At 39.3% G+C, this 144,179-nt stretch overlaps 4 protein-coding genes and 1 non-coding gene across 5 annotated transcripts in view; 4 read left to right on the forward strand and 1 right to left on the reverse strand.

Annotated features, from left to right (window-relative positions):
* The first annotated feature begins 20,525 nt into the window (after positions 1-20,525).
* LOC134861705 (A disintegrin and metalloproteinase with thrombospondin motifs 16) lies at positions 20,526-68,075 on the forward strand. The gene is made up of 25 exons (XM_063879121.1): positions 20,526-20,615; positions 20,772-20,862; positions 24,219-24,577; positions 32,815-32,967; positions 33,043-33,181; positions 35,624-35,826; positions 37,096-37,179; positions 38,055-38,214; positions 39,989-40,094; positions 40,547-40,684; positions 43,318-43,471; positions 45,710-45,805; positions 49,508-49,656; positions 50,686-50,858; positions 50,969-51,099; positions 51,640-51,763; positions 51,932-52,176; positions 52,780-52,915; positions 54,557-54,683; positions 64,408-64,612; positions 65,305-65,499; positions 65,730-65,786; positions 66,011-66,226; positions 66,421-66,568; positions 66,684-68,075. Exons 1-25 carry the CDS (start codon positions 20,526-20,528, stop codon positions 66,797-66,799), a joined length of 3,795 nt encoding a protein of 1,264 aa, XP_063735191.1. The 3' UTR covers positions 66,800-68,075.
* Positions 68,076-70,957: 2,882 nt separating this feature from the next.
* On the reverse strand, positions 70,958-71,029 carry trnae-cuc (transfer RNA glutamic acid (anticodon CUC)). Its single transcript has one exon. It is a non-coding gene; the product is annotated as a tRNA-Glu (tRNA).
* Positions 71,030-71,546: 517 nt separating this feature from the next.
* ice1 (KIAA0947-like (H. sapiens)) lies at positions 71,547-80,271 on the forward strand. The gene is made up of 20 exons (XM_063879840.1): positions 71,547-71,760; positions 71,943-72,001; positions 72,348-72,459; positions 72,586-72,662; positions 72,764-72,801; positions 72,914-72,996; positions 73,126-73,202; positions 73,314-73,351; positions 73,445-73,527; positions 73,628-73,664; positions 73,897-73,953; positions 74,052-74,144; positions 74,289-74,659; positions 75,207-77,672; positions 77,891-78,059; positions 78,223-78,383; positions 78,665-78,855; positions 78,997-79,097; positions 79,220-79,318; positions 79,457-80,271. The coding sequence occupies exons 1-20, from the start codon at positions 71,671-71,673 to the stop codon at positions 79,636-79,638; spliced, it is 4,584 nt and encodes a 1,527-aa protein (XP_063735910.1). The 5' UTR covers positions 71,547-71,670; the 3' UTR covers positions 79,639-80,271.
* Positions 80,272-81,029: 758 nt separating this feature from the next.
* LOC134862226 (terminal nucleotidyltransferase 4A-like) lies at positions 81,030-90,082 on the forward strand. Its single transcript, XM_063879994.1, has 12 exons — positions 81,030-81,930; positions 82,425-82,548; positions 83,539-83,585; positions 84,177-84,297; positions 84,442-84,549; positions 84,636-84,764; positions 85,036-85,249; positions 85,668-85,794; positions 86,479-86,582; positions 86,761-86,945; positions 87,190-87,327; positions 87,617-90,082. Exons 1-12 carry the CDS (start codon positions 81,236-81,238, stop codon positions 88,049-88,051), a joined length of 2,427 nt encoding a protein of 808 aa, XP_063736064.1. The 5' UTR covers positions 81,030-81,235; the 3' UTR covers positions 88,052-90,082.
* Positions 90,083-106,788: 16,706 nt separating this feature from the next.
* The window catches only part of adcy2a (adenylate cyclase 2a), a 56,076-nt gene continuing 18,685 nt past the window's right edge, over positions 106,789-144,179 (forward strand). Inside the window, exons 1-6 of the mRNA XM_063879553.1 lie at positions 106,789-107,380; positions 110,756-110,953; positions 131,072-131,233; positions 141,294-141,443; positions 143,273-143,421; positions 143,598-143,709. Coding sequence (XP_063735623.1) covers positions 106,838-107,380; positions 110,756-110,953; positions 131,072-131,233; positions 141,294-141,443; positions 143,273-143,421; positions 143,598-143,709 — 1,314 coding nt within the window. The 5' untranslated portion in view covers positions 106,789-106,837. The remainder of the gene's footprint in view (positions 107,381-110,755; positions 110,954-131,071; positions 131,234-141,293; positions 141,444-143,272; positions 143,422-143,597; positions 143,710-144,179) is intronic.

Here is a 144,179-nt window from a genome sequence, read left to right on the forward strand (position 1 = left end):
AAAAGGCTGTCAGTCTTTAAACATTTGGCGCAGGCCCTAGATATGTAGCCATCCTAATTAGGTTGATTGAAATGCACCCTTGGATTATCACGTAAAGGTTTCCATTCATTAGAAAAGCATGGAATGTGGTTCTGCCATCTTTTTTTTCCATTGCATATTTCTACTTTACAAGCGGAAGAGGACCCGAGTTCTTCTTTTACTTTTAAGTTAATTTGCTTGTTGCAGGTTAACTAAAAGAGAGGTAATCCAACTTCTGGGAAATCATTAATACATACAATATAAAGTTGTGCTACATTGATTCAACTTTAATAAATAATTGCAACCAAACAATAAATACTTATCTGCCTAAAGTCTAGTTTTGACTTACACCAATTGAATATAGTTATATGGAAGTTTTTTGAAATGTTGAGCTTTACAGTTGTATTATCGTTTCTGCAACATGCAATTACAAAATATGACTAGGCATTTAAATTCCCTCTTAAAATGTTTTACAAGTGTCTGGAAAAAACTGGCACCATTAACAACATTTGGTTAAATGACAAAACAAATCGCAAATGCTTAAACCTGCTCATCAATAAGATAATAGAGGGTTACAACCTATTACAGTAGGCTACTTTGTTTTTGAAGTTTACTGGTGGAAGCATTTTTGCTCCAAACCTGCAGAATCACAATTCCATGTGAAAACAGAAATGTTATGCGTCTGTTGGCCACCATCCAACATCAAAGCCTGTAGTGTCCATGCAACTTGTGCTGCTGGCAACAACAACAAGAAAAACATCAAAGTTCACATAGTGTTTATTCCCGTTATCCCATTCAACACAAACTGTAAGTAGTGTTTTAAATAGAGCTCAGGAACTACTCTTCTTCGATTGTGACATCCCCACTAATAACAAACTATTGATTTTGTATGCGTTTATGATGAACAGAACAATATGGATAGTCCCTTTGCCACAACACTGAGGCACTGACAGATGCTATCCGAAGGAAAGACATATTACAACAAAACCGGTTTCAAATAGTTAGGTAAAAAAGCTTTGACTGGATTAATAAACTAAACCAGCTCAGAAGCCCTTTCTTGATTTGTAGTCAGCTAATAGTTAATTGTTTTTATTCAATAATGACTAACAAACTGTAACAGCCTTACAAGTCATTGATTGATGTGTCTGAGTAGGTTTAAAGTGAGTGAGTGAGTGGGTACCTAAACAATGTACAAGTGATTGACGAGACGTTTGTAATACATTTTCAGCCAATTGGTTCTCAGCATCTCTTTATTTCTCAATTTCATACACTTCTTTCTTTCCATCTGTGGGTCATTAAATAACCTTTCCATGGGGACTACACCAATGCTCCAATTGGAATGATATACCACCACAATTTGACCTTTTTTCTTACTGAAACCATTTTGCACTTTGAAAAAATATTCCACAGCATGACAAAAGAATCATACTGTATGCAAACTAATATGCACCATGTAAAAGACTTGCAAAGTCTGTCCATGTTATCTGATGAGTGAATAATAGGGGACTGGAGCTTTATCCCCCTGAGATCTTTGATAAAGTTAAATGGGTGGAAGTACAAGGGTCTGGCAGGGGTACAAAAATCACCCACTGTTCCATAGCTACCAATCATATCTTAAAACATCTGAAATGATCATCCATGTTTCAGAGCAAACTCGACATCAAAGAGAAATCTTCATGCCTGATAATTCAACACCCTGAGCATCAAGCACCTGTTAGGACAAGGGGTGCTTCAAGTGGCTTTAGTCTTTGCAACAGTTGTCTTCTTTCCAAACCTTTACACATTGCTTTGTTCTTCTCCCAAATAGCGAATAAATGTAAAGGAGGGATTCAGACACTTCTGTTTATTCACACAGGATATGTTTAATATCACATCACAACAATCAGCCAAAGTATGTCACATGGCTTCCTGCAATGGGACCATTCATTGGAACTCAATATGAACTAATTCCTACATTTTGTAAACAGTAATTATTTAGAGAAAGGATTGCAACTTACAATTCCTCTAAATACTTGAATAGTGAGAGGTTTGGCTGGGCATGAATCAGCCAATTAAAGACAAGCCTCAGCCATTATGGAAACTTATTCGTTAGAGTCATAACATAGCAACTGTATTATATTCCAATTAGTATGATCACAACAGTTTGTATCATCTTCAGTAAGACAGAGAGCCTTTCCAGACACAACTACATCATCTCTTGGTTGACCTTTATTTATTTGGCTTTAGCTTGGGCTACATTCTGCATACTTATGCTCATAAACTAATATCCAAATCCAAATTGGACTGGACAAGCGCTAACGTGCCTCTGCTGAAACGTAGTCAGGGCAGCTGCTACCAAGAGATGCTGTTTCCAATGAGAGGGATTAGCGAAAACCAGTTGTCAGTGGGTAAATGAGAGCCATGGGAGTGAAATAGTCTCCATGAAATAAAACTAAAAAAACACATACACACAAATTACTTCAGCCCTTCTGGTACCATGAAACAAAGGCACGTTTTCGTACAAGTACCACATACAAGCAGATCCACGCAAAGGCTGTTTTCTTTTTTTTAGTCATTACTTTAACACCCAATATTTATTTGACATTATTTTTTTTAACAAACTTCGCATTTAATTATACTTTCAGCTTGAATGCTGGGACAAATAATACATCTTCTTTAGAGGTGAAAGGACATACAAAGACAACAAAGAATGTTTAATGGTTCTGTTTTTGATGTAAGATGACTATTAAAATGTCTGACATCCGATCAATTTCTGTTAGCCAGTTAGCATTTTGTGACCCTGGACTCAGACATACAGTTGTGTGACAACAGATCAGAAACAGAAACCTGACAAGGACTAGTACACGCTCTATTGAAACGCAACATCTGTGATCACAGACTGTTGGAAGGAACAAAACAGTTGGCCCATTATCATTGCTCACAATGGTGAGAACTGATCTATTGGAAAATGTGAGGGCAGTGTCTGTGACTGTAACCATTGAGATGGCATAGAGTCACGAAAAACTGAAAAAGAAAATGGATCTTTGATCATGATCATGATGAAAAACATCACCATTCCTGAGCTTTGGTCAAGGAGTTTTTTTTATTAAATACTTTACTATGCCTCAGGATTCCACAGTGCAGTGGAGCATTTTAGCATCATTTGTCACAGACCTACACACAGGAAGGATTTATCCCCCACCCCCTTCCCATTTGTTTCCACCCATGTTAAAGGTCTCATTTGTCTCCACTTCTCACATTGCTGAATATGCAGGCTTTCTTTATGTGGGTTTTGCAGTGAAAGGCTCTTCATGCCAAGACACTAATGTGTGCCATTTGGAGATAATAGGCTTTTAGTTGTCTCCGCTTTATAGACAGAGTGACAACTACTTGGGGAAAGCCCACACAAAAATGTGCCGCCATTCACACGAGGACAGGCCTTGTGGGAGAGCAATTTGTTTGGGGAAACTCTGTTGATGTGTGTATTTTCTGACTTCAAGTAAAATAAATTGATTTTAATGCAAACATTACTTAAGCCCAACAACTTTGGCCTGACATATTGATACACAGTTTTAACAAAATATAAATAAACAAATGTTTACAAAGTTGCTTGAAAAACTGTATAAAATAGAAACAACATCTCTATCACACTAAATATTTATAAAAAGAAGACAGAAAGATAGAGAAATATCCAAAGCGCAGCAAACATGATAGATAATCAAACATAGATAGGTAGGCACAGCGGCCAGGTGTTAGCTCACCTCCTATCAACCAGCACACAGTGGACCACCCACTATGCAGTAGTCCTATCCATCTGATAGCTCTACACAACTAACGCATGTCTATAGGTCCCATGTGTGCATCAGTGTATTAAAGCAAATCAGTGAATTAAAAAAAATGTTGTTCCACTAATATTGATAGAATATGATGAGATAGAGTAGATAGATTGATGATAGTCATGACATAGCCCCATGGTAGTTTAAAAGAGAGATAAAAACAAAGAGATAGACTGTCATCATGGCACAGCAGCCATGATGAACAAAGAGATGAGTAGGCACGGCAGCCAGCCAAACACACTATTAAAAAGGCTGTAATTGTCACTTACCATTTGTAGATCTTCTTGGGGTAGCTGTAAACATGAGATTACTTTTATGGTAATCATGAGCAAGGCACAAGCTTGAGCAGCACCATGACTCTGCCCCCCTTTCACCAACTTATGCATGTATGTGCAGTAGGTACTGTATGGGCATGTGTGTATTTTAGACACATAATTACCATGACAAGGCAGCCATAACTGACTGATAAAAAGATGAATAGAAAGATGAGATAGATAGGTTGGCACTACGTGCAAACAGAAACCCACAGACAGGATGACATTGAAATGAAAATTAGCTTTTATTGTATTCTGTATAGACAGAAGGATAGATAGAGTTAGTCATGGCATGGCGGGCATGATAGATAATCAAAGAGATACAGGCGGGCATGGCGGGCACACAAATACATATAACAGGTTTACAAAAAGTTGTAAATTTCACTTACCATTTGTAGATCGTCTTGGAATCGCAGGACTCCGTCTGTAAGGACTTCGGATGGGTACTGGAGGGTGATCGATTCCTATCCAGACTTCCAGCGCGGACCACCGTCGAGAGAGAGGACAGGTCACTGAAGAGGTGCCAGTTCACCCCTGTTGAGGTTCAGGCATTGCTTGAAATGCCCATTATCACTCTGACCTTTTACCAGAACTAATTCATGACTTACGGTCCTGTATGGAGATATGGATAGTTCTGGCCTATGTGCATTTATCATATACTATGCAAAAAAGTCTAAAATGTAATATCCCCATTGAGGGAATAGACAGAAAAAAAAAATATAGAAACGACAAATATCTCTTACACTGAACAGAGAGAGGGATATAATGGGAGATGACAGACTGATAGAGAGATACAGAGATTGTCATAGCACAGCGGCCATGATAATCAGAGAGATGGATAGGTAGGCACGGCGGCCAGACAACAAGGACCAAAGAAAAAAAAAGAACATTACTTACTCTTTGTAGATCTTCTCCGAATTGCGAGAACTCAGTTCGGAGGTAAACATTTCTGGCCAATATGCACGTGTGTGTGAGTGTAATGTAATGAATGGTAACAAAGTTTAGAATTAAATTAAGAGGGAAAAAGGGATAGATATAAGTCAAAGAGACAATACATTGAATGCACGGTGGCAAAATAGAAACACAAGACAGTTTTAAAATTAAAAAAATGTAAATAGATGGAAAATAAAGATAGATATATACTGTAGATAGAAAAATTGGATATAGAAATAGAGATGAAGAAAAGATACAGAGGTCAATACGGTAGTCATGGCGCTGCGGCCCTGATAGATAATCAGATAGACAGATAAGCACGGCGGCCAGCCAACAACACATAAATAAAAATAAAATGTGACTTACCGTATTTGCCGGACTATAAGGCGCACTTAAAAGACTTACATTTTCTCAAAAAACAACAGTGCGTCTTATAATCCAGTGCGCCTTATATATGGATTACGGTAATTCTGGTTGTGCTTACTGACCTCGAAGTGATTTTGTGTGGTACACAGCGCTCACGGCGCTCTGTCAAAATGTTTTAGTACGACTTTGGTAAACTACAAATCTGCACCGCTTGCAGCATTACGGCTACCGTAGCCAGGAGCGTCGCGGAGTTGCACCAAATGGCACCGGTCAAGAGACACGCTTACGACGCGGACTTCAAACTCGAGGCTATCAGTCACGCAGTAGAACATGGGAATAGAGCAGCTGGGAGAGAATTCAGCATTGATGAATCAATGATACGTATTTTACGTGTTATAACTGAACTTATTACTGACTTATCTGACGGTTTTGTTTCGGTTATATAATTAATAATTATATAATATGTAGGCTATCCGTTTTACGGCATGTAGAAAAGGAGTGTGTAGGAGAGCGACATGCGGGGTGGGCGTGTGTGTGCGGAAGAAGTAGTTTTGGGAAAGTGAAGTTGTTGCCAGGTTGGCTGCGTTGTCGGCGAAGACAATAAAAAAGGATTACTCCAGCTCCGCTGTTTCCCCCTCCTCTTTCCTCAGAGTGTCACATACCCAGCTGCTCTTCACTACGGTATAGAGCATAACAACATTTCGCTTAATGCGCCTTATAGTCCGGTGCGCCTTATATATGAAAACATTTCAAAAATAGGCCATTCATTGACAGTGCGCCTTATAATCCAGTGCGCCCTATAGTCCGGAAAATACGGTACTCTTTGTAGATCTTCTTGGAATGCCGAGACCTATATGTAGGAATTTTGTGTGGAAACCTGGGATGATCGGTTCACGTTCAGCATGGTCCATTGTACAGAGTGAAGACCTGGTAAAGAGAGACAGTCTTTGCATGGCTACAGTACAAAAATACAACATTGACTTTAAAAACATAGTAATGACACCTACTCTTTTTATAGATCTTCTTGGATCGGCAAGAGCTGTCGGGACGTTGTGTTGGAATCTGGGATGATCAGTTCAGGTCCAGCATGGTCTATTGTAAGGAGTGAGGACCTGAGATAGAGAGAGACAGTCTTTGCATGGCTGCCATACAGAACTACAACACCAATCTTAAAATAAAATATATTAATGACACTTACTCTTTGTATATTTTCTTGATTGAGCAGCAACATCTGGGACCTTGTTAAGAAACCAGAGGGGTTGGAGGCTTCAGTCCTGAAGTCCAGGATGGACTGGTAGCAGGAAAGTCCCCATGAGTAATGCACCTAAAACCAACTGTTTGAACCACAGAATATGTGGCCGCATTATCACTCCGTCAACTTTCCTCAATTAACGCATTTCTCCTGTAAGTCTGTATGTTCATGTATGCATTTCTTCAACTTACGCATCTTAATTGGTCATTTTTGTGTGCAATGTACAATACCACAAGATTTTAAACATGTAAGATATAGAAACAGTCAGGGCACAGCGGTCATGAAAGAAAATCAAAGAAAGAAAAGGTAGGCACAGTGGCCAGACAAAAAAGAAAAGATAGCGCATGGCGGCCATGAAAAATAATCAAAGAAAAAAGGTAGGCACGGCGGCCAGCCAAAAATAGAGAAAAATAAATAAATTTAAATAACACTTACTCCTTGTAGTAGATCTTCTTAGAGCAGAGGGATTGCAGTCCGTGGGGACATTGGACACTGAACAAGACTGGTTCAAGGCAAGCCTGAACCACTGGATGAATTGTAAACTGGTAGCAGGAGAAGATGAGGTTGTGCCTGTTCAACTCCATACTGTCATGCTGCTCTTATGGGGAAGATACTAAAAACCTTAATATTTGGAGTGCCATCTATATAGTCCTATAAAACTAATGGATGAGGATCCTGTGTGCAATTCAGTCCAATGTGTATGTATGTTAAATATTACCAACATAAGTTTAAATATTAAATTTATCCAATAAGGTATAAATAAATCTTCAAAAAAAATTTTTCTCAAATATTGACACAAGCCGATTAGAGGTAAGCAGATAGATGATAGTCATGAAACGGCGGTCATTTAAATTATAAATGGGTGGAAAGACGAATAAAAAGAAGGACGATGGATATAGAGAAGAGAGAAATAGAGGGATGAGGGATAGATAGTGAGAAAGACATTGCACCGCAGCCTTTAACTAAAACAAGTATAAAACAAAATAAAGATGACACATATCTCTCACAATAAAACAGATTTGGATGGATAGAAACATGATTGATAACTTTAGAAATGAGGGATAGATAAAGCAGTAAATAGATAGTTATGGTGCAGCAGCCGTGATGGATTATCAAGTAGGTAGGTAGGCACGGTGGCCAACTAAAAAGTGTCAAGTTTATAATGAACAAATTTGAATTCTCTTCTGAGGGATTAAGAAGTAAAAACATGTATTGTTTGGTGGAGGGTGTAAATACAGCTCGGCAAGCTTTGAGACGAATTCCCTCTCTCCGGCAGAAACAGGAACTCCCGTAACTCTTTTTATAACAACGGTCTCAAATCTACGGAACTCTTCCGTACAAATCAGCTCTTGGACGACAAAAATATAATAATTACAAAATAAAACACGAAAAAGCATCGTTTTTTTTTTATCAAGTAGGTAGGTAGGCACGGTGGCCAACTAAAAAGTGTCAAGTTTATAATGAACAAATTTGAATTCTCTTCTGAGGGATTAAGAAGTAAAAACATGTATTGCACAAATGTTCCAGTCTGATAGTTATGACACAGTGGTCATTACTAAATGATAAAGAGATGGATAGAGAAATAGAAAGAGGGATGAGAAACAGATACAGCTAGAGAGAAGAGTGATACTGTACATGCAAGGATAGACAGATAGTCATGGTGCAGCAGCCATGATAGGTTGAAATAACATACGTATGTAGGCACGGCGGCCAACCAAACACTCGAGAAAAGAAAAATGTCACTTGTAGATTTGTAGATCTTCTTGGCGGGACTTTGGTGGAAACTGAAGGGGGACTAGTTCAAATCCAGAAGTCCAGCACAGACCAGCATTCAGAATGAAGTCTGGTTACTAAATAGGAGCTAGTTCAATCAACGTTTATTTATTCAGCCTAATATCCCAAATGTTACATTGGTCTCAGTGGACTTTGCAGTTTGTACAAATATGAATATGACACCCTCTGTCCTTGGACCCTCACATTGGACAAGGTCAAAATAGTAGTTATTTAGTCTGTGGCAGCCATGATAGATAATCGGACAGATAGAAAGGTAGGCACGGTGGCCAATAGAAAACAGAAAAAATCACAGGCTCAAGAAAAAACTAATTTAACTTATTTTTTGTAGATCTTTTTAAGACAGTAGCAGCTCTTTTTTGTAGAGACCTTTAGCGATAAATCCAGTAGTCCAGCACAGACCACTGTTCTGAGAGTGAGCTGGTTGCTGCAAAGGTGCCAGCTCACCTGAGGGTCATTGCATAGATGCCATTGAGCAAGGCATTTAAACCCTACCTGACTTCTTTCTACAACTAAAAAAGGTAATGTGTGGTGATTTGAGGCCGGCCTGTGTGTGTGTCTATTTACAAACTATTACAAGTATTTTATAGGTCATGGCACGGCGGCCACAACAGAGGAATTATTGTTATGGCATGGCGGCCATAGCAGATGAATGATAGTTATGACACAGCTGCCATTGTAGATGAATAAAGCAATGGAAATATTGAGGGATATGGAATAGAAATAGATAGACAGTCATGGCACAACGGCTGTGGCGGATCGAAAGTAAGGCATGGCGGCCAAACAAAATGCAGAAAATAAAAAAGACAGTAAATAGAGTGTTGGAAAGTTTATGGATAGATGGTGATGAAGGATAGATGAGGTATTGGCACGGCGACCATGTTAAAAAATATCATGACACTTACTATGTGTAGATCTTCTTGAGGCATCTGTTGCTCAGTCGGTAGGGGAATTCCTGTGGGTAGATCTACCTGAAAAATGAACAATACAATTTAAGAGATAAATGTATAAAATAATCAAAGAGCCTAAGTAACAGCTAAACCATGAAGCTCTAAATAAAGTTAGTTAAGTCCAAGCAAAAACATATGGTTCAGGATGAAAGTACTTAATTTATGCATGTCATACATATTGTGGCACATCTTCCCTAAAATAAGTATTAAAAGTCAGAACACACATAGCAGCAGCCAACTCTCAAGTATTAATTATAAGACTCACAATGACAGTAAAATGCCTACATTCCTTTTCTCACACAAAAGTTAACCCAGAAGGCCTACTCATAAAAACAGCAGTGACAAAATCTCACTCAAAGCTAAATCAAAACGTATTTAACTTTAAGGTATCCCCCCTAAACAACTTTGAAGCTACAACAGTTAAGGCCCTAGGCATATGCTAAGACCTGAGCTACAATGGGCTTTTGATAACTTAACCAAGTTATAGCATCACAGCAAGTACAGGCAGCAAAGAACAAAAAAATACAGCAAATAATTGAACTGTAAACTTAAAAAGGTCCATGTACCTATCTTATGGAAGATGTCTGCTATATTATATGTCCTCTCTTTGCCTCCAGATTTGTCAGATGCTTGTTTAACCATGCTTGAATTTCTATCCATTTGAAAATGTTGTCACCCTCAAAGTTCAGTTTCACAAAACTTTTTATTTCTCTTTGGCATTGGCTCAGAAACAATTTGCTAGCTAGGTAACTAGGAATCAAACTGCCTAGTGCTCGGCCTGAGTGGGCTTTTGTGATAGATTCAGCATTGTTGAACTACATTTTGAACAAATTGTTTGCCATGTGGATGATTTACTTCCTGTTAAAAGTTACTTCCTCGAAAAATGCTAATTGGTGAAAAGCTTCACAGGTAGGCGGGACTAAAAACTCAAACCAATAAAACCATGGGACCAAAAATTCTAGCCAATTAGAGCATCAGAAACATTTTGGACCGGTATCCCACTGCTATCCCATTGGTTGATTTACCTACAAATCAAGTTACCACAAAAACTTTACATAAGTAAATTAGAATAAAGGCCAAAACCACACCCATACCCACCACACTCCATGACGGAGTATACTCCGTCGGCAGTCGCACTTGCAGTTGAACGAGGCACCCTTCTTCTAGGTGGAGTGTGTAAATACAGCTCGGCAAGCTTTGAGACGAATTCCCTCTCCGGCAGAAACAGGAACTCCCGTAACCCTTTTTATAACAACGGTCTCAAATCTACGGAACTCTTCCGTTCAAATCAGCTCTTGGACGACAAAAATATAATAATTACAAAAATAAAACACGAAAAAGCATCGTTTTTTCAACAGTCCCTATGAATATACAGAACGTTATAATAAAATGCAAAACAATCAGAGGTAACTATGAAGTTGTTGTATGTCGATATTAAATGTCTGTCTTGTTTTTGCAGTTTATCGATGCACGGAAGTGTTTGTAAAAAGCCTGCTTCATGACGGACACGCACAGCATTAAGTCCGGTCAGGTAGTGCAAGCAGGTGAAGTCAGGTGTGATGCTGACTCGCTGTTGGAGGGCTTGATAACCCACTACCCCTCGCTCCCCCTCCACACTTGTTGGATTAGAACAGCAAGTAATGTGCAGACATCTTGCAGAAATGCATGCAGAACAATAATGTCACAGTAGATCAAAGATTTTAAAAACAGTATATTGTCCTACATTTAGATTTAGGTCTAGCTGGGGTAAAAGAACCCGGTGAGGCGTTTGTGTTTGCTGCAGGCAAATTAAACCCATGTAATGTATCAATAAACGAATCATCGTAAAAGAATATATTTGTTTTGCAACAAGTGTTATATCATTTGTTATATTACTGACAACTAAAATGTAGCAATATGTGGTAAGTAAAAAGCTATATGTTACTTTGTGAGATATAATATAATAACTGACAAAAGGCCGGATAGGCAGCAGAGGAGCTTTTATCAATGTCAGACTTCGAATTCCACAGATGTGCTATTTTCCAGAAGTGCAGATACCGTAAAGGCAGATCAATGTGTCATTTAAAAATGTCCATAAACTTGGCAGCATCAAAACGTAAGATATTTGCTCTGAACATCTCATTAAAAACAATCATTAGTTTAATTAGAGCACAGACAATTCAATCATGTGGCTCAAATGTATGTATTAAATATGTCTCTACAAGTGTAAGCCATTTTTATATCCCACACCATTTATTTCATATTTCCAAGGCCTGCCTATTTTTCCATAGGTGGTGGTAGAAAATCACCCTTCTGTTTCATGTCTCCAGCTGTCTGTCGAGTTGTGTCTCACTGCTAGAAATGTTCACCAACTGAAGAAGGTCAATGTGGGATTATGTTTGACTTTCACAGGCTGTTTCCATAAATAAATACTGTTCTGAATATTATCCTATACATTAGGTCAGGTTTAAACACTTAAGCGGAGCTATGTGTTGTATGCAGTGTGAGCCAGTTTTCTTCACTTGATTTCAGCGTTTTTGTTCCACCTGAATTTCAGAAATTCCAGTAGATGGTGTAACTAAAAATGAGTGTTGAGAGTTGTTTTCCTCTTCTCCATTGGACAACTACCAATAGGATTTAATACTGCTTCTATATCTAAACATCAAATGGTTTACAGCAGCAGCAGAATCCCTTTAATTCTCAATATAGTCTCAGTGTTAGCTTTTAGAAAGAATATAAGACTCCATCTATACAAATTGATTGACAGAGGCTTACAAAAACAATGGCTTGTCTAATGGGGACAGCACTTCAGAACTCTGTTACACAATGTCATTAGCTAAGTGAGTCACAACAGTCAACTTTTTGGCTGTCTAGCAAAAGCAGAAAGATACCTCCAGTACTACTTATTGAGACTTTCCTGAATCAAGACAATGAAGTGCACCTCTGTTTGCATGCCTACAATGTATGCACAGCAATGTTTTTCAATGTTAACAACGAAATGACAGTCAAGGTGAACATAGACAATGATTGGAAATAAACAAAAGGCTACATTTTCAAACTGACTGAGCAAAGGGAACACAGATCAGAAGTTTGTGCAATAAATTACTTTACATCTGTATGTCATAATGTTTGGTTATATTTTATTGTATAGTTTCCCTTTTTTTCTGCAGTCCAAAAGAAACGCCGTCTCTCTGAATGTCATATCTGTCTCGCTTGTCAGCATCAGATCTCTGTCATCTTTTATCTTTGACCCAGATCCAAGGTAGGAATGTGGTTTTTACTAGTGGAGACATGGATATGTAAACTCCCTTCACTATGGGGTCAGAGGGCATGACACATTCCAAAGGAAGCCCTTTTTCAAAGGCATAATAGTGACATAAGAAATAAATTCAAAAGGAATTCATGGGTGATGGTTTAATTTCTTTTTTTTATGCCGAATAAATGGACTACTCATGAAACATTTGAAAAGAGCGATTTTATAGTTTGTGGAAACAAATTATTTATGAGGTTTGGTCAATTCTTTTCCCAAAAATATGGTGCATTTCAAGTAAATAAAATCAAAAATGCCAATTAGTATGATAAAAAATAATAAAGTGAATAGGAGAAATACTGCTTGCTCACTCTTTATTATAACAACCAAAGTTGACGTTTTTTTAGTTGCTTTCATTCTATATCCACAGTTTCACCCACAGGTTTTCTTCCAGTGTTTGATTTTCAAACAAATATTTTCAGGTTCACTGACACAGCCACTCAGGCAGCCATGGCGGCTTCTGTCAACTTGCATCTCAGGACCTTTGAACCTCACAACCAAAATAAAGCTTTGCTCCTGCTATGGATGGTCACCTATTCTGTCACTGACAGGGACACGTGCTGACGGGGTTGGTGACCTGTGGTGATTGTCCTGTTGCATGTAGAGAGTAGTTGTTTTTGTTGTTGTTGTTCTACTTGTAAGTGTGATGTATGAACCTTTTTAAGACCTGGTATACTCACTTTTACACACAATCCCACCTGGAAGCTGCTCAGTACAGCAGACAGGGATTTTGTACATCGGTCAAGGGCACCTCAGCGCTGCTCTGTCACTTCTCTTGCCCAGATTTATCCTGCCAATTTAAGGATTAAGCCTGTGACCTTCTAACTAAGCATTTGAAATCTATCTGAGGACAGTGTTCATTCATTTTTGTAATAGATGGGGCTTAGAAAGCTCAACTAACTTAGTATTTTATGTACAAAATGCCCTGTCGATATCTCAACCAAAAGTGAGATTGAATTGCTTGGTAGATGTTCATCACTTATTGATAATGCTAATACTTTTAAATATGAAAGCGTGGGACCTGATGTTTCATTTGTTTTGACTTCTCTTGATTGTGCTTCATGGCCTTACATCACCTGCTGACATCTCTTACAGGTTCATTCATGGACATTAATTAAATGCTTTAGATTAAATGCCTGTTACCTTTCAGCTTGTCTGCACTTTGAAGCAGTTAGGAATTACTAAAAGAACAAAGCAGGCCTTCATTGGGGAAGGTGATGGTTCCTATAGCTCCAAAAAGCCATAGCTCAAAATTTGCTGTAGATGGGAGCCATGGCTAAAGAGGGAAAAATAGTCAGTTTTGGTCATTGTGGCAAATCAAAATGTGTGCGCTTGTGCAGTATGCATGTGTGAACATCTGATGAAAAGGCCAAACTTTCCACCATTGCTCTGCTAATTTCGTGGGACTTTGTGGAAAAATACAACATTCAGTAGGGCAAGCTGCACCATGCTGTGTGTATGAGTGTATCCGTGGGTGGTCTGTGAGATTTGTTATACTTTGATTATGCTAGGGGGTGAGGCTGGTGGTTGGTTTGGTGGGGCTGAATAAAGTTTGTCAGCATTATATACCAAGGTAAGTACTCGTGATCCTTAGCAGCAAGTTTAATCTTTGGAAAGTACTGTGCTCATTTGTTAGAATGTGTGGTGCACATATACAGTTACTGAGATCAGGTGAATAGCATATGTAATGTAGTTAGCTCATCAATTTCAACACCCTTTGTAATGATATCACATTTGCAAGTAGTTGTGCTAAATGAATCCTATATTCACTGTAATGCTCTATCTCATATTTTAAAAGGCATTTTTCACCATGCTTTCTTGGCCAAACTTTTTCATTTAACTCTGGGAAAACTTGGGGTTTTTAATGCTTTGCCTGACTTACATTGGAAGAGGGAAACTTCAGGGTCGCAGTTGAAGTTACTGTGGTAGCCACTGTCAAAGCCCACACACTGTGAATGCGCGTAGTCTGTGTTACAGTTGCAAATATTCCTGCATAACTTCTCTGGGAGATCAATCATATCGGATGATGACTTAATACTTTTTGAAGATTTGTATTTAATTGTTTTAAAAAACTTAGAGGTCAAATGTCAGATTTTGTTTAATTTACCATATAAATATTCGGATTTAATACCCATGGCAGTGCATTTCATTGCCTTATAGCAACATTGACAGGTTTTATGAATTCACCCTGACCCAGCAAGAATGTTAGAGTATGAACACTCACTGGGGCCTGCAGCTAAATGGGAACTGTAGTTATTTTCCTCATCTACTTGCCAGCCGGTCCAGTCCTGCACCACAGTATGGACACTGGTGGGTTGTGTGGGTCAGAGATTCTTGGCCAGACGTCAGTGGAACCTCGCCACCAGTATACAGACATGCAAATGTTGGAGTGCAGAGAGAGACTTACTTTCCTATGGCTGTGTAAAAAGGAGCTTCTGTGCAGAACAGAAAGTGAGAATGACAGTGCTACTGAAACTGGCATCACATTGTATCCTAAATTCTAGCAACAGAGAATGATTGGGCCCAATCCACTGCACATCCTACACATCTATTTTTTTATTTTTTTTTGTGTGTGTTTCAAAACGCCCTTCAAACTGGATTTACAGTCTTTTTCCCTGCCAACATGAAGGCAGTTATTATAACCAGCCTGCTTACACAATACAGAGGTGGTGAACTTTAGCAGGCTCTCACCCCTGCAGAGTGTCATAAGACTAGCCACTTTGTTTTTAGGTTACACCCCTCCAGAGACGCTCTTTCCGCCCCAGTGATCACATACAGCTGACTACCAATAATTAGCGCAATTCTTAAGCCCTTCATTTTCAAACCCAGAGAGAGGGCTGCTGTGTGAGCAAGTTGCTAATATTGCCTCTGTACCTATAATGTAAGTGTTTATTGAAATATATTGTATTGTATTTTTTTTAAAGAAATTAGAGTAAAATCCAGAATAAAATCAGCAACTAATTTGGAGAAATGTGTGACCTATACCATAAATGATGCTTTTGATGTAATCAAAGAACTTCAGGCGCTGTATGTTTACCCGGTGTTTTGATAGGACACTTGTTGCAGAAAAATTATGTGCAACGAATGTGATTAATAGCCCAAAATAAGACTTGGACAGCAATAGGTCAAACTGTGATTACCACTATAAATCAGATTAATCAGGAATAGCTTCATCCTGTATTGTGTCCCAAAGTGAACTATCACTGCTCCTATAGGGTCAGGACAGGACCTCCCACACTTCAACACTTCTCCTGGCCAGCTGATGTAGAGCAATGCCATGACAATAACTTCACTAATCAGTGGTTATTAGGAGGAATAATGCATGAGTTCGCTCAGCCATGTCCAATATATTATGTAGTTTGGTGAGAGCTATTTGAAAAGGGAGGGCTGAGGCAGAGCAGTAACGTGTTCCAAGTGCAACTTTCCACTGGAGTGCTGGTGGACCTACTGAACCAACAATCTGCTGTTTTGTGCTAGATCACTGAAATTGGTACACTACTTAGTGCTTAAAAGAAGCGGAACGTGTGGTAGTCTGTTTTCCCCCAGTCCTGTACCGTATAATTGGTGGCTGAGAGTATTTAACATGACCTATTTTGGTCATTCATCTGATGGAAAACTGTTAAGTTTTAAAGATTCACAAAATAACACTCAAATAATAATTGAAGAGAGGAACTGTCCTATCCTATGTTATTTATGTCTTTCTTTCTGGTAGAATATGTTCAAGTAGTCCAGTATCCAGTCTGGCTGCAGTCACACTGCTGAAGACATACCATATGAATTGCCTTCCCGATACCGATGACAGTACATGTTGTGTATCCTTGCTTGTTGTTGCTACAGATGTGGAGATAAAATCTTCATTATGTCAAGATTATTATTATTCTAAAAAAAATGTTTTAATAGCACTTAATTGTTGTTTTGAATTAAGACGTAATTCTTTATATGATTTTGGCAAGTAATTTTTTTTTCCTAGTCATTTAGTGCCAGAAGTATTCAGTCAATGTGAGAGTAGAGTTCATATGTGCTACTTTTGAAATCAAATCTAAAAAAAGAAACAAAAATAATCCCGATGTTACCCCCCTAAATAGTCTATTTGTGAACTGTTCTGAATACAGTGTTCTTGAATGTTAGTTTACATTATTTGCTTTTTAATCTAGAATTAAACAAATATTAGTCTTCCAAAATATAAAGTAAGATTTATAAATGGGTAACTTGGAATAGGTCCAGCCGTGGCCAAAAGCCAGACTTCAGCACCATCTGCAAATATTTAGAGGAAACAGTTGTTTCATTCTGAGCTGATACATCCAAGGTGTATGGGTTACAGTGGATAAGGTTGAGACAATAGCAGTAAGTTCTTTGACAGCAGTACAGAATTTGTGCAAAGCATGACTAAACCTTCAATCATCAAACTGGCTGGCAACCTCCATTCCCCCTTGCTCCACACTCACCTTCATCTTCCTCTCCCACCTCCCTTCACTCTTGCTCCCTGTCAGCTCCCATCAGCCTCCCCTCTGTGATGCTCACTGAGGAATTTTACAGCTGCTGTCAGATTACTATTCACATGCACATATGTAAGGCCCCAAATACACACGCACAGCACACGCATACATGCATGTCCAGCTTCACACTAACGTGCACCAAGACTCATGTGCACATAAATCACATAAGAGCATGCACACAAACCCACATATGCTCACCACAAGCATACACTCTTGTGCACTCCCGCACACGTGTTGCCCTGATGACAGTTTTAGACAGCTAATTAAATTACACCATGGAGTGAAAACTACTTGGAGAGACTAAAGAAGAAGGACACTTTAAGACCCAAATTGTGGGACTAAAGGGAAAAGATAGAAATTTGGAAAAAAAACGATTTTTTTAAACTTTATTTTTAAAAAATCCTCCTTTTAAGCCTACAACATAACACGTTGTATCATGTTTCTTCAAACAATGGCATATTAAATTGAGAATTTGCCTTTTTCAAGTATTTTTTGGCTGGAGAGAGAGACTTTAGGAATGTTTTTACACTGCACTTTTTATACATATTTAGATGCTGATAGGTTACATTTGGTCAGACTTTGCGCTACGGTAAGTTACCCAGCTACCACATTGGCTTCAATTGTAATGTTTAGATGTGACTGGGATAGATATCAATCTAATTCTTGGCTAAAAGCGAAAGAGCGTATACCCCAAAATGTTTAAACATTTTTTAAACCTTTGTTTTACTACAGCAGACTAAAAAATGCAGAAGGATTTACATTGTTTCAGATATATATGAACAAAACAATTTTCTTTAGTACCATATTCCGTTTTGTAGACCAGTATACTGAACAAAACCCCTGAAGCAAACATTGAACTTGTGAATATTTGCAGGTTCCCTGCGGTAAACTGTCTTTGTCTAGAAAAATTAAAAGAGCTTCCTTTATGTGCCAGCTCTTTGCATTTTTACATACTCAGATCATATTGAAGACAGGTAGTCAGGCAAATAGACATGCTAAAAAAGAGACAGGCAGGCAGACTGAGAGGCATACAGGAGCTCATTGGTTCAGAGGTCAAACCACTCACAGCAGCGGGATCAGTTCTTACTTCTGAAAAACAATACATCATCTTATTGTTTTTATTTCTCAATCCCCCCCATGAACTACTGTCAGACTGTCTGACAACACAACCCTGTATTACTGTTTTAAAATGCGACGCTTTGAAAACTTTCCAATCAGTTGTGTACATGTGCATTTGTTGAACTCACACTGACATATGTGAGCAGTATGCTTTCAGGTGCAGAATGGGTTTTGTATTGCAGTGTGTAGTGTGCAAATGTGTGCATGTAGGACAGTGTGTGTGTGTATCAATGTAAGAGAAGGAGGAGCGATAAGCCTCTAGCAGCAGCTGACACTGTAAAGATTTCCTGAGCCTCTAAACATATGGTAGGAATTGTCTTCATGATGGCATTAAATCACTAAATAAATCCAGAATTGGCAAACTTAAGGAAAAGTCTGGAAGTCAGTTTTGTATGTATCAGTTTGGAGCATAATATTCTCAGGATGTCTATGTTCTTTTAATATTTTCTTTTGCCTACCTCTTATTTTGGGAGTAGCATATCAGGGGAAGTTGGTCATTTTGGTTTTGACATGTGCGTTTATTCCCTTCTTGTCTTTCAAAGCAAAGAAATCCTTCACGTGTGACACTATTACTAATCTAACATGACAGAGCATTTTGAAAACGCATCAAACAACTCAAACAAATACTTAGGACAGAGTGTCGTAGAGAAAGTCCTGTCCTGCTTTTTCACTAGCTAATTTATCATAAGGGTTTTCTGTCATCACTTTCTCTAAGATGCTGAAACATAACATAGGGCTTTTCTATCCTTATCAAAAAGCTAAATGCCATGCATGAATCTGAATCTGTCACCCATTAAATGCTCAAATGTAATTAAAAAGTTTCTATTTATCTTAAGATAAAGACATTCACCCCATCCTCTGCATGTTTCAGCTTTGTAGACAGAAAACAAATCCATTGCAGACTGACACTTGCAGAACAGAGTCTGGGTGGAACCTCATAGACTACCTTGCACCTTCGCTCTGATCCACATATTCTGACTTTGTGCCAAAAAGATCCCACCGTAAACCGTCACACATTTATTTCTCCCTCAGCACAGCAGAACACTCATCTGGTTTTCTTTTGGGGAGGATGAAACGCTCCAGAATATGAACAAGGGCTCCCGATCTTTTGGCTCCCACACTCCTAAGCACTTCCATGAATGATTGTTTGGAGTTTAGAAATGTTGGCACGCTGCCTATCAGTGCAGCTGCGGAATACAGGAGAGATGGGAGAGTGACGAGCAGATTAAACAGGGTCAAAGGTTACATTTCAGACATAATCCATCACAAATTACTGATTACCTGCTTTTCGGGGTGTAATGTCCAGATCACATTTGGGTTACAATACCCAAACTGCTAAATTCAGTGGAAAACTGAATTATTCTTCCTCCTCCTCTTCTTCTTCTTCTTCTTCTTCTTCTTCATTTCTTTGAAATGCATCATCAATTAAAAGACATAACAACTTGTTATTGCAGTCTCCCACATAAGAGGGGAATTAATTATTTGCTCTGCAAGCAAAAAGAACACTGTGCCAGTTCTCTTCTTTTTATCACACACTGATTGTTCCTCTTGCACACATCCTCCTGCAACCTGAGAGATGGACACAAACCACATCTCTCAGCACAGGTGTCAAATGTGATTGGCTACAGGCTGTACTTAACACCCCCTCCCCCACACACACCCACACACCCTTCCTCAAACACACACCATGTACTCAGCGTGCTTACTTGGCAAGCTCTCCCGGGGGGAAACACATTGGGACTCGGTGCGACTTTCATAGAAGTCTGCTATTGCCAAGACGAACTTTAATCACATGATTTCACTGGGAGTCAATATGGTCCTCGGGGATCGCTGGGTAGGGTAAGAAAAAGAGAGAGGGAGGGAGAGTGAGCGTGTGTGTTAAAGGGAGAGGGGGAGATAGACTCTGGATACTGTTCGGACTGTCTGAGTGGAATAAAAAAAAAGAAAATGACTTGCCGGGAGAGAGGACTTGAGTTTAAGCTATGTGCTGCATCGGAATACTGCGCTTGGAAATGAATGGAAACCAATGTGGCAAAAGTGAAGAAGTCCGCATCTGAATCTCGTTGATGCCTCATTCACCAGAAGTTCCCCAGAGCTGCTGTGGCTGCTGTTGGACAAGGTCCTTTTGAACTGCTGGAAAGTGGTCGTTTGATTTAGCATTTTTGCGTAAAGGTGCGCAAAGATGACTTTCCTGCGGGTGTGTGCGGTGTGGAGAACTTGTTTGCACCCGTCGCTCGTTTTCTACCTCTTCTGCTTTTTCACTTTGAACAAAGTAAGTCCGTTTTATTATCTCCGATGCGCCTGTAGGCACATGCATGAGCAGGTCATAAAGTTGTCAACACTTCAAATGACAGAGAGCCGTGTAGATTTTCCATGATATTTTGCTGTGTACTCAGACCAAATCTTATTTACATTTCCATCCTTACAGAGCGTGCTTTTGACAAATGGTGCTGACAGTGTTGAATCTCCTCAAGAAGTGTCTGCCCTGCTCCTCTCTCTCAATTTACCTCAACATACAGGTATGTTGGACCAAACGTCTTGAGGATTTCATTTGGGATACTGAGACTGCGATGTTCTTTTGTTAGTGTTGTTTGATCTTCTGGTTCATGTTTAGCTTTTTGGTGCTATAAAATCACTAGCAAGGTCATCCACCGCATCTCTCAAACTGCCAGCAGCATCAAACAGAACTCACCTGCGCTGTGCATTACCTCTCTTCACCGCTGGGGGGCGACCTGCACCCTGAATCAGAGACACCAGTGTGTGCCGCAGCATTGGAGCTCAAACGGATCCAAAAAAAAGTAGCAGTGTATTTTTGCTTTTGCTAATTTCCCAAGTTACTCTAATGGAACTTTTATAAGCAGTTAATAGAAAAAAATCAAAATGTGCCTTGAATGTAATTTGATGATTAACTGGATTGCTCCTTTAATGAAACCCTGACCTAGCTGCTTAGTTTGTATCTGTATGTATTCAACAATATATTTTAAAAAGAGACTTACATGGATTGGAACTCTGATGATTTATAATGAAACCGTTAAAGCAAGGAAACACAAGAAAGTCACAGGCCTGGTTGTTTGCATGCAGGTACCTGCACCTGGACAAATAACAGTACATCCACAGCAGCATATAAAAGCAGAAAAAAGGATTATACACAAAATCAAAAATGTCACACTTTCTATCATACCATAACTAGTCTGTTAAATGCTGCATACATCCTGCAGCCCATGTTTCAGTTTGAGTCTGTTTAATGCTATTAGGTTGACATATGCCCTCTTTAGGCACATTACCAGTGTCTGATGTGCTATACTGGACCTGGAGTTGTGCCTGTGAGCTTCTTTTAAATGCGGGAAGAAGTTTATTAAGTAATTTAGGGCTACCCCATTACAACAGAGTTTTAGTTATGTCACTCGAATATTCAATTCAGTAATGAGTGCAAGCAGTGAGTGCAAGTCTTCCATCTGTTCTTTGTTTTGTGGATCTAACCCCATGTGGTGTGCTGAGTCAGCAACTGCTTTGGCTGTGCATTCTCCTTCAGATCCTTTGTTTTTTGTTGTTGTTTCTTCAGTTACCATGAAAAGCAGACACACAAACATACAAACAAAGCATCAAAATGCCTTTCACAGGGCACATGTGCTGATGATCTGAAACAGAAGGGAGGGGAAGCCCTTACTTCTGTTTCAGATCATCTCACAGCTAGCACAACTATTGCTCAGTGTTGATGTGTTTAACATTCATTCAGCTATGTTGGAGCGGGTGGGGAAGTAGTTCCCATGTTCAATCTTTTGTTACGTTTATGTCAATGCACCCATTGGTATCAGTACTAATGGCACTCAGGAGCCACTAAACCAACAGACTAATCACCACAAGATCTTGTCTCAGTCCATCAGACAAGGTGTGTGTTTGTGTGTGTGTGTGTGTGTGTGTGTGTGTGTGTGTGTAAGGTCTGTTCCCGCAGAATCTGTGTTTGTATACTGCCAGACATGGGTCACTGCAGCTGGTTTTTGAGTTAGGGCGGAACAAACACAGTGGACTAGGTGCAAATGTATGAGTGTGTGTGAGAGATTGTGTTGGGGGTCGATGGACAAAATGCCAAAGATGGAAGAAGATAGAAGACCATTTTCTGTTTTTTTTTGGTGTCTGCACAGAAAATGCTTGGGACTTAAGTATGTGTTTTCTCTTTTCAGTCCTGTAACTCTTAGGCTAGAACTCGGTTGTGTTGGAGTGTTGGAGGTTTGCGTCCCACTGTGACCACCCAGGCAAAAATGTATGCAGTCTTGATAATGCAATTTGCTCCAAATAAAAGCACCCACCAATAAATAAATGTCATGCTGTAGAGGGCTTTAAGGTATATATTTCCCACAACATGATCATTTGGATATCAATTACAAACCCAGTGTTACCTTGAAATCTTAAAGAAAACTGATTTTTTTTTCACTTAGGCCTCTAGGCGCCAAGAATCACAAAATAAATGATAATTAAGAACAGCAAAACTATAACAAAACACAACTTCTCACCCAACACATGCAGTGTAATTCCTAGCCACATTTATCCAGTTTATCCAGCATACTGCTAACTGCGTCTCAAACATGAATGCTACAAAGGGTGAGTAATTGATAAACAAATGGTCATTATGTGGTAGGAGTCTTCCTTTAAGAATCACCAAATAGCCAAGTTCAAACCTCAGGCGTTCACACTGCCAGTGATGACACACTGTCTGTCACCCTGCATGTTTACCACGGCCAAAACATGTCTGTCTCTGTGCTATATTTACTCATTATTCAGGCTGTACAGTAACTGAGACTGGCTCTTGTTGACTGTAAGTCCAAGGTTGCTGTTATTTCTTTTCATTTTAAGCTGATAAAGTGTGCACATATCAGTTTCCCATGGGAAGACTCAACACGTTTGCAAGAGCCATTACAATGTTGTCACTAAATCAACAATGACACTATTGTATTTGTTTACCTGGTGGTTACTTATAGACCCAAAGGGTATCAAGCACATTAGGTTTCAAAGGGTGTGTGATGGCTCACAGGCACCCTCTATCATCACCAATATCTCACTACAGTAACAAAACTTACTATGGAACACCCTTTAAAGCTAAAGTATATTAAAAATTGCATTTCATTTTTTTGTCCATGCAACATGCATGAAATCTGAAAACCTGCAATATATCCAAAGTCATGCTTCTTTCCACATAGGGGATTGCTTGATTTAGTAGATGACAAATTTGGACAAGAGCAGTGTCTGTCATGATTTACACTTGAAAACCAAGTTCAGTGAGGCTAAAGGAGCTGGCTACTCTTTTGATTTGACCTTTGGAGGACTTCCCGTTACTTTCTGTGGCCAAAGCGCCTTTAGACATTTAACTCGTTTAAGAAACCAGGCCTGTGACCTACCACCATCTCCATTTATGACCAGCAGTTATTCAGCCTGAGCTGTAGTAAAAGCTCTAGTAAAACACTACAGGTCAAACAGGATTCAGTCACCACTCAAGTGCCTGTGATGGAATTGTCTAAAACCCTTCCTTTTCTTGTAACTCTTTCTTGACCCTGTCGGCAAAAGTATATGAGGCAGGTCAAGGAAACTTTAAGAAGGAAAAAGGTTGTTATTTGTATTCAGTCCATCATGCAACCAAGGTAGCAACTGACACAGCATACACTGTGTCACTTTAAATTATGCTGACATGTCAAATCAGTATTTCATGTTTGCCAACTTGTCATTTACAACATGTATACCCAACATCATAGCTTTCACTCAACAATAGCTCCCAATTTCAGTCCCCATCACATCTCTACTAGTTTAATGTATTATCTTAGAGCAAATGTTGCCTTTGAAACAATAATCTCCTAATCCATTTTTTTCTATATCTTTTTTCCAGAATATGAAATTGTTTCTCCCTATGAGGTCAACCACCAAGGCGTTCATATCTCTCATGAAGTTGCCCACTATCAGCGCTGGAGGAGGCGGCGATCCCTGAGCCCAGATGCAGACTCACCAAACACCGATGGCAGCAGTGAAACGGTCCATTTCCGGATGAGTGGCTTGGGGCAGGACTTCCATATGGAGCTGACGGAAGCCTCAGAGAGCCTGATTGCACCTGGCTTCACCATCCAGGTCCTGGGAAAGAACGGCACCAAGAGCCTGAGGGCCTACCACCAGCACGACCTCTGCTTTTACCAGGGGTCACTGAGGTCAAGTGTCAATTCCTCAGTAGCACTGTCCACATGCATGGGAATGGTGAGTCTGAACATGCACAGTCTGGTTGAGGTGGGGTCTGCATGAGAAGGGTGGCGTAAATGTGTATGATTGGGGTTGGGTGTGTTTGCAAAGGAATTCTGGGTCAAATCATTTGAAAGTTTTTTTGTTTTTTTGTTTTTGACACCATTCTGTAATTGCACTTACTGACCTAGGAGGAATAGTGTGCCTTGGAGTCAAATTGAAGAAATATAGCTCATCCTGGGACCATTGATAATATAAACACAGCTTAAGTGTTCTTGTCATGCTGAATTAGCGTGGAGAGTAGTTAAAAGTAAGTGACTGAAAGTAAAATATAACATGTACTGGGTTTTTGATGAGAAGAAATTTGACACAAGATGAGGTGAGAAGGAAACCAAGTATTAAAGGAGGAGAAAATCTGATTACTGCCAGCCAGTGAATCTGGATAAAAAATGTTTTCATTTGTAAAACACTGTCCTTTTCTCTGACACTTACACATTTATAAAGCAGTCTCCTAAGTTAACTTCTGTGTGGCTGCTTTTCAACAGCATTTGAGTCGTTGCATTATCTGTCTGATCTGGTCATAAAATCGAATTGTACTTGACTTAAAATGACTTAAAAACCCACTGGCAATGTTGACAAGTCATACACAGATGTTCCTTCCTCCAAACTGCTGTGAATCATTAGTCTTAGCTCATTCAGTGTACATTGCACTTGTGCCTAAATCAGCAAATGAATAACTAATGAATGGAAAAGTCAAGTCTTTGAATTGCGCATGTTCATGCGTCAATTAGCCAGGAAAATTCCCAAAAGACGTTCATGCCAAGCATGCCAAAACAATGTTATGGTTGTCGTTCATCTTCTTATATCGCAGACAGTATACTGTTATTTCACTGAATATAAAGTACTTTTTGCTGAATTTAATTTATTACTTTAGTGGTCCTCCTCTTTCACAAAAATATAAAGAAAAAAATGCTACTGTTAGAGTGACATTAAGTAAACCTAAGTGAAGCGGTTCCACCCCAGTAGGACCCCAAGTGGTACTGCACTAGAGAACAAAGGGCTTGATAAATACACACTTATCCTCTCAGTCTTGCATTCACATACTAGATATTAACAGCTGGAGTGAAAGCAAGATGATAAGTTCCTATAATGTTTAGTATGATGTTGGAGTTCATTAGTTGATAAAAAAAAAAGATATGACTATTGAGAGGAATCAAGCGGGTGGCCATACAAGCTTTGCAACTGGAGGCCCTCATTACAGGAGATATGTAGTAATTCAACTATCAATAGCTTTACAATCAAAATTAGTATTTTGACTACATTTAAATAAAATAAATTCCTGGCCTTTCTTGCTGTTTATAGTTCCATTGTAGAGGACTGCTGCTGTGTCTGAGAATCTAAGTCTCTAAAAGTAGACAGAGAACGACATATCTCCAGGGATGCTTCTTCCTCTTCTTCTTCTGTGTCTGTGTGTGTGTGAGTCTTTGTGCGCATGCATGTATTTCAGACCAGATCCCAATAAAAGATTCAGCCAAAAGGTCCAGGGTTGCACAGACTGTAAATGTGGTTCTCACGACTGAGGCTGGCTAGGTTGGACTGGGTCAGTGCATTAGTGATTTGACCTTTTTCATATTTGCAACAGGGAACTGCAGAGATCAGCAGACAACGTTATTTAGGCTCAAAGGGAATGCTATTTTTAGTGTCAAAATGTCTGTAATCATGTGCTGAGTTGCATTTCTTTTTGAACAATACATATTAACATAACAAGACCTGAATATAGAATGCAGTATTAGTTTTCACTTCAGGCAGACAATTGGTCAAAACGTGGTACCCGATTGCAAACCTTGCACTTTGGTCAAGTACCTAGTGCAGAAGGCAGGTAAATATTGACAATTTGGGTTTGGATCAATAGCTGTATCAGCAGCACAACACCGCTAACATTGAGTTCATTCAATCAGCCTTATTTAAACTATTATTGTTTTAGATATTTTCCTTGATAGGGAAATTCTGTTTTCAGTATTTAACCTGTTCCTGTTTTTGGTAGTACGTGTTGTCATTGTGTTTTGTATTGTTGGAAATGTTCGTTTATTTGAAGCCCAGGAGTCGGTTTAAAAGAAAGAAGGCAAAACTCCCGTAAAAATTATAAAAGGAGTGTTTAATAAAAAGATGCAGTAGTAGGTTTTACAATAGTTTCACAGCTGTGGCCCTAAAGCTCAATACGCACTTGAACAGGCCCAAAACATGAATAGAATTCACGAGGTGTTCACTGTCCGTGGGTCCGAGCAAAAAGAGACCGCACCCAGTGTTGGATTGCTCTTTGTCCAGCGGTTGCCTCTTCCTATTGGTTGCTTCAAGTCGTATCAGTACTTCCGGTCAGTTCAGTGTATACGTGGCATAGAGTCATCTCCCTCTTTATGGTATTACAGCGGCAATAAGGAGAATTAATCATTGTGTGTTTTATGTATAACACCACAAGAGATTCCCCTATTCACCCTGTATTTACATTCCGCTCGTTGAGGAAAACAACGCTCAATTGCTTTTGTTGTATTTGACTCATACACTATGTCTATATGTTGGTGTTTTTCTCTGGCTTGTCAATAGAGTCGGCAAAAGTTAAACGAAAAAGACAGAGGTAAGACAAAAACAGAGGGATGTTCTATAGAGTTGAACACTATGAGGGTCATTGTCCCCTCCGTGGCATTTTGAAGTGCTGAAAACCCCCTTGTGAGTGTTACGTTGTAAAGCGCATGTATAAGTTGCCATTTGAACTCTCCTCCTCTGGCAGCCCATATAGTTGTTAGCCCCGCTTTGATGACAGTAGGGAGTTCAACCATAAAAATCTCATACCTACGAGCAAGGAATTGGTGGAATAAAAGAAGCAGGCCAATTCCGTGGACTGTTCACCTGCCAAATAGTTTGCAACTCAGCACAGTGACCCATATGTGGAAGGGGAGATCATAAAGCAAGTCCCTCTCTCTGTCGATGCATAGCGTAATCCTCTTTAGTATGGATTTTATAGGGGGTGTGGGAGTTTAGGGGTGAGAAGAGAGCCATGAAGGCATTGTTTGACTCTCACACCACAAACTTTTTTTTTTTACTGTATACATGACATTGTGTGCTTGTTTTCAGCCATGATAGCATCAGCAGTATGGCTCTATGCTCAGTCATATTGGTCTGTTGTTCACAAATTTGGTTAAGACTGAAGTATCTCAACATCTAGCTTATTGGATGGATTGGCATAAACTTTTGTACACAATTTTCAGTTCCAAAAATGTAATGTCTACTTACTTTCTATATTTCAATGTATCCAACACTCCGACTTTCATATGACTTTATCAAAGAGAGATTCACATCTGCCTCAGTTGTTGTGTTTAGTGCTAATTAACAAGCTAAACTAACATGGTTATAATAGTAAACATTATACCCCCTGCATGTTAGTATTGTCATTGTGAGGATGTTGATGTTTGCATTTAGCACAAAAAAACACCACCAATTATGTGTCTTCTTCTTCTTAACTTAAAGAAGTTAACAAACTGGAACTAGTTACATGTTTGCTTAAGCAACCTCAAGCCCCATATCTGCCAGTTTTATCCTATAAAAGTACTAATTATCTCCAAGCTTAACATAGCCTACCTGTTTGTCAAGTGTAATTTTACTCAGACTTCTAATGTGCACCTTTCTTTTGTACCAAAGGGTAAAACTAAATGTCCTCCCACTACAAATCACCTGGAGGTCATGTGTTTTCCTCTTGTAAAAGGACGGGTGTGTTTTTTGCCTCAGGCTTAGTAGTAGTCGTTGTAATAGAATGTTTCACACACGTTCCACCTTCGGGATTTCCAAGAATATATAAGCATGGTCTATTGATGTGATGATGCTTTGAAAAGCAGGCAGTGTGATCTTCCGAGGTTACTATAATCCTTTTTTAAAACATACGGTAAGCTCAATCAGACAATCAAACAATCTTAAAGGACTTCTTACATGTTTTATCATTTGCAAACATCACTCTTGGTTTTTTCATTCAGACAAAGTACATTAGGGAATGATTTATGTGCACATGTCTCAGAGACAGGTTTTATGTCAGTTTCGAACATCTGTTGTTTTTAAGGTGATAGAAATCCAGTTGGTATATTGTGCTAGCCAATAGATGACGAAGGTATAGCTTAGGGTAAAATTGCTAAATGATTAGAAATATTATCCTGTACTTAAGTTCAATGTAAGAGTATATTTCCCAGTTTTACAATAAGCCTTTGCTACATTGAGCTAAATTTTGAATCCCTGCCTTCAACGACTCCAAATGTTTGCCTGTGTCATACATGTGAAAGAATTACTGCTGCACTTTGGTCCGCCTAAAGAAACGTTATTGGGAAATTTACTTTTAAACAATATATTTGTAATGGCCACTTCTTTTTTTTATTCAACATCCAATCTCCTGTTAGTATTTTTTGTCTTTGGTTGTAAAACAAAACTAAATTTGGTTTATAAGTTGACCTGGTATCATGTTGTAAAGCTCAAAGACATACTGTACTTCTCATGCTTGGACTGAAATAAAAGGCAAGCATGGACCAAAAACCTGACAAATAATATGAACTTTAAGTAGCAGTAGGTTTATGGTCTCATTTGGTCATCATTGCAAAGAGCGGCTTGGATAGAACTAAGTGAGAACCGTATACTATACACGGTCAGGTGCACCTTGTAATGCATTGAGTGCTTCCCTCCTCAGTTCCGTTTTCCTACCTACCCCCTTTCCTGTCGCTGCTTGTCTGGATGCGTCTGACTCTAAAGAGTCCAGCTGTTTGCGCCCTCCCAAGTAATGTTTCAGCATTTTATGACTGCTATTTGCACCTCGTAGAGCGCAGTATGTAATCTGATGACTTTGGCTATTTAGGTAAGGCAGTAGTTGACCTAATCTCCCAACATAGTGACTTGCATACTCAGATAGTATGAGGAAGAAGCGGATGCATGTTGTTTTGTGTGACGCCAAGCTTAAAGTCTGTGAAAGATTTTACAGGCTAAATACATCCGAAAGATTATGTGCTTGGTACGTTGTACATACAATGCAGTACACTGCCCAGGGACCGTAGATGGAAATGAGCTTTTAGCCATAATCAAGCAACTTTTTTCTCTTTGAGATTGACGTATTTGTACGTATGGTCCTTGTTCAATTAAGACATAATGATAACAAAGCAGGTATTATTTCTGTAAAGGTTTGCTGGTTTGTGCCAACAAATAAAGCAAAGTTAAATATTTAAACAAACACATCTGGATTGACTTTATTTGGCACAGGACAAAGATCATAAAGAAACAATTCAATTAACAATAAAGCGCATTGCTCTTTCTGTCTGACAGTAGAAGTAGATAAGAGGAAGCAAGAGGAAGTGTGACAAGTACTGCATCTTGTTATAATGGAGACTCAAAAATAAACCCTAACAACAAAAGTTTACTGCATGCTTACATATCTGCATACTGCTCTATATATTCAGTGTTTCCTGCAGATATAAACAACACTGAAGCACAGCTATGTTTGGAATTGTTTTAACCACATAAGTAAGAATGGAGTTGGCAGCATGATGATTGGAAGTAGTCCTACTGTATGTAACACAGCTCTTCATATATTCAGAATAATACATAGTTCTTCTTAAGACTGAATGTTAGCCAACAGCCGACAGCTCCAGACTACTCTTTGATATACATCAGAACATGGCAGTTTCTATACCAAATCCTTACTAAACACTACAATCAACATGCTGCAGGTGTAGGTTCTATGATTGTCTCTTTCCATCATGGATTTCCTCTTCTTTATGTTTCCAATCTCTTTTTGGAATGAGCTGAACAAAAATAAACCTTCACGACAAAAGCATTGTATTCACCTCTTCCAAAAGCTTTAATTATTTTCTGATAGGATGACCAACTAACTCACCAGAAATTGTGTTTTTCAAATATCACGTTGCACCCATTTCCACACTAATGCCTTAACACCCCCATGGCACCGACACATCAAGGTTGACAGCAGCTCAGTTCAGGTCAGAGGCCTCATTCTGACAATTGCCTGTGATTACACAACGCCGGGACCAGTACTATTCGGATGAAAGGATCATGCACAGGTTGTCACTTGCCAATGATCCAGGCTGGAGTTCCCAGTTAAAAAAAGCTGAGAAGGTGGAAACGCATTAACAAGCCCCTTTTTTCTACTTTTCTTTAACTAATGGATCCCATGACTGTAAATCATTGTCAAGTGTTTCATAGAATTGGTTTCAACATGGTCATGGAGAAACCAAAGTTGTATATTTTGAGAGTTTTAACAAAGAATAGAACTAGTGCTGGTGGGTTGCTGATGTATCAAAACATGCACACTGAGACTGGACTTCACTTGTTGTTGTAAGGGTCCCAAAAGATTGTAATCATCTCAATAAGTACGGGGCTGAAGAGTGTATTTGCTACTGTAAATATGTCTCCAAATATATTTCTACACCACTGTTTCGGCTTATTATTTGACTGTCAAATACCAGTTTCTGCACTGTGGGAAATTATCTGATTCAGAAACACCTGTAAACAACAACTGCTCTCCTCTAGGTCGTGGTAAAGGCATATAAGTGAACAGCAGCCTTCTTCACATGGTAGCCTTCATTTGACATGCTATAAAATCCTTGCACTTCTAGAGTCGTGCGTACTTAGATTATGCAAAGTTGACCATGAATATAAAAAAACCCCATAAAAATGCATCAGTATTTTCCTAACCACACTCTGTGATGAAAGCTGTAAACTCAACAGCCACTGTGGTCACAGCTTACACATCTGTCTTGGCTTGTATTCCTGGAGTTCATCATTTTCAACTTCAGTGCCTAATTTTCCAAGGTTTCCTGATCTGTGGTTGAAAGGCTGGTGGAGAGAGGCCAGAGGTTGTAAGAGACGATGAAATGGGGTAACTCAATTGTGGTGATGAATATAGCAACATGAACACTTCAACAATAGAGTTCTGCTTCTGCAAGATTGACTAATCCCAATAAAGACGCTCCTACTGTACTTGAAATACACGCATCTGTACACAGGCATACATTCAGTTGCATAGCTGTAATCCCTGTCCTCCCATTTTCAATGTTGACCCTTTTTAGTCCCACAAACAAACATCCCCATTGCACACACACACACATATATGTATGCACTCTCAACCTGGGCAAGCCACAGCCTCTGTGTCAGCCTGTTTCTCTCAGCCAAGGACCTCACACTCTACTCACAATAATAAAAAAACCGGTTAGTCAATTAAACTAATATTTCTGCCAAGAGCAGTTACAGCTCAAACACACTGTGCCAGTTGACTGTCAACACAGATGTGGTCTGTGTTTGGTCAGACTGAGAGAGACAAAGAGAGAGGCAGAGAGCAAGAGAAAGTGTCTGAATCATCGGTTGTTGATGGAAGTTTATCCAAAATGGAATATGAAAACTGAAAATGTCTCTGTCTCTTTCAGACAGAGAAAGAGAGTGAAGGTCATCTGAAAAAAAAAAAACTTTTGCTAAACCTTTTCATAATTGGCTTTCACATAACTTTCCCCCTAAAATCAAAAGGTTAACGCTCTGGTACTTAAAGTGGGACCATACATAACAGCAGTTTCATACTTTAAAATGTATTCATAATATTAAATAACCTAAGGAATTTTTTTTTAACATATTATAGATCACATTCAGATACTGATACTATATGGGCTACTTTTTATGTATACATATCTATCATGTTATAGATTTCTAACACATGGAGATTAAAGTAAGGAATACCTGGACCTTTATTTGCAAGACAGATACCACCTCCTTTCATCCTCACACAAACTCTTTAGTTCGAAACTCTTAGTCTTATTTAGATTTTGCTGAGATAACGTTTGACCCCTGAACAGCAAAACAGATGTCAAGCATGAAGAAACACTTCCATTAATTGAACCTCGCCGAGGTTTAGGGGGGTCAGGTTTGCACTGACCCCGGAGTCAATTCTTGACTAATTGCTGACAGAGACATATTGGGAAGCTAAACGAATAGCTGTAGCATGATATTTCATTGTTTGTTATAAATAAATGACTGCAGCTCTGTACGCTATTTTAAGTGAACTCTTGATGTGTTGAATTATGACACAAGTATAGCTATCCAAATAAGGGCTGAGGGAAATGGTATTAAAAAGAAAGTCAATCATTTCATATTTTTGCAAAATAGAGCATGTTTTATTTTACCCCAGGCTTCTGTAAAGCTAATAGCATTTTCTGTTTTCCCTTTAGTCAGGTTTGATCAGAACAAAGGACGCAGACTACTTCCTGAGACCCGTTTCCCACAGCCTCGCCGAGAGAGAGAACTTTACTGCACCCTCAAGTCACCAGCCACACATCCTCTACAAGAGTGATCGAACAGAGCACAGAGATCATGACCCTCGGGTGCTACAGAAGAGATCCCCAGACTCAACTTATCACAAATCACACTTTGTCACCAAGAGATCCATAAACTCACAGAGAGACCCCACCTACAACCCGGAGCATGATGATCATCAAAGTGACATCAGTGACGGAGACCAAATGGTTCATCATCATCACAGTGACTACACGTATGGGGAGAAGCACAGGCAACACTTCTGCGGGAGACGGAAGAAATGTATGTAAGGGCAATTTTCTCATTCTAATCCACATGTTGCCTCCCATGCATATATAAAGTAAACATGCTGACAGAGTTTAAGTAATTCACATTTCTTAAGCTTTTAATTTACATTATACAATTAAAGTGTGCAATTATTGGGAGAAGTAACACACAAACCTTACTTTATTACTCAAGTTAATCTCCTTAAATTATCCCACTTATAGGATATTTGCCTCTGGATCTTTTTATGATCTAAATTAGATTATGCGACATGTTTGGTTTTGAAAAATGTCATTTTGTCATATTTTGCCCTTTCCAATCCCTCCAATGAAAATGGTTAACATTTGACAGTTCCCAAATGGACATATATCTCACATTGCACATTTTGGGCATTGTCAAGATATAACCAAATTAGTGGTTTGTAATGTAAGAAGTTAAGCCACATTTTGAAGAATTATCACATCACACACTGTGGTATGGAGAAAAGAAAAAGCATTGACATTTGATAATAATTGTATTTGTTGACTTTCACGTTTAAATGTATTATTGGCATCCTCCCTAATTTGTGGTTGATTGGTGTATAACACACACACATATGTTGCGATAGGAATTTTATTGCTATTAATAATAATAAATGTGGTAAGAAAATAAATGCGACATTTGTAACACCAATAATCAAATCAACACCCTCAGCATTAACCCGTGTTGTGTTAAAGAGAGAAAACAACATGTTTGTTTGTACTGACTTAACCAGAGAGTGGTTTATAAAAGCAGAAATGGTACTCTACTAGAGCTGACCACATTTGTTACTCATCAGTTAATTGTTTAGTTGAGAACATTGTGTAGCCTTTGGTCACAACAGCAAATCAACATCTTTGATACATTTCTTTTAAAATAGATCCTAAAACTAGGAGGTAGGTTGTATTTTACATGGTGACAAATGCTTCCTTTTAAGAATATTATCTCCATCTGAATTGACTTTTTTGGTGACATTACTGACAAGACCTGGGAAAGGTTAAGGGAAAGGTTTATACTCACTTTTCACCATGACAAATGTTTGCTCTCATGGAATTACCTCAGGATCAGTTAACATTGCCGGTGTCACAGGGGTCATTCGAAAGACAGCATAAGAAGGGAATGGACTGGTACCACCTCCGTTACCCTGCAGTACCCAGCTGTCTGTCCCCTGCAAAAACACTCTGATGTTTACATTCCCATAGGATGACATCACTGAGCACCTGTGCCATGTTTCAGTCAAAAAGGCTCTGTGGTTGCTCACCTGCTATCTGCCTATGTAAGCAAACTTTTTAGCCTTTTTAGTTTATCACAGCCAGGCAGTGAAGGTTTTGATAACCTGAATATTTGAGGCGATAATGTCACAAGCTAAAATAGTTTTAGGCTGCGCTTTGCTTTGATTTGATTCGTGTGACCTCATGTCAAAGTGTAGAAGTGACTATAGATGTGAGACAAGTTTCCCAAATCTTACCCAGCTTCAAAGGTAGAGCCAAACACAGGGTTGAGGGGGTCATTTGATGTTAGGATAACCCTAAGTGTGTTTGTTTAAGTAAAATTGTACTTAAAGCACTGATAAGTTGTACCAATATGCTTTATAATTTTAAATGATTTTTCCTTTAATACAACTTTACTTTACAGTTAAAGTGCTTATCCTATCTTTGACACACTGACATCATTTTGGGCCCCATCCAAATGTACCTTTATTAATACATTTGCAAATTAGATAAAAACGGATATAGGTAAATACATTAATTTACCATCATAATGAATCCAGATTTGGACCTTGTCCATCATTACACAGTATTGTGTTATGTCTAAGTTATATAAAATTGCTCAGAGATCTGTTTGATGACTTCACTGACAGCCAAATGGATTTGCTTTTCATAATGTAATGTCAATTACAGCTTTCAAATTGCACATTAGAAAATGTGACTTGCTCTAGCTGTTGCTAATGCACAGCCATTCTGTGGTTTCACACTTTACTTAGTGGTAGCATAACACTCAGACTGCCAGAGTCAACATCAGAAAAAATTCTCAGTTTACAGTTTAAACATGACATCAGCTCTTTAAAGAAAGTGTATAGTTAATCATCCACAATGTTTGTCAGCTACTTTCAAGAAACACTGGTTAACACTCACACGCAAAGTTGGCCATTTGGCTATTGGCTATAGGTGTATTTCAAATATTGCACAACACATAATTAGCTGTGGGAAGGAAGGGTTGTATATTTTTAATGGACGCAATTATTGCTATTAACTTGCTATTATATGCACTATTGTTTTTTCTTTCATCAATCACTTACAACTCATCAAACTGCACATACGTTTGTTTCCTCAACATTCTGAAGCCACGTTCTTTCAGTTTCTTCTTAAGTTTCCACACCCTTTCTTTTGTTAAAAAGGTTAATAAGTTCACCCCATTTACTTTTCATTCTGTTCTATTCAGACATGCCCAAGCCTCCAGAAGAGGATGTCTTCACCCTTCCAGATGAGTACAAGTTCATTCCGAGGAGCAAAAGAGCAGTGCTAATGAAGAACAAGGGTAATGAGAAGCTCAACGTGGAGACGCTGGTGGTGGTGGACAAGAAGATGATGGACAACCACGGCCACGAGAACATTACCACATATGTTCTCACAGTGCTTAATATGGTGAGGGAAACATAATAATAATAATGTTACACATCTCCCTTATGAGAGAGAGCACATCTAAAAACATGAAAGTGATATCTCAGTGAGATCATAGCCATGACGCTCAGAGTGCCCTCCCATCGTGCTCAGCTGATCTGAAAGCAAATTCCGTCACGATCGTTTTGCTACTTAATGAGTGACTGACAAATCCAAAGATAATCCGTCTATTTTGAAAACATAGTTCCCTCTAGTAGAAACCAAGTTGGAGCAGTAATGGCCCGCCTCAGAGGAGTCACCTAACTGTAGTATGGAGTTTCACAGAAAACACCCATCCCCCTACCCCACCTGCCAGCTCTCATGGGTCTTCAAAGGTTATTTAATATTTGTGAAAAATTCAACATGATATGCCTTTCCAGCCTTTGCGTGGACTTATGTTTTCTTCGCAGCAGAGTGGAAAGACTTCAAAAGCTTTAATTACAAATGTAACACACCACATGATGTAGCACACAACACTGAAGCTCTATGGAAACTGGTGATTGTTTCTATAAGTGATTTACTGTATGTGTTGAATTTTACAAATGTGGAGCTCTGTCAAACAGTGTTGTAGCATGAGAGTTTAGTTTAAGTAAGTGGTTTTGATTGCCTCTTTGACCTCTGAATTCTGCCTGAATTTGGTAACAAACCACAGCCATGTGTCTTCCTTTGCGTCAGCGCAGTGGAAGACCAAACATCAGGAACATAAGGAACGAATGAGAGTGTTCCTGAAGGGGGGAAAAGGGCTTAGTGAGTGGCACCTGAGGTATTCACAAGGAGAAAGATAGAGAGCGAACAAGCGCAAAGGATCAGGAGTCTACCTTCAAAGCCCGAGGTGTTATGATTAATGGTCAGATATCCGTTTGAGTACAAGAAGCTCAATTGAAAACAGCAGTTATGGCTGTCATACCTCCGTGATACCATCAAAAGGGATTTGTGTTTTTTTTTCTACAGGAATGTGTATTGTCTTATGCACTTGACACAGACTTCTCTATTGCGTATGTCTAAGTGGTGCAATAACGTATTGGTCATCAGAACAAAAGGATACATTTCAGGACCTACTATGGCAGAGTAACCTTAATGAAATAGGAAATGTCTTTAGTTATTTTAACTGTTGTCACTTTCATGAGTCATATTTTTATAAAAAGCTGCAAACATGATCAATTCTGACTTTCATGATGAAATAGATGGATGAAAAAGTGTAATCAAACTATTGTATTAATAATATGTAACAATGTATTTTTGCCTGCCTCCTAGGTTTCCAGTCTCTTCAAAGATGGTACGATAGGGGGGAACATCAACATAGTGATCGTTGGCCTTGTGCTTTTGGATGAAGACCAGGTAAGCATCACAATGCATGCTATTCAGCTGACTACCTTAATATGTCAATGACGGATCACTGAATTTCATGGCTGTATTTTTAAACAATTTTGCAAATTGGAAGGGTTTTGAACATTATCACATGAAAGGATTTGTATGTATCCAGTTAAAGGGACTTCAAGCACCCTAATAACAGTGTGTTTCCCTCTCTGTTAGCTGTGCTCATGTTGGAGCTTCAGAAACGAAAGGAATGCAAAGCACAAAAAACTGCAAAAAAAAAGGTTTATTTGTTTTCATCCCTGAAGGTCCAGATCACTTTGTCTCTCAGATATGTTCCTGGGTTCGTCCCAACTACTAAGGACTTTTACAGTGGTTAATTATAGGATGTGCATTTCCTTGGATCTTTGCCAGACATAGAAGGGAAATTCTTTCAGAGCGGGAGATGGAAAGAAAGACAACATGAGTGCAAGCGAAAAGAAAGGAGAGGGAAAGAAGCAGAGAGGAACAGGTGGGGCAGGGTCAAAGACAAAGAGTCAAGCAGGGCGAGTAGAATGGATTCTGGTTTCCATCCACCTGTAATGTTAATAGATTTTCATCTAACTGAAGAGGGTATTATCAGCGGGAGGAATGTGAAAAATGTCCCAGATGTTTGTCTTTGTAGCAGCAACTCTAATCTGTTGTCTTCTCGTCTTTCTCAAATCTATATATAAAAGAGTTTGGTAATTAAATGTATAAACCAGGCAAGAAACTAACATAAAATGAAAAATAAATGTAATCACATTGCCTTCTCTTTGACACTTTTCTCCTTTTAATGAAGAAGACTAGCTTGCTCTCAGATACAAACATAAAGCAACATTGTCTCTCTTTTTGCTTCCTCTTATCTCCTTATCTCACAGGATGGCTTGGTGATCAACCACCATGCAGACCACACACTGAACAGCTTCTGCCACTGGCAGTCCACCCTGGGAGGCAGGGAGGGCCGACACCATGACCACGCCATCCTCCTCACAGGACTAGACATCTGCTCTTGGAAGAATGAACCCTGTGACACTCTTGGTATGCTAAGTAGATTCTGCAGTTACAAAATGCCTAAAGACTAATACTGATCCAAATGCTAAAATGACAAGGGTTGATCGAAATAATCTTACAAAGTCCCAAATATGCCATCTGTCCCTATTCTGCTTTGTTCCTTGGTCTTTTTAGAACTATGCAATTCATTCTTCCTGTCTGTCCTTCTCTGGGAAGTTGTCCCTGTCCTTTGTCACACAGTGTCACACCTAGTGTATTCCTAGTGTCACACCTAGTTTCACGTCAGCTAAACCAGATGTTCAAAAAATCCACTGCTTTCAGATGTTTTCAACTTTGCAGTATCAACCACTGTATAAACTGAGTTGAAAACGTTTATGTTTTACCATACATGACAAGAAAATATGAATATCATGACCATAAAAAGCTAAATCAAATGGGCAAATCTGATTCACAAACACATTTATATCTGATTAATTGCAGATGCAACATTAGAGGAATATTGGCCATAAAGTCAGTAAATAAGACTGCTCATCATGTTTTCACTCAAATCATTCAAAAAAGTGCCCTTTTAGCTGTGAACTGTACAGACCAAACACAGCTTCCTTGAACACACACACACTCTCAGTCATTGAGTGTAAACCATCTAACAAACTAACAACAGCTTGTTTGTAATAATGACCATGCGAACACATTGTTGACTTCCTCACTGTGAGAAAAAACTTCCATTGTGTGTCCCAGAGAAACAGTCACACTCAAACACACACAAGCACAAACACATATATGTGAAGCGCACACTGGCTTCAAACCCCAGGCTTATGCTTTGACTTCAAAGTGTCAAAGTGAGGCTAGCATTAGCTCTAATCATTGCTATGAAAGCCCAGTTCAAAGGTCTGTGTGTGTTTCTGTGTGTGTACATTCAAAAAAGAGTTAGTTCTCCCAAAGGTGCAAGGCAAATTGACCATTCCAGCTACCATGCAGTATATAACACAGTTTATTTGCATTGCAGTTAGAGCCCCTTCGCTCAATGTTTTCTCCTTAATTCAAAATATTACTGATCGACCTCTTTCCTGACACAAAAAAGTAAATAGCAGTTCTCGCAGTCAATTTGCATGCTTGTGTTTAATGTCATTATTCACGTTAGCAACGTACAGTATGTACATGAGAACATTACTTAAGGGGGTTTACGCTTATGGAGAATGACTTTGAGCCATAAAATAACAAAACACAAGGCTAAACTCTCACTGAGACACCGGGAAAAAAACATTAAGGGAGGCCCCGTTGGGTTTTATCCTTTTTGATACAGAGCCAAGAGTGCCGGGTGTGTGTGTGTGTGTGTGTGTGTGTGTGTGTGTGTGTGTGTGTGTGTGTGTGTGTGTGTGTGTGTGTGTGTGTGTGTGTGTGTGTGTGTGTGTGTGTGTGTGTGTGTGTGTGTGTGTGTGTGTGTGTGTGTGTGGATACAATCGGGAAAAGAGACAGAAGGATATTGCAGAGAGAAGGTATAAAGCGAGTTAAATAGTAAACGTGGGTTTAATAGAGAATGAGTAAGAAGTGAAGACGGATAAAAAATGCTTTAAAGATAATGGAAAGGTAGCTGGGGATCTAGGAATGTTTCCACAGAGTCCAGCACAGGAACATACGGAGGGTTTGAACCCAGTTGTCTCTTGTGAGAGAGTTTTTTGTGCTTCCCATTTGAGAGAATCCTGTTAGAGTAACACAGTTCAGGAGTTAACCCAGGATTGACAGTGTTCAATTCAAATGTATCTTGAAGTAAGTTTGTAAAATTGAATCTCTGGTTTTGCAGGTTTTGCTCCAATTAGTGGGATGTGCAGCAAGTACCGGAGCTGCACCATTAATGAAGACACAGGCCTTGGCCTAGCATTCACTATTGCACACGAATCTGGACACAAGTAAGAGTTTTCCATCCCTCTCACGAGTGCATGATGAAAAAAAAAAGTGCTGTGAACTATGTCTAGCAAATTTAAGGCCTCAACCACAATATCCCTGATTTTAACCTAGGCTGATGATAATCCTGTGCCATACATTGCTTAAAACTTACATTTCAGTAGAGCATGTTGTCCTCTCTGAAGGGAATCTTGTCATCTTCTCGTATGCATCATACTTTTCCGGCTTGGGACCTGTGTTACAATAAAAAAAGCTGTATTCCTCATTCCCAATGCACATTTGACGTAGGAATTCTATCAACAAAAGATGGTTTATATTTTTTCTACTCAAAAACATACAAAAATCCCATAGTAATACAATGTTTTGGTTACTCATTGATGCTACACCTTAACTCGGTATGGTCATACTTCAGGGGGCATTTTCACTTCACAAAACTAACCTTTTTTTCACCCCCCAGTTTTGGAATGGTCCATGATGGTGAAGGGAACGTTTGTAAGAAGTCCGAAGGCAACATCATGTCTCCAACATTAGCCGGGTACAATGGTATCTTTTCATGGTCTGCGTGCAGCCGCCAGTACCTCAGCCGCTTCCTCAAGTAAGCAGCAGCTTTTACTATTACTGCTATGCTTTTATTGTAGTGTTAAAAGAATATATAAATTATTGATTTAAGGAGCATTTATTGTTCAATATTGCATGTATGGGTATCACTCATAAGAGCTCTATCACTTGCATGTGACAGATTATTTAATGAGTTATCATCATGCCAGCCTATCTTAACTGCTCATGCAACAAACACATTAGGCCAAATTATTAAAGGAAAGTGATTAAACTAATAATCCACACTGGCAATAGCCACTTTTAATTTGCATTGTGTTTGTATTATTTAACATGTGTTACTGATAGATGAACATGTGTTGTAGAAAAAACATGTCCGCAGCAGACATATCAGTTACAAACACTTCTCTTATCCAAAGAGTGGCAAGGGAAATACTGCACTTGTGTTAAAACTATTACTGGACTTTGAAAAGGAAGGACAAGAAGGCTGTATGGGAGGCTGGAATATATCGCTGACATCGCAACTCAGTAATATGTGGTACTGCTTTTCTCCTGGAGGTGTTGTTTTATAGAATTCATACTGTATGTTTTATGTGTAAGCTTACTTTGGAGTAAACCTGTTTGAGGGAGAAAGTCTTGTATGTGTGTCTTTGTGCAATAAATGCATTTCCATGCATTCAGCCTGCTCATTCAAGTGAGGCAAACAAGCTACACAGACATAGCGTCCATGTGTCTGGCCGTGTTACTATGTGTCTGTGCATGTGAGTGTGTGCTTGAAACCAGATAGTTTAGAAACAGTGACCGCCACTAAATTTACCAGTGTGTTAACTGAACTGTCAGGTCTCCCCTCTCAGAGTGGTGGAGACAGACAGTGTATTTCCTCGCTGAGTTATTAGAGCTGGGGTGACCTCATCCTTGTTAGACCTGTCAGCCTTATATTAAACTCCCATCATCCCCTGAGGCCACGTGGAGGGGATCTCTGCACCACTGACACAACCAGTGGTCGTCTTCCCATACAGTCACTGAATGATAAAAAAAGAAAATACTGAAATGCTGTATGTTTTCCTAATTGCAATCAACAGAATGTTATGATGTTTAAATGGATTTGGCTAAATGTGTCTTGTTGAGTTAACTAAGACCTAATGTCTCTACCTCAATCTGCAGTGGAGGAGGAATTAACGGAGTTTACATCACACTCACTCTAAATCTGCCTCTCCTCAGTCAGCTATGTCAGAGAGCACTGGGCCAATGCTGTATGTATAGTCAAAGTCTTTATTGCGGCTCTTTGTCATGCCTAAAATGGATTGACAACTTTCATGGCAGGGGAAGCAAAATCCCCTTCAAAGCCACTTGAAGTTGTTTTTGTTTTGTGAGTACCAGTGAAACCCATCACAAAGTCAGCGATCCATAGAAGATTCTCTTGAGGTCCCATTTCTTTTCCCAGGGTCAGACATGCCACAGAGGACACATTTTGGCCCATTGGTCACATCATGGTCAAAGTCTGTGGAGATGTCTCTGTGTTTTTTTTCAGCTTTTGTCTTAGTACGTAAAATAAAGTACGTACCTTAGTACGTAATAAAAGCCTTAAGTATCGAGACAGGAGGAAAACGGCTTGGCCTAAAACGATAGGAGACCTGCAGGGAATAGTTGCTTTTTTTATTAATGTAATTTATATCTATTTTTATTATCACCAGCTGATGATAATCATGGCTTAAAATGCTAAATGTTGTGAAAACATTTTGTCCCGGCCTTTCAAAGCTGCTGCTTCTCTAATAGCAATCTATTTTGAGCTACATGGAGCTTGTAATTTCATTTGTGAGTGTTTGCCTGAATGCATGCTTGCCTATGGACCTTACTTGTGTGACTGCAGATGTGTGGACCGTAAATGTAATGTATTTTTCAGAGACATTATTAAGTGTATAATGTAGTATATTTGAATGCTGCACTTGTAGAACCGCCATTGTTCTGTGTAGACCCAAAGGACCCATAAAGAAATGAAATATCTCGAACACACACACACACATATGTATACTCTGCTAAAGCAATCAAGAAACTCACTAGCACTATGAAAGTTTCCAAGATATTTTGCCTTTCCACTATATTGTTGTATTATATTCCCCTAACTGGAATGCATGAGCTGTAAAACATCTCCGTATAGTAACCAGTGATATCACTTAACATTGAAAACCCCTGCTGGTATTAGGATTTGAGCGATATGGGCAGGGAATTTTTTATGTCTGACATGTCATAATTGAGCCTGTGATGCATTAAAACCATGGCTCTCAGGTTTTAAGTTTGGCAACTTGTTTTGTTACCATGGCAATATTTTTCAACTCTCCATAGTGGGGAACAATGGAGCATCATGGACTGATGCTCCCTGTTGCGAAATGTCTATGTGCACAGCATGGAACATTAACTATTAGCTACCTTACACTTATATATAGCTCTTATCCATTTGGGTGATTAGTTGTTTGTGTCTGCACAGACGTTGTATATCAAATTAACAATTGAATCTGCTCTTTATTTCCCCCTACTTTCTTTGCCGCTCCACACTGACTGCAATTACCTCTACTTTCTTCCCTTTTGATCTTGCTTCCCTGTTTTCTTCTTATCTCTCCTTTTGTTCGCCTACTTTTCCATGACTGCTTATTTTATTTTCCTTTTCTCCTCCAGTTCGGCCCAGGCCTTGTGCTTATCAGATGAACCCAGAGCAATCAAGGAGTATCGATACCCTGAGAAGTTGCCTGGCGAGCTGTATGATGCTGATACACAGTGTAAATGGCAATTTGGGGAGAAGGCTAAACTTTGCACCCTCAACTTTAAGAAGGTAAAGTAGAATTTGACTGAAATATGATTTCCAATAACCATTTCAAAACTACCATGCTGTGATTTAATTCCCTCTGGAGGGGTTTTTGTCAGCCCATCCAATGAAATGTAATGCTTAATTAGTTTAAAACTATGTTATGGCAATTGTTTCTTAGGAAAAAGTAGAGAATGAAATTGAGAGCGGGATTGGGGGAATGATGCAGAGGAATAAAGGGAAGAGGAAGGAAAAGAGAAACTGATTAGGATTGCATTCCCTCGTGTGCATAGACACAGAAATGCGTGTGTTTGGTACTCCCTCTCTCTCACACACAATATAAACAGTGAGGTTTATTATGCTGCCCATGAAATACTCACTGGGATGGATGACTAAATATACACTGGAACATTGCCAATGGGAATCTCTCCTTTTTGCTCTCCCATTGTCTCATTATGGCTGATGTTATTGGTTGATACACCCTGACAGAGTCCAGATAGGGTTCAGATTACTTCAATGTTTATTGGCAATATAGAGTCTGATGTTCTTCAAGTATTGGTGTTCTTGCATCTGAATTTGAGATCTTCATGAGCCCAAACATGGTACCCAGCGGAACCTCACCTTGAGATGAACCTGCCCTTCCAAAAAGAGGACCATGATAGTCAATTGTTCTGCTGTACATCCACAAATCCTGTGATATATATCGTAAACTTTAAATATCCAGTTTATTTATTAATGTTGTCTATGGTTCAGCCAGTAATATTCCTGAAACACCTATAAGAGACACACTACTTATTATTTTCTGGATGGTGCCAGACGGGTGACTCTTAAATATGTGCTAGAGATTGCAAGGGGACAACTGTCTCTTACCACAGTATACTTGTATGCACAATTTGGTTTTCATGTGGGTCACACCAATAGTTTGTTAGCAGGATGCAGATTAAATGCATAATGCAATAACTGAATTATGGGTGGTTTATATCTTCCTCTGAAAGTTAGTGAATCAGACAGGACTGTATAAAGACAGACAAGTATTTTAGTCTTCTTCTTACTCATAAACAATACTTTTGAAGATTTATTGATAGTGGAAACATTTTGGGAAAGAAACTTCAAAATACCACAAAGATTACTGCCTGGATCTAAACCCATGAGGAGCATATGGTATTTCACTTAGCTTTCTCATCTAAACATTGAAACATCCATGTATAATTTCAGCCATAAGATACTTAAGAATTGCTCCCTCTTGGTTTTGTTTTCAGTCTATGCACTATCTTTGGTCTTACACCTGGTAGCAGCAAGGTGCACAAGACCCAAAAAATCCCAAGCAGCACTCATACTCACCGACTTTCCAGACACTTGTTACACAAGAATAAAACACCACAAGAATTGTCCTTTGTGTGTGTGTGTGTGTGTGTGTGTGTGTGTGTGTGTGTGTGTGTGTGTGGTTAAATTGAGGTAGCAAAAAGTATAATAGCATGTATGAGTGTTTTTCCAGTTTCTCTCTTTAACTTTCTGTCTCACTGTGTCCATCATCTCTCTCTGTCTTATCCTTCCATCACTCACTTACTCTTTTCACTGTCCCTCTCTGCCATTTGTACTGCTAAAAAAAAGGTCTGAGCAAGCTAAACAGCTGGACAAATACGCTTTGGGATGAATTCCATGGTGGCTCTTGGCAGCAACAGGTTGAGTTGTCAAAATCTGATACAGTCATTCGGATAGTAATAGGCTGGACATGTTAGAAACTAGCAGGCAATGTGAACAGGGAACATAGCCGGTCCCTTTTGAATGTTTCAATGAACAGCCATGACATCATGTAAGTTTGTTAAGTCATTTGTGCCCTTCTAACGCACATAATTACGTACCATTATCTCTGTTTATATCCTCTGCAGGTTTAACTTTTTCTGACCGTAAGATTAGCTGTATTTTAGGCAAGGAAAATATATAAAAATATGGACAGCAGCTGTTTAAATTTCCGCAGAGGTGTAGATGTTAATGTTTTACTATCAGTGATGCATTGCCTGTGAGACAATAAAGTGTTGTTATCCTAGCTACTGAAGCATAAATATGTTGGGGTTGCTTCAAACTGTTAGCATGCCAGAAGATCATTATTCAGACAATCTAATTGTGAGCAAGTTTTCCATCATGTTATAATAGCAAAATAACTACTTTTATCATCTTTTATTTTCTATCCCATTGCTGGCTTTGTAAAGAGCAGTAAATTAGCAGTCATGTGTAACTCCTTGCATTTCTTCCATGTTGTTCCAGGATATCTGCAAGGCTCTGTGGTGCCACCGTGTTGGGAGGAAGTGTGAGACGAAATTCATGCCAGCAGCTGAAGGCTCTGCCTGCGGCCCTGAGATGGTGACTTAACGTGTGTGTGTGTGTGTGTGTGTGTGTGTGTGTGTGTGTGTGTGTGTGTGTGTGTGTGTGTGTGTGTGTGTGTGTGTGTGTGTGTGTGTGTGTGTGTGTGTGTGTGTGTGTGATGTTTGTACCCATTGGGTTGAGATCATACGAGAAACATTCCCAGCAGCTAGATACCTCTTTCGTTAGGACGTTTTGAATCATGTTAATAATGCGTGATATATCCAGGGGGTAGCTTTGCTCTTTAATCATATCATCACTGAGATAACCTTTGTTCTGTTTTAGCCAAAGGAGCAAAATTAATGTTGCAGTTGATTCGCCTGTTTTGTAAAAAGAAAACAGCATATTTGTTTTGTTTTTTTTACTTGACTCTTGCCAGCACCATGGTAACATATTACAAAATAAATCCACACAAAAGAGCTACTCATAAACATTTCTTTGGGGGTTGTTGACAATACACCCAATAACAACATTTTAAAAAACATTTGAAGTGAGGGCTTGCAGATTCCCAGCACAGCATTAATGAACTGATCTGCAAAAAAACAATGAAATAAGTTAATTTAATGGATTTTTGGCTCTAAGGCATCAGTTGATACAGGTTTTTTTCACCACCCTGCTTAGTACTATCAGCTGTGTGACATTTAGTATAAGAGCGGTAGAGCTTGTTAAAAATGTCTCACACAGACCATCGCATAGATTTCTCTTTAAAGGGATACCACCGACCTTGCAGTGAGTAAATTGTACTCGACAAAGCGTCACAGTATTTTATGAGGTGAACAGGCGAAATTAATGGAGATGCTATTATAAAAGCAGCATTTATTGAGTGCTTTAGCATTATGTAGTGCAGATTATTCCACTTAGTTTGGCTATTTCCAAACAAAAGGCCTTGAACAGTGAGTTACGCTGCATTTATTACACACCAAGTCTTTGTTCCCATGTAGACTAATAAATCCTCTTGTGAGCACAGACTTTTATACTGTTTTAGATGTGGGTTCATTTGAGTGCAGTGTCAGTAGGATCTCTTTTATTGATAGGGTACCACACTCTCCCTCCATTATTTTACCTCAGGGAGCAGCTGCAATTGGTTTGTTGCTGACGTGGCAGAAATAAGCCATTGGGGCTTGGGCCAGAAAGCAATCTGTGCTCTTTATTTATTCTTTGTTTCTTTCCTTACTTCTTTCAAGATGATTCTCCCCCAAAGGCTCACTCTTGCTCTTACCCTCCCTCCCATGACAGCCCATCATCCACATTTGCTTCTCAATATATTGAACTCGATGGTTTAATCCCGCCCTCTCCCTCCACGGGACAATTAACCGAACACAAACAATGACAGGCTCACTTAGGAATCCGTGGCACTCAGCCGCAAGGGGAAACTGAGGGGAAATCAGCTGTTCTAGTTCTTAGTCAAGGGCCACAAGATTAGTTGGAGTGGTGTGTGTGTAAGGGTGTGCGCAAACGTGTGTCTCATGGCAGGCATGAACACACAGTAAAAACAAGAACAGTGGAATATATTAGCCACTCGATCTATACTAATGCATTGCTTTGTGTGTGTGTGTGTGTGTGTGTGTGTGTGTGTGTGTGTGTGTGTGTGTGTGTGTGTGTGTGTGTGTGTGTGTGTGTGTGTGTGACAAACTGCACTGGGTATATTGTGACTGATGTCTGTGATGACTGTGTCATCTTCAAATGTACACATCCAGTTTATTCCAGGGTGAAGCTTGTGATCTAATGTTGCTTTAAGTAAGTCTATATTCTGCAGAGTTTAGTCTCAAATTACATTTAGGGAGTACTGCTCATTTTTAGAAAAACATGGTGCGTTAATAGTTCAGTCTTTTCTGGGGAACATACACAAAATAACTTCAGAAATATAAAGATGAGCCTCCTGTAGCACCTCCAGAAATGTATGATGTAAACTGTCCAGACAAGCTGGAAGACCATGTGAAGAGGGGGGTGCTAACTGAGGAGGTCATTATGACCCCAATGAAGCTCCTCTCTGCAGAGTAATATGAAGCAGCTGGTTATTACTGCTTAGCTTCTTATTGTGTTTACGTAGATCTCTGAACACTCCACAGGTCAGATTGTCAGGAGACTTCCTCACCAAATAAAAACACAAATCTGCCAGTTCTGGTTCAGTTTAGACACAAATAGACTGATATCCTAGCCTTAAAGTAACTCTTATTTCAGTGCTTTTGCAGATGATGAATCGTCTGTTTTAGAACAATCATTTTACAATATGTTTTTAGCGGTGAAGAAACATTACATTGATTTGAGACAACAATTCTTGAACATGTTTCATGTTTTCATTTTGTTACTTCTACTGCTCTTATAAAGTAAAAAGAAGAGTTAAGGGTAAAAACAGTTTAGGTCAACATGAAAAGGAAATAGGACCCTCCCAGTAGGAGAGTATCCTTGGTATGAAACCATTTTTCCACATTTCAGTTGTGTGTTTTGTTTGGCTTAGCTTCGTTAATTCTAGTTGATGACAGCTGAAGGTAGAAGCTGTCCAAACAGCAACACAACTGAAGATTCACTGATTGATTGTGAGTATATGCAAACAGGACTAAACCACAACATTGTATACCTTTAAACCTAAAAGCTACATCTCATAGACCATGCATTGTTAGACAAAGCGTCATTGTCAAGAAGATAAAAGGCATGGTCTCATCTTTAAGTTTTTGACACTTCTATGACACTTTGCTATTTGCGTGCCCCCAGTGGCGGCTGGTGAACATTTTTTTGGGGGGGGCGCAGTTGGGCGGCACGGTTTAAATAGCACTTTTTTAGAGGTTTAGCTTAAGACAGTTGGTTAGGTGGCTGCGGCCACATTCGTGCTTCTTACATTTTTGTGTGAAGTGCTTTAGATCCTTCATCCCGGTTGTAATCCAAAGTGTTTCAGTCCAAGGACTTTGAAATAACAGACAAGGGAAACAAAAAAAGGCATTGCTCACTGTACAACCAGCTAACCAATTCCGCTTAGCATACAAGTTTGAGGAGAAAGTCCGAGTGTAGGTTCTCCCGCGATCAGTGGTCGTCTGTTGAATGTTTAAATCCGGACGCTCGGGTCCCAAGTCTTTCAATTTCTTCTTTTCGACATCTGATAGTCGATGAAACGGTGTTTTAAGTAGAGCTTGCACGGAGTTCTCAGCCATCGATGTCGCCATATTCACTCAATCTAAGTTTCAGCTAGCTACGGTGCTGCTCTTTACGCTTGTGGTTAGGGAATGATAACGATGCTGATTCGCCGAAATAGTCCAATCGCGTATCTAAGAATGTCACATTGAACTAAGAAACAATGCCATTGGCTGTGGGCGCAAAGATTTGCGCCCACAGATCTAAGTTTCATCCCCCAATGAAAAGCTATCCTTGCTAAAATGACTGAGAAAAGTATAAGCTCTCCTATAGACTCCCATGTTATCGGCGCCCACGGACGGTAGCCGACCTGCCTATTCTCAGAAAAGGCGAATGGCAATATATTATGTCCGGACACATTTTAGCGGTTCTTGACAGTGGTCTCCCATACACATTTAACCCATAAACACGGTACATTTCTTATTTCAATTATGTTGTATATATAACGTTTTTTAACTCAAAAAGTCAGGGTGGGCGGCGCCCAAGCGCCCACTATTGACGCACCGCCACTGCACGGTGCCCCCCTCCTGCGCTTAACATCTCATTCACTCATAATTCCTCTCTCTGTATCTCCAGTGGTGCCGTAGGGGCCAGTGTGTTAAGCAGGGTGATGAGGGCCCGAGGCCTCAGCATGGCCAGTGGTCAGAGTGGTCGTCCTGGTCTGCCTGCTCACGAAGCTGTGAGAGCGGAGTCACCTATCGAGAGAGGCAGTGCAACAACCCCAGGTAGAGATACACAGGAACAATGGTCACAAACAAACGTACAGCAGTGCATGTTAGCAGGGATGAGCATGGCCTTAAAAAAGTAAACATCAGCTTGGGAATAGTTTTGCATTTTGGAAATGTGTTTTTGATCAAGAGTTAGATCAGAGGGTTATTAGCACTCTCATGTTAGTATGTTACAGTAAGTAAGTTGTTATGGAGCTTTTGATTAGCTTAGCTTAGCAGGCACATTTTAAGTTCACTAATTTACACATTAGAGTGTGTTTTCTTTTTATTTATACTCTTTTTCTCATTGTATTTTAAGCAGAAATGTAAAATTGACTAATTATATTTTTATATACTTGTTGCCTACATATGCAAAACTATTTGAATCACCATTTTCTACTATCATTTTCAGGACATGTATTTGAAACACAAGAAAAGTGTCCATGTATTCATACAGAAATGGTCTCAAGTTGTGATTGTTTGACTCAAGTCCAACAGTATATTAACACATGGGTATTTGGCTTCATCACTTATCTGTACACTTAGTCCCCCTACTCATCAGTCACTCAGGATTATTTGCTCTGCCAGTCAGAAAGGGGGCCCTATCCCACATGTTGGGGCCTCTTCTTTATCATGTTATGCCAAGATCCTGACAAGTGGCAGGTTAAATTAGACAGAGAGTTATTCAGGAGAAAGAGAGAGATATGGTGGTGGAGGGAAAGGAAGAGACAAAGACAGGCAAGGGGAGAGAGACAAAGGGGGGGGGGGGGGTGTTGGTGTTAGGAGATGATAGAGAAAGGATTAAAAAAGCGAAAGATGAAATAAAGGGAGGAATCTGAGAGAGAGATAAGTGACAATGTGATTAGAGGGCTTATAGAAGGTGTAATTGTCCCATGGAAGGGATTTGAGCAACCTAGCCTGGGGATATACTATACACCTGTGATCGGAGAAGCCCTCACAAAGGCACAGTCATACATATACTGAAGAGCACACTCACCTAGTCATGCTGGTATACATAATGGCAACTAATTCAGACCTTCTCTGCAGGCCTTCATATGGAGGGAAGTTCTGTGAGGGCTCCACCAAGTCGTACAAACTCTGCAACACTGAGGATTGTCCCTCCAACACCACTGAGTACAGAGCGCAGCAGTGCGCAGAATTCAATGGCAAACAGTTTAGAGGATGGTACTACAGCTGGAGGCCGTACACCAGAGTGGATGGTGAGACAAAAACTCAAATAAAGATTTGAAATGGTAAAAAAGAAGGTCTGAATGAGAGTATTACAAACGATCTGCTTCTTGGCCCCCTATGGTATTTTATCTCCTCCCAGATCAAGATGTGTGTAAGCTGTACTGCTTTGCTGAAGGCTATGATTTCTTCTTCGCCCTGGCCAGCAAAGTTAAGGATGGGACACTCTGCTCACAGGACAGCTCTAATGTCTGTATTGACGGACTGTGTGAGGTAATACTTTTGGTAATATTAACTATATGTATACCTTTTAAAAACAGTCTTTGCAGGTGCTTCAAGAAACAAAGCAAAGGTAAATCAGGATATCCCAAGGAAAAATAACAACAGAAAGCCAAACAGTAGGGACACACTGATACAGTCTATGGGCTGAAGTGGGACAAAATGATGTCAAATTTGAACAAAAATACAAAGGACACAAACACATAGTAAACAAAAGATGAATGAAAACATTTTTTTTTTAAACATGCCAATAAAAAAATTCTGGACATAAAACAGAAGTGTATAAAATGGGTTCAAAGATAGACAAACATTTGCAGGTTTGACTGAAGAAGGATTTTAAAGTATTGTGGAGTAAGTTGTTGGATTTTTTTGAAGATGTTATCATTCATAAGGTCTTTGAGGTTGAGCTATAAAATCTAAGTGTAACATTAATGGACATCCTTTGCTGGTTATTTTGACGATGTTGACCACATAAAGGATGGTAGTTTTGACAGATTTTTTTTTGTGAAATTCAACATGTTTTTTCTTCTACAGAGAGTGGGCTGTGACCGTGTTTTGGGCTCCACAGCTGTGCCTGATGCTTGTGGTGTGTGTCAAGGAGACAACTCCACCTGCAAGATATTTAAAGGACAGTACACAAAGCAGCATTATACCAACCGTGAGTCAGTAGTTAAATTGTTTAGTTCATTGGTTTTCAGGGAAAATATTTTAAAAGCTTCTGATTTGTTTACTTATTCTAACTGTATTTGCGCGCCTTTCAACATTTTAAAGCTCATACACAGCTACAAAATGCTATCACTTACTAATATTGTTGCACTCTTTACAGAGTACTATGGGATGGTAACCATACCAGCAGGAGCTCGGAGTATCCGTGTGATCGAGCTGAATACGTCCAGCTCCTACCTGGCTGTAAGGGACACTCAGAGACGCTACTACCTGAACGGGCATTGGACGGTAGACTGGCCAGGCAGACATCCCATTGCTGGAGCCATTTTTGAATACAAGAGACCTTACAACAGACCCGAGAGCCTCATATCAACCGGACCCACTAATGATACATTAGTCATAGAGGTAAGGCATCCCTGGACACAAAGTAACTGTTTATTTAAAAATAATTATTTGTGTTCATTTTTAGGGTCATTTTTGTATCTTGTACTTGTGACATGTGATGCAGCACCTCTTTTCACCCTCTGTCTGAAACCAAAGCCCAGTCTGCTCTGATTTCTTAGCTGTTGGCTCTGTTGTGATTGGTCAACCGCTAAGAGATGTCCCGCCCCTTAGCCTACCACATACAATGTGTTGGAGGGCTTGTCAATAGAAGCATGAGTGCTACATACTGATGTCCCTATGTTACAGAAGTCAATAAATTAGTCCAATCTTACAGTTTCAGATTTGTGGGAGCAGGCCCGGCCCTGACCATTGTTCTGCCCTAGGCAATGAGTTTAGCTGCCCCCATTTTAAGCCACCATTTACATGCATGATAACTATAACACACTAAAGGAAGTGGAAAGTCCAAATAGCATAATAAGGCCTCTTATTATCCATAACCTCCCTTTTTCGTCTTTTATTCCTCTGTGACTGACTTCCTTAAGTTTCCATGGAGACCTGTGTTTTCATATTTTTGCTACTTTTGCTGTGTTTGATCCTTTTGCTTCCCCATTCTTTCTCTGGTAGATTTTGTTGCAGGGCTGGAATCCTGGTGTACGTTGGGAATACACTCTGAAGAAAGCTGATGAAAAAAGGCACCACATCAAACATAATTATACATGGGCCATCATACGCTCCCATTGCTCAGCAACTTGTGCCGGAGGTAATAAGATATAATTTAGCTGCATTATCATATTACACTGAAAATGTGGTTTTCCAAGCTGCAATAATAGGTGTTTTCAAATTGTGAGAAGTCTCTTTCATCTTCCTTTTTGCCTTTTTGTGCAGTCAGCTTCTATTTGTTGAAACATTTTACTATTTATGTTTCTTTTACATAGATACAATTCTAAAATTCTATTGCTGGAATAAACAAGATCAGATCCCATTCAGAGATTCAATCTGGGCCAGCATCTAAAGCTCAGACTGACCTCTCTGATCTGTAATAAGGCTTTTAGCTTCAGGTTAAATGGAGAGAGGCGCGTTCCCATCATTACACAGGGGACATTATAGCTCTTGTTTAAGACTGGTGGGACCTTTTCTTGTGCTACTGGAGACCTGCTATTACATGTGCACACACACACACACACACACACACACACACACACACACACACACACACACACACACACACACACACACACACACACACACACACACACACACACACACACACACACACACACACACACAAACGGATATGCTTAAGCAAGCACACATATGTATGACTTAGACTTGTACGACCAGTGGCCTTTGTCCCACCTGAGGCTACGCTAACTAGCAGACACACACACACTCACACACAAAGACTGTGACCAACACTTTTGGTTATTGTATGGTCTGGTGAATTGGGGCTGGAAGTCAGTGGACAAATGTGTATGTAAACCTGACTGTGTGTGTGTGAGTGCTCATGGGTGTTTAATTTTTGCGATTGCTTGTATGTGCTTGGTATATTTGTGTGTGTGCATTTATGCTTGCCGTCATGTGTCTGAACAAAGACCCCAGTGTAGAGCCCTATTGATTGACACTACAGGTTAAAGTTCCCCACCCTGGTCTGTTGCAGTCCACCCTAACCACCTCCACCCCTTTGTGTCCTGATTGTAGACCATCATGGGTTGGGGGTCGTTTGCTTTATTACAGAGTGTGACTGACTAACTGACCCCATTGCAGATTGACCATGCCTTAGGTCAAATACCAACAAGGGGATCTGTGAAGCTAGGATCCAAGTTTCTCACAAACCAGATCAAGTTGCGAGCCAGAATTCATCAAAACTAAATAAATATATTTATCTATGTCTTTTCTTTAAAAGCCTCTGAAAAGTAACTCAAAGAAGAAAGTTAATTAAAAACAAAAATGTTATTTGTTATTGTCATGTCACAGCACATCACACATGCAGAAGGTGTGGTGAAAAGACACGTTTTTCTTTAAATGTCTATCTGTGAAAACAGGTCACATATTGCAGTTATGTTAAGTACAAACATTTGATAGCATCCTGACAACTAGCTTGACACTATGACTTAAAGAACAATTTTTGTTCCAAATACCTAATTTGTCATACTACAGTTTCCGAGGTCATAAGTAAGCCTTAAAGCTCAATAACACTGCTTTTCTACAGCAGTGCCAACAATCTATCATTCAATTCTATGTACGTACCTATTTAATCCATCGCCAAAAATATGAGCCTGCAGTTTTGTATTACTGTTATTCTATAAAAGCAGAAATAATAGAGTGTGACTTGAAAAGCAAATAATATTATTTCTTATTGATGATTTTCATAATGATTTTATGGATATATCCCTTGTTACAGGCCAGATGAACACCAAGTCAGCATGCTACAAAGACTTAAGAGTGCAAGTGAATACATCCAACTGCAATCAAAGATCAAGACCAGCTACTGGACTGATACCCTGCAACACCGAACCATGTCCTGCCAGGTCAGACCCTTTGCTTTTTTTGTATGTGTTGTATAGTTGCTTGCTAGTCATAGCGACACAGGTGCATCTACTGAGTAACTGTTGTTTTGTCACATGATTAAAACATCTTTTATTGCGATTTGGTTTTGTTTTCGCCATGCTAGTGTCAGGTGTTGGTCTGTGTGTCCATCTGTCCTTTTGTCTGGACTGAAATAAAACTATACAAAGAATGACATCACATTCTGTACATGCATTCATGGTCCCCAGCGGTTGAATGCTAGTGACTTTGATGTTCTCCTGGTTTTCCCTCCAGTTCCACCATGACGTTGATATTTTTTATGGTAATATCTTAACTACTATTGAATATTTTACCATGATGTTTTCCTAAATATATTGATGCTTCCCTCAAGAGAATTATAATCACTTTGATGACTCCAAAATGTTTAACCAGTATCATCATCAGGTCAAAATTAAATAAGTTAGTTAGTTTACAGTGGCTTTGCATAATTACTAAAGACCTAAAAAAGAATTGACATTCCCATCAGCCTCAGCTCTGTATTATGCTAATTATCAAGCAGTAAGCATGCTTACTTGTAAACTTAGAGCATAGCAAACATTTTACCAGCTCAAAACCAGCATGTTAGCACTGTCACTGTGTGCATGTTAACCTGCTCAGAATAGCATTTAGCACAAGGACTGCTCTGCAAAAGTATAAAGCCTCACAGAGCTGCTAGCATGGCTATAGGTTCTTGTTGTTAAGATTTGAGTTCATAATATCACAACTCGTTAAAATCAAACCTTATGTCAATGGCAATTCATGGCCTTTAACGTTTGTGAATGATCTCATGAATGTATCTACGCTCTGGCTCTCAATCTGGACATCATTATAAAATGGTATTTGAACGTTGCAGACATTTCCTCACTTTTTCCTGATACATACTTTTGGATGGAAAGACGAAAAAGTTGGCCAGTATAGACTTGTAGACTTTGGGGTATGTCAATTATTCAATTGTTCAATTGGAAGGGCTATTTCGTGTAGGTTATGTGACAGCCAAAACCATTGTTGGCTGTTTCCCCTCCACATACTCTACGTGCATGTTCATGTTTGGAACTTGAGGAGACAGCTTTCGTAGGCCAATAGCCAAATAGGTTGCCTTAGTTATTCAAGCTCACCACACTGCTGTTCCTTTGAACAGTATTTTAATTATTATCTCTCCTTTGTCTGAATAAACTTTTCTCTGTAATTTTTGAATCTTTTATCCTGATTCAAAATATGGGGTCATTTGTGTTCCACCTTCTGTGCTTTTCACCTTCTTCCTCCCTCACTCCTCATCCCTGCCATGTGTTATTGGTCTACAACACCTACACATCTGCTCTGTAATTTTTTGACATGCGATGTCGGAAGGAGTGTTTATTGGTTGAGTCAACTCTTCCGAACTTCTCACACTATCTCCTCATAATAAAGTGAATGAAAGGTGTCAGGCACCACTGACTTTCTCCACCCTTTCCCAGTCCAGTTAAACACCTGTTCTATGTTGAGGACATGTTCCTCTCTTGCATTGAAAATTGCTTTTAACATTTTGAAAAACATGTGAGATATGGTAAATGTCCTTGTGTCTTCTTCCAATTCAGCATGATACCTCACCAACTGTCAGCAATGGTTAGCTTCTGTGTTTGTTTAATACGGCAGGCCAAGGACTTGTTAACTTTTTCACATGCAGCATCACTGTGAGGCCCAAGCTCATAACAAAACGCCAGTTTTCTGGCTCTATAAACAACCACCAGAGACATCACTTTTCAATGTGTAGTTTCAGAAACACTGCTGTTTGCTAAGTGCACTGCAAGCTGAGTTGATTGGGTATGTTTGGTTCCTCCAAAGCCTTGAGAACCTCAGAAATGTCCTCCCTCAAGGGTAACCCGGGAAAAAAGCTGATGATTGATTTACTGCTGGGAACCAAAGTAGGAAATGTTATCATATGTTGAGGATCACTTCCTGAATGCAGTGGCCAAGATGTTTTTTTTGATGTTGTAAAATGTCACTGCTGTCACTTAGAGTGGCACCAACATACTTTGTACGATGATGATACCAGATATAGAGAGAGTGGGAGCGAGAACCACTAAGGGTTCTGTGCTTTCAGGGTGGGGCGCTGTAGGATCTTGGCTAAGCTAAGCTGGTTTGGTCACTGTCTATACCCCTGACATGCAAAACCAAGGCAGAGGATCAAAGAGCAGTCAATGTGGTCCGATGCTACGGACATCATAGGGAGTGATGTGCCCGTTGACAGGCAGGACATATGTATGAACACACACATAAAGACACACACGGGAGAACTACCCCTCCCTTGTCTGTGCTGCTCTGGTCAGTGTCACGAAGGCCCTGACCAGAAAACAAATCAGTTACAGAAACTGCTGGGATAACTTTGGTTTAAATGCAAGGGGAGATTTTGTTGATTAAAATGGGAATGCTTTCAAGACACATAAAACGACTGTAATTGTATAAGTTATTTTACCAGACATGCTTAAGATTTCACAACTTTAAAAAAAAACCTATATTATCGGGAGGAGGCAAATGTTCAATTTAACTACATGTTGTATTAAATAATTGCATATTTAAGAACAATTGCATATGTCTGCAATTATTTGCCAAAACAGAACACTACCTAAACAGATTACCTACTTAATTTAGATTTTCTATCAAGACAACCAGAGAAGAGCAGGAGAATTACAGTGTACTTGATGCCTGTCTTCCATTGTATAACAAGAGCATTTATCTTAAGGCTTTTGACAGCTGCTGTTGAGGCGTCAATTCCTCTGTGCCTCTATTCTCAGTATACCCATGTACAGTCTTAGCAATGGGCTGATATATCAGCCCGATTCTTGCAAATGAGGTCGACACTGCTGACAAGTTGTGCCTTGATTTACGAGCAGAGAATGGTTTATCTGAGGCACTGACCTCATCTTGGTCACTGTTGCATGTGGATATCCAGAACAATTCTACTGTTTTATTTCCAAATGGGTTTTTGTCCCGTGCATGTTAAGCTGTTTTGTTTTTCTGTGGCAAAGTCAAGCCTTTTAAAATAATTTCAAGACGTCTTATTATTTTCCGATTAGAAGGCCATGCCAGATACAGGCACAATAGAGCATTGTTGCATCTTTGCTCCCAGACATCAGTGCCTCTAATGCTATAAACATATTTTATTACAGCATTTGCTAAATACATCAAATGTAATATAATATAGTTATTTACATTGTTTGAGAAAATAATACAAAACTACTTGAAAGGAAGAGAGACAAACAAAAGAAGCAAACAACATCCAAGATTGAGATTCTTGTTTGCAGGTTTTGTTTACGGATATACAATACATGCAGTAGGTATATAAAATAACATAAACATATATGCACAAGGGCATGTATGAAGCTATAATGGCCAAGAGCAGAATGACTGACCATCAGCTGCTGTCTGCAAACGCACACACACACACACACACACACACACACACACACACACACACACACACACACACACACACACACACACACACACATACATACATACATACATGTATACATACATACATACATACATACATACATACATACATACATACATACATACATACATACATACATACATACATACATACATACATACATACATACATAATACATACACACACACACACACACACACACACACACACACACACACACACACACACACACACACACACACACACACACACACACACACACACACACACACACACACACACAGATACAGGAAGAAGACAGAGCAGGGCATGAGAGAAGAGTAACAGTGGTGGTGTTTGGTTACTATGAAGCTCATTCCCACCCAAACTCTCTCACCCGTTCATCCCAAGGAAAGATTGTTGTAACTATACCCAATGATCAATGCAGTCTAAAACTACAATAAAATATATTACAGTAGCATTGATGAAAATATTTTAAAAAGTTGATTCTTGAATCTTTATACCCCTCTATCATGTCATTTCATATCATGTCATGCTTATGAAGTCATCTCCTCTTTAATATGCATTCCAGTGGTGGTCTTCGAACACCTGCTGAAAAAAAGTCATGGCATTACAGGGGAGGGCACCAAGATCATGTAATCAGCACTGAAATCATGGAATCCCAGTTACCACTTATCTCATATTTTATTTTAAGGGGATTTTTCCTCTGCAATAAAGTGTCAGTGTCTTCTTTTTCCCCTTCTTGCTCATATGGTTTGAGTTTGTTTTGGAACAGGTATCCTAGGAAAATCCATGTGATGACCACAGAGCTGTCTCGCATTCACTGACATAAAGTAGTGAGTGTGTTGACAGACAATATATATATATATATATATATATATATATATATATATAAGTCATAGAAAAGGTGGCTATGTCCCTCCATAGATTTGTTAGGTCAGACATTTTAAGTTATAATGGCATGCTTGCGGTTCATTGGGTCATCGTGTGTACTAATGTGGTGTGTATTATGTGTCTGTGCTGCCTTGTTTTCACTGCTATATTGAAGGGAAACTGGTACTGTGTGCACAGCGCATCACTGCCAGCTTTATAGATTATTCCCACCCAGGCTAAAAACATCTGAACTCATGGGGTTGTCATGCAAAGACATCACTTAATGTTGTGTTAGGATGGCTACACTGTGCTCCACCTACATTGGTTTGTATTTTGGCTAATTTATGTAACCCAGGATCCTTTCACAAAACAACACAACTGTTTGGTAATATTGAATTAGAGTGCAGTGAATTAAAAAGGCTTCTGTTTGTATATTAGCCTAGTGGTAGCCCAGTCTGTTGCATTTGCAGAAACTTCACAAAACATTCTCGATACAAGCAGCAGATGGAAAGGCTCATGATCATGGAGTTTTGTTTTTGATCACACAACAATAATAATTAAGGAATAAAAGGGCATCACAGATATGGTCAAAGCAAAATATCTGTTTTTAATGTTATCGTGATTTGTTAAAACAAAGCATGACATTTTTTTAAACAGATTTTTTTGACGTGTCTAACACAGGTATTGTCATTAATAATTATGCAAGCAATTTAACCGGGGGGGGGGGAGCATGATATTACACTGTCATGCTCCCCCTGGGTAACAGTCAGTTCAGAAAATCTAATATTTCACCATAAAATATGTCATATGTAACTTATTTTGTGCACTCTAAAAATGTCAGCATATTGACTTACTAAATGGTCTCAACTAGGTTTGTCAATTATACCCTTGTACAAATCAGATATCAAATAGGAACATATTACTGTAGGTCACATATGTGAAACACATGGAGAGTATTATGTTTCTATGCCCTCTTACAGTGGAAAATTGAATTACGTTCTTATTGGTAAATGGATTGTAGCAAAGTTGAACATTGCAGGAGAGGGCATACATTAGGGAGGATATTCTAAAACTTTTGCTGACAGTGTAGGTTGGTTTACGCAAAAAGGCCAAACAATTGAAGCTTTATCTGTGGGTTCACAGGATGTGCTCACACTGTTATTATCTGGTAGCCAGAAAGAGTGACTGCTACACTTCCATATGTTTCAGCCAGTACTTAACTGCTTACTCATCCCTCAGGATACTGTAGGTACAGCAGATGCTTAATTTCCCCTCGACCTTTACACAAGAACACATAAATACTCTTCAAGGGGCATTGCCTCCCTCTGTCCCCTTTAATACCCCCCTCCTTAGTTTGTGTTTTACCCACTGTCTGACTTTGTTCCCCTCTTTGTCTCTCTCACACACAGAGGCATAGGTGAAGCCTTTGAGGTCAGTTGTGAAACCTTTCTGTCCCACCTCTAACCCGTCCACATACACAGTAAGAGGGTGGCTTCAGGCTCAGCTGTAAACATAACACTAATGGCCTGGATACTTTGATGTGATGTCTTTTTGTTCCCCGGTGACCTGTCCAACCCTGAATCGCCATAGACACACACACACACACACACACACACACACACACACACACACACACACACACACACACACACACACACACACACACACACACACCAGGGAGAGCTGTCACTCAACTCTGTAGTGCTGGTGTCGTAGCACTTCCAATCTCTCAGCAGGGATTTGTCTGTCTGTCTGTCTGTCTGTCTGTCTGTCTGTCTGTCTGTCTGTCTGTCTGTCTGTCTGTCTGTCTGTCTGTCTGTCTGTCTGTCTGTCTGTCTGTCTGTCTGTCTGTCTGTCTGTCTGTTTGTCTGTCTTGCCATATCTTAAAAAGTCACTTATAAATAATATATGTCACTGCTCTTATTTTTTTAACGCTTCAATTTCTTTCTCTCTCTTTCCTTCTCCTCTTACACTCCACCACTTACAAAGTTACACACACCAACCCTATCAGCATTTTCTCACTAATGGATGTGTGTGTTTACACTGTGTTAGGGGAAGCAGTGATAATGGTGGCTGTAAAGTCATCTCACAACTGTTAACACTCATCTCCTATATCCTTTATTATCCACAGCTGGGGCTGCTTAGGTATGTCTGTGTGCATGGCAGCACTGTGCGAAGACACTTACAGAGCTACTATGATCCAAACATAATTTAGAGTGGTTGAGCACACATATACAGTATAGATATGTGAAGTGAGCTGAGGACTAGGACTACTTTGTTTCACCTCTGATTAAACTGACCTTTTCTATGCTATGCAGGAACATTTATTATTATCTTCTTCCTATTGGTTTGTGTTTCATCCTCCAGTCTTTTCCATGCTTTTACACTCTGATTACAGTTATTTGCAGCACTGTAATATGGTATTATATACAGATAAACTTTCATAAATGCATATAGTATAGTTACAGTGCTGCTGTAAAGTTGGGGTTCCCAATGATCACATTAATTTGTGTATCCCATCTTGTTAGAGTTATTTTTCATGGTTTAATCAAGCAGAACTGATTTCTGTTGTACCTTTGTGATAGCCAGGTATAATATAGAATATTTTAGTTGAAGTAAACTGAAGCATATTGTCTGGGCAAATGTACATGTTTCTTCTTATCACCAAGCATCTGGACAAGTTTTTGCATCACTTTCATACAGTTTGTGGGCCCTCCTTGTCCGTAAACTGTGAGCAGAGACAAAGTATATGCTGGACCGACCAAAGTATGCATGCTAAACTAGACAAGTTATATGCAGTCTTCAGTCCATCTCTACAAGGCACACTAATCTAAGGCCCTGCAGTTACTTAATTTTGCTGTGTGTGCAACCAACAAGTTGGACTAAGCGGCCATTACATCATGGAAAAATGTCTCCGATGCCCGCTCACATTTAAAGCATGATATCATTCTCTCTCACACTGTGAATGTGCACTGATATAAGCAGAGAAACACCCACACACTGACAAACACACACAGTGGCAGGGCCATAAACAGTGGTCAGAAGTTATTTAATGCCTCTGGTGGGCAGCTAGACAGGTCGTTTAGAGCCTCTGTGGTCTAAAATTTAGACCACAGAGGCTATGCGACACTCTGTCCAGAGGACATCTTATCCCCTATGCTTCTGTCCATAGAGTGTGATGCTTGCTCATCTTCCAACATTCCTACCTTACCTATAACAGTCAAGGCAAAGATCACAAGGTGCTCCATAACTTGATATGCCATCCATCAGTAAATTAAACCAAAGGTCATGCCAGTAGAGTCGCTAAAGTGATATATCCATAGTATTAGTGAGGCTATTCGGTATCAATTAAAGCTCTTATGTAGCACCTTAATCATCTACAAACGTTTTACTAGATATCCTAGATGTGATGTAGGACAGCCAAACTAAGATTTCATTTAGAGATCTATTTGCAAAGCTGAGTTTCAATAGTATATAATCAGCTAAAACTATGTTTTTTGCTGTGATGTCGTTAGCTTAGAATGAGCGTTTCATACTGGGAGCATGTCAACATTTTCTTAGTTTCCAAACCATTGAATTACAACTTGTTGGTCTGTACACTATTAGGCTCAAAAGACTATTCTCCATAGACAAACATTCGGAAAGAGACTTGTGTTTTTGGGTATAACCACATCCTGGTATGAACACTACAATAGCGAAAATGCATGTATAACCAAAATAATAGCTATGTGAATAAGTCTGACACCAAGCCTCTGGGAGTCCGGGTTAAAGGTTAGGCTGCTTGCATATCCTGTACAGTTCGAGTATTGAAATATTTACGGAGAAATACAAATTAAGGTGAATTGGATTTCTCTCTGTTGAAGCCAACAGTAATGTATCCAAATGTGTCTCCGCTCTAGAAAGACACGACATGGCTTTAAATATTGCTGTGACTTAAGATGGCTGACTTTTTTCATGTATTTATGTATTCAATAACACCATGAGGATTAAGCTCCTATCTTTGCACCAAGGGTCAATAAAGATCATGACATCAAGTTAAATATGTTTTGTGTATGTGTTGATCACTTGGTGAAATGTTTGAAGAAAACTACATCTTTATCCCTGCTTTCCCCTCATTCTCCCATAAATCCTCCTTTTATGTGTAATTCTACTGACAACCCATTACATATATGAAACCAGATGGAATTTCTCCAAGGGTATTTATTTAGATTCAATAGTGCACGTATAATGCCTTTTAAAGCTAAACTCTTCTCATCCTCCCTATACAACATTCCAGGCAAGTGATGCACCAAATTACCACAAATAAAGTTTAGACCGTTAATATATACAACTCTATGTGCTGACAGCAATGTTTTCCTGGGTTGTTTGGGGTAGATCTTAGAAGGCTGAGTGGGTACATTGGGGTGAAGTTAGCAAGAGGATGACAGAGTATGTGATGAGGGATTGAGCTTCCTGCACCTTCAGTTTGGGGTCACTTGGGACAAAGGCAATGAAACTTTGAGGAAAATAGAAGGAAGAGGAGGTTCAGGGATTAGAGACTTAGACATGTGGTGTCTCTAAAAACAACATAAACTATACTTTCCTCATCAGGGTCAGATGATTGTTTGTCTGAAATAAATCAATATAAAGGATGCTTTATATATATTTATCCTGACACAAGCCAAGTTTTTGTTATTGTCAATGTATTTACATTTTTAGGAGTGTAAAGAGCAAATGGATCTAATTACAAAATAAATATATGGTGATGTTTAGGTTTAGTAGGGCTGAGGGCCGAGTTTATGCAAGAAGGGGGCTTAAAACTGTGAAGTTGGGTTTCAGTTACAGTTGAAAGCCTGGTGTTTCAGTTGTTCTGACTTGCTCCAAAGCCATTCAACCACGTAGTGTCTCATAGCCTATAGGAGTTAGGCCTGCAATGCGATACATGAGTGGTATTTAGTCACAGAGATAGTTAAGCCTATTTTCATCTGTTTATTACCTCATTATTGGTATTGTCTGCCAATGAGTTTCTCTATGAGAAAGTGTTAAGTACTGAAATTGAGTTACAATATTTTAAAGGATTACTTTACCCTAGACTTATTGATTAGTTGGTTTCTTCAAGAATTTAAGGTAACAGGGAGGGAGTAATTCAAATACAAATTACTATATTGCGTGTGAAGTATTCTTTTAAGCTTCCGTCACGCATCACTTATACAATCCCTTATATTTAATCTCTGAAGAACAATAGCCTACAGTGGCCACTGAAGAAGAGAACTACAACACAGGGTGTCTTCTACAATCACTGGCAATGTACAGTTATTTTTTAATTTGGGAATTCCCTGTATGAGTAAGTGATGGAGTCGCTGTTCATGTTGACTCAGCCAGCTTTTGTTGTGTTGTCCCAGCTGGTCTGTAGGACAGTGGGGGGTGTGCAGCCAGGGCTGCGGAGGAGGAAAGCAGACACGGCAGGTCCAGTGTGTCCAGAGAAGCAGCCAGACTAACGTAGACGCCCTGACTGACTCTCACTGCACCCAGCCCACCCCAACCAGGGGACAAGCCTGCAACACACACAGCTGTCCACCAGTTTGGACTGCTGGGCCATGGTCACAGGTGAGCATGTGTAAAAGGGATCTGTAAGAATGAGAATCTTCAAGGATTACTGCTGTAGTAGTTCAACACTTACATCCACAGCAGGAAATACAATCCTACATGCTCTCAATTCATCCTAAATGGCTTTACACACCAGCCTTGATAGTTTCACCACATTTTATTAAAATATGAATGTTCCCACTGCGACTTTAAATGTTTCATTCTCTGTCCAATTTCTATACATTATGTGTGGTAAGTTGTCTTATTTTTCCCCAAATATCCTTAAATACCTTCCACAAGTGGTGTCCAGTTCACTCTCTGGTTCTCTGGTGTAGTGCGTCACCGCCCCCCTGTTTCTTTGATGTATTGAAACTCTTTTTTTAGGCTATGCCATAAGATGTGTGCTTAGGATCACAATGAATATTGGGGGAATTGTTGGATTACATCAAAGGAAGTATTAAGGATTTATAGTACAATAGGTCGCTGCATGCATGGGGAATGTGAATATATGCTTGCCTTGCTGAAATGCTTTCTCTGCAAAGCTGGTTTGTGAACATATTTGGCCTGTGACATTATGTTTCTATGCTAAAGTCATTTAATAGCTACATTATGTCAAATGTTGAATTCATTTAGACAAATCGTCTCATTTATTAGCTCAAAAGCATTTAAGGACGTCAGGGTTGATCATTATTATGTTTTTGTGTATTTGGCAGTGTTCACGTAAGTGTGGCAGCGGTTTGAGGAAGAGGACGGTGCTTTGTACGAGCACCAACCCCAGTGCCCGTACACACACACTGGCAGACAGTTTGTGCGCGGGTCTGCCGCAACCAGCCAATCAAGAATCCTGTTTCATCAAACGCTGCCAGAAACAACGTAAAGTGCAGTGGTTTGTTTCCACATGGCAAGAGGTAATTCAAGTCCAGTTATAAAGCAATGTCTTAATATGTTATAAAGCATTCAGCTATGCAGTATGTAAATAAATAAAATGAGTATTTTTAGCTATTGTAAATATGTTCTCTCTCTCCATTTCTTCTCTTTTCCTTTCTTTCTTTCTTTCTTTCTTTCTTTCTTTCTTTCTTTCTTTCTTTCTTTCTTTCTTTCTTTCTTTCTTTCTTTCTTTCTTTCTTTCTTTCTTCAGTGTTCAGTAACCTGTGGTCGTGGCTATCAGGCTCGCTTCATCAAGTGTGCGGAGAAGGTGTGTATTTATCTGTAATGATGCTGACTCATATACAACCAAATCTTTGTTGGAAAATTAACATCAATTGTGACAAATCACAGCTGAAATTCTCATGTCTCATCTTTTCTATATGAAATTCATAAAGTGCAATAGTTTTTATTGTAAATAATTATTCTTTGAGGGTGTCATGTTACACAATTTATCTTCATGCTCACATCATTATTTGGGTTTCCATAATACAGGACACTGCAGGAAAATATAGAGAGCTTGCTGCCAAGAAGTGCCACCATGTCCCCAAGCCCACGGTAGAGCTACAGAGGCCATGCACCACAGCTGAATGCCCCATCCGCACCACCCCACCAGTTCACCGCTGGAGCACGCATCATCGCACTTATCCACCTCAACCCCTCCCTCAACCTCTGCCTCCAGCAGAATGGCACTCAGCTCCTTGGTCACAGGTAATTTAACTTCGAGAAATATAAGGGTGTGTGTCATATAATGTAAGGTTTACTGCATTACATTTGGTTTATGCAGATACAAGCTTTATAAGCTCATTAACACTGAGCGGAGAGAGACAGGAGGAATTGAATGTGTTAAACGTGGTTTGTGACTTTCAGTGTATCAATGATCAAGGTTTCTTCCTACTTTACAGTGCACAGTGACATGTGGAGGAGGAGTGCAGGCAAGGACAGTCCAGTGTCTGGTGCAAGGGAAGCCCTCCCCTGGCTGTGCCCTCCATCTAAAACCTTCAATGTCCCAGGCCTGCAACACTAACTTCTGCCCACAACCTGAGAAAAAAGGTACCCAAGCTCATGTATTATAATAATAATTGCATGCTTGTGTACAAAGTATTGTTTTCTGTAGTCTGGACAGAGTTTTTTATGAAAAACCCTTATTTTTCTTATTTTCCTCCAGATGTTGCATGTCGGGATTACTTTAACTGGTGCTACCTGGTGCCCCAGCATGGAGTCTGCAACCACAAGTTCTATGGCAAGCAGTGCTGTCAATCCTGTTCAAATTCGAACCTATAATCACACGGAGTGACTCTGTTTGTTAGAAGACAAATAGGTAGTTAAACAGACAAAAGACTATATTTGAAGTCCATGCTTGAAAAGACAGTGTTTTTGCTTTAAGCATGTGGCGAGCACTGAAAAACATAGAACACTTCAATGGAAGTGCAAGAGAGTTGCAGTGCCCTCTTTCCTCTCTGTGATGCAGGACATCTGGATACAAGAACTTGATTCACCACACAGGAATGTGATCAGGACAGTACAAATAAAGGAGAGAATTATAAGGAGGAACTGGCAGAATGGGAATCATGATTAAAATGAATAGGACTGACATATCCAAAGAAAACTGAAGACCTGAAAAACCCCAGCTTTGTTTATGTACTGTGTGTAATTAAAGAGATGTGTATCCAGGACACCCAACATCTCCCTGTCAACCTAAGGCCAGCGATGGTAGGCCAACAGAGAGAAACTGTTGAACAGTTTTCAGGCACTGCCAAGCACCATGTGATACGCCCTGCTCTGCACTGCAAGTCTTGATCAATTAAATATCTGATGTTTGATAATGAAAAGGGATAATTAAAAAAATGCAAATATGAAAGAATATATTTTACCCTACGGCGTGATAGAAAACAGACTGGGGATGATCAAAGTGTGCTTCCTCAATAGCTGGACAATAACAGGAAGCTTTTTGTAGTCATTTAAAAGAAAAAAACAAAGGAACAAAAACAAAGATTTACTTAAATCGGTAAAGCCTGTGCGCAATGGCTTTCGTAATTAGAGTTGCTACTATCGATGTCTTCTGTCACACAATCAATGTGAAATCCTCAAGTTTCAGCAAGGAGCAAATTAATTGTGTGACCCGTGTATAGTATTGTTTGTTTTATTTATTGACTTTACAATACAGCATTGCTGGAATACTGTATTTAAAAGCGATATACATGTGTCCTTTTAAAACTTACCCTAAGGAGAATACCCTAAGCCTATTACCGTTATATTTTTTATTAATTTCATAGGTTTTCATGCTGACAAACTGCACCTCTTTTCTTCAAAATATTTATTTCACCATGAAGAAAAGAGAAACATACTGATTTCATAGCCCAATTCAAGGTCAACATTGTTATTGATCATTAGAACAGCTGTCGAGTGAAAATCTATAATAATGGCAAAAGGTATGAATATGTTTAAAGAGTGTATTACTTTGTCGAACATTATTCATAAGTTATGTTTTGCATGCATTGGTATGTCACAGAAATAATGCATTGCATATTCGTTTTGGTTAAAGGCAGTGATAAACAGATGATGGCTATTTCACTGTGATTTTTTTTACGATGTAAATGAAAAACAATAAACATGTGTGGATGTCAGCATCTCAGCTTCTGATGACTTATTTCCTTCTTTGCTGCTGGCAGTACGAGTGAGTTTGATCTTACCAGGGGGATGTGAAACTTTAAATACATTCTTAAAAAGGTGGATCAGGCTTAGGAAGCAACATCTGATCCATACACACAGGAGAGCCTACACGCTTGGGAAATGCTAAGCTAGGTTAGCCTGCCACAGATCTTGTCAGCTTCTAGTTTAGAAATTGGTAAACCTGCAAAAATACATTTTGACCACCTGGGGGCAGCGCAGCAAAGACATTATCATCACTTTTAAAAGTTAATTTAGCGAGCAGTTTAGCTCACAGATATTGCTGTTTAGCTGCTAAACGTTCCACTATGTTCAGCAGCTAGTTTCTCAGTTTTTGGTAGGCAGGATACTTACAAACAATTATTTTGAACAATTGTGTTGGGGACAACTGGTGTGACTCAAAATTAACAAAGAACAAAACGGTATTCTTGCGACCAATGGAGCCAAAACAAAGTCATTGCATCACATAGGCCAGCACACAAGCTAACGGTAATGTTGGTAATGCCCATGAGGTATTAGCCATTTCAACACATATGACATCTTTTGTCTGGGCTTGACTGTTTCGTCATTTCATAACAAGTCAAATAGACACAGATGCCCAAAACAAAATCAGCATTGTTACACTCCTCTGTGCAATCCCCTTCAGAAAGAGAGAGCGAGAGAGAGAGAGAGAGAGAGAGAGAGAGAGAGAGAGAGAGAGAGAGAGAGAGAGAGAGAGAGAGAGAGAGAGAGAGAGAGAGAGAGAGAGAGAGAGAGAGAGAGAGAGAGAGAGAGAAAGGGATTAGTAGAGTGGAAAGAGAGGAGGGAAGACATACATGTATTTGGTGTTGTCATAGAAAAATGCTGTAAGAAAGGGAGAGTGAGCTAGAGGTGGGTAAAGAGAGAAAAGGGGGTTTTCCTCCATGTCAACCACCTCTCTGTAGTTGATTTATAGATGGTCAGCTGTGGGCACTTGTTACTCAGCATGGTTTTGTGTGTGTAGACAATGCAAGATGTGCAGGGATGCAGAAGGGTTCTATTAATTAATGCCAGTTTGCTGACAAAAGCAACACCAAACAAACACACACACACACACACACACACACACACACACACACACACACACACACACACACACACACACACACACACACACACACACACACACACACACTTACAAACAGACATCAAATTACTCAAACCCCCCAAGCGTCTGGAATGCACTGTCATCAGCCACTCTACACCTCTGTCAAGTTAAAACGTAATCCTGTGTAGCAGAGATGATAGGATGACACCAATATCAAAAATAAGTACTTCTTTCAAAATGTTGAAATCATGTTTCTAAAAATGTAATCATGTGCATGTAATTTATGGACAAAATGAGCTAGCCCAGTGACAAACTGATGACCCAATTTTTGGATAACTCTTCAAACATGAATATCTTATTACAGTAATGTATTGCTTTAGTGACTGACTTGGTTTTCTATGACTTTCATTAGATAGCAATTGTTTCACCTCACTCCGTTTAAATTGCAACAGCGTCCTCAAAAATGAGGAAAGAATCAAACCACACAAGAAGAAAGGGATTAAGAGGATGAAGAATTGTGTTTATACAAAGATAGTGATCAGACGAAGACTTCCTGTAGATAACAAAGGTGATCAAGATAAATCTGGCAACATCCAAATTGTTACCTAACATGTCAGGTAACCGAAGAGGTTATCTGTCAGAGAGAGACAGGAAGAAAGAAAGCATACCCAGCACTCCCCTTTCCACTAAAGAAACTATGCTATCTTCGACTGCATCTGTTTGGAAAGATTTGCCTCTATAGCCTCGGGGCTGCACTCTGAAGGTTCATCTGAAGTAACAGGGTTATTATCTTTCAGTCAGGATGCACCAACAACAATCCAGCACCTTTAGTTGTTTCCTCTCAGCTATTAGAGTCATCGTCAGTCAGATTTTTTTTTTTTACTTTTGCAAAAACAGTTTATTTACATGTTCAGCAAGTATACATACAGTATACTTCAAATAAAGTGCGTCATTGGGCAATAAAATCAATTAACTGAAAATAAAAAAAATAAAAAACTATATATTCAAAACGTGTGCAAAGTGCAAATCCTCGTTGACAACCAAACATACAATATCTTTGTAACACCAACGTTGTTTAAAACATTCTAAGTTCCCAATGTGTTTGTAAAAAAGAGGTTCGAGCCAGAGTCTGTCTCTAATGTTGCACATCTTTGGCTTGTTGTCCTTTTCTATGTTCTACACTGTTTTTCCTACTTAAATAAATGACCATTTTTGCTTCACCAGAGAGGTAATTTAGGAGCTGCCACCTTTCCTTGCTTGACTTTTTGAGTGGAAGAAGAAGAAGAAGAAGAAGAAGAAGAAGAAGAAGAAGAAGAAGAAGAAGAAGAAGAAGAAGAAGAAGAAGAAGAAGAAGAAGAAGAAGAAGAAGAAGAAGAAGAAGAAGAAGAAGAAGAAGAAGAAGAAGAAGAAGAAGAAGAAGAAGAAGAAGAAGAAGAAGAAGAAGAAGAAGAAGAAGAAGAAGGCGCGTGTCTGACAGAGAGAGAGACGCAGTCGCAGATATAAATTAGGAACACTGTAGCCTAATCTGTACAACAGTACCCTCTGCTGACTGAAATGTAACACACATTGCAGCAAAACAAACGTGAAACTATTTTCTGTAAATCCATTAAATATTGTCGTTACGAAACAATATGATTTAGAGTTGTACAGCTCAGGTTAAGCTATTAAATAGTATTTCAAATCTCAACGGAGCTCAAGAAAATGTGTTCCCTGACCGGGAATCGAACCCGGGCCGCGGCGGTGAGAGCGCCGAATCCTAACCACTAGACCACCAGGGATTTGGAGCAAAGAAGTTGACTTTTTAGAATTGTACCGTGAAAGCAAGGGAGGGTTTTTGTGTTGTGGAAGGATCGATTCAGCACAAAGAGGAATGTACTCAACTCACTTAGGTATACTATGATGACTACTAAACAAACTATCGAACATCAACCTATGAGCAGAGAGCATATTTTTGACGAGTAAAGTGAATACTGTTTATAAAGTGTGTTGAGCGCGTAGAGTCGGCTATTCTGCCCCTATTGGCCGGTAAGACGCTGAACGATGTGATGCAGTTGTTCTGCAACGCCCAGAAATGGCATTGTGAACTGCCTGAAAGAAAACACACACTTTGGAGAAACATCATATTTTAACCAACAAAAAATCAAACGTTCAATATGTCACATGTATTAGTACATTTAATTACACACCGACCATAATTGGAAAGGGGTAGCACAGTAGCAAGTTATACTACATTTTAAGTTAACCGGCATTTCTCAAAGCTCCCCATGTCATGTGGGGTCCTGGTTTGGGTCCTTGGTCAACGTGGGAGATAAATGTGTTTATTTTGAACCTGTCTGGAGTTTCTTCTACGGGAATATGTTCCTCAATTTATTTTGTTTCAAATAATGATTGTGAGAGTTTCGGTGAAACCTGTCTTACCATGATGCCAAGGGACAGTCAGTCCAAAACGGCAGCAATCGCCGCGGTCGCGACGGTTGGAAACTGTCAAAACTGCTCTGTTTTGCACCAGGTTAGATTTTCTCTTTTATGACGGAAATTCCATTAAAAAGTTGTGTTTCTTGTTTGTAAAGTATAAATAAACAGTCTGCGACTTTGTGACGCGATCTTTTAATGTTATCAGTTTATGGGAACGTTGTTGGTAATAATGAATGTGTTTGTTTTTGTTTTGTGTCTTCCTTTCTCCTACTACAGAGCCTGACCGAGTACGTTTCGTCATTTCTGGCTCTGAAGCAGAGGGTAGCGGTTTCGGAGTGAGTAATACATGCGTTAGTATTGCCATGGTGATTTGCTTAACACAAATACATTGCAGTTAGATATCGGGGACATTTGGACACCAACAATACTTCTACTTTTTAAATACCATCATTGTTCACGAAAGAAACACTTTCGATATGAGATCTTGACACAACTTGGGGTAGGTCATTTTAAAAGGTGTAATCTAGCAAAATATAGTAGTTAAAATGTGTTCGTACTAGCTTAAAGGGAATGTTTACCAAAGGAACAAAACTCTAATAAAAAGGGTGACTTCAGAGTGCAAAATTACGTAAATAATCTCAATAAATGCATAGTTATGTTCTTGTTTTATGTTTTACTCAGTGACGCAATTGGGCTTCAACAACAGCTGGAAGAGCTGCAGATCAGATTGGTTACTCTGGAGAAAAGGACGGCAGATTATGAAATTTTGCAAGCAGAACTTGAGGAAAAGAAGGTATGCTTTTTCTTTCTACAATCTCATTTACATTTACTTACAATGTGTTTCCTGAACCTTTTCTTACACTGGATGTTTGTTTCTATGCTGTGTGTGATATTCACTGTTTATTATTTTTTTTTAAAGGGTGCCCTTAAGACCTTTGGGCAGATGTCTGAAGAAATGGAACAACTGAAGCAGGAACATAGCAAGATGATAGCAGAGTAAGGGATTGTTTTCTTATAATCATAACAGTGCAAATAAATGCATTTTTATGGCATTATTTTGGGGTAAAATGTTAATTTTATTTTTTAACATTGTTCAGGAATGAGAAGCTTGAACACCATCTTAAGGATGTGAAAGGTACTTCCGCATCCTATAATTTTTTACCACTAAAGAGTTGCAAAACTTAAAAATACTAATCTGATTTAAATACATTCCAGATTTTTTGCTAAATTGTCTTTCCACGTTATAGAACTGACAGAAACACAGACACTTGAGAATGCTCAGTTGAAGAGGGAAAAGGCTGGAGTAGAAAATGATCTGCTGAAAATACAGGTAAGATAAAAAGTCTTTGCACTTGAGTCATCTGAATTTGCTGTATCTTATAAAGCTTTATCCATAGCTTAAGTGTAGCTTGGGAACATTTGTAATCTTTGCACATTTTTTATTTTTTTACCTTTTCAGACATCTTTGAAGATATCTCAGGCACAAGCAGATCAAGTTGAAAGATTGATAGAGGAGAACGCCAAGACAGCAAGCATGTAAGAACTGGCTTGCAGTCGTTTCCTTCGCACTCCATGTTGTTTGTGGGAAAAATGTGTTTTAAAAAAAGATATATGCTAAAAGCTCCCATGTTGTTTTCTGACCCACAGAAAGGGAAGCCTTGAGAATAAAGTTAGGCTGCTTGAAGGTTGGTATCAAACATGTTTCTTACACTACATTAAAAAATGTGTTGAATTGTTTTTGGGCTGTTTAATTATACACATTTCTGTCGGTATTTCAGACTCGCTTTGCAAACAGAATCATCAAATATCCCATCTGACCAAAGAGAAGATCTTGCTAGAGAGGAATATTGATGACCTCCAGGTGCAGTAAATATCTTTTTATAAACTGCACATTTGTGGGGGTATTTTTTTTAAGTTATTAAACAGACATTGCTTTGTGTTCAATTTCATTTCATTTACAGGTGAGAATGATGAAACTGGAAAGAGAACGGTGCAAAGGTAAACAAGAAGCAGCTTGATCTACAAATGCAGTGTTACAATGAGTGTTTTCTTTGCTGCAGTCAGATATTGGTCTTTCATGAAGTTGGGTTTTCCTTTTCAATTCTTCCAAATTACCAAACTTTTAAATTAAGTGTCAAAGGGCCTTTTTAAAGGAAATGCATTTGATCTATATAATGGCAAAAAGGGTTTTCTGACTAAAATTAACGCAATTGAATTTTCCCTTTGACAGATTATAGGAGTACATCAACTCAAGCAACTGCACCAAAGGAGCCTAAAGTAGACAAAGGTGTTCAGTCTGCTTCATTATTATTTATTACATACATTTAGCTTATGCTTTGTCTTTATTAATTGTGCCGCTTGTGATGAATTATGCCTGCTTTTCAGAAAAGTTCCAAATGCTGCTACAGAATTTATGGTCATGTGTGGAACCTCAGCTGCAACACACTGCAAACCTGATACATTACCAAACATCTCCTGGTGAGGCATCATTAAGCTATGTCGTATATATGTGTGAGACAGAACTCAACAAGTCTCTAACTTTCGAATCGCTTTTGCATTTATATTTGTAATTTAAGCATTTAATGCATTCATGGAAATCCTTTTTGTTATTGTAAATTTCAGAGTCCAGATCCAAGGAGGTTCTACCCAGCTCCCCACAAAACAGACTGCACTCTCCTCTGCAGAACACATCCCAGTCACCCGCTCATAAAATCAGTCAATCCCACAGTTCCCCTGTGCAAACAAAAGCCATTTTTACACTTTTGAAAAACTCTCCTCATAGGCAGAAAGCCACTAAGCATCAACCATCGCTGCAGTCACCAAGTGCCAAAAAACAAAAAAACACACCCAAAAGGAGCAAGTCAAAGGAACACAAAGCTGAGGAGTCATCTACTGACTTTGGAAGCTCAGAAGTTTCTTTGGGGCAGATACTGGCATTGTTCAAACCAATGCTTCCCTGCATTTCACCTATACCAGATGAGGTGGAAAATCAGGTAGATGTTTTTATGCATTTTCTTAAAAAATGACTAACTAATTTGCAGTTTAACCTGTTATTATGTGAGTGCAAATTGCTGTGTTAAAATCTATGTATTCATAATGCAAAAGTTGTTATTAAATCAGAATCAATGAAGCATTTTAAAAGAAAGTCACAGAAGATGGAATAGGTAAAGATTAGGAAACCACTTTTCATATAGTACTTTTACGTCAACTACTAGGTAACTCATCCTTAAATATGCCAAAACTTCATTTAATAGTATTTTTGCATTTGTAACTGAAGTACTTTTTGTTTTTAGATATTATGTAATTTTCAGTCAATTGAATTATGATCAATTAAGAAATGCACAAAGCTCAGGTTTGTTTGTGAACATACATATGATTTATATTTAGAAAATCACAATTTTGTCCCTCAAAGCTCCTGTAATGTCATTGCAAAGTGGTCTCAAGCATCGTTATATTTCCTGCCTGTTGATTCTCCCGGTCCAACTCGTGGTGGATGTATCTTATAAAAAAATCTGTGTTTCTGTATGTGGTGTCTTTCAGGATGCAGAAATGGAATCTATGGAGACAACAGATGGGGAAAAGGAAAACCATCCCCAAATCTCTGACGACTCTGTTCCTTTTCAACAAGAAGAGTCCTTAGTCATCACAACATCAGTAACAAGCCCTTGTCCAAAACCTTTTGCACTATCGAGAGAGGAGAAGGAAGAGTTGCCAGCGGTTACAAGACAGGAAGTGGAACACATTCCCAATGAAAATGAATCCAAAGACTCGGGACAAAACATGTTGAGTGGCGTTACTGAAATGAAGGTCCAAAGCAGCACAAACGGAAAAGAATTGCAGAATGAGCATGAGCCCTCAGCTGTACTGTTATCAACAGCTGCTTCTTCTACCTCTTTATCTTCTGCTTCTGCTTCTGCTTCTTCTACTTCTTTATCTTGTGCTTCTTCGTCTTCTTCTACATCACTCTTAGCAGTTTTGGTTGAGGATGCCTTGTTGGCTACTGAAAGTAGTGAGCAATCCTGCAGTGGTGCCAATGGTATCTCTGAAATTGAAAATGCGCCAGAAAATGCAAAGGAAGATCAGTCAGATGAAGATGAAGAGATGGAGGTCGACACAAACCCTGGTGATCTTGCTGATGCTAAAACAGTCACTCCTGAGGTTATACAGTCACCCAGAAGGATGGATACAACTGTAATCTCTGAAGAAACAGGAAATGTTCAGCCAGTTACTTCCTCAGTTACCTCCTCAATAATCATTGACTCTGTGAGAGTTACTGAGGTAACAAATACAGAAAAGAGTTCGGAACTGGGAAAAAGTCCCCAGGACTCCATTGGTCTTGGACAGGGCCGTCAAGATGTCTTTACACCCCAGGATAATAAAGGCTGTGTGGGCCATGACACAGACATTCCAGACGATAAACCCTGTTTGTCTATCAGCGGTGATGGCCTCAGTACTGCCAAAGGTAAAAATGTTAAAGAAATGCTTGAAAACGATGCGCCCATTAAACCTCTTGGGGAGGAAGATGGAAATGAAGCACAAGGAACTGGTGGGGTCAATATTGAAGCTTCTCTCTCCGAGTCAAATGGTGATAATAGATCTCTGTCTCCTCCATTGTTGAAGATGGAAGATAAAAAATCCCATGCTGACCAAGACACTTGTCAGGCAAATGTTGCAACTACTGCAGAAAAGGGTGTTGACATTGACAACCCTGAAAAACTAGCAGATCAAGGCTCTCCCCTTTCTAACTTAAAATATTCTGTTAAAGATAATACACATTCTTTGTGCAGGCGATTGAGTCCTTCATGTCTGTTACCCACTTTAGAATTACAGGCTTTGGACCCAAAACCAGAAACCAAGATAACAACAAACAAAGTAACTGTAGCACTTCCAGACAGCAAAGACGCAAGTAAACTTAAAGTGGAAACAGATATTTGTCCCATTGTTAGATCTACTCTATCATTAAAAAGTGATACTAGCACAAATAAATGTACAAAAGTTCTTGAAAATCAAAACCCAATATTGATCCGAGAGGAAAAATGTAGCCCAGTGGAATGTTCCACTACGGCTCAGTCACCAGAATGCATAGGCCAAGTTCGCTCTGCGATGGGCCCTCCGCTTCCTCGTATCCTAACACCTCTGAGCACACCTCCAAAGGCAGGCAAATCAATCAATCCAAGGCAGGCTATTGGTAAACTCTCATTTCCCTCACCCATGGAAAGATCTGTTTCGCCTTCCACTCCTGTCCAGGCGCATTTGACTCCTAACAGCCTACAGCTGAGATCGTCTGCACTAAACAGTCCACTCCCTCCGAATGGAGTCCCCTCGTCTCCGCTACAGTTTGGTTCTGCGACTCCAAAACATGCCGTGCCGGTCCCAGGCCGCTTACCCTCTTCAGCAATGAATTCATCACCGTCGTCTTCCTCCAGTCCATCTCAAGAGAACTCCATGAGGATCCTTGACACCATGTACCCGGAGCTCTCTGCCCATGCCCGAACTCTGAGCATTCTCCGGGGGAACGTCGGGCTCAGCATGTGTTCATCAGAGAGTGGGACGTTACCCACAACAACCAACAGTCAGACATCTTGTTTTAAGACTATTAATTCAACTCCGACGGCCTTCACCAAGACTGAGATGAGAAGAGAAAAAAGACCGGCCATCAGTTTGCCTCAACCTAAAAGCAGTAAATGTCTCAGGCTAGATAACTGCTCTCCTACCCTTAGCCACAAGCAGATGCCTTCCTCTTTCTCCAACATTGGAGAGGAGGCCACCTCAGCCCAGACTCTGACGAGTCAACAGTGCAAACTAAAGACCGCTTTACCATCCGTGGAAGGTGGAGAACATGCAGAGCAAAATCTTATAGCTCACTTTTTAAAGAAGATTGAAAACCAGTTTTTCGATCTACTGCCTGTAGTCCAGAGCCACTTGTATGTTGGTACCATGCCCAAAAAGCCTGTCTTGAGAGATGAAGAGAAAGAGGTCATCTCTGAGATCTGCCAAAATAACTTGGTGAGTAGACTGGTTTCTTTGGCTTATTTATTTGTTTTCACTCTTGCCATTCATGATTTATTCATTTTGAAATCAATTTTCATTTTCAAAGAAAAGGAAAATAATTCACATAAAGGCTCTTGTAAAGAAAAATGGCTGCTTATTACTCATACAATGTGTTTGTTTAAAAAATATGTCCATGAGAATTTGCCTTTTGTGCATGTTTACTCTCTCTTCAGCTTAAGACGGATGACATGATTTTGGCCATCCTGGAAAAGCTGAAAGAAGGAAAAAAATATCTGAGCAGTAACTACATACAGGCCCTCTGTAGAGTCCACACAGGGATCTGTAGACAGACAAGAGACTGGCAGAAAGCTCACATTCTGGCACACAGCCTTCTCACAGAAGGTTAGCAATTTGCATTTTACTTTATTTAACCTCGTACATACTTTTGAAAATATATTTTTACTTAATTGCTTCTGTCAACTGTAAAGTCTGTCTTTATTGCTCCTACTTCAGCTTCACTTTAAATTAACATTTCATTCTCCATATTGTGTCTTTCTTACTGCAGATTTTACAGACTGTGCTAAAATGATTTTGTTCATGGTGATAACATGGCCCAAAGTACTCTCACACAGTAGTTCTCTGTGCCAGGCTATACATACTGTCACCAAACTGAAAGCAGAAGAAAACCTCCTTGGCTGCCTTTCAGCATTCCTTGGTTGGGAGAAGGTGAAGTATTTGGAGAGATGGGATCTCCAGTCGGATCATTTTTTTACTCGCATCTATGTATATCCTCTGACTTTTAAAGTGGGTGAATGGTGAAAACATTGCTGTTTTTTTAATTTCCTTTTTAAAATGTAGAGCATTCTGAAGGCATTCAGGTTTTTTATAAATTGTTTGGCTCCTAACCTGTGTGACCATAATTCAGTCAGATCACTGTTTTTATTAAATGTAGGTCTTCTTTCCCAATTGTATCCCTTTTTAAATCTAATCTCCCTTTATCACTGCAGAGTCCTCCCTGTGACATTGACACCCTGATCTCCAGAACGCTGTCTGATATTCATTCAGGGTCAGGCATGTCTTTCACTAAACACAGTCGCTACGGGCATGACCTGGGGACTGAGGCCTGGCAGCATGTCTTAACTCTGAAACTGCTCTGTTCACACAAGAAGTGGAAGTGGACCTATGATCATTTATTGGGGTATGTTATTCGTTCTCACATGAAGCTACCGTGCACATTGTCTTCCAAACAAAATCTAAATAATCTCTGTGAAGCTTACTATTTCCTGAAAGCAGACATCTGCTGTAACCCTGTGTTAACCTGTTTATTCTGCTTTGATAGTAAGGAATTGTGGCCACTCATGAACACCTGGGTGACACAGCCCAGAGATAAACAAACTCCCGTCTCTGATGTGACCGTCGCCACTGTAATTCGACTCATTGGTCTGTTGTTTTTTGTTTTGTTTCTTTTATTTGCAAGTTACCATAACCTGAATCAAGTGTAATTGATTGATAGCCTAGAGATTACCCATTTGAAAATATAATTGTTTTTACATTTTATATAGGATGCCTCGGTCAACTTGGAATGAAAGAGAGGAGTTCTTCCTCTGTGGTAATAGTAGCCAAGGTCATGAACGCATTTGGAAGGCACGGTCAGACTGAAGGTATCATCTATTAAGTGCTGTCAATTTTCTAAGACATGCCTTTCATTGGTCATCATTTTTGAAACACTAATTAGTTTTCTATTCAATTTTGAGTATTTGCAAATGTGTGTATTTTAAACCGAGAGTTTTTTTCCTCAGGTGTGCCATGGGAGGTCCAGTTGGCCGCCATCTATTGCATCTACGACCTGTCTCCCTGCAACCCGAAACAAGCCATGGATGCCCTGGCAGGGTGGAGAGGAGAAACGTCTCAGAGCGTCCCTCCTGCGGTCACCAGCTGCATTAACCAGTTAGCTTCTATCTGCAGACATATCAAGAGCTGAGAGAGACATATTCTATACAAATCCACATGAACTTGCTTGTCAGTTTGTACCTTTTTCTTTTAATGAAAAAATTTCAACTATGCACCTACATTTTTATTTTACTAGCTTACTGGCAGCCTATGTTAGAGCTGTTTACCATTTGGGCACATGCATGTTCACAAATTGGTTTGGTGCTACTACTTAAATTCAAATATGCTGTGAAAGACAGTCCAGACAAATGCTTTAGTTTGTGTTTTGTATGTGCACTTCTACCTAAAAATAAATACATTTAAATGTACTTTAATTTCCTAGCAAATGTTTCCTCAATGTTTAGTGTTGGAGACATTTAACATGTTTGTTTCCTCAAATTTTAAACTGTACACACCCTGTAATAAATGTACTGGCATGAATTGCTGCATTTAGTTTTTGCTGTACTCAGGTATTGTTTTAAAAAAATGTAAAATATGTGCATGGGCTCTGGTTAAACTGGGGCACAGTTTCACATGTTTTTCTTCATTATGCATTTGTAAATATGAGGATTTGATGTTTGTTTGAATGAAAGGTACAATTGCGACTGTAAATGTTCTGTACAGTTTGAAGTTTCAGAGGTTATTTAACTTTTTCAAATAAAAAAATCAACATATTGAACATAAATACCTGTTTATTTGGTTGCATTTACTCAGCACTTGCCCAAATGCAACTAATTATAAAGCCATGAAAATGGCCTTATGGGCCTTGGGTTATAAACGTAATATAGCCTACTTACTTAAACTGCATGCTTACTAAAAAAAGAGAATAAGCAAATTATAAACTTACATTTCTGGGGGGCTGGGGGTGACATAACATTAACATTCTAATACAAAATGTTGATAGAGGCAGCGACAATTGATCCAGCTAAATTTCGAAAAACGATCACGTTCATTCTGCCCGGTCTGATCTGTGACACATTATCGTTACAATTTCCGGACGTAGCCTTCAAAATAAAAGCGCACGCCAAATTTGATACATTTAAAGAACAACATCTTACAGCAAATTGCAGAATTGTAAACTCATGTAAATACGATTTCTGTTATGACACAAAACTAAATGCTCTTAAGAAATCCTGAATGAGAAAATATTTTTAGACAATATTTTAAAAATATTGCCGATTGGAAGGTTTACAATGTTAACAACCTATATTATCTAAAAAATAAAAATATTTTTTTATGTGATTAAGCTAACATATTTTGGACATACTGCTTTTTATTTTGTGTGTCGTGAATAAGTTTCCAAGGGGTCGGTTAATTATTTTAATTAGCTTCCGGTGTGTCCGAGCTGTGTTTGGGTACATTGACGCATATTTGAGTCTCGGGGGGTGTGTTCAAAGATTTAAATCCCTCGGACATGCGTAGACGCTGATCCGTGCTGCTGGGTTCGCCATATTGGCTGTCTTACATGGGGAGTGGAGTTGGACGAGCTGCCTGAAAAACCAAATCAGTTTCTGGACATGAAGCAATTCGAAGATAACAAGTAAATAAACGCGGTAGAATTTATTTGTCTCGTTGAACGCAAAGTGTTGAATTTGCCAAATTGCTCGCAATTTTTCCCCGTGAAGTGGTTCTCGACCAACTCGACTCCAATGGATCCCCGGACCGCTTGGATGCAGCCGGAGCAGAAGGGTCCTGCCAATTCCCCGTGGATGCACATTTGGGAAACCTCTCAGGGATTTGGAGCTAACTCCGGCATCGACAACCACCTTCACCACCAACGCAACTTTGCTTCGCTAAATGCAAACTCCACGGAGGCTAACTGTGAGTATCGCAAGAATGTAGCACTGCCGGGGTGTGTGTTTGGGAAACCGTCGAAGCGAGACAGCGGCGGCGTAGAGAGGGTACATTTCCGAAGGAAGGGCTCGTTGTCGCCGTCCTCGTCCTCACTGGACTCGGAGGCCGAGAGCTCCTCGCCTTCCGGCTCCTCTCTGCAAATCGATAATTTGAACGAAGAGGCCAGTCGGTTTATACACTACGGCGAGCACGAGTTGAACGAGAACAATCTCAGACGGCAACAGCAGCCCCCTCCGCCTTTTCACACTGTTCAGCACCACTGTCGCAGCATGCAACAATCTGGCGGCCACACCCCCACCGGGATGAAAAATCAGCATGGGAACAAGCACCACCACTATCAGTCACAGTCATCCGGCCGCAGGAGGCACCTGAACAGGGCTAACACTTTCCACGGCATCAACCCTCTCCTGTCCTACGCCTGGAATGGACACCATGTAGACTCTTCGTTTAGCCTGTGGAAAACCAGGCGCTACAGCCCGGGTATAAACGGGTAAGGATAATTGGATTGGTCTTGAAAGCGTTCTCAAAGTGAGCTACGGGGTTCTTACCCAAGTCAGCCAATGAGCACTTTTCCATGATGAATTTTAATGAAATAAGTTCAATATTTCAGAAAATTTTCACACTTAGGCCTTTGCCTTTTCTAATCTAAATATAGTATTTATTATCACAAACAGTATCAAGACCATTGGTCGTGTGGCTGAGCCAATCAATTGATATAGTTAACTGCAATTTGGTCAACATTTAAAACAATATAAGTAGGTTAAAAAATAATGAACCTGAATGTTTGACCACAGATGAGGCAAAAATGTATTTTAACTTGTTTTAAGTGCAATAATGGCAGTATAGGCTTCATTTCCAGGCCTTAAAAAAAAAAAAAAAAAACGTTCATCAAATGCATCCAGAAATACTGTCTGTAGTCGTGCCTTATATTGCTCACTCTTTTGCTGTTTGTTTTTTTTTCCTTTCTCATTTGATTTTTCACAGTCTTCATGAAGAAATTGTGGACTTTTTCAACTTCATGTCGCCACGACCAGAAGAGGAGGCCATGAGAAGAGATGTTGTGAACAGAATAGAAGGTGTCATCATGGAGTTGTGGCCCACAGCAGGGGTGAGAACATGTAAAACTCAGCTTCCTTCAGCATTTAGTATTTTACCCAAAATATCCTTTACCAGAGTTTACCAAGGCGTATTTGATTGTGTTACGGTCCTCTTAAGTTGACATATTCTCTGTAGCAACAATACAACTGATTAGTTAGCCACGTAAATCAGTTTGAAAATGTTTTGTGTGTGTGTGTGTGCGTTTTTAAATTAAACCATTGAGTTTGCTGACCCCTTCCCTGAAACTGTCTATTCATACTGAGAACTTAAAGGTTTCAGAAAGAAAATTAGTTATGTGGGAGCAATTTAACTGCTCTTTTTTTATAAACCTCTTATGAGCTGGGATTGTACCATAAATTACCCATGACAGCAGGGTTCTTCTGTCATGGTCTCCACTCAGGACATTTTGGAATACATTTCTTTATTTTGTGCATATTCTTTCACTTGAATTTGCTAGTTTTGGAATCCGTTTTGAATTCAATGTTGCTATTGCCTGTTTAAATCAATGTTATGTTTTTTGTAAAGGTTAGTCAGTATGTCTGACTATTTACTGAGCTTCACGTTTCCTGTTTGCCCTTCTGTAGACAGTCAACTAACTTTTTTAAATGGCACGTCCAGAGTTGACCAGATGTATTAATAAAGATGTAACTTGTATTCCTAAATAAACATTAATACATTTCCCATTGCATGTTGCCAACAGACTGTTATACACAGTGTACTTTGTAACAAATGCCATTGTGTTGGATATGTTTTATAAACCTTTTAAGCTAATCATAGCCCAGAGAGTTCCCACTGGGCCTCACTTTCCTCAAAAGACACATTCATGTTTCTCTAAGCTATGGTGGTATGAAAAAAATCATGTGCAGTGCAGCTCAAATGCCAACAGCCATAAAGATCCAACTTGCTGAAACAAGAGCTATCAAAGGAATGATGATTACTGTCTAATATAATGTGTGAAGACTTGAATCAGAATTGAACTAATTGGTCTTGAACTCTACAGGTGGAGATATTTGGCAGCTTCAGCACAGGACTTTATCTTCCAACAAGGTAACATTTGTGTGTGCAGTCTGACCTTATTAGGAAATTGACATTTGTTATTAAAATGTTTGTTTGACAAAGTGGGAGCAATATTTTTGGTGGTATGTTTATATCAGTGTTCTACCATACAGTATTCAGAATCACTGTTTACTTTTTGTTCTGTGCTATCGTTCTTGTATACAGTGTGTCTCTCAAGCCTATTCCAAGGGTTACTAGGTTATTTTATTCAAACATATTTTACTCTGCAATTTATATTATGCTTTCAACAGCCTGATTTTTTTCTTTCTTTCTATGTTAATTTATCAAGTTAATTTGTATAGTGACAAGATTTTTAAAATAAACTTGAGTGGTTAATAACCTTAAAGAGACACAAAAATAATGCTTCCCTGCCACCTGCGTTTGGCCACCTTTCCTTTTTACGATCTTGGTTTTGGTCACATTGTGCTCACCCAACCTTTCCCAAAAGCCTTAATTAGTTCCACAACATAAGACTTGGCCCTAATGTGTTTGTTCTTCTGTGACCTCGTTTTTGTACACTGTAGACATAATTAGTTGGATGTAACCTTTTAACAACAAAGTGCTTTGTGTTTTTGTTCTCAGTGATATTGACCTAGTGGTGTTTGGAAAGTGGGACCATCCTCCACTACAGGACCTGGAACAAGCCCTGAAGAAGCACAATGTGGCTGGTCCTTATCCTATCAAGGTCTTCGATAAAGCTACAGTAAGTCACCGGGAGAGCGATGACTGTTTCAAATAAGTCAAAAGCACACAAAGAGAAAACTTCAATAGAAGCTTTGGATGTAAAAAAGTTCAGTTCACCCAACTTTTTGGATTGATTCCAATTAACTGTTTTACCTGTCATCAGGTGCCAATCATCAGGCTTACTGACCATGAAACAAAGATAAAAGTGGACATCAGCTTCAATGTAGAGACTGCTGTTAAAGCAGCACAGTTCATCAAAAGCTATCTTAAGGTAACACTTAAACACCTGACACCTTCAGTTCATATGTGGCTTTTTTTCTTGTACAGTCTTTAATTTTTTCTCTTTCTATCTTGTAGAAGTACACTATTCTGCCGCCTCTGATCTTTGTCCTGAAGCAGTTCCTACTGCAGAGGGATCTCAATGAAGTTTTCACTGGAGGCATCAGCTCTTACAGCCTCATCCTGATGGCTATCAGCTTCCTGCAGGTACACATGTGTATGCCTGCTACATGTACTGCCTCTGCAGCAACCCCTTTCTTGTCTATCTATCTTGAAATCAATGCAATTATTACTTATCCTTCTGTGAAATGAAAAGCTCTCCATATTGTTATTTTTATTCGATACTATGTAACCCGAGAACTGTTGCATCTGTGCACAATATTTTTTCTTATTTTTAAATGCAGTTAATCAGGGAACTGTTTCATGCAGGCTGGATTTAGTTAGACCGTGTGGATAATTTTAAGTCTGATTATCACAGTTGCACCCTCGAATCGACACGCGGCGTGCCAACATCAACCTCGGCATCCTGCTGATCGAGTTCTTCGAGCTGTATGGCCATAATTTCAACTACATCAAGACCGGCATCAGGGTGAAGAATGAAGGAGCCTACGTGTCCAAGGAGGAAATGCTCAAAGCCATGGGGAGTGGAAACCGGCCATCCATGCTCTGCATAGAAGACCCAATACAGCCAGGTCAGATTGGGATTTAATGAATACATTTACTGACATGGTCAATTCATATAGAGGGTATGCCATCATGGCAGTAGTTAACATTAATCATCTGCTCTCAGTACATTAATATGGAAAATGATGACCGTGTAAAAATTGCAGAGACGAGCAAAACACTTCATAGACTTATTCAAAAAGACAAAGTTGTGACAAGAAGTATATTCTTTGGGACGCTTTTCGTTCCGATACGTAGATAAATAGATAGTCTTGATTTGACTGACATACCCTGCTGTGAAATAGGATGGAGGGGGTCTGACTCTTTTATGCCTGCAGGACTAGTGGTTTAACACATTTCACGGGACTTTATAGCCAGTTTGTAGTGTCTGTATGTATCGTATTGTCCAAAGCTGTGTGTAACCTCTCTATACATTGATTTTCACAGGGAACGACGTGGGCAGGAGTTCATACGGCGTCCTGCAAGTCAAGCAGGTGTTTGACTTTGCCTACATGGTGCTGAGTCATGGAGTATCTCCTCTTGCACGCGCTTACCCCAATAAGGAATACGACAGGTTGGTTTCTCCGTGAATGAAATGTTTGGCATTGGCCCAAAGAGTCACATTACATACATTTTTAGACTTGTATTATCTTTTTGAAAATACTTTTTGGCTAAGCAACCAACACAAGGTTGGTGCATCTTGGCTGGATTACAGCTAGCTGTTTAACCTTAGCTTGCTTACAGTTGGGTAGTTGCTTTAAAACTGTTAGTATCATAACTTACTGGGTAGCAATTTATATTTATATACTGAATATTTTGTTTGCAATAATATTAGCAACAAGCAATGGTTAGCGAGCTAGATGCTTTGTGTCTAAACGTCCCAGATCTGTCGTCTGTTGCTTTTGTAACATTTGCTTAAGTTGTTTTCAAAAGGCAAGCAAGCTATCCTAAACATCAGCCCAGGGTGTATACATGATTTAACTTACTTTATCCACTCGGATAGCATTTTGCTTAAACTACAAACTGTTGGCATGACAAGGGAGCTGAAATTACGCAATTCACCCAAGAGTACACAAATGTCACATCTTCAGATTGTTCAGGCAAAACCTTCCTTCACTTGGAAATTAGTTAAGGTCTCAGATATTGAGATGCTTCATCATCATCGTCATCAACTTTTTACTTTTTATAATGTTTTTGTAACCAAAGATTTTGAGTGTCATGATAACATTGTGGATTACACCTGTCTCTGTCTTTGCAGTACTTTAGGACGCATCCTCAAAGTGAGCCCAGATGTTTTGGCCTACAGGGACTGGACAATAAAGACGTGGGCAGCCAAGCAGTATGCCAAGTTGGAGAACCATGGTAACTTTGTGGGAACCCTGGGTTTGCATCCACTTTGTAAATAGACTGCAGGTTATATTATGATGACTCCCATGTGTTTGTAAGTTTGGTAAATAAACTTGATGCTGAAAGTTGAAAACAAATTTGAAAGTTCAACAAACCTCTTTTTTTTTAACAGTAGTATTCTGTTTTTTCCTAGATATAGAGACCTGTGAGCAGGACCTTGCCAGGCTGATGCTGGTGTCTGTGGAGGATCAAAGAGACTCTTCCTCCCCACTCAGTACTGACTCTCCCTCACCTTCTCCAGAGTTCCTCCCCAGCCCTCAGCACCACTCCTCATCCTCTTCGGCATGCTCGCTCTCTTCCTCCTCCGGAAGTGACATCGTAAGGCCAAAATATATTTTGCTTTTGAAATATTTACTACACAAGTTGCTCTTCATTTCATTGTGGTTAACCACCACTTAAAAACCTGAATAACCATGACCTGTGATTTGAATTATCATGCTGTGACAAAGATCTTTGATAGAAAAAAATGTGTGTAGTGATCAAAGCTTTCTACTATTGTTTATCCATTAGAAAAGTAACTGTTGCATCTTTTGTCAAACAGCATGTGTTTTTTTTTTTTCAGGAGTCTGATTCTCCCCCAAACGGTAATACTGCAATCCAACTCCAGTCTCTCACCCTGGCCTCAGTCCATACAGTACTCCAGATGGCTACTGACCTGGGGGCAACACATGCACCAGGCTTTATCCACACAGCGCCTCAGGTCAGTTTAATTTTCATCCCCTTTACAGGTTGCAGGGGAAAACATAAAACTAGACAAATATTTTCCAAATAAAGAAATTTAAAACTGTTGCTACAATGGTTATTTTCTTTATCTTATTATATACAAATCAATATCCAATTTTTGAATGTGGCCATTTCTTCTATCTTGAATATTTGAACAAGATTACATTTCAGTTGGACTAAATTAAAAAGCATTTATTCTACCTCTTTCAACAATGCAAAACTAACTTATAATAATTCTGATTGTATATTCTGCTTTTAATTACTAGGTCCAGATGTCCTTCCCAGAAAACCTTACCATCCCCTCACTCTCTGACTGCCGCTTCTACCATGAAAATCCACCTTCGGTCAATGTTATGCACCATCACATGACACAAGCTGCACAAGTCTCCCAGCACACAAACTCCACAAGCCCCCTCCACCAGCTCCACCACCCGCAGATAGTAGGGCATCAAAGCCACACTTACAACATGAGATCCAGCTCCCATGGCGCCCTTGATCCGCAAAATGTTGGCTTCAAGCAAAACCAAGGTGCCGTTCTCCGAGGTCAAAATCAAACTCAAGGTAACTTCAGTCCCCAGCGGCGCTTTGTCCCCCAGGGTCTTAAGACAGCACCAGGTTTCAGGAATCAGCAGCAGTACAACCGAAACACCTGGCGGAGCAAAAAGAAGGAAAACCTTCCTGCTCTTAACCAGAGCAGATGAAAGACTTGCTTGTCTGGCATTGTTTTTTGAAGGCCTCACATAACTCATCAGGAGTTTTGATGTTGACCAGCTGTGAAGCATTCATGATGCACCTGTTTTTCGTTGGAGGCTCTCTAAAATGCACCAACCATGTCCTGTAATTCACAAGTCAATTGAAGTTGACTCCAAAGGTGTCAACATGATTGATCTTTGCTAGCAATGTGCAAGCACTAAGTGATGCTACAAGGCTCTCGCAGGCAAATGAAGACTGTCAAAGGCCCAAAGTCTTAACTGTACTCATTTTGTTACATCGGTCTGATGAGCCCCTTCCTCTAAAATTTGATGCACACCAGCACATCATTTGAGTTACTGATTCCTATACTGGGTCCCCTCCCCAGTGTCACTTTTGAGCAGCTAAAGATTGACTGGATAGCTATAGAGCTGATTCAAGTTCCATGCAACTTGAACACCGTTAGAAAACATGATGTGCCATAGTACTGAACTGGTCGTTCTTGAAGTTCTGATTCTTATTAAGCCTTTTTGAGCAGGCTTTGGGCTCTTGTCTTCTGAATGCAAACTTGCTATTGGCTACACTCTTTATTCAGAGCTCTTACAGCTTGGACTATCATCTACCAATTGTACTCTGGCGCGAAGCACTACCTTTCTACCTATGCAGCGCAACGCTGACTTGATGTTTTTGGTGTGACAGCACAAAACGGACCTTGTCTCAAGTGCTTAAACTGTGATGACTTGTTTGAATGTACCAAGTGTTTTCTTTTTTTATGTTGGTCATTTGTTCCCTTGTTTTTGTCACTGGGGGCTTTTTTTTCCTTCACATTGGCACTATTATATATATTTTTTTATTGTAAACATTGCCACCTTATTTTACGTTTGTTGCGTTCATGTGCAATAATTGCTTTTATTTAATTTATTTCACGTTTTAGTTACATTTCCATAAGTTAGTTTTCTTTATTTTTAAGAGGAAATTGAGCTGTGCAATAGATAGATTTAAGGTGTGTGTGTGTGTGTGTGTGTGCGTGCGTGTGTGTGTCTTTCCAACAGAAGGGGGAGCTATGGTAAAGCAACAGGTGAAATGTGCCAAAAATGACATGATTTACCCCTGCATTATGATAACATGACATTTTGCCAACTTCCTGTCCAAATGCATTATCACCACTACTCATTTCCCTTGTTTCAGTGTTTTCATTTTTGGGTGCATTTCCTCCTAATAAACTAGTAGGAAATGCACCTTAACAGTGTTTACTTAAGTCATTTCAAAAATAGTTGGTGCTATTTATTACCAGCAAAGTGCTTTTTTTCTCTGCCTTATATCTCCTTTCAATTCTGTTAAAGCAACAGGTTAACTGCCTTCTTAAATGACCGATCTTGCCCTTTTTCCTGTTTGTAGCCAGCTTTCTGTTCTATTTGTCTCCATAAGCACTGCCAGGTTTCTTGGCTTTTATTTTTACTTCCAGTTCTAGGTGTATGCCCCAGTAGTAGACTCCTAGTGCAGTCAATGATTGATAACATTAACATCATGTCACAACACTTGTTTTTTTTTAAGCACATGGTTCATAAAGATGGCAAGAGGTCCTTCCATTTCAGAAATGTTCCCCTCCCGTATTTAAAGTCAGTATTTATTTATCTTGTAAGACAAGGTTTTAAAGCTACATAATTTACACTGCAATCTGTAAGTGGACTTGAGCTTGGGATGTCATAGAATCACCGTTACTAGAGTTTTGGTAGAGCCATTAACAAAACCGAACTTGATGAGGGTCATGTTTTAAAAGTATGTGACTATTGTAACCCCCTGCACACCAGTCTGATGGACTCTATACTGTTAGTAGCATAACTTCATCTTCAATGCCGCTTTTTATTAAGCCATTTAGAGGATGATCCAAGGGTTTATTTGTCATATTGCCACAAACTAAATCCCCAGCTCAAATGTGTGTAATTAAGGATGAGTTATGTGTAGATGACTGACATATAGATGTATACCTTGTTTTTTTTATGTAAGTTTTCTATTTTTTTAATAAACATTTTAAAACTCTATTTCCTTTTACTGTGTTTCTGTTATAAATCCACATTTGTGCTGGCCTGTACATTGTGGCCTAATGGTTAAAGGGATTTTTTTGTAGTTATTATAGTTAAGAATATTCTACTTGTGGTTTGGAAGCAATGCAACAAAAGGTTGGTTTTAAACATGGCCCACTGCAGTAAGAAATCAGCCCTCGACTACCATGGTGCCAATTATACAGTTCAGCTTTTTGCAAACTACTTCATTCTTAGTTATGCTTTACACTTGCTTCATCACAGTTGTGGACATTCAGACTAAATGGCAAGATGTATTAGTGCTTTTCTAGTCTTTGCAACCACTTAAATCATTGTTTACCTATTCAAACACTAATGCAGAGGAGTCGAGGGAAGGCAATACAAGATCCCAGCTGCTCAGAACAGAAGCCATATTGTATACTATTTTTTTAACATTGTAACTTTTAAGATGTGTACTATTTTTGTTTTATTTTTATGTATGTTTTTGTATGCACCAAAACACCATAACAAATTCCTCATGTCTTAACCTACCTGGCAATAAACCTCTTTCAGGTTCTGATACAATCCATTCACAAGCACTCGCACACTGTAGAATCCTCATCTCGTGTGTTGTAATTCTTCATGTTCTCTGACGGGGGCACTGTTGGATCGTTGCTCGCCTTAGCCACAAATAATTCATTACCTTTAACATTTTCAGCAGAGTTCAGGACAGTGGAACGTGATGAGGGCTTAAAAAAACCACTTCTCTGAAGGCTCAATCATTGGAGCGTTAGAGGCTGCAACGGTTGTTATTTTATTCCAATTAAAATCGAGGGGGGAAAAGTGTCCTCACTGAGACCCCTTTTAGCATTTGTTGGCTCATAGACGCTGACTAAGGCACTATAAAATTAGATTCAACCTTATTGTCCTCGTCCACTATTTGTCTTCATTGATGATTAAATAGAAATGATATTTTGGCACATGCTTTAGTTCATAATGTTGTTAAAAGCCTTTTTTCTTTTTTGGTTCCTGAGGCATATATTAAGTAGTTCACACTGGCAAGGAAGCATTGGTCCTGTATTGAAAATCTGCAGGCACAAATCCACATGTGACATGCATATCTGACCACCTGTAAATCACACGTGTGTGTGTGTGTGTGTGTGTGTGTGTGTGTGTGTGTGTGTGTGTGTGTGTGTGTGTGTGTGTGTGTGTGTGTGTGTGTGTGTGTGTGTGTGTGTGTGTGTGTGTGTCTGAGATCTGCAGGAAAGAGGACAAGTCTCTGCATAAGATGCCCACTAAAGGTTTGAACTACACAGGAAAACAAAATAACAATATTTATTTATCTTTCTTTAGTACGGGAGATGAAATCAAGTGTTCAAAATGTGTTGCATTGCTCCCCTCATTAAAGTGAGGACATCTCCCTGTAATTGACTCTTCTCTCCAACATACAGAGGGAACAAATATACACTATTCATATTGTTTTGCATGCCAATCGATGAAGTAGAAATGTGAGAAAACCCGCGCGTCCTGCCTGAAGTAAACGGAGAAGGTTATTTAACAGACCTTACTTCCAAATCCCAATGGCAAGAAAAACTAAGTTCTCTCAGGCAAAAGTCAACAGTTGTACCTTCAGGCTGTTTGTGGCTGTCAATTTCTTGACATCTCACATCTATCCCTATTGAAGTCCCACGCATAGGCACTCCACTGTGCGATGCGAATCGGGACGCTGCAGTAATTAGTGTTTGCAAACAACATTGTTCAAATGGCAGTCAGTGAGTGCCAGGACAATGGAGATGTCAGTTAGGTTTGAAAAGTCATTGTCAGGAGACTCCATTTTGAATTCAGACTCACATATATTCTTGTAAATAAATGGTATTTCTCAGAGTCCTCAGTTTCTTCATCGAGCCATGACCAGACAGAATATTTTTGCATATAATTGCATATAATAATCCCTTTATAATTTTATTAGAAGTATTCTGTATAAGTGAGATATTAGGAAAGTGGGACACGTTATGATTTAATGTATTCCATCCAAATATATATATATTTTTTGCAATATAAAAAGAATATTTGATTTGAAAGTTTTGTGATATAATATACATTCAAGCCTAAACATGCTTTTTTATGGTTTATGGTTTACCCTAGTGTTAGCAATAGCATCAACCAACCAAAGACAGATTTGGGAGAAAATGTTGGGTCCCTTTTACACAATGTAACATTGACAGGACTTATGTCTTTCTTTCTGCCAATTACTCTTCAGGTCGGCCTGTCTATCTTCCTCTCACTTTGTGTCTTTCTCAAACACAAAAAGAGAGACATGTGATCAAAGGCTCTTCCATAACAGGTTCTGTTTGTTGTGCTCTCTCAGGATGTATGGAAGAAATATTGTACTATTATGCCATTTACAGCATGAATCCACCTAGAGACAGATGATGAGCACAAAGCGTACAAAATGGAGGTGGTACTGACAGACATCTTTTTTTCTTTTCAGTAGAATGAAGAATTAATGTTATGAAAGACATGAAAGTAAAAGAAATGGAAAAAAAAGTCCACTTTCACACTAGCGTAATGGACATGAATGTGTCATCATCAATGTCAATACATGGCGGGCAAAATGTTGTTTATTCTAACACCAATATTTAGATAACTGCTACAAATGTAGTATCACTGGTACCTTCCAATTCTGTGAAATAATGATGACATCTGCACCATCTGTTACACTTCACCTCTTATTTCTCCCTACTTTCTTTGGTGAGTCATAGGAACATGCCTTTTGTGATAATGATGTATGGTACCTGTCACATACACCCCTTATTCCCATGATCAGAGTAAATATCTAACCCTGTGCTGGGTATGGAGATGTAAAATCCAACTGAAAGATCAAAATGCTCTCATATTTGCTATCTGTCGATCATTCTATAAATAACACGCTTGGGGACTACTCTCCAGGGGGAGTGTTGACACATAATAAGCTGTAACATCCTTTTCTGACATAGATAGATAACATAGATTTTTATTTTTATTTGCTGTACTTTTACAAGATGTAGAATATTTTGGTTTTGATCATAGACTATTCGGTTTGGTTCCATTGCAATATACATTTATTCCTAACTTGTCTTAACATGTTGCTAGTGTATTATATAAGCCTTTGTTTTAATTTCAGTTAGTGTAGTGCAGACCATAGAGATACTGATCCCCTTGGATATGCCAACTACCCTTGTTTCCTCTTGACGTATAGGGCAGCTATAAGGGACCGCTGTTACTGTACATGTGTCTAAATCAGAGCCTACTAAAAAGTCTATAATGTATCCTTATTGAACCTTGTTCATTTGTGTTTCATTTACATTGTAGTTACTATAAGGCTTCCCTATCCCTTATATGTTTCCAAAGTCAAAGCATATCACTTTGTTTGTAAAAATCCTAGATATTTTCACTTACCTTGATTTCAATCTCATTCAGAGGTCGATTCACAGTGTGTCAATTGAGATATCCTTTATTCTCTGACTCAAAGAGGCTTCATGGATTCTGTTTTTCTGTGCTTTGCCTGGTAAAATAGCGCCATTCAGCCTCTCTCTAGTATAAAGATCCCTAATGATCCCCACAATGCCAGTATTCAGGCTCTTCACACAAAACCGGTTTTCCTGTGGATAATGGACCCTCATTTTCTCAGCAGCTTTAAGAAACCTATGCTTCTAAAGATCGTACAGCAAAGTTGAGCAGACCCTTACAACTGTATTTTCAAGAGAAAGGTAAGAGTCAGTGTTCATTTTTCATCTTTTATGGTGAAAAGAGAATTGTTGTGAGTGTCAACTAAAAGGCAACCTCCGGGTCTGAATAAAGAGCCAATGAACAAGTTCCCTGAACTTGCACTCCCTAAAATATCCAACAGGGGCAACTCCACTGGTTCCCAAACAACAATTTATAGAAGTCAATGAGAAAAATTACCCAAATGATCAATTGACTTTTAACCAATCAAACGGCCCTTTGTGTTCAGAAGCTTAAACAAATAGTTCATGTTTTTTTTATCCAGCTGCTCTGATTATTTTTTATTGATCTACAGTATGTAAAAGCATGTTTTGGTGTTCCTATCATTAAAATCTATGATGTTAGCTCCAATCAAAGTCAACAGTCTGGGCTTAATTATTATGAATACACCGAATACAAAAGTGGGTACATCTTTCAGGAAGATTTACTGACGATCAGGCATCATTGGCATACCCGCTAAACCTCAGATTAAGGATGTCTTTAAAAATCCTTTCAGATTAAAGAAAAAGCATTGCCTTTTATTAATGTATTTCTATTGTAGCCTTCCTCCACCTATCCAGATCACTCACGCTATGTCTGTATTGTACATGTCTCTCCAAATGGAGTTACCTTTGTGGCTTGTCTATTCAGATTCAATCAATAGAACATAATATAATATGAATGTGTTCACTCCCATTTCAATAATTACTTTACAGTACATTGCATGTATGTGAATATGTGACTGAATAGTGTTTCATTTTATGTCCACCATGAGTTTTTCCTCAGCGGGTTGAAAAGAGACAGAGGAATGAACGGAAAAGGACATTAACATATCATTTCAATTCTCTCATTTTCCAGGTTATTAAGGCTTAAGGTATAATAATTAGATATTTTGTTCATATTTCGGTGAAAAATAAACTGGTTATGGATTATAGTGCTTACTTTTTGCTCCACTTATCCTTTTAAGTTATCTTGTTTGCAATCCTACATAAATTATCCTTCGCCTTTCCCACGACCTTCTGATATCATAAGGGATGAATTTACCTCCCCCAAAGATGCAAATATCCATCTGTAATAAGCCTGCAATTGCTCGAAGTCATGTTTCAATGTATGTGTGTGTGTGTGTGTGTGTGTGTGTGTGTGTGTGTGTGTGTGTGTGTGTGTGTGTGTGTGTGTGTGTGTGTGTGTGTGTGTGTGTGTGTGTGTGTGTGTGTGTGTGTGTGTGTGTGTGTGTGTGTGTGTGTGTGTGTGTGTGTGTGTGTGTGTGTCCAAACACATTTTATTTTGGTTGGAATGCAATGTGCTACATAAATAAAGATTTTACAAGCCAGGAGTGAGAAACGAACCTCCTTAAGTCACACACAAGCGCTTATAGCAGCCCAGCAAGTGCAAGGACGCACAGACCCATGAAATGGGCAGAAACTCTTAGAATTGGCAGGCATGCTAATGTTAGCTGGCATCTGATGAGTGACAGCTTACATCGTCAACAAATGGTGGATACTCTTATCTGAGTGAAGTAACATGCTGCTCATTATTCATGATTATAACAACAAAGCCATCAGATCAGGGAAAGATGGACATTTGGCATCAATTACGTCACACAGAGAATAGCCAGGCATTAGAGATATTGCAGGGAGTTGTCAACATTTGTGAAATAACAAGCTGAAACTGATGCCTTGGAACGGACCTTCATTGACAGTAAATTTCCACTTGCAGTTATGAGCCGTTACTAAAGAGGTGTCCCTGGACATGGACAGCACAAACTTAAATCAAAAAGTATCATTTCCAGCAGCAGCCTAAGACAGCCCCTTTCAGCCAAAAAGGTTTAAAAATCAGTGTCCTCCCTTAACCCGTATCAAATGGCAAACAGAATTAGAAAAATTGTTGGTCAACATAGTGGAGCATTTAGCAGCTGAAGCAGGACAAATTTTCCTCTGAAATTAGTGACAAAAAGCTATTTTTGAACTTATGTTCATTAAGAGGGCAGGAACATGACTAGACTATGAATATATTCAAATATTGCTCTGCACTTAGTGGATGTGTGCATAAATCACTGTTTGCTGGCATATTCAGAAAACTTAATAATAATTGTTGCCAATTGATGAAGAAATGAAGATTAGATAATGTCCTTTGATCAGGTTAACCGTAACATTGTTGTACAGCACTACCCATAATGTTTCAAGCAGTGCTGGTGACATTTTATTTTCCAGGCATGGAAGCAATCAGGGTTCTTTTACAGGGGGGAAGGGGGGATTTATAATGCGTACAGAGTATATAGCATTGTAACTGGATGTATTAGAACTTTAATGGTCGTGCGGGCCCATTCGAGTGTTTTACACATCAGCAGTAAATTAAATAAACAGTGCATACAGATTTGTTTATTGTGACAAGCTCCAACCTTATTGAAATGCAAGGTCTGGGATGAGATTAAAGGCATCATACTGTGAAATAGAGGGATATTTCAGTTTGACAACTGGGTTCAATATAGCCTGGAGTGTTGGGATACTGGAGGAGAGTGACAGGTAAATTGAACGTTGGAAGATTAATATTCCCTGTCAAAGATCCAGATCTTCCTCTAGTGTCAATGGAAAAGAGATTTTATGACAGCAGTGGATGACTTTTAATTTCTTAATTTTCATCTCCGTCCCACTCACTACAAGGCAACAGATTATAGATCAAATAAATATATGGAAATGCTCATCAAACTTCTGGCGGTGGGTGATAAGGGAGGGCAGCTTTTAATATCTGGAGGACAGCTTGGAAAGTCATTAAAACTTTGTATGTTTATCTGCTTCACATAATTGCACCAATATGGTACAATAGTTGCAATTCTGTTGAAGGAGTTTAAAGCAGACCAGGGAAACTGCAAAGTCATATTTATTTTCTATTTCTTGTAAGAAAAGTACGTCCCTTAACAAATATCATAGTAACTGCAATGAATTAATGTATTATAAATTGGCGTTTTACTTATTACGCACAATGTTATATTTAGTAACTATTCAGCTTTGAGCTCCCTGTATACCTGTGGCTTTTTTAACAGTTAACCAAAGCAGTTATATTATTCCATAAAATAAATATGTAATTTGAGTCTTTTGAAAGTAAAACTGGATGGATGGATGCATGAAACGTCGAACTTGTTCCACACTTCTCTTGCTGTTTAAGAGGTGATGATGACTAAAGGCTAAATATGAGCACGGCCTAACAGCTCAGCCTGGTTGTCAACCGGTTGTCATGTCTATCACCATAACTCGAGACCCTTAGATGACGTTAAGGCTTTAGTTGCAGACCTTGTTCATTAACACATTCTGCTCCACATATTGCCAGTCAGCTGCATGCAGTATTTTAGGAAACTATGTGTGCGTGCATGTTAGTTTTCTGTCACACTCTTTTAGCTGCTGTGATCCTTATGGCACGTTGAATATATCCCTACTTTCCATATTTAAATGGGGTTAAATTAAAAGAATTCCAATTTAAAAAAAAAATGTTTTCCCTTAAAATGTATGTTTTGGTTGGATTTTTCTGGACTTTTAGACAACATACACATTTTGCCTAAGGTTCCTTCAGTGTTTGAAATGATCTTCTGTCTCTGTTCATAATTTAATAATTGCATTCAAGAGTCAATTTGAATATACATTAGACTATTGAATAGAAGTGACATGAAAAGACTGTGGTTGATTTTACTGAAAGGCACTTCCCTCATGTTGCTTGTATTGTGTTTGTTTGCGGGAAAAAATAATCACTTTTACTTTCAAGTCATAGTTTCTATTGTGTCCCTAATTACTGATTTTGCAGTATGTACTTCCTCAATGTTTTTTATATTTAAATGGCTTGCACCAGATACCACAAAGCATTGATGCACCATTCCAGTGTCTTAATTTTTGATAACACAGCAGTGATCTGTACCCTTTCCTGGAAACATTAGCCAGGGGCAGGCACAACACACCACATCTTATCTCTTCAAAGGGCTGAGAAAAGCATGCAGCATGGCAGTAGTTCATGGACTGACAGAGTAATGGTTGATTGTGCTCTGATAAAAATGACACAATGAGATGAGAGCCCTATGCAACTAGAGCTGAGCTTGCCCACATAATACAGCATTTTATTCAAGTTTATTCTCCATGCAGAGGACATCTGGACACTGAAGCACAGAGGCTTAGCCAGATTACTGCACCAAGTCTTTGCTCTTGTGTGGGTTTGAATCTGGTTAGTGCGCAGTTTTAGAGGTCATTCTCTCTCAGTGCTTTATCAAGGTAGAAATGCCATAAAAGAGACCCTTGTTCAATGGTGTTCTCTTTTGAAATACTCTTTTTGATGCACTAGTCCCTGGCTGTCAGTTTGTTAGTAAAAAATGGTTTGCTGCTGATACACGGATCACGACTGTCAAACGAACATTGCAAGAAAAGTGCTTTGTGTGTCACTGGTCGGAGGACAGTGCAGTCAGATAGCTAGATAGCCATAGTGCTGCACCATTCCTCAGAGATCTATTTCACTGTCTACTGTCTTAATACAATATAGTAACATGTAACTGTCACATTTCTGGGAAATGTGTTAAATATGAATACATCTTAAAGACAGGCAATTTATTGCCTTGTCACTGAGACTTGGCAAACAGCCACAGCAGGTGGTGTGCAAATTAAGATTGTATAATCATATTGTAATATTTATCAAAATACCACACATTTAAACCTGCTCTTAGCAATATATTGACATTAATAATGGATCAAACTACTTGGTGTAATGTGAAAGAGGTTACTAATAGTGATACTTCCACACAGAACTACATTATTTAGCTCATTATTTCCTGTTTCAGTTGTCTTTATTAGCTCTCATTTACCTCTTTTCTAGCCACTACTGACAGCTGTTTTCATCGTTTGCAACTCTTTGCAGTTAGGATCTTGATGAGATGATAAAATGTAGTTTGTACAGCTTGTTGCAGTGGCCAGGAAACCAATCAGTGCTGGTTTGAATATAACAAAAAAGAAATAGTGGGTACTGATACAAATAAATAAATAATTTCAGATAGGTGTGAGAAAAGTATTAATTAACACACAATTTGTCTTGTGACTTTCAAACTAGGCTTTCGATATTACATGACATTTTTGTTAACGCCCAGTTCAGAGTTAATGCTGAAAAATATTACTAATGGAAGATCATTTGTATACACTGCCCTCATATCCACTCTAATGGTTTTGATGTTGAAACTAATTTGCAATTCAAACAAATTAATAATGTTACTCAGAGAAAGAACATGGCATGGTTTCAGAAGATTTTGTAGTGGAAATACATTTAAATATATCCTATAAATATACATAAAAACCTTTATTATTCCTGACTTTTTTTGTGATGCAAATGTTAAAAAGCACTCAACTTGTTCAGTCCTTTCTCAGGCAAGTTACATGTGGAAATTCATGTGAACAGTGCAGATATAGTTTACAGACAGGCACATTTATTTGAGCAGGTAATGTTTGTACTGCATATTTTGTCCATTGTAGACTTCTGTCTAGCTATTAAGGCATTATCAATTTCTACTTCCCCTTGAGAAAATGTTATCTTGACTCTGTTAAGCAGTTCAAAGAAGATCAAAAAGACATACATACTACACAGTAAAAGAAAAACACATTGACATATTAACACATGTAGAAAAACAGCTGCAAACATTACATTAGAGTTTTGAAAAGACGTAGGCAGGAATGAATGTTTGTAGTGGTTCTGACTAACCATGGGAACCCTAAATCTTTTACCAGAAGGAAAGAGCTAGAAATTGGTCCTTAGTGCCTTTTAACATAATCCTTTTGACATGATAGAGCTTTCTTTACTTTCTCATGGAAGTCAGAATTCCATTCTTTGAGGGTACCTCCTGTAGACCTTCGGCTGTATTCAGTCATTGCTAAAATGTTTAAAGCTGACATCCGATTTCCTGTTTGATGTATATTGCACTCCAAGGTGATCACGTAGCAACAATGATAAATACGTTGCTCAGGTAACTAGCATGTCAGGGCTTCAAGTTATATTGTATGTGTGCACACATAAGCATCTCGTATACAATACCTTTAGAGAAAGGAGCCAACCCACTGAACCAAAAAGGTCATGGCTTAAAAGCAGGAAATCACCGACATTGCCTTGATGCCACCTCTTCACTGAGTACATTTGATGAAATAAATGTAGAAACACACTATGCATTCCTGTATGTTTTTTACATTTTTTATTTATTTATTGTAAGTACAGTCAATTCTCTGAACCGCACACAATGGCATTGATTTAAGGGTCATTGCTTTTTCCATAACTTGCAATTTGAAAGCCACACAGACACACCATTTAATTGCAGTCATGTGCCTTGGCACCCAAAAGTAGAAACAATTAGTGGTAAGTCTTTGTTATAGAAATAATTTAGTGGAAAGGAGCTGTGTGCAGCCCTGCATTTAAAACATATATCTCATTTCAAGCTTAACTGCTTTTATTCCAAGATGGAACAACCTATACAGTTATTACACACTAGCCTTAGCAAGCCTTTTTCCACAATGATGGAGTACATTGTACACATGTCAAAAATATGTCATTTCAATCAGTCAAAAGTTCAATCCTTGTGTATACTTTGGTGCTCATGTCCAAAGCAAACTATGAGTATCCAATAATAAGCACATTCAAAATTGTTGCTATCAGAAAACGTATTACTATGAAAAAGGTGACATTTTTGATTATCACTCTCAAATCTTGTTCCAATGAAACATACTGTTTTACAACCACAAATTGTGCAACCCTGTAATTTAAGTTGCCCCCCGTGGGACTAATTTTCAAGAAACAATGGTGGATACACCTGAATTTCCTGGGAGCCAAAGGGGGGCACATACGTGAAAATGAAAAGATAAGAAGGACAGGGAGAGGGATGAAATTGAGAGGTGAGAGAAAGGCTAGAAGAGGGCTGTCAAAAGAAAGAGGACAAACACTGAGAAAAGGAGCAGTTTGAACAATGGAGAAGGATAGAGAGAAAATACTGTAAAGGGCAGCAGCTGATTGCTCTCCCTTTGCACAGAAAGAGAAAGATAAGAACCATGACCACAATCCAGCTGTTCCCATTCTGTCAGTTGCACACACAGCAGAGCATGCAGACTCTTTACATTTCAAAGAGTAACAGGCAGTGACAATGAGGTGAACACATTCTCTCACAAATTTCTCTTAATTTCACAAATGTACTCATTATTTTTACCCATATTCATTGGTATTCAATTTCGTATTTAATGATTAATGTCAAAATAAAGGTTCAGCTTCCAGCAGGAAGGTGTAATAAGCATTTACAGGGGGCTGAAATGAAAGAAAATGAGGCCCTGATTAGTTTGAACGGTACATTAGAGAATAAAAGAAGTACCAGGGTGAAGGCAAATTGAGCTGTGCATGATGGCCTTTCCCCTCAGGAACCGTGAAGAAAACCTGATAATAATTAAAGTCATTTTCAAAGAGAACCAGTGTGAAAATTATGGCAGCAGGAATTCAAGATCTCCCCCCACTAACAAGCTGCCCTCCTTATGCTCTGCCTTGTAAATGAGGTTTTGTCTTCTCTTGTTTTATTTCCATTTATTTTATATCATTAAGTGAGGGACTTTCAATGATAAGGCAAAACAGGAAACCAGATTGGTTTAAATTCTATCAGAAGAAAACACCAGCTCGGCTGTCTGTGAAAATCAAGACGGTCCCAAGTTCTGGCTTCTGCTGCACACATTCAGTGTTGTCACATCAAGGAAACCTGATAGGGGTGGATGACAATTGATTTCAAATCAGAAGAATGTAGAACTATGAGTGAATTAAATATGTACAATTGATCCAAATTAGGATTTAGTCCAAGTTGCTAAAGTATTAATAAATAAATCAGTGAGATAACAAGGGACCCACTTAACTAACTTATTACTCATCCGTTTCTGTCATATTTGTGTATGTGCAGAACAGGCAGAGAGTTGGCCCCTGGTTTAGAAACAAGATTGCTCAAAAGGTCAGGGGCAGCCCCATTTATAAGTGTATGTTATTATGCACTAATGTATGGCTCGTATTTTAGGGCACACCTTTGGTCAGTACAGAATATCCAGTTAACCAGAATCCAAAGGACAAGCAAGTAAAAAACTGAATTAGATTTTTCACTTATAACATAATTAAAGAATCATGCTATCATCACTAATCAGGCATGCAGCAATGTGTTCTCAGTTAGACACACTGACTGTTTAAAATGGTATGCACAGACAATGAGGGGTTCAAAGGATTTATTTTTGTGACTGAAAAAAGCCAAGGCTATTTTAAGATCTAGGTTATACCAGATGAGATTTGTAGACAGTCAGAAAAACAAGAATTGGAGAAATAAATACATGGTTTTAATGGCTTTTAAGTCATAATGCATTTGTATGCATACTGTATATGAAGAAAAAGATATGGCTCCAGGTGGATGTCAACAATCTTCCAGGTGCTGCCCAAAAAAATAATAAGGCGGGCTTCAGACAGGACCGCGGCAACAGGCACTGCCAGAACTCATGATCCAAAATGAGTTTTAATACTTGCAACCTGCTAGGTTGTAGACAGAACATCTCTGGTATGATGATGAGTTTGTAGCATGCATTTTTGGGACATGAATGCATACAGATAAAGAGAAAGATAAGAGAGAAGAAAGGTGAAATTTCCCTGACCGTATAAGCCTGAAGAAATATAACTTGGGGCTGGTTCAATGCACCCCTGAGCCAGCACTAATATAAGCTTTATCCAAAAGGTCTTAAGCCTATTTTTAAATGTAGAGAGGGTGTCTTCCTCCCAAACACAAATTGGGAGCTGGTACGACCAAAGAGGAGCTTGATAAGTGAAGGTTCTGGCTCCCATTGTACTTTTAGAGACTTTAGGAACCACTTATAACCCTCAGAGCTCTACCTCCTGAGTGCTCTCGACAAGGGAGCTGCCATGCTGGACAGTGTTCCAGAGAGTTTAGTAAACTTTAGTAATGGGACCTTTGGATTTCCTATCTAGCTTACCATATTTTTCGAATTGACAAGAAAACAGAGCTGTTATTTGATGAGGTGTTGACAACTCAAAACTGTTTGTTAATAAGTCTGGAGCAATCCTTGCCAGTGCAAATGGAATATGTGTGTGTGTGTGTGTGTGTGTGTGTGTGTGTGTGTGTGTGTGTGTGTGTGTGTGTTTGTTTATACATGTGTGGGTGGTGTATATAGAAACACACAGACTGTGTACCGGTAGAGAGAGTGTGTCTCTTTTCTTGACCTCCATTTAACCCAGAATAGATCAATATCGGGCAGCTGCTACATTACCTCTTGTATGTGCAAATGTGTTTGTGTTTGTGCCTCCCTCGCAGTTTATTTTGGACTCTGCTCTTGTCACCTTAGGACAGAAGTGAACAAACAACACAAAATACTTACTTAGTAATCATATAATATAAATGTATCATTTTACAAAACAATATGCTGTATGTTGCTTTTATTACTACAGTGAGTTAGTGGAATCTGTATATCCAATATTATTCATCTATAATAATTGACACCCCCCAATAACCAACTATTTAAGGGAAGCATCTAACTTTGAGTGTTCTTTTCAGTGTAGGGATTTTTCTTTTCATTTACATTGCAATACTTGTATGTAAGTGGACATATTGTGGGCTTCTTACTTAAACAAATATTTCCCTACAGACATTTGTTTTGTACCTCATTTATTGTATTGAAGTTGATATGTCTGGACAAAACCTAATAAAAAGATTTTGATATATATATATCTGTCAAATATAAACATAAATTCACTTGTCTATACATGAAAACAATAACGTCAAAAAATTGTTTTTGTGGGTGCAATGGTCAAAAATATTAGAAAAAACAGCCAGGTGAAAGTCATATTTGATTTTTACTGAGTAATGTTCCAAGATAACAATGAATGACTACATTTGCAAGTTGTTAGAACCAACTCCCCTACATGTTCAGACAAGAAAGCAGACTCACCACTTTAGAGAGCTAAAATGGAAGTTCATTTTTCAAATAAAGTCCCTTTTTGATGGAATCTGCAGGCTTGCTTCCAATAAATCTGGTGAGTCATGTCTGATACTCAATGTTCAATACCAGCCCCCACCAATTAGGCTACACCTAAAATATTCACCAATTATCTTCTATCCTATGATTTTAAAAAATGTGTCCGCATGACTGCATTTTTCTGCAAAGGGACAAAATAATTGGAGGAACTCCTCTCCATTTATGCTGTTCTCAACAATACTTCCTACAACACATGACCACATCAATACACACGAGTAATATTGAAACACACAAGAGAGGATGAGAGGAAAAAGACAAAGGGTGTACAATAGAGTAGCTCGAGATGGAGCTTCCCAATACAGAGAATGAGATGAACGTCAAGGAAGAGAGAAGTGCAGGGAAAATGAAAATCATGTGAGAAAGGAACCTTTGGTGGAAATGTTGGATGAGGGAAGGGGTACAATTATTGAGGTTCAGGATGTGGATGTGGTTGTTGTCTTGAGAGTGAGAGAGGAATGAAAAAGGGAAAGGTTGGATTTTAAAGAGGAACGGGAATGATTGAAGGGTGCAAGGATATGATAGATAACAGTAGAGGGTTGGCAAGAAAAATGAGTGGGTCAATGTGAGAGGATGAAAAAAGACGTGAAAGCTGAGGTGAAAGAAATGACACAGTGACGTGAAGGTAGTGATGAATATGAAGATAGAGAGAGATGTGGAGCAGCGTAGGAACATCTCTTCCTGGTTTCTTTATATTTACCACTGTCCACTAATGCTTTTATTAAAAGTATTACTTTCACGCCCATCATCTTCAACATCAAATTCTCTTGGAAGAAAAAAAAGCTAATGTTCTCAGAGTTATTTGCTGTGTCAGGCTATGAAATTTGCCTTCAGTTCTAAATTGGTAATAAAATCTAGAAAATAAATGCCTATATTAATTAAACCAGATTATATGTAGCTGTAATGATCGCCTTGGGAAAATTGGTTCTTTGTGGCAGTAGAGAAAAGGATATAGATAAGACCGGATGCTGAGTATGAAAGATAACAAAATAATTACAGCAGAATGCAGTGAGATAACAATTAATTGATTGAATGTGTGTTTGTTGCAGTCTGGTAGGTTTTTGCACATGTGGCCTGAACATACAATGTTTCAGCAATAAAACTAAAGGCTTTATCAGTCTTACTAACTGGGGTGTATTTTCAGGCATTTCTCTTTGTTTGTATGTTGCAGAGACTTATCAAGGTCACTGTCTTGTGACTAACAACATAATTAGCCAAGACATCATTTTTTTAATAATTTAGCAAATAAGGAAATTAATAAATCCATACCATAATAATAACATATGATCCACAAACACTGTTTTGTATCCTCTTGTCTGGTCTTTGATAAGTGGCAATTGAGATATGCTTATGCAAGGTTTGCATAATAGCACAAACTGTTCATTGCTGCTGTCTTCAGCACAATGAAACTACAACTACGTCACACACTTCCTGATATTTCGTCCTTTTTTGTATTTACTTGTTGTATATATCTGTCACCTTTTTGATACAAATAGTGTTCTATACAGTAAAGGACATACAGTTAGAAGTGTCCGTTGACAGAAAGTTAAATTCAAAGTGACTGATTCTGGCTCATTGGACTTAAATGTGTTGGTTTATGAGCTTTTTAAACATTTAAAACACTCCACACACTAACTTCTCTCAAGCACCAATTGTGTTTTGTTTTCTTAGTGGTCTACTACAAAAGACAAACCTGATAATGTGTTGTGCTTTAAACCAAACTCATTTGACAATGACGACAGAATGTATTTGTTTTTTTGAAAAATGTTTTGGAGTTATTTACATGCTCTAAGGAATTTTATTTATAGCAAATTAAATACCACCGAACGTCCATGCAGTGTTAGGTTATGTTGCAAAGTGAAACAGTCCAAATTTATTCTCAGCCTCACAACACACCCTGTAGATTTGTTGTTGGCAGCTTGTAACGGACTGTATGGCCAATTAATTACCCAAAGGAAGGTAACTGGCCTACCATGAATATTGCATGCACAAATGGCAACCAATAGACACTATTAAATATTCTTTCTAAAAATGAATATACATAATTATGAATAATTGCTTTATGTCATAATACATTGGCAATGTAAACTCAGCATTTAAATTAGGTACTTCATGCTTTAAGGGGATTAGATGAATCCGGAAGTCATCATTTATTAATCTTTATAAAAGCAGCCCTTTGGCCAGCACCACTTTCATCATGTTTTTACTGGCTGTGTGTCACTGTGCTTCTGCTTGTGCGTCATTGCGTGGTAGTGCATTCAGTAATATGGCATGTTTGTTAGTGTTTGTCGACTTTTTTTCATCTTTTTACCCTGCTCTCTGAGCTGCTTATTGATAACAGATGAACTCAAGCTTTATCTGTTGGCAAGCACTCAGTTATGACACGCATTCAACGAGCAAAATGAAATTACATAAGGTTGTTTACGTAAATTACTTCTATTGTTTATTTTATTTTAAATTTGTAAACTGACCTCGACCAGCTAATCTTTTTTTTTTTTTAAATGTTTATCCGCCAAAAGTTCACCTTTAACGTTTGGTAGCTGCTTCACCAAATTGCTGTCTGACTGCACGGAATGACAGCAGGAGAGAGGGAAGAGGATGGCTGAAAAACATAGGGTGTGATGTTTTGAGCTATCTGAGTTCAGAGTGTCATCATCATCTCCAGATTAAGCTGCGAGTTCTTGGATGAAGCTCAGTTACTATTTTTTTTTAATGTTGCCCAATTTCTTTGAATTGCATTGTAACTACATTATTCATTCTGCAAAAAGGTAAGTGGAGTAATCTCTCTCTATCTCTCTTTTTGCCTTCTCCCAGCTGCTGCCCCTTTTTTTCCCACCTCCCCTCCCCCTTAGCCCTCTCTCCCTCCCCTTCCCCTTCACTTCCCTCCCACTTTTCTCTCTCACTCTAAAGAGCACTCAGTCTCTGCTCTCCCCTTCATTTCCCGCTCCAACATGTTGTCAGGAGGAGAAAGAGGAGGATGCTGCGCTCTACGCTCGGTGCGTTCTTGCCACCTCTCCGGCCAGCGCACGCTTCCTCTGACTCAGCCTCAGCGCTCAGTTGTCTCAGCCTGAAGGACTTAAGGCAGGAGGTGGAGGAGGAACCGAAGGATACACTGGAGATCAGGAGCCCTCACTCCAGGGTCCCCAACAGGAACAACAACAGCAGGAGAGCAGACCAGAGCAACTGCTACTCATCTGTGGTGGAAACTACTAATTCCTCAGCAGTGACAACCTCTTCTGCCCCCTCTAGTTTCCATCCCTCCCCTTCCTCCTTCTCGGCTCCAAGATCCATGTGGCAAGAGGCAATAAGGAGGAAGCGGTATCTCCTGAACCGGCCAGGGGAGTCTGGTGAAGGAGATAAAGGAGGGGGAAGAGGACAGGATAAGAGGAACAGGTCCCCGGATTGGCTGTATGAGTCCTACTACTGTATGAGCCAGCAGCATCCTCTGATTGTGTTTCTGCTGCTCATAGTGATGGGAGCCTGCCTGGCTCTGCTGACTGTGTTCTTTGCTTCGGGACTGGTAAGCTTTTCATTTACAGCATGAAGAAACATTCAAACACATGCATTTTTGCTAATCAAAGAAAGTGCAAGTAAACCAACAAGCAGGACAATGGACACATGCATGGCAGGAAGATCCTATTTATTGTACACTTTACAAATCTAGGCAGATGTGGTGTCCACACATATTGTGAACTCTCACATTTTTTAGAAGCATGCATAGGAATCAGGTCACACCAACTATCTTACCAATTGTGTGTACAAAAACACTTGTACACACACATCCACAATCCCCTGGCATGTCAAACACAATACACAAGCTCCTCTTCCTCATAGACTCATGCACACATACAAACATGCACACACATAAAGCATACTTGTGAAACACCTTTATGCATGCTCACTCTCGCAGCATGCGGTCCTCATTGCAGCACTAATGTGAGGAAAAGGGTGAGATAAAAGTGAGGGGGGAATAAGGGGCTTAGTTATTGTGTGAGCGAATGGTTGACTGAACTACAGAAAGGAGATCTGTCTCCCTCTGTCACTCTTTTGACAGGGGGATATTTGCTCTATAAGCATGATAAATCCAATGTGATACTGGCAAACCAATTTAATGAATATTATGGAAAAAAAAGAAAATGATTTTGTGTACATAATGATATATCAACACAATATAATGACACACTTAAGAGGATATACTCAGAATACCGATAACATTTTTTGCATTTGGGGCTGACTTTTCCATTCCCTGTCTCTGCTGCTATAAAGAAAGGATAGTCTGAAATTAACTGAAAGAGACAGACAGTGCACTGACAGACACACACATCATCCTACCCATAGCACAAATGTTGCATTATGAAGTTGTTTTCATGCAGTGTAACATACAACAAACAGATGGTGAGGTCAGTAACATGAGTGGACAGCCAGCATTTCAATGCAATCAAGACAATCAATCAGTGTTATGACTCATTACCTTAGCCACTTCTGGTGTTCCTGCCAAGGAAGTCACTAATTGATAGTTCACTTTGGATTCATTATTTCATCCAGCTGGCAGTATTTGTGTCAAAGCTGTGGAAAAGTGTGAAAGTGTAAATTAACCAGCAGCTTAACATTAAGTATTGATGTAGAGTTAGAACCACGGGTACTCCAGAACTGTGAAGGAATCATTTGAAATCCCCACTTTTAAGAGGAAATATTTCCTTCAAATCAGATATATTTCAGTAAATGTTTTTCCCTGTCAGTCTGTCCTACATATACTTTTTTCTCCCTTTCTCTATTCTTGTATTGGATGGGCATGGCTTTAGCTACTCCCTTTTTTTCCTTCCGTCATCCCCTGTTACTCTGCAGGCTCGTTACTGTGTCATGTCTCACCTCTTCATATTTCTGTCTTTCTTTTCATTTGTATCCCATCATCCCTTCATCCTGCTGGCTGGCTGACCTAAATCCTGAGCTTTTTGGAGCTCTGCTTTGGGGCGAGACAGACACTCTGTGGTTCTCTGCAGCCACTAATATCCTCTGCCTTTCCAGTGCATTGACTGTGAGCCTTTGAAAAAGACAGCGGAAAGGTGGGGGTGGGGGGCTTAAGCAGGAGAAAGAAAGAGATTGGTAGAAGAAGGAATGAGTATGCTTTTTTGTGATTTTCAGGGGTGATAAATAAAATTAATAAATAATATTATTCAATGATATTAGAACAGTATGCATGGCTGTTATTATTTAGAAAACTAGTAGTAGCAGTTAAATGTAATCCACTTTTTCATTTGCATAATTCTTTGAAATTTACATGTTTAATATTAAGCATTTTTAAAGATCAAAAATAAATTAAAAAGCAAACATAGCTGTATGCGTGAATTAGGATCTAGTGTCAATGAAAACAGTGGTTTTAACAGGATTTTATGAAACAATCGTAGGTTTACCAAAGTCTTTTAGAAGTTTATGTGGGCGCAAAGAGCAGCAAACAAATGTATTATGAAATTCTGTCAGGGCAAATAATACTATGGCAAGCTGCTACAGTCAAGGTAAAAAGTTGAAATAAAAATTCAATAAAACCGGGAAATAGGGCCATTTTGGTTTGAATTTGAAATCATTTTGATTCAAAGATATCTGCATACCTACACAGCTGAAATGCCGGTGAGGTTTTGCATACATATCCGTGTCTTGACCCTTTTCTATTCCATCACACTACTGGCAAATTAGTGATGTGATGAAACCTGACAAAGGCAGGCACCACAAATGGCTCGTTTCACTGTGCTATCCTCCAACATTCACCTTGAAGAAACTCCTGAAATTTTTATTAGAACTTTCAGATCTAAGTGTGTTTCAGAAAGGCAGCAGCAAATCCATTATGGATGCAGCTTCAACTTTGCTGTTGGTTAAACTAGGGGCTTTTTAGCGTTTTCCTTCACTCGATAAGATGTACTCTCAGTATGAAGGTTTTTCTGCTTTTACATTTATGTATTGTAAACAGCACATTGACCAATATTGACCATGTGTATTAAAAGAGTACTATTCTAAAGAGCAAATCAATTGTAAACAGCATACTCAATTTGCTTTCATCGAGCCGTTTTTTTATCTAAAAAACAATAATTCTATAAAAAGATACAATGTCTTCTATTCTTCTCCCTCAAGTGAAAGATAATGTAGAACAACACAATAGGTGGTGTTCTTACCTTCAATGACAGTTAAAACAGACCATAGAGTTATTCTACACTTGTACATTGTATGCGCTATTGAATACATGTTTTAAATGTATCAGTACAATGTAAAAATAGATGCTTCATCAATAACTATCTAGAAACACACAACAGTTACATTATAGAAACAAAAATAAATTAATGTAAAAAATGTTGATACTTTGGTATATTATAAGTATTTGTTCTGTTTCCCATTGAATCTTCTCTCGCTTTGTTTTATGTCACTTTACCCTAATTCTAATTCTAACCCTTACCAAAAGTTAAAGCTTTATACAGAGCAGGTATTGGTTATATCATGTCACTGACTCGTTTTTCAGATTGAATAAGCTAAGCAGATTTACACACCTTGCTTTGCTGAAAAAGTGGAACATTTACAAGAGAATTATGTATTTATTGCTTCTCTGGGTGAGTCACTGACATGTCTGCCTCGATTGTTTTTGTTTTTTTAGGACACTAAAGAGGAAAGACGGGGCTGAGGCGTGGCATTTTATAACACTGTGAGGCTGCTTCATGCTCCCTTGAGACCTCCCTGTCTTTCTTAATTTCTGTATTTATCTCTCTTGGGCAAACCTAGTTGTGCCTCAGATTAATTATTCTGATGTGATGCATTACATATGTCTTTCTGTTTGTCTTAAATCACGTGTCCCCTATTCATCTCTCACTGTCTCTTTTAATCTTGTACATTTTGTATCTTTTGCTTTTTTCAGAACATTGAGGACCATGTGGCTTTTGTAATCACTGTGCCCACGGCAATGGCTATCTTTCTGGCTGTTTTTGTACTCGTCTGCATTGAGTCTATCTTCAAGAAGCTTCTACGTGTTTTCTCGCTGGTCATCTGGGCGTGCTTGGTTGCCATGGGCTACCTGTTTATGTTTTCTGGCGGGATCATCTGTCCATGGGATCAGGTAAGATGCAGATTATTTATCGTGAATTTATTTGTTGTCGAGACATATGTGGTTCCCTCTGTGATTTATTTGACAGTGTAGAGATTTACTACTGTAAGGGAAAGCCAAAACAACAGATTGTAAACGACACATCTGTTTAAACAGCACATTACATGGTTCACTCCCAGGACTATCTCTTGAAAATGAAAGGCTTTAGAGTGCCTAAACAAACAGAACATAGTCCAAATATAAGCACACAGGATAAATGTAGGATTTTGGATGTAGCTGGTGGATGATTGTTATTTATCCCTTAACTCTTTTTTCCAATAAACTGAGTTCTCCTTTGGTTAATGGCAACATCTGTGGGGATTTTGTTGGAGTGCACATGTTATGAGAGTTCAGGAGAGAAGTATCTACAAATGATTTTCCTGATGCCGTAAAACAGCATGAAATCTGGTAGCACTCATTTTCTGTTCACTTGAGTTTGCGTCAACCTAAGGCGTAAACACAAATGGATGTTTTTTAGACAAAATATTGTTTTTCAGTCTACGATGATATTATCTGCTGTCTATAGTGCAGAGTGTTGTTAAACATGGACTCATGTGAAACAGGAGTTTAGGCTTCAGAGGGCAAAAAAATGCCCTGAAGTAAACAATGAAAAAGGCCTTATCATAGTATTGGGTATTGACCCCCTTTAAACTGTTAATGTGGATAATCAGGCCTCTGGTCAGTGAGCAAAGAGTCATCAGATTGGTTTGAATGTCTTTACTTGCAGATAATGGTTGTTGTTGTACATACATGCATAACAGAGGATTTAAAGAAATGGGACAACTGGAGAATGAACAACAACACAAGAGGAAAAACACACGTCTGAGAATATTACTGGCTGTCAACATTAACTCAGGACATAAAAGGACTGTAAATAATATATACATTCTCTATGTATTGCTGCAATAACCATGTATGTATTAAACACGTGTCGAATACATTAATACAAAGCAAAAACAGGAAACAGAAACAAAATGCTTTACAAAAATAAGAGCCTATTTCTAAATAAGAGTGTCTGAACATGAAGAATTCTTAACACATAGTATGAGTTATATCCACCTGCATTATTTTTGAACTGTTAATAATCACAGGTAAGTATCATGTGTCAGACCTTTTGACCTGACTTCAAATCCACAGCTACAGCTGAATCAGATCCTGTCTGGTTAAAGTCTTTCAAAATAGGAGGTTTGGTCCAGCATGTAACATCCATTTGGTTGCTTGTTTGAGTCTGCAACTCACACAGTAGAGCAGAAATTCTAAGCATACAAAAAAGGGAAACATCTAAAACACACAAATAAGAAATGTGGGGTTTGGTTATCTAGTGAGAAATATTCAAATGGCTTACTATTTGACTGTTTAACTTTAACTGCTGTTTCAAGGGATGTCTGTTTGTATAGATCAAAGCTACACAAGCTACAAACCACTGTACAGTATAAATGGGGTTGCATTGGTAGGAAAAGTGTTCTGTGTAAACCTGGCCGATTTCTGGTGTGAAACTATTGTATATCAAGTAGAATGAATCAATAGATGTTTTTATCCAAATATTTGCTATTCTATTTGCTTCTAAGGAACTACTGCAGGCTTACTGAGTATGTAGCCCTCTTGCTGTACAGCAGCAGATGAGGCAGAATGCATAACAATGACTGTTGATCTGAAAACAGCTTTCCTATAAAGTTTGACATTTATTGAATTTTTCAGTAGCGCAGGGGTTATGATTTAGTGTAAAAGTAAAGTAGTAAAAAGTGTAATTACCCATTTGTTTTGTTTTGTATTCAAGTATTGTTTTCTTCTTGTAATATAACTATTTACCAACTGTGTGCTGTGATTATTCGTTCTGTATACATCTGCAGATAAATTTAGCAAGACGGACAGTAGAATTCCCATTTACATGCTGCTCATTGAAAGCAGCACAGTACATTAGGTCTTCAGCTTTAGAAAGCCGTGCTCATTCAGCATCTTGGCAAAACAGATGTTTAATGTGGTCTATCACAAAGAGGTAGCTAAAAATGCCCTGATTCACACGACACACCATTCATTCCCTTCTTTTGCTTACAAGAAATGTCAGGCCATTATGCCATTACTGTTCTGTGTCCACTGCATCTTTGCCATGTTAATTAACACTTACTGTATCTGAAGAGACATTGTTGTCAACTGGTATTGCCTTCTGTGTTTTTAGAGGCTTCTGCCATATTATAGATTATCTACAGTAATTTAATCTCATTCACCACTCGAGATGTGCTATTCGCTAATAAGCCAGGATAAAATAAAAACCATAAGCTTTCTATTAGTCCACTTTTTTGTCCTCCCTTAAAAACACTAATCACTGTATTTTTTTTCTTTTTGAAACGTTGACCTAAATAAATGTATTATGTAAAGAAATTACACATAATTGTATTAGGGTGGTTGGAAACAATAATATTACGTTTGAATACAAAATTATAGGTTAAACTTAATACTATTGCTTTCTATTAACCTTATACAATTATGTGAAACCTAAAGTCAATGTTAATGTTTTTTTAGTGTAGGGCATGATCCAGCCAATAAAACATTATGTGTTCACTCTGAAGTGACTGTCCTTTAAACAATACTTTTGTCATTAGAAATAATGATGTATCTTTACAAATACCATCAGCTGGCTGAGTAACTCTGTCATCTTATTTTACCTTAGTAACCTCACTGGATTAACATCATGTATTTCCCAAACCATAGCGTTGGCATGCTCAGCTATACAGTATACATATTGACTGAAGTGTATTTCTTGAAACCGAAAGAAAAAGGTACCTGGAAGCTGAAGGGGTCAGCAATGTCATGCATAGAATATTTTGCTGAGTTTTGGGTAAAGTGCCATGACTTTCAGTTGATAAAAATCTGCATTAAAAGATAACACTAGATTTTGAATGTAAATTTGGTAAAGAAGGGATCCGTTTTATACTAATGCCTTTTGATTTCTCAATCCATTACTGCCAGTGTTACCATCTGTGGCAGCTAGAAACAGTTTATCCATGCCGATAACACTTAATGCTACAAGTTGTCAAGCTAGAGGTGAGAAAAATTCTGATATACTAGAGCTGCTATTTAACCCCTTACTTGTTTAATTTCTTGCTTGATTTGGCAATATTTCCCAACTCAAAGTACATTTATTTAAAAAAACATGGCAATTTAAAAACTTTCAGACTTCAAGGAAAAGGGAGGATTAGGCCTTTAATTACCTTTGGGCTCTTTAAAGGGACCTCTTCTCACCTATATCACTACTGCTGAATGTGATGATCATGTCCGGTTGTTTGGAACTTTAAACTCTTTATATGCTCCACCTAAATTCCGTTGATATCGACCAGGTCGTGCCAATACTTAATGAGCAGCTCCTTAGATTTACTGTAGTTCAGCAGTAAGCTGTTCTCTGAGCACCACGTTGGAATATTGTTGCTTTTTCTCTCTATTTGAAGTCGATGAAGTTACTGTCATCCGCAAACCTCACAACAGGGTTATCTTCGTGTTGAGGGCTGCAGTCGTAGGTGTACAGCTGGAACAGGAGGGGTCTGAGCACACACCCCTGGGGCGCTTCGCTCTTCAACACTTGAGTGGAGGCGATGTGAACTACCAATCCCGACTGCTTGTTTGTGAGGAAGTCAAATATCCAGTTGCAGAGTGTGGTTACTCATGCCCAGGGGGCTAAGTTCAGTTTCATGTGGGGGATTGTGTTGAATGCTGAGCTGAAATCAACAAACAGCATTTTGATGTAGTTGTAGTTATTTTCCAGAAATGTGGGAGCAAAGTGAAGGGGAGTTGAGACGGCATCCTTCGGGTCTTTTGGCACACAAACTGGCAGGGGTCCAGGTTGGTGAGGATGTTGTTTTATGATGAAGAAGTAGTTTCTCAATGCAATTCCACAGCTCATCTGCATATAGCACAGTCTCTCTAACTCACCAAGCCAATGACGTCTAAAAACGGAAAACTCGAACCAAATGTTGGATCTAGTGTTAGCAAGCTGTTTGAGTCTGTTCAGTGATTAAGAAGTCAGCAGTAATACCGCAGGGCAGTGTGTACATAAGAATAGGAATAAGAATAAATGTTACGACTCCTCAAGACTGGTAATAACCAGTTTCAGCCCTAGATTCAGTAAATGCTTTGAATTGAATAATCACTAATGTAATATTAAAATGTATTTGTTTACTTTTGCACATTTGGTAGTTTGAGTGTGCTTTTGACATGTGGACATTTATCATTATTAAAGCCACCAACTATATTGGATATTCACCTATTGTGAAATTTGCCTGATTGCAATCACTTAATCCTGGACTTGGAGCATGCAAAGCATTTACTTATAAGCCAATTATATTAATAGAAAAGTCTTTGAATCGGAGTTCATCCTGGTGTTACTGTGCAGTCGTTAAGTGTATGTCTGCTCTGGATAAGTAACAGGGGGAAGTAGAAACCAGTTAATTAAATGCTCCGTACTGTAGCGGGAGGTTACCATGAGAAGTAGGGGAATTAAACAATAATTAAACAGAGGACATCATGCTCTCCAACCAGCTCAACTGTCATGTAAAGTCCTAAGCCCATTAAGGATGATGGCTTTCATCCTATGTCATTCATATAATGTTGCTGTTGCTAGTTAGTGAAGGAAAGTGTTGCTAACCATGAACACACATTAAAATGACACATGTTACATGAGCAAAGAAATAAATGAAACAGTGATAACTAAAGGACATATTTTGCTAAGATACCAGCATGTTCTGTAATGTGCTTTAAATAGCAGACTCAAATGCCTGAATAATTAACAATGTGGCATCCTTTGGAAAGAAAAGTGGTCAGAAGTGAAATTAATGAAGATAGCAAAAGAAAAATTGGACACAGAAAGAATGGAGACCTGAATGCATACATGATATACAGTGATGGGTTTGTGTTTAAGTTGTGGTACACCATTTTGAATTTACCAGAATTTAATTTCGTCGTTGAAATGTTTTAAATCCAATACTTACAAAGATATACATTTCATGTAGAGTGACAAAGAGTGTGGTTAAAGTGGCCAAAGGGTCTTGTATTGCTCTCTGAAGTTGGAAAATAACAAAAAAAGCAGAGCAGAAAGAGAATTAATTGTGGACTCAACTGGACTAAATAAGCATGGGTCAGTTACATATATAGGCCAAATGTGTTCAGTGACCATTTTAGAAAGAAACTGTGTTAATTTCTGATGATTACTTCCCTCTGACATTGGCCGTTTCTCTAGTTATTAGCAGTGACAGTGATACCATGTTGTCATCTTTTAATTAAAGTTATGCTGTTTTTCCAAAGTCGATTGCCCATTACAGAGACTTCTGTCGCTGTCAATGAAAGCTACAGTATGTGATATTGTCCCCAAAGGAACACAAACAAAATCTGTTTTAAGTATATTCCTTCCATTTAAAAAAAAATGCAACACACCACTTAACAGTGAAATAAATCAAATGTGAAAATGATCCTGCAAAAATCCACAGCACATATCTGGGATTTGGAAAGTGAAATGTATCATGTCCTAAATCTGAGGAAGAGAAAAGGGTTTGAACAGGAGCTACAGGAGCATAGTGAGAGGGAAATGCAAAAAAAAGAGAGGATTACCACTGTAGCAACATGACAAGGAAATTGCCACCAATGGGAAAACCAAAAAGCACATTTTGAAGTGTAGATCATGTTGTTATTGGTGTAGTGCTGGAGTGGTTAAGAGCGGTGAGTGCAGTGGTGGAATCCGAAGGGTTTGGGTAAATGCTATGTAACCGCAACTTCCCGGGGTTTTTTTGGTCAGAGTCTCTATATATCCCCACTTCCAATCTTCCTCTAAACAGTCAACCGTCCAATGAAGACAAATACATCAACATTAAGGGAGATATAAACTTAACCAAATGCAGGTAATGAACTGTTGACCCACTTGTAAACCACGGCTGGCGGAATATAACTCTTTTTAGAAGGTAAGGTGAGCTCAGTAATCTGCAGTGTCATGTTTGCTGTTACATTGCCACAACAGTTGCAGTGTTTTTTAAATAACTGATTTTACTTTACTCAGGCTAAGAAACAGTGACTGAATATAAATAGTGGACCAGCATCATTGTGTTGACTTATCCCTCCCTTAAGCAATTAATGTTGGTTTGTAGTGAATGTAATATACAGAATTCACCTCCTTCTTAAGTGTGGTTCTACACACTGTTGTTTCATGCCTGTAAGTATGACCGTTGGTTTATGCTTAAAAGTACAACTGTAAAAAGGGATCGTGGTCCCTTTAATTAATCTGTGTTTACGATGACGTGGAGCCCCATGCTTGTTGGTTTACAGGACAGCGCCATCTTGTTTTGATATAACTTTGACTGTGTGATTAAACGAGACACGCATTCGTGTGCTCAACTTTAATGAACGTCTCCTGCGTTTCAATACGATCTCCACACTGGTGACCCTGACGTTTGTTTGCTGGACGTATCCAGAGACACAACACGACACGACACGAAAATGACGGTGAACGCTGTTACCCTCAAACTCCCCGAATTCTGGGAATCATCTGCGTCAGCATGGTTTGCCCAGACTGAAGCGCAGTTCGCGTTGCGTGAAATCACCGTTGATACTACACGTTACTACTACGTTGTATCAGCTCTTGGAAATTCAACAGCATCCAGAGTGGTGAGCCTCCTTAAAAATCCTCCCGCAGCTGAAAAGTATGCAACACTTAAAGCCCACCTGTTGAAAACTTTTGAACTGTCAGATGCTGAGAGAGCCAGCAGGCTTTTCTCCCTTCAGGGACTGGGTGACAGCAAACCGTCTGAGCTCATGGACCGTATGCTGGATCTCCTAGGTGAGCACAGACCTGATTTTCTTTTCATGCAACTTTTTCTGCGTCAGCTTCCTTCCCAAGTCAGAGCTGCATTAGCAAACACCACAATCACTGATTGTCGGAGACTGGCTGAAGAGGCTGATAAATTTTTCCTGGCGAGTCACGGGCACTGTGTCATGGCGGCGCTCCTTCCCGCGCACGTCGTTCCTGTGCCACAGGACGATTCCGCACTCATTGCTGCAACATCTTCTCGTCGGCAGCAGTTTTCAGGCCGGCAGCAGTCTACAGGTCGGCAGCAGTTTTCAGGCCCCCAGCAGTTTTCGGGTATGTGTTTTTACCATGAGAAGTTTGGACCGAAGGCTCTTAAATGCCGTCCTCCATGCAGTTTCGGCGGGTCGGGAAACGCCAGGGCCCGCGCTCAGTAGTGGCCATGAGCGTTGGCCGCGTAGGCAGGCTGCTTTTCATCCGTGACAGCATCTCCGGACGACGTTTCCTGTGCGACACGGGTGCACAGAGGAGCGTCCTGCCTGCATCCCGTTTGGACATTGCGACCGACAGCCATGGACCCCCTATGGAAGCTGCTAATGGGACCCCCATCCGCACATATGGAAAGAGATATGTTGAGTTGTGTTTCGGAGGGCATCGGTTTGGCTGGGATTTTGTTACAGCCAACATTGCTTTTCCCCTCCTTGGTGCCGATTTTTTGTGTGCACACGGACTGTTAGTGGATGTCAAGAACCGCCGTTTGATTGACGCTGTCACGTTTTGTTCATATAGGTGCACGCTCAGCGGGGCTGACTCCATACAACTGTCTAGTATGCTCTCATCCTCAGATGACTTCCAACGTCTACTGGCTGGTTTCCCGGCCCTCACTCAGCCCACTTTCTCGGCGTCTGCCGTGAAGCATGGTGTGGAGCACCATCTCGCCACTACTGGTCCTCCCGTTTACGCCCGTGCTCGGCGCCTCGACCCGACCAAGCTTGCCGTTGCAAAGGCTGAGTTTGCTAACATGGAGCGCCTGGGCATAGTCCGCCGATCCGACAGCCCGTGGGCGTCACCCCTCCACATCGTCCCCAAACCCGGTGGCGGCTGGCGCCCGTGTGGCGACTACCGGCGGCTTAATGAGGCAACAACACCTGACCGATACCCAGTCCCGAACATACAGGATTTTTCATCACACCTGGCTGGTATGGTGATTTTTTCCAAGGTTGACCTCGTCCGGGGTTATCATCAGGTGCCGGTACACTCACTGGACATTCCCAAAACAGCAGTTATCACGCCATTTGGCCTGTTTGAGTTTTTGAGAATGCCGTTCGGCCTTAAAAATGCTGCTCAATCTTTTCAACGCCTCATGGACTCTGTCCTACGAGACCTGCCTTTTCTTTTTGTGTACTTGGACGACATCCTGGTAGCAAGCACTTCCAAAGCTCAGCATCTGGCGCACCTCAGAACACTTTTTGAGCGCCTCAGCCAACATGGGCTAATTGTTAACCCCGCCAAGTGCCAATTCGGTCTCTCCACCATCGATTTCCTGGGACACAGAGTCACCAAGGATGGTGCAGTCCCTCTCCCATCAAAGGTGGAGGCGGTGACACAGTTTCCACGCCCGCTCACTGTCAAGGCCCTGCAGGAGTTCCTGGGCATGGTGAATTTTTACCACCGGTTCATTCCTCGAGCCGCCCAGTTCATGCGGCCCTTGCACGAGGCCTTGAAAGGTAAGCCCAAGCACGGTGTAGACTGGACTGAAAGCAGGGTCAAAGCTTTTGCTGACACAAAGACAGCCCTGGCGAACGCCGCCATGCTGGCACATCCTTCTCCCTCAGCCTCCATCGCCATCACCTCGGACGCCTCAGACTACGCTGTCGGTGCCGTCTACGAGCAGTGGGTAGGCGGGGCCTGGCAGCCGCTTGCTTTCTTCAGCCGTCAGTTGCGCCCCAGTGAACGGAAGTACAGCACCTTCGACCGGGAGCTGCTTGGCCTCTACCTCGCCATCAGACACTTTCGTTCCCTGCTGGAAGGGCGACACTTCACCGCTTTTGTCGACCACAAGCCGCTGACTTTCGCCATGGCCAAGGTGGCTGAGCCGTGGTCCGCCCGCCAGCAACGTCATCTGTGCTACATTTCCGAGTTCACCACGGATTTACAGCATGTTGCAGGTAAGGACAACCAGGTGGCTGACTGCCTGTCACGGGCTGTGGCAGGGGCAGTCCATCTTGGTTTGGATTACAGCCGAATGGCAGCGGACCAGACCACAGACCCAGACGTGCAACACCTTAAGAGCTCAACTACTGGGCTGATGATGGAGGATGTGGTTTTTGGCGATACCAGCACCACGCTCCTGTGTGACGTCTCCACAGGCTCCCCTCGGCCAATCATTCCCATGGCTTGGCGACGACAAGTTTTTGATGCCGTCCATGGTCTCTCCCACCCTGGTTCTAAAGCGTCACAGAGGCTGGTTGCGGCAAAATTTGTTTGGCACGGCCTCAAGAAGGACGTTCGGGACTGGGCTAACACCTGTGTTGAGTGCCAACGGGCCAAAGTACACCGCCACACTAAAGCCCCGTTAGAGTTGTTCCCAGTGCCAGAGAGACGGTTTGACCATGTTAACATTGATCTGGTCGGCCCTCTGCCCTCCTCTCAGGGTTTCACCTACCTGTTGACCATGGTTGACAGGACCACCCGTTGGCCTGAGGCTGTGCCACTGACATCGCTGGCATCTGTGGAGATGACACGTGCATTTATCGGCACCTGGGTTGCCCGTTTCGGCACTCCATCAGACATATCCTCTGACCGGGGCGCGCAGTTTACGTCTGAGCTGTGGAACGCTGTTGCCCAGAGCCTAGGTGTGAAACTCCACCGCACTACTGCATATCACCCGCAGGCGAACGGACTCTGTGAGCGATTTCATAGGTCGATGAAGGCTGCTCTTCGTGCCAGCCTCAAAGACTGCAACTGGGTCGACAAGCTCCCGTGGGTAATGCTGGGCATCAGAACTGCACCAAAGGAGGACCTACAGTCCTCATCCGCAGAGCTTGTTTATGGCCAGCCGTTGCGGGTTCCAGGGGATTTTGTCCCTAGCACCACTGCCCCTTGGTCTGCAACTCTCCAGCGAGCCACGCTACTAGACAATGCGAGGCTTTTCGCTCCTATCCCTACTTCCCGTCACGGCCTCCCTCAGTCGCACATCCCCGCTGGGCTTCAGACGGCTGATTATGTTTTCATTCGCCACGATGCCCACAGGGGACCGCTACGCCCGCCCTACGAAGGTCCATTCCGTGTGTTGGAGACAGGGGATAAACATTTTGTGGTGGACATGGGTGGCAAACCGGAGCGACTCTCTGTTGACCGCCTCAAACCCGCTCATTTGGATGTGGCTAGGCCCATTGAATTGGCCCAGCCCCCAAGACGCGGGCGACCTCCAGGTCTGCCCCCACCCCCTGCTCCCCTCCCTCCCAAAACCCCCACACTGCATGCCCCACACCCGTGTCATGGTGAGACACCTGCCGCAGTAGTGCCTCCTCTGCCTCCTGTACTTCACAGCCGTTGTGGCCGTTTAATACGACCACCTCACCGATGACTGTTTTTTTGTTTTTCTTCTTATATGGTGAATTCTGGGGGGACGTGTGTAGTGAATGTAATATACAGAATTCACCTCCTTCTTAAGTGTGGTTCTACACACTGTTGTTTCATGCCTGTAAGTATGACCGTTGGTTTATGCTTAAAAGTACAACTGTAAAAAGGGATCGTGGTCCCTTTAATTAATCTGTGTTTACGATGACGTGGAGCCCCATGCTTGTTGGTTTACAGGACAGCGCCATCTTGTTTTGATATAACTTTGACTGTGTGATTAAACGAGACACGCATTCGTGTGCTCAACTTTAATGAACGTCTCCTGCGTTTCAATACGATCTCCACAGGTTCACATTAGTTTCGACAGAGCCATTGCACACTAAAAAGACAACTCTATTTGTTCACTGTAAGAAATACCATCACTTGTGTAGCTTAATCTACCTTCAGATGGTACTCAGAATTGTATATATTTCCAAAGAACTCCTGCACTGGATAAGACAACTGGTTGATTTTGCTACTGTCCTTAATTTGTATTGTTGTTACTCAAGGGGCATGAAGTCTGTCTGTTTTGACCTCCTTAAAGATAAATATTGAGACAGTAATATGAGAGCCGGAGATGGTTACATTTCAAACTGCACTGTCAGGACAGTATACGGGCAGGTAAAGAAATGCCACAGAGGCTACAAATGTTCCCTTTCCCTCAAAGAGTCAGCTTAGATACAGTACACTTTCCATTTTGAAATCAATTTGCTGCTTATCATCTCCCCACAAAGCCCTCTGTGTTTGCTGACGAAGGGGAGATGAGCTTATCTGTGTGGACCAACATCTAACCCTTACTGCGAGATGTCTTGACACTGCCTTTCTCTCTGTGTCTCTTGTCTCTTACCTGTCACACACACACACACACACACACACACACACACACACACACACACACACACACACACACACACACACACACACACACACACACACACACACACACACATGCACAAACACTCATAGTGTAAATCTAGCCGGTAAACTAATCTTTGCCACAGACTGTAGACTAAAAGCCTGATGTAATCTGACGCTCCATCTCTATAATTTGTTTTATGAACTACTCAGTGTCATTAGCAAGGAATGGATTCATGCGGCAGAAGCAGAGTTGACTGAACCATGATGGACCCTAAAAAGCCTTGTCCACTTAATTATCAGAGGGAGGGTCCTTATGTGCTTGAAGGAGGCTCCTCACTGTTTTATTACTGTATCAAGTGTGCAGGGCAACTCAGCAGGTTTCTCTCCTCCTGCATTATCAAGATTTCATGATTCAGTAGCCATTTTAGGGCATTCATTAAGAAAACGTCTTTAATGGAATTTGAGCAGATTATGTTGCTGTGCTAAATGACACTTGTCTGCACTTTAGAAGCCTTGTCTTGTATTAATAAGCGGGTAAATATTTTGTATTCCTTTTTTGACATAGTTTATATATTTTGTGTAGACCAAGTCTAGTAGCATTATTATGCCTCAACACTAGAAATCTTGGTTTAGTTTATGGATTCTTCACTCATATTTATTTCTCACAAGATTTTATGTGTGTGAATTCTGTACAAATATCACAGCCACTATTGACATTATGTCTAAGAATTAAGGAATACTTCAGCCCTCATTCCTTACCTGTCTACCCCTCAACCCTGTTCAGTTCATCCTCTCCGTTAGTCACCTTAGAGACAACTCCACAGCTGTCATTTTGTTGTTCTCCTTCTCTAAACTATAAATAGTCATCCTCCTTTTTTGCCAGATTGAAAAGCTGTTCCTGCAACCAATTTTCACTAAACGGCTTTAAAAAACATTGCATTTGCGTTTGGATCCTAACTACTGTTGCTGGAATCACCGAACTGTTAAAATGTAAGCATAAAATAAATATGCCCAATTAAAGCTCAGCCAAGCAGATAGGATTAGAAGATTAGAAACAGTTCTCTCCTGGGTTTCTGTAATGCAACTGGAATTATTTGGAATAGAATAAACACACAGGAACACAGACAAGAAGAATGCAAAGAAATGAAACTCTATATTTGTTTTTGCGTTCAGAGACAAGGTTCATTCAAACAATAGTTTTGCTTCATATTGTTCTTCTTGTTTGTCTATTAGCTTCTTAGAAGTTAAAAACATAGACTTGCATTTATGTGTAGGGCTTTTATTTGTTCTTTACCTCGGTTTGTATTAAGTATAGTAGCCTATAAGGCTGTTCACAAAAATCATGGTTTGCTTCAGGAGTCATGGTTCGGATGGGAATTTGGTACTGTGGGGAAACATTTATAATATAATATAATATTATATTTCTATATATTTATGCATGCATCTTAATTAATACTAAGCTATATTTGGCTCTTTACTTGCTGTAAAAAATGTACATTTCCCTTCTGTGGGACAAATTCTGAAAAACTAATTTGAAAGGATTTGTTCCTTTTGTTTAGTTTTTATGACAGAACAGTAAATTATTATACCATTGGGATACTGAACAACCAGTTCCTCCAAAGGAAACATGACAATAGGCTATGAAAACAAATACATTGAATATACAGTGGGGCAAAAAAGTATTTAGTCAGCCACCAATTGTGCAAGTTCTCCCATTTAAAAAGATGAGAGAGGCCTGTAATTTTTTATCATAGGTATACCTCAACTATGAGAGACAGAATGAGAAAAAAAAATCCAGGAAATCACATTGTAGGATTTTTAAAGAATTTATTTCAAATGAGTGTGGAAAATAAGTATTTGGTCAATAACAAAAGTTCATCTCAATACTTTGTTATATACCCTTTGTTGGCAATGACAGAGGTCAAACGTTTTCTGTAAGTCTTCACAAGGTTTTCACACACTGTTGCTGGTATTTTGGCCCATTCCTCCATGCAGATCTCCTCTAAAGCAGTGATGTTTTGGGGCTGTCGCTGGGCAACACGGACTTTCAACTCCCTCCAAAGATTTTCTATGGGGTTGAGATCTGGACACTGGCTAGGCCACTCCAGGACCTTGAAATGCTTCTTACGGAGCCACTCCTTCGTTGCCCTGGCGGTGTGTTTGGGATCATTGTCATGCTGAAAGACCCAGCCACGCTTCATCTTCAGTGCCCTTGCTGATGGAAGGAGGTTTTCACTCAAAATCTCACGATACATGGCCCCATTCATTCTTTCCTTTACACGGATCAGTCGTCCTGGTCCTTTTGCAGAAAAACAGCCCCAAAGCATGATGTTTCCACCCCCATGCTTCACAGTAGGTATGGTGTTCTTTGGATGCAACTCTGCATTCTTTCTCCTCCAAACACGACGAGTTGAGTTTTTACCAAAAAGTTCTATTTTGGTTTCATCTGACCATATGACATTCTCCCAATCCTCTTCTGGATCATCCAAATGCCCTCTAGCAAACTTCAGAAGGGCCTGGACATGTACTGGCTTAAGCAGGGGGACACGTCTGGAACTGCAGGATTTAAGTCCCTGGCGGCGTAGTGTGTTACTGATGGTGGCCTCTGTTACTTTGGTCCCAGCTTTCTGCAGGTCATTCACTAGGTCCCCCCGTGTGGTTCTGGGATTTTTGCTCACCGTTCTTGTGATCATTTTGACCCCACGGGGTGAGATCTTGCGTGGAGCCCCAGATGGAGGGAGATTAGCAGTGGTCTTGTATGTCTTCCATTTTCTAATAATTGCTCCCACAGTTGATTTCTTCACACCAAGCTGCTTACCTATTGCAGATTCAGTTTTCCCAGCCTGGTGCAGGTCTACAATTTTGTCTCTGGTCTCCTTTGACAGGTCTTTGGTCTTGGCCATAGTGGAGTTTGGAGTATGACTGTTTGAGGTTGTGGACAGGTGTCTTTTATACTGATAACGAGTTCAAAAAGCTGCCATTAATACAGGTAACGAGTGGAGGACAGAGGAGCCTCTTAAAGAAGAAGTTACAGGTCTGTGAGAGCCAGAAATCTTGCTTGTTTGTAGGTGACCAAATACTTATTTTACCGAGGAATTTACCAATTAATTCATTAAAAATCCTACAATGTGATTTCCTGGATTTTTTTTTCTCATTCTGTCTCTCATAGTTGAAGTGTACCTATGATAAAAATTACAGGCCTCTCTCATCTTTTTAAATGGGAGAACTTGCACAATTGGTGGCTGACTAAATACTTTTTTGCCCCACTGTACATGTACGTGAAATGAAAAGTACAAATCAGCATGTTCACACTAGTTCCACCTTGGTTATATTTAGAAATTCAAAGCACCTTAGCAGTCATTTTAAGAACAATCGACACACCTGGGTCATGATGCTAAATGTGTGTTGGCTTGTTGGATGCCTTTACATTCACATTCCCTACAATCAGTGTTGGGCAAGTTACTTCCAAAATGTAATACAGTAGATATTACTTATTACTGTCTTTTTAAAGTAATCAGTTACATTACATCATTACTGTCTCTGATATGTAATACGTTCCACTACTTTTGTGTTACTTTGAGTTACTTTCACCAAAATAACCGCAAAAGTATGGCTTTAAATGCTGAAATATAGTTTATTGCAGCTCATTAATTAAAACTATCTATCTGGCAGTACATGCTGAAAATTAAACGTATGCTCCTTTTATGTGGGCTAAATAATATTTGATACCGTAGCATTACGTCGCTGTGTGTTATTAATAACATGTAAGTGCAGCCTCTGCAGGGCCCTGTAACCTGCTGTATATGATCGAGTCTCTATGGCAATGTTAGCTCACCTTTGGGATTTGGCTGACAAGCTTTCTAAAAGCCGGCAATTCCACAGAAGACAGAGGCTGCAGATCTTCAACACTCTGCCACAAGTCTTAACTTCTCGGGGTTCAAGAGGCATGCAGCCCGAGAGAAAGTTACCTTCTGTTGCTTTGGCCTGCGCGCACTCGTGTCTTTTTCTTTTCTTTTCTCCGAGTAAGCAGCTCTCCACTTAACCAATAGTAAACAGGCTTACTGAGTTACTATTCTAGATGCACAATTATTTCTCTGGTGTCGGAATGTCTGGCGGTGTTTGTGAATTCTTAAAAACAAAACACCACATCATTTCGGGTTAAAATGTGTTGCGTTATATTGCTGCGGTACAGCAAAAAGTAATACATTACTGAAACTCTGTCACTTTTGTAACGCGTTACACCCAACACTGCCTACAGTGATAGCAACAAATACACACAGTGCTCTTCTTATAGCCTACACAACTCGGGCAAGAAGTTCTTTGGCTCTGCCATTAGATTTGCGTTCGCTGAAGTGTGCCTGGACTTCACTCTGATACGCTTGTCAGAATTTCTCGCTAAATTAGCAAAGGTTTACAGGCGGAACTTGTGTATTTGTATTTGGTGTGCAGGTACATTCACCAGACCCTGACCCATGTAGCGTTCACCAAAGAAAAACTCTACAACCTTACTAGCTATTCTTGCATGTGAAAAGCTGCCAAGAGGTCAAGAGCAGTGTCCCTTTTGTTGGGTTCAATATTTGGCAACAATTCTGTTCAGAATTTAACTCTAAAAAAAAAGCCTACTCAAAATATTTCCAGTCAAGCAAAAGGGATTATTCTTTATTGGTTATTGGTTCATGCAGTCATGTAAAAAGCATTTTGAAGTGCGATCTATACTGCAGATCTACAGATAAGCTTTACTGACTGTGAAAAGGACATAGCAAAGGTTGAGCTGTGAGGCTTTACAGTTTGTGGCCCATAGTGCTGCCATGAACAACAAGAGAATCATGTGGCACAATGCCAAATCAGCGGAGACCCTGCCAGCTCAGAGAGACATTTCTTGTCAGACCTCAGGAAGAAATGGTCAGATATTGAAGTTGGCACCTAGAAGCAGGATCCTATATTAGGCTAGTGGTTAGTAAACTGTGCCAGCTGGATAACATTACCAAATATACAGCCTATAACTTAAGCTCCCGTGTCTTGCATGCCTCCTACTGATTCCAGGAAATTCTCAATTTAGTGTCAAGCTGTCTACCAGCTTTGACCAGCAACCAGACCTCAAGCAACAGAGGTATTTTTTCAATTTGTTTTTAATAAAAATATATGTTCTTCAGAAGAAAAGGACGCCTATACCTGACAACATAAAAAGCCATTACAGGTGATCCACCAAAAGGACCCACTCCTTTTTTGATAACAGTAAACACATGATGCCCTTCAGGGACTACTTTCTAGCTCTTGACACAAAATAATACACATAAATACCTTAGAAGCATTATATATTTATTAGGGTGCTATAAAAATGATTGAATTAAATTGTTGAAGGTCTCTTAAAGTGTCATAGATATATGTGACTTTTTTGTCATCAGGGCTTCACGGTCTTCTAAAGTAACTGTATATGTGTTGTTCAAGTTTCCATTGAGGTGATTTATTTTATAAATGAATACTTCTGCACTTGTCTTTCAAACCTATATGGTGGTCTAACTATTTTTCAGCGCACAAATGTTAAACATATTTATTTTATCTTCAAATCTCTATTGACTAAGGAGGTCATAATGGTAGCTGATTGTGAATATACATCTTGTTGATTTTCAAAGCATTGTTTTCTTCACACCTTTTGCTACTTAGGCCTATATCAGGCAACATAAGAGAAGTCTTGTTAATGGGATCTGTATATCATTTCAGGTAACATAACAAGAAACAAGAAAATATTGTTTTGTAGAAATATAAAAAGTAAGAAGGTCATTTGATGGTCACTTCAGGGTGTTTCTGCTTGTCAATGTAGCTTATAGTACATACTGTATTTCTGTATTATTTTTGCATCAACTCTACTTCCTGCACCGCAGCTTTAAACTAAATTGTATGACATTGTTTCCTGCTCTATAAAGACTGCATGAAATACTAGAGTTCAGGAATAAACAAGGAAGAAGAGAGTTTTGATGTCTATGCCCTTCTGCTGGTGGGCAGGTTATTCGGGTTCAGCTGGTATGAGACCAATGTCTTGCTTTACCATGCAAGATGATGACAGAGAGGTTGCAATAACAGGTCTCTTGATTTATAGAAGAGAGTCTTCTCTATGTTTGACAGTGGTTGACAGCTCTGGGGAAAGTAATGCTAGTATTGTCGCTTCCATCCAGCTTTTGTAATAAACACATTGATATGTTTTGATGGAGAAATGATGTTTAAAAGAAGTAGTGTGGGTGCTTCCAGGAATAACTGACAAGTGTAGAAAGTTGAGCAAGAGAATGATTGAAGGTGGCTCGGGGGCAGACAGATGTTGGCGATCAGAGCAGAGAACAAATCAGCAGTAAAGGTGTCAAGTTGTAGTAAATGTATGTGTATAATTGAAGTGAGGATCAACTTCAGACTGGTGGCTAAAGAAAGTCTCCCTTGTGCTTCCCAATCACGGTCTGGAAGCTGAAGCACGCTTTTGTGTTTTCTCTTACATATAAACATTTCAAAATAAAATCAACTCTTTTTCAGTGTGAATTATACTGAAGCATATTCAATCTGTACCAATGAATATTAGAACTGTAAGATATGATAATTGTAAATCTACTGTAAGAAATGTTGTTTTAACATGTCTACCATTGTTGTACACTTTGAGAAGATAAAGAGTCTACATAGATGATCATTACAATGCTAATTAGTAATTGTTTTAAGAAGAAGAATCGGAGGATGAAACCCTCTTTATTGTCACATACATGCACACAGCAGAGCACACACAGTGAAATTGGTCATCTGCATTTAACCTATCCTAGTACTAGGAGCAGTGGGCAGATAACGTGCAGCGCCCGGGGAGGATTGGGGAGGGGGGATTGGAGATGTCCGGTGCCTTGCTCAAGGGCACCACAGCAGGGCCCAGGAGGTGAACTGGGACCTCTCCAAGTAGCAGTCCACTTCCCATATTTCAAGGTTGTTTGGGGACTTGAACCGGCGACCCTACGATTCCCAGTCCAAGCCCCTACTCACTGATCCACTGCTGGACTTGGGTTAAACTTGTATCTGCATTGAAGATAATCCTTCAGTGGTTTGGTACAATTTATATTCACTACCATAGCTTACCATTAAGAAATAAGCTGTGTAGAACCCAAGCTCAAACAGAGGGGACACTGTTTTTGAGTTTATCTCCCCCTCTCTTGCTTTTATTTCCTCGTTCCATCTCCTAGCCCTCCATAACTTAACATCGCTTTCCCTGCAAATTACCCAAAAAAGGTTAACAGGCACCTGGCTGCAGCCTGCGAGAACACTAGCCTCTTTCTGTATGCACTCCAGCTGCTTTAACCCTGCCACATAAGGAATATTCAAGAAGTGTGTGTGTTGTGTTTGTATGTGTGTGTTTGGAGCTTGGGTAAAAAGGGAAGCATGTTATATTAAAGGTGTAAGGTTTGAAATGTGATTGCTGATTGCCCCATGTTCTGCTTCTTGCAATCAAGGGAACCTAAGTAAGCAAAGGACATGGATGAATCAAGAATCACTTCTCAACAGGAACTTGTTTCTAGTTGTCTAATTCTTTCTAATCATATTCCTCCATTACTATTGATTCCTCTTACTGGTGCCGTTTCTTCTGTTATTTGACAAATCATCTTAAAAACACTTTATGGTTGTAACAGCAAAGGACATGCCCAGTTAAAGGAACATAAATGATACAACATGGAACTCAAATGACTTATTTCCATCGTGGGTCTTTGAGAGGTTAAATTCTGGATGGGAAACAAACCTACAAAGTTTTGCAGGTTAGTACCTATTGTTAAGGTATATGAAGATTATTTCAAACGATATATATGATGAGAGTGCTTGCTCACACCAGGGCCAGCTGACATCCACCCTCCATTTAAACCATGTTCACATGGATAGCATACTAACTACATTTGTACCCTTTTTAATGTATATTACCTATATTTCTAAATGTTTCTGTTTTTGTAGAGTTTTAATTAATTCTTTAAATGATATATTCCTTGGATACGCTATTGATATACAGTATTTTCTACTTTATAATTTTCAGGCTGGGTGGGGGGCGCCATCTAAAATCATGCCTATAGGGCATCAAATGGTCAAAGCCAACCCTGGCTCTCACTCTGCACAACCCCACTCTGCTCTCCCTTCAAAAGATGCTGTTACAGTGGATCAACTGTTAAGTGCACAACACTGCAGTATTATAAATGGCACAAATATTTGTTATTTTCAAGGTCTGAGAGGTATACATGTTCTATCCTGATAAGGGGCATTTCTTATCTCAATGGCAGTATGTTTCTGGTAGATCAATAGGAAATGTTAATAGATTATATAAAATAACCACAAGACAAAGCCTATCTATTGTCTGAAAAAAGAGAAAGGAAAGAATAATAGCCCATTTTAAGAACTTCATTGGAAAATGAACTGTTTAAAGTTAAATTATAGAGAAGGATTAAATAGGTCGATACCACCCATACCACAATGTAAACAATATAGAAACATACAATATGATAACTAAACTGATATTCCCGAGCCCTTTTTCTTCCTTCCATTTCTTTTGCTAGTTATTCTCCAGCTTGATAACATCCCCGAGCCAGCCTGATTTTAATATATACTATTTTGATGCCACCGATGTAGCAGTACATAAATAAACATCGCTTTAGGGAGCGGTGTTGGTGCTGCTCAGACTCAGGTCATGCTACTTCTTTCCTTACAGGGCTGTTGATATTTTATTTCTGTCCGTATTTTCTCTTCTTGTTCATCCATCCCTCTGGCTCTCTTTCTCCATATTTTCTGCTTTGCTCTGCAGGTGTGTCATAAGTGTGTCTCTGTCTCCACAGGTGTCATTCTTCCTGTTCATTGTGTTTGTGGTTTACACCATGCTGCCGTTCTCTATGCGGGACGCCATCATCGCCAGCATCCTGACCTCCGCCTCTCACACCATTGTGTTGAGTGTCTGCCTGTCCACCACAGCTGATCGCATGGAGCCAGTAGTGTGGCAGGTAAGGTGATCAAACTTAATTGTGTGCTAAGATGCAACAGTATAGAATACAAAAAAAAACACACACACCATTGTTTGTTTTAACATTAAAACATGACTAGTGTAAATACTATGTGTAGCTGCAGCCAGCAGCCGCTCGACTTAGAAGAATCGGAGGATGAAACCCTCTTTATTTGTCACATACATGCACACAGCAGAGCATCCTAGTACTAGGAGCAGTGGGCAGGTATTGTGCAGCGACCGGGGAGCAATGGGGAGGGGGGATTGGAGGTGTCTGGTGCCTTGCTCAAGGGCACCACAGCAGGGCATAGGAGGTGAACTAGGACCTCTCCAAGTAGCAGTCCACCTTCCATATTTCAAGTTTATTTGGGGACTTGAACCAGCGACCCTACGATTCCCAGTCCAGGCCCCTACTGACTGAGCCACTGCTGGACGATACAAGACACAAAGACAGTAAGCAGGAGTTAACATTATAATGGCCCTGACAATTCAACATTTTTAGGGTGGGGTTATTTGCTCGAATAGGTTTCTTTGATTCACTAACATACATTGAGGCGTATTTCCAGTTCCCATGGAGCTATGGGGGAAGTGTTGTGTGTATGTGTGACACCTTAAGAACATTTTTTTTTAAACCTTAATATATATATATAAATATAGTTAAACATACTTAACCCTGCCTTATTCATGTGAAGTGTAACAACTGTTGTTGTCATTTGTTTTATTATCCAGATTTTATTTTTATGGAACTGTTTTACCTTTTTGAGGGACATTTAATGTTCCCCATCCTGATCATCGATAGTCATTTTAATCATACAGTCGGTATTTTTGGAAAACAAACAGATGTGGCCTTTAAACTAAAACTGATTTAGCATAGCAGGTGAGCGATAGAATTTCTAATGTGGTTTTTATACTTTATTAAAAGGTCAGCCTTTTTTCAGCATAGGACTGTTTTGAGCGCAGGATTTTCAAGCAGTTGGCATATTCTGGGAAAGAAATAACAGGAAACTAATTATATGGCTAATGCAGACTTTAATTCATTTGAGCTAATTCAAAGCTGATTCCAAAAGTCATTGATTACCAATACACCTACGGCTAGTTCCATCAAATGCATAAAGAAAACAACACTAGTTTAACAAGCCTTTCACAAAAGCAACACCTTACTGATAATCTTAGATTTTGAAGTTGAGGATGCAATTTCACAATTCAGACCCACAAAGGGGATTTCAAGCAGACAAATAAGACAAGTTATTATTATTTTACCATCTTCTCTCATTCTAGCAACCTCCTTCATATAAATTGATTGATACTATTGCACAAAACGCTGCTTGAGTGAGCTTATAAAGCCTGTTCAAAAATGATGGCAACAATAAGGTATCTTTAAAGAATAAAAAAGGATAATTTAGAGTATTCAAAGACAGACTGTCCTTCAGATATCAGGGAAACATCTGCTGTGCTCCATAGACTTATAAAATAACAACAGGATGACAACAGCTATGCAAAGCGCTCTAGATGATGATTCTCGTTTGTGTATCTTGATGTGGGTTTGCGTTCCCTACTTTTAAACCTTCACAAACATTTTCTTTCGCTTCTGTGAACTCCGACGCCATGGCCTGTTATTTGGTCCGCTTTTCTTTTATGTGTAACTGTGCCATGGCCATACTGGCATCTGGGCAGCCTGGGGCTGTGTGCTGCATGGTCACTCTCTGCCAGTTCCTCTTGTGCATCAGGTCAGTGTTCCTGTCAGCATAATTCCAGTGGAAAACCGCCAGAGAGGAGTGTCATTTTAAAGAGAATATCCTCGTAGATATTGTTGATCGTAGCTGTGTGAATGCATACAAAGGTGGTTCAGAAACATGAATAACTTCATCAAATTAGATGCCATATTAAAATACCTTCACACATTAAGACTCTATAATGGAAAATGGTTGGATGTGGAGCTAATTATTTTAACTTAACTCTTATTTATAGTTTTTCATATGTGACATGTTAGATTATGATGGAGTATGCTTGTAAGTGTAATTTTTTTATTAAAAAAATTACACTTAACAGCTCGTTAAATCAACACAAATCATTAATGGCTGTTTCATGAACATATCGGCGAATTAGACTAATTGGCAATTGCTGTTAATGTCAACTGTGTGTCAGAAAAACACACAACACTTGGAAAGTTTGATGGTTATTTAAGAGTTGTAGAAACACTTTAGGTAGATAGGTATATGCATGTTAATGGTTGCATTTGGAAATGCTGGTCACAAATATGGAGGGACTTTAAATGAATAGCAGACAGAGAAGATAAATTGGACTAAACTGAAATAAATGGTTAGCTTTTTTATTCCATCTGCTAATGAAGATATTGACTTGATAGTGGCTAATTTCATAAGAGAGATGACTGTGAAAGAGAAATTAGGGAGCCATAATATTTTGAACAGCGTGTGAGTAGTAACAAAAGCATTGTTGGAAGGAGACAGATTGCTGCACAATCAGCAGTCGAGATGGCATGCCGGGCTGGACGTGACATTGCCAAGTCACGTGATGCCTGCTAGTAAACACAGATTCTGCCAAATACTATCTGCTTTATGTTTTACTATCCAGAATTTGTTTGTTGTCAATGACTGTCATGTTGTTTGCTATCAGTTTGTTGAATGCTTAGCACCAAGTCTGTATTTGTGGTCATTAGGATTACAGATACAAATTAGGCATAAAGTATTATGGTACACATGCAGCACATCAAATTTGATAAACAAAAATAATTCCTTTAGGGACAGTCCGGCATCTGAGAAGCAACATATTCAATAATGAAATACAGGATTGAACAGTTAAGAGTTCACATAACAAATGGATGGTATGACTTTTTTTTTGTATGAGTATAAATAGAAATGACAAAGTGTGCAGACTATGGCAACAGAGCCATTCTCTATGTTCTGTAGATTATGCATGTAAATACAAGGGCCGTGGAAACAGCACCTAAGAGTCTGCTTTCTGTCAGGGGGAAATTGGAGCCAATAAACTGATGCCTGCTCACTTTAATATGTTAGATTCAAATGTTTCAGTGAAATTTGCCTATAGCAGCAGGGAAGATAAAATGAAAAGCAAGGTTCTTCGTAATATAAAATGATATATGATAACATTTGCAATGCACACATTTTTTTTGTTTTCACACTCTATATATTATTTATTATTACTAATTTAAAAAATGTTTTCATGCAAGTCTTTGACCAAGCAGTGTTTTTATTACCATTATAAAGAAGATCATTTAAGTTTTATGATGTAAGTGTTTAAACAGATTCAGCATTACAATGTAATGTGTATTTTGTAAATCTCTTACCCTTCCTAAATGACAACACCTAATGATAATATTTTAGGGATATTACCAACTGAAATGCAATAGCCAGGGACCGGGAGCAATCTTAGAAAACACTAATGTGTCCTATAATTGGACCGATTGCCAATATATCTTTCTGAGCAGCAGCTTAAAAATAGCAGCTCTTTATCTTGAATCATGTTTGTCACAGATATCTCAATGTAGACTCGAGCATCTGTTTCATCTCCATAAGCGTGACACCTTGTCCTTTGCTGTGAGTAACTGTCACTGTAGTGTAATAGAAGTAGTTGTTCATACAATATGTACCTAATATACAGTAAATCTGCCATATTAGTCTACTATACTTGTATTTAGCATGATTTGAGACCTTTGAGGAGTTCCTGGCCATGGAAAGGCATCATCAAAATACAATAATCCTCAAAATATGTATTATACACATTAAAGAAACAAATCCAACACCCCTGAGGAGATTGGACATAAATGGTCATTATTCAATTATTTTTCCCTTTGACTCAATAACATGTGAAACCAGAATACAGTCCTTATCCAAACTAACTGCTAAAGTAATGCATCCCAGTAATCTACCACTAATCATTTTATGTAGCTTGATTTGATCAGCTCCTTGAGATTTGATCAGAGTCCATTTTCTTCGTGTGATGACATAAAGTGATGTATTTGTATCATGTGTGCTGCTCTGTTAGTTAAATGCAGTCCATAGACATAAAAATACATAATTACGTCCCAAGTTCATATGAAAAAAAATGTGGGTATCACATAAATGCTTTACATTTTTTACAAACACAGTAGAGTATGTAGGAAGTGTTTGCTATTTAATGACATTATATAAAGAGAGGCCATCTAATTTTCTCCACAGTCAGGAACTTTGGTCACAACATTTTTATGAGTTTTGATTCAATGCGATGCAGTACCAGCAATTTCATTTCCTGGATCAGTAATTGATTTCCCCTTTACGGTATGCAGCAACTACACAGGCTTTCCAAAATGTAATATATTGTGTAACGTCTCAATGATTTTAAATAATATACAATGTTGGAGATACTTTATTAATATTGCCTACTAAAGTGTTTGTCTGTATCCTATACTGGATATTTGTGCTTTTGTATGTGCGTCAGACGGGAAGACTGCATGCATTTTCTTCTTCTGATGTTTCTCTGGCAATAAACCAGTGGTGGTTGAACCCTTTGTGTGCAGACAGGCTCAGGCTTACATGCTCCTTTCTAGATAAAAGCAGTGAAGATTGGTGACAGGACACTTTAAGGTTTATATGACAAAGGGTAACTACTGGACAGCTGCTTTGAAAAACTCTCCAGCTTTCAATGTAGCTTTGCCAAAGAAAGGATGGATTTATAGCACTACGACTTGCTGTTCAATCAGATGGCAAATTGGCTCACATGCTTTTCATGCCTTTATGCCAGCTGTTGCCAAGGACAGAGGCATAATATTTCAGGTTGACCGCCTGTACGTATAATGTATATTTAGGACTTCAGAAAAGTCACACAAATGTACTGTGGAGAAAAAATTGATACTTTTTTGGACATTGCACTTAACTGCAACAAAACTAACTAGCAGAGGCATAAGGCAAGGTGGTAACTCAATATAACTTTATTGCACTCTGACTGAATAATTACCCCTTTTTGGACACTGAATGGAAGTTTTATTTCTGAAGTTCTAATTTCTTCAGAGAGAGTAAATTGCCTCAGCCAGTAGCAATTACAACTTTAAATGACTATGCTTTTATATGCAGTTTAGTGTGTGTGACTAGCACTTCAAATTGATCGTTTCCCTAATGCATTACTGTGCTGGAAGAAATACAATTTTTGTCCTTAAAATGTTAAAAAATAAAGCAACACATCAATCCATTGTAACCAAAGGTCAAACTGCCTTCAAATCATTATGTTGTCCGACCAACAACTCAGAAACCCAAAGGAAAATCCTTACATTTGTTTTGTTTGACTCAAACTTTGAAGTTGTGAATAAAAAAATATATATAATAGCTGCTTAGAGAGTTGGTGATTTTAAGGTCACCAGAGTAATCCACTGTCAAAAAAAAAGTTAGTGGAAAAGAATAATGGGACATTCTGGGCTCTCTTTGAAACAAACGCTGTTGTTTTAAAGCACTAACATCTTAAAGACTGCAACAAAGAGGTCTGTTGGTTTTGATTTATCCTATCTTTTATCATGTCAATGGCAACAACAATTGTTTGCCTGCTTACTTAAGGGCAACAGCTCTAAAACCCATGAAGACCGAAAATAGTTGTTCAAGTACATCAAGAAGGTCCTGTGAGGGAACAGTTTGACATTTGGGGGATATGCTTATTTGCTTTCCTGCCGTGAGTTAGATAAGAAAACCTACAACATGTCTCTACAGTACATGTGAAGTTAGAGCCAGCAGCCAGTGTCTCTGCTGGTTGCCTGGCAACCTCCCAGTGATGACAAAACCACTGGAGGTGAAGAAACATCCAAGCCCCCGTTAAACCCCAACATATTGTTTGTACACTTTGGGTGTTAAGCAGACGAGGCCTACTGTTCCCCCTGTTTCCTTGTATTCAGGCTCAGCTTGACTAACTGACTCTTGGCTACATATTTACAGAAATCAATCAACGCATTTCCCAAAATGTCAAACTATTCTCATGGACCCCCACACGTGCATGGACATGGAGCTACACACATGCTCAGGTTCAGTATCTGTGGTATGTACATTTATTCGTATAATTGAAATACTTCACACTCCCTCAGCAATTTGTAGAAAAGTCTATTACAACAGAGATGTGTAAGTGTCAGCCATTAAATGTCTATACTCTTGGACATTTCTATATTGTGGTTAAAATGTGCTGGGGGGGGGGGCGGTTTAAGTAAGAGGGAACCATGCTGACATCTCCACTTTGTCAAGTCCATTAAACTTTACAGTGCTGGCTCATTGGAGGCTTGATGAACCGACTCACATATTGATGAGGTGAAGGTCCCCTGTTGGGTTTAGGTTTATGTGCAAGTTACATTAAGACATATTTAATTACACTTTTCACATGTTTTATGTACAACAGTTATGTGTTGTTATAGTTTATAATAGTACTTATATAGTACTTAATAGTACAGTTTATTGTATGTTTCTAAAAGGTGGGTAGAACGATAGCTGCTTTAGTTTAGTCTCTTTGTGTTTCTGCACAGCTTTACAGCCTGTGTTTGCTCTTAAAGGATAAAGCATATTTCATGTAAAAAAGGTGTCTCATTCAAGTCAATAGAATATTCAAAACTGCAACCACACTCTTAGTTTTTAGCTACTCAGATATTCTGTTAATGTGCCCTGGGTTTTTACGTTTTTAAATCACAGCCTTTCTCACAACACTCACACTCTATTACAGCTTTTTCTGATAGGATTTCACATAGTCTCTCAGGAGTGGCAGCTGTTGCTTATTACACATATTGCCTCTTTGAAGGGAAATAGGGCTTCATTTGAACCCAAATGGAAATGTTAAAATGTTCAATATGATATTATACTTTTGATGGTTTCTGTTTTCTCCAGATCCTGATTTAAACAGATGACCTTTGAGATGGCCTGGATCACTGTCAGTGTCTTGTCTAACATATGTCAGCTAATAGAGCAGCATCCACCTCTCGGTGTACCAGGTTGTAATCATTTGAACAGCTAAAACACTTTACAACACTTGATGAGGATTTTGTCCAACATTTTACACAGATCTTTAATGTTAATGCTTATTAACTCTGAGTTTTTTACCTTAATCTCATGGAGAAATTCCCTTTCTCTCCTTACTGATGTTTTGTGTGCAACTTATTCTGAATCAATAGACTCACAAAGAGAGAATGACTGGGCAGCTGGATGAATTTTCTATTTAATATGAGAAGGCTTTCAGGTTATTTAAAATGAGATTATAAAATATCTTATACAATATATGCGTTTTTGAAAAGCAGTGTACAAAGACTGCAGTCCATATTTTTGTGCCTACATTCATTCATTCAGTGTGCTCTCTGCCCCTGTACTCTGAACACTTTTATTAGCACAAACTTCATCAGACTTTCTATTGAAAATAAACAGTTCCAAACCTAGCCAGGCTTATATGTAATGCCTTTAATTAGGAGAAAATAACCTTTAGTGTTTGGAAATGTGCAGACAGGAGATAATAAACTCAGTGAGCAGCAGGAGGATCTTCTTTTCAAGTACACTCATTGATTTGAACATAAACCCAGCCAGCTCACCTGATATTCATACAACCTCTCCCCCTCATGTCTTCTTTTGTCTACATAGAGGAGAGACTGCTACATTAACAGTGCTTATAACATTAATCTGAAATACATTTCAGGGCAGAAGTAGACCTACTTTACAGATCCTGTTTTCTCAGCAGAAGTGCATCTGTACTGATATGTTATTTACACTATTACTATTATTGCTCTTGTGGTTGTGCATTGTTTTATATTTAGTTGTGGTAATGGGTAATATTGTCTTTTTATTAACAGTAGGATTTGTCATGTCTTAACTGCAAAATGAAAGATCAATTGGAAAGACACATTTTGCAACCATATATTAAAATATATTTTTTAATACTAACGTGGTTGTCTCGGTGGTTGACAGATAGGAGTACAGGAACCACATTAAATACATAATCCAATAAACATTGGTGAGCTGAAAACTAACATTGGCAGTTTTGGGTTTTTTGTATTTTTTTATTACTGAAATGAACAGTTTGTTCTTTGTGCAAAAGGTCACAGGCTTATTCTACCAGTGCTGTAATGTAAATGTGTTGGGCACAGTTACATAAGAAAAGAGAGAGAGCAACTTGCCAGGGGTCAGTTTGACACGAAGGTCACCATTATGTTGGAAAATGAAATTGTTAGAATTAGACAAGGCAGGTGAAAAAGAGAGATGGGGAACCAGTGTTAAGGAATGAGAGAACATCAGATTTGTTAAGATATGATGGCAAAGAATCATTAATCCATTTGCTTTGAATTGCAAAAATATTGAGCTGAAGGTTGTTAGGGCTCCAGGGTCTTTATACATTCACCTTTCATCACTGGACCACATCCCCATCATAATAGTTCCTTTAATAGAGTCTCCAGTGTTGCCATGAGGGATGCATGGAATGTGAAAGCAAATAAAGCATTGGTTTGAAATGGAAATCACAGGTCTCCATTTCCAATTTGACAATTTGTGCTCGTTAGGTATGGCAAGTAAGCGTTTACCCTTTTGAGTCATATTCAACACAACAGTTTGTTGTTTTGTATCTCTGCTGTTATATGGATGGGGGAAGAGAGAGGCAAGACTGTTATCTTTATGATTGTCCTTGGACATCAGCTCTTCCCATTTAAGCGTTCCGTGTGGATAAGCACTGGATACAACACAGCGTAAATTGCATGAAAGTATCACATACAGTATGTGCCGTGAATACATCAACGATTCTCTATTTATCTGTTGATCAAAGAATCGTTTCTGCCAATGAGTGTGTGCAGCAACGCCTCCCGCCCTGTGAGACTATGATACGAAAGTGTTGAAGAAAAGAGACGTCCTTGCCAATATTCTACATTTTTAAAACAGGGAAGGAAATGCTCGTTTTGGCCTGAGGGTGTATCGAAAAAACAAAAAGCAAAAGGATGGTCTCCCTCTAGTTCAATTCTGATCTTGCCTTTATCTGTTTCAATACAAAAATAGAGCAACTGCGCAAGGAAAAAGGTACCAGAGCGTTTTTTTTATTGCACTGTAGTTGTGTTTGATTTTTTGTTGTATCAAAAGGGTGTGTTTAGGGATAGGGTTAGAGTTAACATTAAAAAAATGGATGTACCACATTGGGAGATATCACTGTCTTGTTGACACTCAGGATGTATGGCAACTATCAGCAACTAGTAAACTATACATTTCTCTATGTTTCAGTTAAACAGGGCTTTCCTTATTTCATGTTATTAATGAGTTTCAGATTGCAACATTGGTTCTTTTAACTAAACTGAATGTAGCAAAGGTGTATCAGTGTGTGAAAAATGTTGCGTCCTCATTAATAAAACTACTTAATACAAAAGATACGTTTAAGCATGACTATTATTAACAACAGGTAAGTCACAGCAGCCATGCCATGGACCTTTACAGCCTATGTGTTTTTGTCCTAATAACAGTAATTAAAAACAGACAGACGTCCTTGTGCACGATAAACCTGAACTCAAGGGAAAGTCTATTTATATACAGAAGAGGTGTGACCACATCATTAGCCACTGAGTTTATTTATGGTAGAGTTTCTTATTTTTTAATGTATTTATTCAGCAGGGTAGAGGGAGGATTGATCAAGCTGCAGTAAAGCTGATGGAGGCAATACATGATGGTATTTTTATGCAATAAACAACTGAGCAGGGGTGGCATAGAGGTCACACACATCTATTATCTCCATATTACCATCGTACTGCATTTATCTTATCTATGATGCTGTCGAACTGTGGTGCATGTTAACATCATTGCAGGTTCTCGGAATATATCGTAAGGAAACGCCTCTGTTTTTCTTAAGCCTTTGTCATAAAACACATTTCCTACCTAAAACACTGAAGAGTTATCATACTGAGACACAAGTGAACTGCTTTTTTCATCACACCTGCTCCTTGAGCTAATGTCTGGATTGTTTAAAAACCAATAACCAAAGCAGTATTTTTTATTTACAATAGCACCAACAGAAAGTAATGTTGGATGTATTCCTATTCACAGCTTTATTCTATTTCTCTTCCTGTACAGATTTTGGCCAACATTATAATTTTCATGTGTGGCAACATGGCGGGGGCATACCACAAGCATCTGATGGAGTTGGCACTTCAACAGACTTACCAGGACACCTGCAACTGCATCAAGTCGCCAATTAAACTGGAGTTTGAGAAGAGACAACAGGTAAAGATGTCAATACATCTTGATAACCAGTGAGCGTGTGAAAGTCAGGCAGACATTGAGTGAATGAAGCAGTGTGGGTTTCTGGTGTTGCTGATGGTGTTACTTACAATAATGATTGTGAAATGAAATGTGCACGAATAGAGAATAGATTATCTAAGATGAATAAGGAGACTGCGGCAGTGATGGTAATGATGATGAGCACAGCAACACTGTCTGTATGGCAACACTTTGGAGAGCAGATGAAAACTAACTAACTGTGGCACACACAGGACTTGGAGATCAGTACCAAGTACATGGTGATACGTGCACTGTATCCTCTTCGGTGATTTATCATTTTCGGAGTCAAAATAAAGCTTGAGATGAATAGTTTATCATGTATCTTCTTGCTCTGCTTGCATAAATGTACCGGGGGTTTGGAAGTCATGGGATCTATTTGGCTCTGTGCTTTCAGTGCCTGATTCCTGTGATTCAGGAAGGAGTGGAGTCCACACATGAGACAAACTGTGTTTTACTGATAATTGTTAAGGACCTCAGTTAGTGTGATGACTACGTTGAGTCCCTGGAGCATACAGCATCTGCTAAAATCTCTGTAGTAAAGTTGTATTAGAGTCCGATTACTGCCGAATAAAATAGACATTTTGGATAACAGTATTTGGATACAGCTTCAGGCAATTATGCATTGCATCCAATAAGGTTATTGGTTTTGTTGCCTTTGTGCTTTTCCACACATGCTTTGAGTAAAGTTGGAGAAAGTTAATTAAATTATAGAATGTGAACGTTGTGAGAAATTAGCAAGGCTTTGATTAAGGTTTAGTGCTGTGGGAGCCTGCGATGTCACTAGATTTTTATCACAGCTGCTACAGTTGTAGCTTTTGGGTAAAGTCAGATGAGTGGCAAGCCAGCTGTTGTCGGGGAGGAGCTGGTTATCCCTATGGTGAATCCAGCTTGTGTTGTTACAACCGCCATGAGTGAAGCTCAAAATGCTGTGGGTGGAGCTTTTTTTCTTCACAGAAGCCCTGGAGTGCTACGGCTGCGTGTGACAGATGGTAGTGGCTGTGCTGAGAGGATTTTTCTCGGGTGCTTATAATATATGCTGTTTGCTGCATGCTTTTATCCAAAGTGCCCCGCAGTACAGTCACTGCATACATTTTCTTTGTGAGTGATCCAAGGGGGACTATTTGAATTCATCATAATAAACCCAAAGCGCTGGCAGCGTTTGTGAGCCACCACCGTTGTCCTCTCCTTCCCTCTGAGCCTCAGCACGGTGCAGGGAGACAATCAGTGGGGCAGGAAACTTGCTGGAGGTGAATTGACTTCTTACCCTAAGAGGAGTTTTATTTGCTTACAACTGGGCCAGTTAAGTTAGAGTAATACTTACAGTAGCTTCAGAGAAAAACAGGGAGAACTGGGTTAGGCCTTGACCAAAAAAAAGCTGTCAAACAAAGAGTGTTCAATGTAAAACAGTCCGTTTCTACATTGATGATTCATTTGAGTCACAAGAAGTCATGAGTTAATCTTTACTTGAAGCTTGAATGGAGAGAGGTAACATAATGATGACATGTCTTCGTCTCCTTTTGTCATCAAAAGTTTATGCCTCAGAAATAAATTAGGAATGATTCTATTTAGTTTCAGTTTGATGAAAATGTAAAACCTTTTTAGTGACAGTCCCTGATAATGACATGGATATTCAAACTTTTGATCTGAAAACTTCTGTTTAATAAAATCAAAGCTTTGTTCTCTGCAAAATAATAATAATAGTATTTCATTAACTGCTTGTTTTTCTTCATGTTTCTACTCTACCTTCTACTTCTTTGTTTTCCTACCATTAGGAGCGTCTCCTGTTGTCCCTGCTGCCAGCTCACATTGCCCGTGTGATGAAAGCTGAAATCATCCAGAGACTAAAGGGCCCCAACTTCGGCCAGATTGAGAACACAAACAATTTTCACAACCTCTATGTGCAGAGGCACACCAATGTCAGGTAAGTCTTTTCTTTTTGGAATACCTTTGCGCTAGAAAAACACATATTTGACTGAGTTCATAGAAAAATATTCATTATTTGAGCTGCCCAAATATAGATTCAGTGTTGTGAAAGCTATTTCTTCCAGGAAAGCTGTAACTGTTGTTTCACAGTATATTATGATTTCCCTTCTCTAGTATACTGTATGCTGATATAGTCGGATTCACACGGCTAGCCAGTGACTGCTCACCAGGAGAGCTGGTGCACATGCTGAATGAGCTCTTTGGAAAATTTGATCAAATTGCCAAGGTAAAGATTTCATTATTATCACTAATCAACATACGTATCATAGGTGCAAATTTACTTTCTTCAATTGGGTCTAAGTAAAACATTTGTCTATATGTAATTTATTGTCACTTTATGAAAAAGCTAAAAATCGACCCTTAATTCTAATGCTGTTATAAAAAAGCTGTTGGTGTCATCATCGTTTATTGCTTCATGAAGAATATGTCTCCTTCCTCAAAATACCTGGCCAAACATTGAAGATTAACCATCTCACTGTTCATTAAGGCAAATGTGTCTTCTATTATTCCTTCTATATATCGTTTTTCCACAATAAATGTTCCTTATTTTCTCTGACAAACATTTGCACGTGGCTATTTAATATGCAGAATCACAGATGTTGGACCTAGCAAACCTGAGGGTGCTAAAACAATAGGAGGCAGGGTGAGCTGATGGCAGGTGATTCATCTTTCAAATTGAAGGGAGTGGTTATTTTT

Source organism: Eleginops maclovinus, chromosome 3 (genome assembly GCF_036324505.1).
Source record: "Eleginops maclovinus isolate JMC-PN-2008 ecotype Puerto Natales chromosome 3, JC_Emac_rtc_rv5, whole genome shotgun sequence".
In the NCBI taxonomy this organism is placed as follows: Eukaryota; Metazoa; Chordata; class Actinopteri; order Perciformes; family Eleginopidae; genus Eleginops; species Eleginops maclovinus.

What these genes read in the sequence shown, in the direction of transcription:
- LOC134861705 (XM_063879121.1), top strand. Translation starts at nt 20,526, where the DNA reads ATGACTTTCCTGCGGGTGTGTGCGGTGTGGAGAACTTGTTTGCACCCG. An exon ending in CAATTTACCTCAACATACAG is followed by an intron (nt 20,863 to 24,218) that starts GTATGTTGGACC and finishes TCTTTTTTCCAG; the next exon opens with AATATGAAATTGTTTCTCCC. An exon ending in TTGTTTCCACATGGCAAGAG is followed by an intron (nt 65,500 to 65,729) that starts GTAATTCAAGTC and finishes TTCTTTCTTCAG; the next exon opens with TGTTCAGTAACCTGTGGTCG.
- ice1 (XM_063879840.1), top strand. Translation starts at nt 71,671, where the DNA reads ATGATGCCAAGGGACAGTCAGTCCAAAACGGCAGCAATCGCCGCGGTC. An exon ending in GGAAAGAGAACGGTGCAAAG is followed by an intron (nt 73,665 to 73,896) that starts GTAAACAAGAAG and finishes TCCCTTTGACAG; the next exon opens with ATTATAGGAGTACATCAACT. An exon ending in GGAGCCTAAAGTAGACAAAG is followed by an intron (nt 73,954 to 74,051) that starts GTGTTCAGTCTG and finishes CCTGCTTTTCAG; the next exon opens with AAAAGTTCCAAATGCTGCTA.
- LOC134862226 (XM_063879994.1), top strand. Translation starts at nt 81,236, where the DNA reads ATGGATCCCCGGACCGCTTGGATGCAGCCGGAGCAGAAGGGTCCTGCC. An exon ending in AGAAGACCCAATACAGCCAG is followed by an intron (nt 85,250 to 85,667) that starts GTCAGATTGGGA and finishes TGATTTTCACAG; the next exon opens with GGAACGACGTGGGCAGGAGT. An exon ending in TGCCAAGTTGGAGAACCATG is followed by an intron (nt 86,583 to 86,760) that starts GTAACTTTGTGG and finishes GTTTTTTCCTAG; the next exon opens with ATATAGAGACCTGTGAGCAG.